At 50.0% G+C, this 121,737-nt stretch overlaps 2 protein-coding genes and 1 long non-coding RNA gene across 4 annotated transcripts; 2 read left to right on the top strand and 1 right to left on the bottom strand.

The window, feature by feature from the left end:
- The first annotated feature begins 1,097 nt into the window (after positions 1 to 1,097).
- On the top strand, positions 1,098 to 36,470 carry LOC125640084 (uncharacterized). Of its 2 annotated transcripts, none has more exons than XR_012669445.1 (3): positions 1,098 to 1,302; positions 29,706 to 29,778; positions 35,903 to 36,470. It is a non-coding gene; the product is annotated as an uncharacterized LOC125640084 (long non-coding RNA). The 2 variants fall into 2 exon arrangements; XR_007357686.2 differs by lacking the exon at positions 35,903 to 36,470 and adding an exon at positions 30,114 to 30,744.
- A 19,101-nt stretch (positions 36,471 to 55,571) lies between these two features.
- On the bottom strand, positions 55,572 to 90,836 carry ARL3 (ARF like GTPase 3). The gene is made up of 6 exons (XM_048858186.2): positions 90,675 to 90,836; positions 79,237 to 79,380; positions 77,718 to 77,834; positions 71,796 to 71,846; positions 70,496 to 70,681; positions 55,572 to 59,429 (listed from the first exon to the last, which is right to left on the bottom strand). The coding sequence occupies exons 1-6, from the start codon at positions 90,675 to 90,677 to the stop codon at positions 59,382 to 59,384; spliced, it is 549 nt and encodes a 182-aa protein (XP_048714143.1). The 5' UTR covers positions 90,678 to 90,836; the 3' UTR covers positions 55,572 to 59,381.
- An 88-nt stretch (positions 90,837 to 90,924) lies between these two features.
- On the top strand, positions 90,925 to 121,131 carry SFXN2 (sideroflexin 2). Its single transcript, XM_048858181.2, has 12 exons — positions 90,925 to 91,019; positions 104,745 to 104,917; positions 105,556 to 105,726; positions 110,256 to 110,354; positions 111,488 to 111,563; positions 112,749 to 112,834; positions 114,616 to 114,676; positions 115,144 to 115,210; positions 116,070 to 116,119; positions 116,981 to 117,030; positions 118,882 to 118,929; positions 119,507 to 121,131. The coding sequence occupies exons 2-12, from the start codon at positions 104,760 to 104,762 to the stop codon at positions 119,604 to 119,606; spliced, it is 966 nt and encodes a 321-aa protein (XP_048714138.1). The 5' UTR covers positions 90,925 to 91,019; positions 104,745 to 104,759; the 3' UTR covers positions 119,607 to 121,131.
- The last annotated feature ends 606 nt before the right edge of the window (positions 121,132 to 121,737 follow it).

The following is a 121,737-nucleotide window of genomic DNA, read 5'->3' as shown; positions in this document are numbered from 1 at the left end:
TGGCATCTCTGACCACGCAGCTAGGCCCACGCAGCTCCAAGCTGCCTTGAAGCCCGACACCATCATACTGCTCCTATGCAGTCAGGCTCTTGGGGCCAGAAGGAGAGGCCACAACAGCGGCTTGCAATGAACACTTCCCCCCCCCCCCCACTCCATCTCCCTCCCCTCCCCCCAAGAATAGAATTCACTACATGTCAGACCAGGCACCACACAGGGTATTTTACCACAGGGGTTGAAGCCCAGATAGGCTGAGGTCTGTTTTAAAATGGAAACTCTGTCAGTCCCTTTGCAGATCGATGCACTTTGGCTTGTACTGGCTTCCCTCAGAGAATCCGACAGCCCATTACGCAGCAGCCAGAGAGAGGATTTTTTTTAAGCCTGTTCTGTTGTTATTAACACATGTATCTAGCACAGAAACGGATCATTGCTTTGCAGTCTACATATAGGGAGATCGCTCATCCACGGCTGAAATGGAACTATTTCTGGGGTGGCTATAAATATGGCCAGTTATTAACACCATGTTGATGGAGCACAGAAGAATCCCATTGCTTTCAGCCCCGAGCCCACTTCTGCTCTCATTCATACTGGTGTAAATCAGGAACAACTCCATTCAGGGCAAGGGAGCTGCTGGCGTGAATCGGATCAGAATCTGGCCCTTTGTGTCCAGTGATCACCATGGAAATGCAGCTAATTCTGGAGTGGAATGGGACAGTCATTCCTGCACTCCAGCCCTTCCTCTCTCTTCTACCCGTCGCTGGCTCTAAGAGCTGTTTCAATCCCCAAGGTTGCTGCTGCTCCTGAGGCTTAAGTCCTCTGCGTCACTGTTGCAAGGTTATTGTGCTGCATTATCATCACTGCGTGCTGTGGAATGAGCCAGCCTCACCTGCTAAGCATGGCCCGTGAGCTGGCTCCGTCAGCAGTTCTGATGCGCTGCCTCCCGGCTGCTAGCCTTCCTCCCCAGCCCCCACGGCCTTTTCCATCTCAGGCGGAGCCAAGGGCCCAGATGAGCACAGCTGAGGGGAGGAAAGACAAGCTGCTCGGAAATCTAGGCGGAGCTATTGCATTGATAGAAAATGCAAAAAGCCCATGCTCTAGCTTGGACCCTGAGCTGGACAGCTCGTGAGTTCAAAGGGGCATTCTGCTTTGGAGCCATCTCTAGGCCAAGGCAGGGTAAAAGCCACGTGAAGGGAGCAGAGAATGTGTCTCAGGGCATTTCTACATTGCAGCCGGAGGGGTGACTGCAGCGCCATGGCCCAATAGAGCAGTGAAGATGCAGTGGCATGGAGCCTAGGAGGACCTCAGGTAGGTACCCACGGTTCTGGGCAGGTTGGTATGGCTTCTGCTAAAGCTGCATTTTTGCTGTCTTTAGCCCAGCTGCAGTTGCCCCGCACCCCGATTGCGCCATAGCTAGATCCTGAACCTCTAACTCCCTCGGATGTCATGGAAGGTGCTGGGCTGACCCAGGAGAGGGGAGCCCCCTGTTTGGCCACGTAGCAGACCCAGCACGGGCCGTGGCAGAGCCAGCTTCCTCACACGGGCTGTGCTCAGCTGGGAGCCGGCTCTCAGGACTGGCATGCAAGCCCCAGGATCAGTTCAGGCCCAGGCAGCTCTGCTGGGAGGTTGTGAACAAAAGGAGCCAGCTCGGGCCACCACAGCGGTGGGATATCGCTGGAGGGTTGGAAGCAGCGGCCGCAAAATGCGCAGCACGGGGCTGTTCGTTGGATATTTCCTACCTACCCCGAAGCAGGAAACGTTGGAAAACTCAGGGCCAGTGACATTCCTGGAGTCATGCCATTGCAGCCAGGGTATTTGGTGCCTTTATGAGACTCCCTGTCCTTGTGAGAGCCAGGAAGAATCTGACCCCGCCACTGGGTCCCTCATTGCTCCAGATCCTTCAAGACAGATCCTCTCCTACTGCTGTGAGCCTCATCTGAGGACCAACCTACTTCCATCCCCACCACGTGCTCTTCTGCCAGGCAGCCTGGGGAGCTCCCAACCCGTTAGCACAGCGGGGATTAGCCCAGACCTGCCAGAACACAATGATTTCTGTCCCTGGGTCAGCCCAGGAGAGCTACACCCCCACTGGCAGAGGGCCCAGCATGCCTCCCATTTCAGTGCAACCCACACACGTGCACACCAGGACACAGGAGGGTCTCAAGGAGCAGATGCAATGCTGCCGTCACAGCGTCCGACAACGAGGGATCTGTTTCAGGCAGGGGGATGTTGGTGGCGACTCGGTGGGGGGAGGAAATGCCACAGCACAGGCCCTGCAGCGACAAACCACAACGCAGGAAACGAAGCCACTTGGGAGCACGGATCTATCTGGCGCGTCCGCCTGTCTGTCCACTTGCCTGCCGGCCGCCTTGGAGGTGCCATTCACCTGAGCTTCTGCTCTGGCTGCACGTGAATAAACAGGGAACGCACAGGGGCTGCAGGGGAGGCATGTGGGCAGCAGGAGAGTGCTGGAGGGGCGGGAAGGGGACTGAGGCCCGAGGTCATGGGCAGGGAGGAGCCTGTCCTGCTTAGCTGGCAGAACTGTGTATGTAACTCGGGCCTGCTGTTCTGTGGCTCGCTCCCGTTTGATGCTCGAACGCTGAGCAGCAGGAAACCTGCTCTTGTTCCCTAGGCAATCCTAGTTCATTTCCTTTCCTTTCATCAGTCACTGCCTGCAAAGCCTCCTGCATCAAGCCCTTTCACCCAAGCAGCTGCACCTGCAAAGAGAATCGGACTGTGAGCGTGGTCAGTTTCACTATGCAGCCAGCTCGGTGCACAGGGAGCTGCTCTGGCTTGGTGCTTGAAGCTGGCCCCTGGACGGATTGCAGGGGAGGTTGCAATAGGGTTACCATATTTGAACATTCAAAAAAGAGGACACTCCGGTGGGGGGGCTGAGGATTTGCTCATGCCGCTCTGGCCCCACCCCAACTCCATCCCTTCCCTGCCCCCCATTTCAACCCCTTCCCAAAATCCCTGCCCCGGCCCCACCTCTTCCCCTGTGGGTGCCACGTTCCTCCTCCCCCCCCCCGCAGCCACGTGAAACAGCTGTTTCACGGCGCAAGTGCTGGAAGCTAGGGGGAAAAAGCGGGCACTCTCTCAAGTGATCAACATTCACTTTCTTTCTTGAATGATCAACCCTTCTTTGGGGAAAAATAATAATGGCAAAATCTCGGACGATTTTAGTATTTAAAAATTCCTCCCGGATGGCGATTTAAGAACCAAAAAGCCAGACATCTCCAGGAAAATACAGACGTATGGTAACCCTAGGTTGCAGGAGAGCGGTGTGGGGGTTGGATCAATACATCAGAGGGGCCTTGTCTGGTTCTTGGGCCATTCAACAACGGTCTGCGTAAGCCACTCCCTCCCACAGGAGAGAAGGACGGCGGACAGGGCAGCTACTGTTCAGCAAGGCTGCCACACACCAGGACTATGAGGTCATAATGATTCTCTGTAACCAATCCCTCATCGGTTATCGGCTGGGATCGAGCCCGGGACCTTTAGCACAAAAGGCCAGAGCCAGAGTCCATTGAAGTCAATGGAAAAACTCCCAGTAACTGCAGTGGGGTTTGGCTCACGCCCCGAAAGCACAAGCCTTGCCCCTCTGCAGTATTTCTGGGGTGGGAATAAGACAGCATCAGAGAGGTAAGACAAAGGCCTTCTGCACAGTAAACTCTCCCTTTGTAACTCAAGTTCAGGGCCTGTGTCAGGGTTCCCTCCCCACTCTGAACTCTATGGTACAGATGTGGGGACCAGCATGAAAGACCCCCTAAGCTTATGTAAGCGGGGGAATAGTCCCGCAATTGTGGGGAACTTTCCTGGCATCTGCACTACCCCGGTGAAGTGGGCTAGTGAAAGGATCTGAGTCCTCGCTCCCACTTCCTTTACCCAGTGGCCTCCCTGCCCTTGAGGGCTCCCCTTCCACTCTCCTGTCTGGCAGAGTCCTCGTAACCCCAACAAGGCTGGGCCCAGGATTCCTGGGGGGCTCGACCCCCAACCCTGCTGTGGTCACCTAGGACAGGGTTAGGGTGTCCCCGCTCCGGGGTACTCTCTCTGCCCTGGGCACTTCTCTGACCCATTGACCATTACATACAAGTTAAAGCAAATGCAAGTTATTTAATCAACAATTAATTTTGAAAAGAATAAGGGAAAATGGGAAAGGTTAAAGGAAACACATCACCCCGCTCTGTGGCAGGGAACAACACAAACAGTGTCTCTGGAACGTCAGGGCAGTTCACAGTCTGTTCCTTGTAAGTCCCAGGCCTTCTTCTCAGGCCCTGGCCGTGCTGCAGGGATGCTGCGGGTTGGACACTCGCTCTGGTGGTGGCCACACGCTCTCTGGCTCTAGGTGGCAGAACCCTTCTTCCCAGTGTCGCCCCCGCCCTGTCGGGGTTACCAGTCCCCCTCCGAGTCTGGCCTGCAGCCTCCTGGCTGAGGCATCTCCCTGCGCTGGGCCCACTGCCCAGGGTCCCCCCTCGCTCTCCCCAGCTGCTCACCGCACCCAGCTCCGGACTGCTCCAGCCCCAGCTCCACCACTCGGTCTCTGCACAGCTGCTGCTCTGCCTCCAGCTCCCGGGGCTGCTGCTCTGGCCCCTCTGGCTCTGGTTGCTGCAGCTCTGCTCCCAGGGCAGGTCTGCTCTGCAGGCTGCTTCTGTGACTCTGCTCCCAGCACTGACCTGCTCCCTGGGCTGCTTTTCTGGTCCCTCTGGCTCTGGTTGCTGCAGCTCTGCTCCCAGGGCAGGTCTGCTCTGCAGGCTGCTTCTGTGACTCTGCTCCCAGCACTGACCTGCTTCCTGGGCTGCTTTTCTGGTCCCTCTGGCTCTGGTTGCTGCAGCTCTGCTCCCAGGACAGGGTCTGCTCTCTCTGGGCTGCTGGATCTGGCTTTGGGGCTGCAGCTCTGCTCCCAGGACAGGGTCTGCTCTCTCTGGGCTGCTGGATCTGGCCCAGCTCAGCTCAGCTCAGGCCTCTGCTTTCTCCTTAGCTCGGCCCCACTCTGTCTGACCCAGCCAATTCCAGCTCAGATGGAGGACGGGACCTCCCTGGCCTCCTGACTCCCTGAATAGCCTGCTCGCCCTGTCATTCAGGCTGACCTGGAGCATTGGCCTCTCCCATTGTTCCTGGGGACTGTCAGTCTCAGGGTCCTGATTTCCCAGCGACCCTTCCCCTTTTAGTACTGGGAGCTAGCCAACCAAAACACCCCCACTGACTGTTAGTAGGGGGGCAACAGTCCCCTTACACCTATTTCTACCAGCTTAGCTTAAAACTTCCCCAAGGCACAATTCCCTCCTTGTCCTTGGACAGTATTTGCTGCTACCACCAAGTGAGTTAGACAAAGATTCAAGGAAAAGAACCACTTGGAGTTCCTGTTCCCCAAAATATTCCCCCCAAGCCCCTTCACCCCCTTTCCCGGGAAGGCTTGAGAATAATATACTAACCAATTGGTACAAGTGAGCCCAGACCAAATCCCTGGGTTTTTAGGACACTAAAACCAATCAGATTCTTTAAAAAAACAGAACTTTATTATAAAGAAAAAAAAGTAAAAGAAGCACTTCTGTAAAATCAGGGTGGAAGGTAATTTTACAGGGTAATCAAATTCAAAACACAGAGGATTCCCCCCTCTAGGCAAAACTTTAAAATTACAAAAAACAGGGATAAACCTCCATCTAAGCATAGAGAAAATACACAAGCTAAAACAAAAGATACTCTAACGCATTTCCTTGCTATTACTTACTCTTCCTGTAAATTTAGATGTATCATTCAGAAGGAGCTGGATTACTTGCTTGGTCTCTCTCTTTGTCTCCCGAGAGAACAAACACCGAGCACAAAAACAAAGCCTCCCCCCAAAGATTTGAAAGTATCTTCTTTCCCCATTAGTCCTTCTGGTCAGCTGCCAACTAAGTTAATTGAACTGATTAACCCCTTACAGGTAAGGGGATTCTGTACCTCTGGCCAGGAGGGATTTTATATTACTGCGTACATAAAGGTTGTTACCCTTCCCTTTATATTTATGACAGCCTGCTTTTCCATAGCACCACGGAGGCAGCTGGACACCTTTGTTTTATTATTTCCTCTTGATTTCTGTGCAGCTGCTGCCCTTTCAGTTCAGATGCCCCGCGCTGGATCTCAGCGCTGTTAGCTGAGGCAAATCCGAACCCTCTCCTCGAGGGAGGCGGCGCCAGCTGGAGGCAACAGCGTAGACACAAGATCACGAATGTGGAGAAGGCTGTGGCCTTCCTCCCCAAGCGGTGCCATCACAGAGTGAGAGAAGGGCAGGCGGGGCCTGGGAAAAGCCACACCACTGAGGCAGGGCTACCATTTTAGAGGCAGAGAAGAATTTCACAGCCTTCCCAGGGCACCGCATCTAGAATTGCCAACCCTCCACGATTGTCCTGAAGTCTCCAGGAATTAAAGATTCATCTTGAATTAAAGATTGTCATGCGAGGAAACCTCCGGGAATACGTCCAACTGAAATTGGCAACCCTATTCGACTCCCAGGTCGGGCCAGCTCAGCCATTACAAGGAGGACTTGTTGCTTCTGCGGATGTGGCTGGCTGGGGGAATTTCCTGGGTGTAGAAGGAGCGAGTGTTCAGAATTAACAATCCCAAACGAGGCCTGCCCTATTCAGTCCTTATCACAGGATTTTTCTGTCTCAACTGTTTCCCAAGGGAGACCTGGCTTTTCGACTAAGTGAAACCTTATGTGAAAAGTGCCTGCTTTCTGTCAAAAACTTCAATTTTTCGTCAACAAGCCCCAATAGCCAAAGAGCAAAATATTTCCTGCCAGGATGGTTTCACGTCCCTCTTCTCTATGGGCCAGGTGCCTCAGCTGAACTATATCTCCCATGATGCATCACAGCCCAGAACTCCACCAGGAGGGGAGACTGTGGTGCATTGTGGGAGATGTAGTCTGAGCAGGGAGCCCATGAGGTTCCCCAGCGGGAGGGAGACATTTCAGTTTTCAGCCGAAATATTTCAGTTTTTCATTAAAAAGTCTAAACTTTCAATAGGGGAAAAATAAACCCGCATTTTTTGACCAGCTTTATCACTAAAGCATCTGAACTCTGTACATAGAGCCAAATCCCAAAAGGTACTGAACTCCCAGCAATACTTATCACCCGTGCTTAATTTGTGCAGCGGCTTGTCAGGGCTAAGCCCTGGCACCTCTGGGCCTGGCAGTTCACAGCCCCAGGACCTCTGGGCTTGCCACGTCACTTACAAAAATAAAAAAAATTGCTTGAGCTCCAGCATGTCTTTGATTGCAAATAAACCGCTGCTCATTATCACCTCTCAGGATAGCCCCCACCTTGCCTCTGATGGCGAAGGAGAGCTGTACTTATAGGGCTCCAGCTCCGCCTCCTTCAAAGCCCCGCCTCCTAGCAGCAGAAAATCCACTGGGCATGCTCAGTAGGATCTCTGCTGCTTTAAAAGGGAGGCTACACACTCAGGAGCGCTTGGTGAGGGAAGGACAGTGGCTGCAGCTCTTGCTGGCCTGGCTGCATCAGGAAAGTAAGGAAGCTTTGGGTTGTAGCACACAGCTTGTGTGTCCTGTAGCTTATACATTGTCACGATCACGGGGAGAGAAACCAGGAGGCAGAAGGGAAAGAGAAGAGTGACTGGAAAAGCAATGGTCAGTGAAGAAGGGGTGACGCCTCTCATGTCACAGCTGGCTTTGGCCCCCTCGGTTGTGGAAACTGAGGCCTGACTGGTGGCTTGTCGACGTGGGGAAGTTGACTAGAATCACTTCCCGGGGGGATATGCTGGAATCAAAGTGACTAATCCAAAGTTCTTGAATCAATGTCACTAAATCTATAATCGAGTCCCCATGGGGAGCTATTCCAGTCAATGTCCCTGCAGAGAAAAGGTTCAAATTTTGGCACCTCCATAGCCCACAGCAAGGGGTCGCTTTCATGGCTGGTTGGGGCACTCCCGGCTAATGCAACCATCCTGCGTATTCACACTGCACATCCTTATGGCCAGAGCCCTGGCTGGTGTAAGTGCGCATGGCTCCATGGTGCTTACCCCACCAGTGGATCTGGCCCTGGGTGTTGATAATGTGCCCCTCACCCTCGTATTGGGCCTGGCAGGGTTTGGTTTGTCCGTCCACCTGGTGCCCAGATGCCCATGCTCGGTCTTGTCTGCTGCTCCATCGAAGGGATTGCTGTGGGGCAAGGTGCTGGCTCAGCAGCCCTGGGGGCTGAAGTCCGGTGTTTTCCGCAGGAAAGATGCAGCCCAGGCCGGGGCTGGGGAGCTCCCCCACGCTGCCCAGCTGCTGCGCTTTAATCCCAATACACGTGCAGCGCTGAGGGGCAGGGGAGTTCCTGGGGACTTTCCACCCAGGCTGCAATTCTTGCGTCAGGCCGGGTCTGCGTTTGGCTAAGGCTGAGGAGAAAGAAAAGCGGAGCCCAGCCAAGGAACAAGCAGCAAGCCAGCACGGTCCCAGCCCCTTCCCCTGGCTGGCCGGCTCTGATCATTGAGGTAGTGCCTCGGAGGCCCGGTCCCCACAGGCCCTGGGAACAGCAACCAGCACCCAGTGCTGAGACACCCCCGGTGCCAGCCTCCGGGCCACCTACTGAGCACAGCTGGCCTGCAGAAAGCTGCCTGGCTGGCGACGGCCCAGCTCATAGGCTAGCAGTGAAGGTTCCCAGCCTTGCTGCCGCCTGGGCATCAGCATTATCCCTGCCTTGCCTTGCTCCAGGAATCTTTGGCTCAGATCTTTGGCTCTGGCTACTGCCTCCGGCTCTGGCTCTGTGCTTCGATTCCTGGCTACTGACTCCAGCGCCAACCACTAGACGTGACACCCCATGCCCCAGTCACTGACACAGCCTGGCAGGTCACCAGACACTGGTTCTGGTGGGAGCCGGGTCTAAAGCAAAGCCCAGCCCCCTTCTGTGGCTCCTGGCCGGGTGTATCTCCAGCCGCAGGAGCAGAACCTGTGTGCTGCCCGCATGGGAGGGAGGGAGAGGGGAGTGAAGGACAGGCCCCAGCCGAGCCTGGCTCTGATCTCGTTCCATGCGCTCTGCTCCAGTGCTGTGCAGACACCTAGGAACGTGAGCAATCAGTGGCTATTCTGTATTCCCCGAACAGTTTCTGAACAGCTGCGTGGCTCATAATAATCCCCCGAAAACCTGCCTGGAAACCGCCTCCCTGCTCCAGCTCTGAGTCACCCAAGAGTTTTTGCAAGGGCTTAACGGGGCAGGGGTGGGGGAGGATAACCCACCCCTGGCCCATTTCTTCCCCCTATGGCTCCCAGTGGCTGGCTCAGCGGAGAGGAATCGCGCCCCCCGCAACCAGCCTTCCCTCTCGGAACCCACCCTCTGCTGTGGGGGGCAGAGACAGGAGGTGAGGCAAAGGTGGCCCCTTTGGGATGGGGGGACCCAGGGTGCCAGCTGGCACAGGGCAGTGTGGCAAGGCCACCTGGGGTGGGGAAATGGAGGCTGTCTGGAAGGGCAGAGTGCTCGGGTCGGGGGGACTCTGCATGGGGGAAGGGGGCTCTGAGGAAAAGGAGGCCCAGGGGTGAGAAGAATGGGGGGGCCCTCAGATAAAAGTATTTCAGGGGAGAGTAGGGCGGGGTGGCCATGGAGAGATGGGGCCTGGGGGGCGCAGAAGGGAGAAGGACCGGATACAGGTCAGGGGAAGGTTGCAGGGTAGAAGACCAAGGAAAGCAGCGGGTTGGGGGCCTTGGATGCATCGAAGCGGCAAATACAATTTCCCTCCCCGGCCATGGGGCCTGAGATGGGTTGTTGTGGCCTTTAGGGGGTCATCAAAGCCCCAGATGCAGCAGGGAGAGAGATTTCACCCCTCCCCTCAATACTCCCCTGCTCCCCGTCCTCTGAAAACCCGAGTGTATCAATCAAGCTGCTCTCCATCCCCCACATACACACAGACCCTTCTGAGCCCCTGGCAGCTCTTCCTTTCCCTTGCACTGAAGGCAGGAGACAGCAATTTTTTTTTGGTCAAGGTGGCTAGCAGGGATGGGGTCCCTTTAAGAACACCGTGTTCTGCCACCTCTGAGTGTGTGTTGTGGTGGGTCAGTCGCAGACAGGATCTGCGGAGGGCTGGGGGTTTCCTGCCCGGGGCTTTGCCTGGCCTCCATCGCTGGGACACACACATACACACAGAGCCTTTGTCCGATTGTTTATCGCCAGCTGTACACACGCAAGGCTGCAGCTGTATTTAAAATAAAAACAATTCAGCGACAGGACGGCTCTGCGTTCAGAGGGGTGGATCCCGTCTCCGGCGCTTTGGAGGAAGGACCCCACAGTAGGACGATGTGGGATGAGCTGCCCACAATGAAGATCACATCCTAACCTTGATGGATAAAGATGGGCTGAAGGACAGGGCAGGACAGAAAAGGTGAGGGAGTTGCACTGTATGTAAGGGAGCAGTAGGACTGCTCAGAGCTCAAGAATGAAACTGCAGAAAAACCTGAGAGTCTCTGGATTAAGTTTAGAAGTGTGAGCAACAAGGGTGATGTCGTGGTGGGAGTCTGCTATAGACCGCCGGACCAGGGGGATGAGGTGGACTAGGCTTTCTTCCGGCAACTCACGGAAGTTACTAGATCGCAGGCCCTGGTTCTCATGGGAGACTTCAATCACCCTGATATCTGCTGGGGAGCAATACAGCGGTGCACAGACAATCCAGGAAGTTTTTGGAAAATGTAGGGGACAATTTCCTGGTGCAAGTGCTGGAGGAACCAACTAGGGGCAGAGCTCTTCTTCACCTGCTGCTCACAAACCGGGAAGAATTAGTAGGGGAAGCTAAAGTGGATGGGAACCTGGGAGGCAGTGACCATGAGGTGGTCGAGTTCAGGATCCTGACACAGGGAAGAAAAGAAAGCAGCAGAATACAGACCCTGGACTTCAGAAAAGCAGACTTTGACTGACTCCGGGAACTGATGGGCAGGATCCCCTGGGAGAATAACATGAGGGGGAAAGGAGTCCAGGAGAGCTGGCAGTATTTTAAAGAATCCTTATTGAGGTTACAGGGACAAACCATCCCGATGTGTAGAAAGAATAGTAAATATGGCAGGTGACCAGCTTGGCTTAACAGTGAAATCCTTGCTGATCTTAAACACAAAAAAGAAGCTTACAAGAAGTGGAAGATTGGACAAATGACCAGGGAAGAGTATAAAAATATTGCTCGGACATGCAAGAGTGAAATCAGGATGGCCAAATCATACCTGGAGGTGCAGCTAGCAAAAGATGTTAAGAGTAACAAGAAGGGTTTCTTCAGGTATGTTAGCAACAAGAAGAAAGTCAAGGAAAGTGTGGGCCCCTTACTGAATGAGGGAGGCAACCTAGTGACAGAGGATGTGGAAAAAGCTAATATACTCAATGCTTTTTTTTCCTCTGTCTTCACGAACAAGATCAGCTCCCAGTCTGCTGCACTGGGCAGCACAGCTTGGGGAGGAGGTGACCAGCCCTCTGTGGAGAAAAGTGGTTCAGGACTATTTAGAAAAGCTGGACGAGCACAAGTCCATGGGGCCGGATGCGCTGCATCCGAGAGTGCTAAAGGAGTTGGCGGATGTGATTGCAGAGCCATTGGCCATTATCTTTGAAAACTCATGGCGATTGGAGGAAGTCCCGGACGACTGGAAAAAGGCTAATGTAGTGCCCATCTTTAAAAAAGGGAAGAAGGAGGATCCTGGGAAGTACAGGCCGGTCAGCCTCACCTCAGTCCCTGGAAAAATCATGGAGCAGGTCCTCAAGGAATCAATTCTGAAGCCCTTAGAGGAGAGGAAAGTGATCAGGAACAGTCAGCATGGATTCACCAAAGGCAAGTCATGCCTGACTAATCTAATTGCCTTCTATGACGAGATAACTGGCTCTGTGGATGAAGGGAAAACGGTGGACATGTTGTTCCTTGACTTTAGCAAAGCTTTTGACACGGTCTCCCACAGTATTCTTGCCAGCAAGTTAAAGAAGTATGGGCTGGATGAATGGACTATAAGGTGGATAGAAAGTTGGCTAGATTGTCAGGCTCAACGGGTAGTGATCAATGGCTTCATGTCTAGTTGGCAGCCGGTATCAAATGGAGTGCCCCAAAGGACAGTCCTCGGGCCGGTTTTGTTCAATATCTTCATTAATGATCTGGAGGATGGTGTGGATTGCACCCTCAGCAAGTTTGCAGATGACACTAAACTGGGAGGAGAGGTAGATACACTGGAGGGTAGGGATAGGATACTGAGGGCCCTAGACAAATTAGAGGATTGGGCCAAAAGAAATCTGAGGTTCAACAAGGACAAGTGCAGAGTCCTGCACTTAGGATGGAAGAATCCCAAGCACCACTAGAGACTAGGGACCGAATGGCTCGGCAGCAGTTCAACAGAAAAGGACCTAGGGGTTACAGTGGACGAGAAGCTGGATATGAGTCAACAGTGTGCCCTTGTTGCCAAGAAGGCCAATGGCATTTTGGGATGTATAAGTAGGGGCATTGCCAGCAGATCAAGGGACGTGATCGTTCCCCTCTATTCGACATTGGTGAGGCCTTATCTGGAGTACTGTGTCCCGTTTTGGGCCCCACACTACAAGAAGGATGTGGAAAAATTGGAAAGAGTCCAGCGGAGGGTAAGAAAAATGATTAGGGGACTGGAGCACATGACTTATGAGGAGAGGCTGAGGGAACTGGGATTGTTTAGACTGCGGAAGAGAAAAATGAGGGGGGATTTGATAGCTGCTTTCAACTACCTGAAAGGGGGTTCTAAAAGGATGGATCTAGACTGTTCTCAGTGGTAGCTGATGACAGAACAAGGAATAATGGTCTCAAGTTGCAGTGGGGGAGGTTTAGGTTGGATATTAGGAAAAACAGTGGTGAAACGCTGGAATGCGTTACCTAGGGAGGTGGTGGAATCTTCTTCATTTGAAGTTTTTAAGGTCAGGCTTGACAAAGCCCTGGCTGGGATGATTTAGTTGGGGATTGGTCCTGCTTTGAGCAGGGGGTTGGACTAGATGACCTCCTGAGGTCCCTTCCAACCCTGATATTCTATGATTCTAAGACTGAGTTTTTTATCCCTTCTTGTCCAAACAAGAGTCCGGTCCATCATGCTGAACTTGGTGACTGGGACACCCTGGGGGGTGCTTGGCACCTCCAAAAACCAGGCCCGAGGGGGTCACACTGTGCTGCCCAAAGGCTGGCCCCAGCGCCTGCTTGTTTTCATACCAAGCGCTCTTCTGGCAAAGCGGCCGCTCGGTGGCACGAGGGTGAGTCAACATGAATGTGTGCCAGGTGAAGAGTGAATCACACGCTGACTAACCAGGCCCAATGAGCAACCAGAGAGACGTGACTGTTCCTGCCCGCTGGCTCAGGAGGAAGGACAGCCATGTGTACTGGCTATTCATTCCAACCTTTCTGGCATACGCAGCTTGCCCGCCGATCTATAATAACACAGCTATGAGATTCCCTCTTCCACTCTGATAAGAGCCGATAAGAAAGATCTCCTGGTCCTGTCAACTTAGCCCTGCCCATGTTCCAGCTTTTCCGGTTTGTCACAAGCCTGGTGCTATTTGGTGTTTTTCACAGAGCCCCCGCGTGTGATTAGGTGCAACACTCAGCTTTCATTTTAAAAAATACAAGTTTCTGGGCCTCAGCGTTTCAGAGAAAAGCTTGAAAATGTGCCCCAAGTGCGACCTAAAGGCTCAAAACCCAGAAGGCCAATTAAAAGAACCCACATTTTTTAAAAAAGAAATCTGTTTTTGGGGGGGTTTTGAGATCTGAATCACGATGCTGCCCTTACCTATAGCTTTCCATGATGGACGTGCTGCATAATAAACACGCTAACAGTTTTCAAGTACATAAAATGTTTGTTACAAGAAGGAAGGAGAAAAGTTTATTGTTCACCTCTGAGGGTAGGACAAGAATCAATGGGCTTAAATTGCAGCAATTTAGGTTGGACATTAGGAAAAACTTCCTGTCGGGGTGATTAAGCCCTGGAATAAATTGCCCAGGGAAGTTGTGGAATCTCGGTCATTGGAGACTTTTAAGAGCAGGTTGGACAGACACCTGTCAGGGATGGTCTAGATAATATGCAGTCCTGCCTTTCATGCAGGCAACTGGACTAGAAGATCTCTCGAGGGCCCTCCCAGTCCTATGATTCTATAACGATCTAACACTCCCGACAAGTCCTGGTGTATCTCTGGCGTGTGGAATGGTCTATGGATTGGGCTGTGTTGGGCCAGCTGGCTCAGAAGGAGTACTGGGGTCTTATCAGTGATTAATGATGAATTGCAGGAGTGAGTCTACCGAGCAGCCAAGGACAGCTGCTGGAGATTTGCCTTTTGAAACGTTTTTAAAGTGAAAAATGACCTTTTTAAAGCAAGTTTTTTTAGTGGAAAACTTTCATATTTTATATTTTAATTTTTTATGGGGAAAGACTTTTCTGGTTGGTTGTTTTTTGTCCGCCCCCCATATCCCTCCCAACCAGTGATTGGGTCTTCCCTGGCCCCTTTTCCAGTGATCAATTTGGAAAATAAAGGGGCGGGCAGGAGAAATAAAAAGAAAGGGGAAGAAAACTCAAAAATTTGAAAACCAGATAATGTTTGCGTTAGTTTAGTTTTCCAATACTATAAAGTCAGCTTTTCTTGCGGTTGAGAAAACTAACAAGTGTCTAAATGTGTGCCAGCCATTCTCACTGTGTTGGGGTCACGCCTATCCCCGGTTGTCCTGCACTGGGGGACCAGAGAGCCCCTGGGGCACAGTTTTGCAAGGGAAAGCTTTGCTAGTGATGCTGGGTATTGTCTTAGTTTCAGTATAACTGACCTGTTCCTAATCTCTGCCAGCCAGTGACGATACAGTATGCCTCTTCTGCAACGCCCCCTCTTTCTTTTAGACCATGTTTGCAGCTGCCATCTGCACACGCGCTCTTGGAGGAGAACGTGTCCCTGGCTGGCCACATTCCTGTGTGCACTGGAAATTACAACCTGGGCCCAACTTGCCATGAGCCAGCTGCAGGCTTCTGCGGATGGCATCTTGCACTTTAACCATCGCCCGGCACATCCAGGAAGTTTTTGGAAAGCGTAGGGGACAATTTCCTGGCGCAAGTGCTAGAGGAGCCAACTAGGGGGGGCGCTTTTCTTGACCTGCTGCTCACAAACCGGGTAGAATTAGTGGGGGAAGCAAAAGTGGATGGGAATCTGGGAGGCAGTGACCATGAGTTGGTTGAGTTCAGGATCCTGACGCAGGGAAGAAAGGTAAGCAGCACGATACGGACCCTGGACTTCAGGAAAGCAGACTTCGACTCCCTCAGGGAACGGATGGCCAGGATCCCCTGGGGGACTAACTTGAAGGGGAAAGGAGTCCAGGAGAGCTGGCTGTATTTCAAGGAATCCCTGTTGAGGTTATAGGGACAAACCATCCCGATGAGTCGAAAGAATAGTAAATATGGCAGGCGACCAGCTTGGCTTAATGGTGAAATCTTAGCGGATCTTAAACATAAAAAAGAAGCTTACAAGAAGTGGAAGGTTGGACATATGACCAGGGAAGAGTATAAAAATATTGCTCGGGCATGTAGGAATGTTATCAGGAGGGCCAAATCGCACCTGGAGCTGCAGCTAGCCAGAGATGTCAAGAGTAACAAGAAGGGTTTCTTCAGGTATGTTGGCAACAAGAAGAAAGCCAAGGAATGTGTGGGCCCCTTACTGAATGAGGGAGGCAAACTAGTGACAGAGGATGTGGAAAAAGCTAATGTACTCAATGCTTTTTTTGCCTCTGTTTTCACTAACAAGGTCAGCTCCCAGACTGCTACGCTGGGCATCACAAAATGGGGAAGAGATGGCCAGCCCTCTGTGGAGATAGAGGTGGTTAGGGACTATTTAGAAAAGCTGGACGTGCACAAGTCCATGGGGCCGGACGAGTTGCATCCGAGAGTGCTGAAGGAATTGGCGGCTGTGATTGCAGAGCCATTGGCCATTATCTTTGAAAACTCGTGGCGAACCGGGGAAGTCCCGGATGACTGGAAAAAGGCTAATGTAGTGCCAATCTTTAAAAAAGGGAAGAAGGAGGATCCTGGGAAGTACAGGCCGGTCAGCCTCACCTCAGTCCCTGGAAAAATCATGGAGCAGGTCCTCAAAGAATCAATCCTGAAGCACTTGCATGAGAGGAAAGTGATCAGGAACAGCCAGCATGGATTCACCAAGGGAAGGTCATGCCTGACTAATCTAATCGCCTTTTATGATGAGATTACTGGTTCTGTGGATGAAGGGAAAGCAGTGGATGTATTTTTTCTTGACTTTAGCAAAGCTTTTGACACGGTCTCCCACAGTATTCTTGTCAGCAAGTTAAGGAAGTATGGGCTGGATGAATGCACTACAAGGTGGGTAGAAAGCTGGCTAGATTGTCGGGCTCAACGGGTAGTGATCAATGGCTCCATATCTAGTTGGCAGCCGGTATCAAGTGGAGTACCCCAAGGGTCGGTCCTGGGGCCGGTTTTGTTCAATATCTTCATAAATGATCTGGAGAATGGTGTGGATTGCACTCTCAGCAAATTTGCGGATGATACTAAACTGGGAGGAGTGGTAGATGCGCTGGAGGGGAGGGATAGGATACAGAAAGACCTAGACAAATTGGAGGATTGGGCCAAAAGAAATCTGATGAGGTTCAATAAGGATAAGTGCAGGGTCCTGCACTTAGGACGGAAGAACCCAATGCACAGCTACAGACTAGGGACCGAATGGCTAGGCAGCAGTTCTGCGGAAAAGGACCTAGGGGTGACAGTGGACGAGAAGCTGGATATGAGTCAGCAGTGTGCCCTTGTTGCCAAGAAGGCCAATGGCATTTTGGGATGTATAAGTAGGGGCATAGCGAGCAGATCAAGGGACGTGATCGTTCCCCTCTATTCGACATTGGTGAGGCCTCATCTGGAGTACTGTGTCCAGTTTTGGGCCCCACACTTCAAGAAGGATGTGGATAAATTGGAGAGAGTCCAGCGAAGGGCAACAAAAATGATTAGGGGACTGGAACACATGAGTTATGAGGAGAGGCTGAGGGAGCTGGGATTGTTTAGCCTGCAGAAGAGAAGAATGAGGGGGGATCTGATAGCTGCTTTCAACTACCTGAAAGGGGGTTCCAAAGAGGATGGCTCTAGACTGTTCTCAGTGGTAGCAGATGACAGAACGAGGAGTAATGGTCTCAAGTTGCAGTGGGGGAGGTTTAGATTGGATATTAGGAAAAACTTTTTCACTAAGAGGGTGGTGAAACACTGGAATGCGTTACCTAGGGAGGTGGTAGAATCTTCTTCCTTAGAGGTTTTTAAGGTCAGGCTTGACAAAGCCCTGGCTGGGATGATTTAACTGGGAATTGGTCCTGCTTTGAGCAGGGGGTTGGACTAGATGACCTTCTGGGGTCCCTTCCAACCCTGATATTCTATGATTCTATGATTCTATGATCAGCAAAGCTGGGCAAAGGCCCCTGGTTCGTTTAATCGCAGTGCCCAGTGCTAGTAGCCGGGCACCCAGAGGTGAACCACGGGCCATAACTGACTGTGTTTCATTGCATCAAATAATAACAAAAATAGACACTGAGACCAGGCTCAAGGTGCCCTGCTGCTCAACATGACTGTAACCCAGTGGTGGGCAACCTGTGGCCCACCACGGCCCACCACTTCCCGCAGTTCCCATTGGCTGGGAACAGTGAACTGCGGCCACTGGGAGCTGCGGGAGGGCCATGCTTGCAGGCGGTCAACGTCGGCAAAATGTCTCGCGGCCCGCATTCAGATTACGCCACAGGTTGCCCACCACCGGTGTAACCCCAGTCGCATGAAACAATCCATCAAGGAGGCACTTGGCTGGCCAGCTGCCTCCAAAACCACTCCTTTCCACTGCTTCATCACTCTGGGAGCACCCGCTCAGCACTCTGCAAATCCCACCATGGGCAGGGATCTTTTGCAGGGTACCCAGGTCACCAAATCCAGGCTATTTTGGACCAAGCAGGGCAGCAAGTTGCCCCGAGCTGGCCTGCCGGCTGCCCCATGTCTCTCTTCAAATGTGTGGGAACCAGCTCAGGCATCTCCACTGGCTGCAGCTGTGGCAGTGTGGTCCAAGGAGAGAGGTCAGGCCCAGGCCATAACCAGCCCCTTAACCTCGACCCAGAGCCCAATAGGCAGCCGGTGCAGATCCCAGAGCACGGGGCTCGGGCACTCCCAGCAAAATGCCCTGCTCAGTAAGCGAGCCACTGCATCCTGCACCAGCTTCAACCTCCAAACAGTTCTAAGGTGCAGCCCCACACAGAGCGTCTTGCAACGGTCTAAACCCGAGGTGACAGGTCTGTAGGAGGGTGGCCGGCTCTGCAGCCAAAAGGCAAGGTCGCAGCCTCCCAGCCAGATGCAGCGGGTGAAAGCTGACTGGGTTGCTGCTGTGCTGGGAGTGTTACACAGCGGAGGGGGGGGGTTCTAGAATCACCCTTAGGTTGCCAACCTTGGTAACTAATGGAGGCTGCACTCCCTCAGTCAAAGGGGCTGAGATTACCTCTGCCATCTCCTCCAGCAGCTTCCCACACACTCATCCCCTCTGTCTTCACTAGCTCACTCTCAGCTGTGCCCCAGTCTCGACTGGACACTGGCTGAGCGGCTGAACTGCATCAGGTGAGACACAGACATAGAATCATAGGCCTGGAAGGGACCTCGAGAGGTCATCTAGTCCAGTCCCCTGCACTCGTGGCAGGACTAAGTATTATCTAGACCAGCCCTGACAGGTGTTTGTCTAACCTGCTCATATTTAGCTTGTGATCCACTATGACACCCAGATCCCTTTCCGCAGCACTCCTTTCTAGGCAGTCATTTCCCATTTTGTATGTGTGCAACTGATTGTTCCTTCCTCACTGGAGTACTTTGCATTTGTCCTTATTGAATTTCATCCTATTTATTTCAGACCATTTCTCCAGTTTGTCCCGATCATCTTGAATTTTAATCCTATCCCCCAAAGCACTTGCAACCCCTCTCAGCTTGGTATCGTCCGCAAACTTGATAAGTGGACTCTCTATGCCATTATCTAAATCGGGGATAGTCAACCTATGGCACGCATGCCAAAGGCGGCAAGCAAGCTGGGTCCCAGCCACCGGTCTGGTGGGCTCTGCTGCTGGCCTGGGGTCCTGGCCACCAACCCGGGGCTCTGCAGACACCCTCGGCTGTGGCTCCCTGGCCCCAGCCTGGGGCAGTGAGGGGTGCACACAGGGGCAAGAAGGGGCACAGCTCAGCACCCCCACCTTAAAAATTGTTCCAATGCCACTGTGCGCCATTTTTAAATCCTGATTTGCTGCTTACATCACTGTCACGCCACATGGACCAGCGCACTGCATTGGATGTTGAGATTAGAATGTACATGCAAGAACTGGATCAGAATTTTCTGACAGATTTCAAGATTTTCAGTGATTTGGCCCAATGCTTTGTTTTCTAATTAAACCTGAAAAGTTCAACGAAAGCGACTTGGATTTGTCAGTATTTCAGTGGATGGGGGTTGAGGATTTCAAAATGCAGCTCATTCAGTTAAAAAGCTCAGAATCGTGGGCATCAAAGTGTATAGATCTGCCGAGTGCACTTGAAGCTACCGAGAGAGATTATGGGGCCTCTATTCTGACCTGCTGGACGTCCCTGCCAGTGAAATTTAACTGTTTGAAGAAAATTGTGTTTGCAATGCTTTTAACATTTGGATCTACATATCTGTGTGAGCAGGTATTTTCACACATGAAATCTGTCCACTGTCCCTCTCGGAGCTGGTTAACAACTTATCACTCAGAAGCCCATGTGCAGCTTAAAGTATCCAGATACATGGCAGACATTGGAAAACTCAGCAAGGGCAAGGATCACACTAAACTGATAAGATCAGCATTTTTAATTTAATTTTAAATGAAGCTTCTTAAACATTTTAAAAACCTTATTTACTTTACATACAACAATAGTTTAGTTATATAATTTGGCCTTATAGAAAGAGACCTTCTAAAAACGTTAAAATGTATGACTGGCATGCGAAACCTTAAATTAGAGTGAATACATGAAGACTCGGCACACCACTTCTGAAAGGTTGCTCTAAATAATTGATGAAGATATTGAACAGAACTGGACCCAGAACTGATCCCGGTGGGACCCCACTCGTTATGCCCTTCCAGCATGACTGTGAACCACTGATACCTACCCTCTGGGAAAGGCTTTCCATCCAGTTCTGCACCCACCTTATAGTAACTCCATCTAGGGTGCATTTCCCAGGTTTGTGTATGAGAAAGTCACGGGAGACAGTATCAGAAGCTTTACTAAAGTCAAGCTATACCACATCTACCACTTCCTCCCTATCCATGAAGCTTTTTCTTTGACAGGGTAACAAGCAATCAGGTTGGTTTGACGTAGAATCATGGACTATAAGGGTTGGAAGGGACCTCAGGAGGTCCTCTAGTCCAACCCCCTGCTCAAAGCAGGACCAATCCCCAACTAAATCATCCCAGCCAGGGCTTTGTCAAGCCTGACCTTAAAAACCTCTAAGGAAGGAGATTCCACCACCTCCCTAGGTAATGCATTCCGGTGCTTCACCACCCTCCTAGTGAAAAAGTTTTTCCTAATATCCAACCTAAATCTCCCCCACTGCAACTTGAGACCATTACTCCTTGTTCTGTCATCTGCTACCACTGAGAACAGTCTCTTTTGTTCTTCACAAATCCATGCTGACTGTTACTGATCAACTTATTATCTTCTAGATCAGTGGTTCTCAACCAGGGGTCTGGGGCCTCCTGGGGGGGCCGCAAGCAGGTTTCAGGGGGGCCACCAAGCAGGACCAGCGTTAGACTTGCTGGGGCCCAGGGCAGAACGCCTAAGTCCCACTGCATGGGGCTGAAGCCCAGGGCCCTGAGCCCCGTCACCTGGGGCTGAAGCAGAAGCCTGAGCAACTTAGCTTCACAGTGCCCCCTGTGGTGTGGGGCCCTGGGCAACTGCCCTGCTTGTTAATCCCTAATGCTGGCCCTGGCTTTTATATGCAGAAAACCACTTACTGTGGGACAGGTGGGCTGTGGAGTTTTTATAGTATGTTGGGGGGGGGGGGTCAGAAAGAAAATGGTTGAGAACCCCTGTTCTAGATATTTGCAAATTGATTGCTTAATTATTTGCTCCATTACCTTTCCGGGTACAGAAGTTAAGCTGACTGGTCAGTAATTCCCCGGGTTGCCCTTAGTTCCCTTTCTATAGATGGGCACTAGATTTGCCCTTTTCCAGTCTTCTGGAATCTTTCCTGTCTTCCATGACTTTTCAAAGATAATCGCTAATGGCTCAGATATCTCCTCAGTCAGCTCCTTTGAGTATTCTAGGGTCCATTTCATCAGGCCCTGGTGACTTGAGGACATCTAACTGGTCTAAGTAATTTTTAACTTACTTTTTAACATACAGTGGGGGTGTCATCAGCATCCTGAAAACCCAGCACCACGTGCCTCCTATGTGATGAATTCTGCTCAGTCCAAGCTGCATGAGCAGGCTGGAGACACTTCCGCTCTGCCCCGTTGCAGGGAATCTCCACCTGCCCAGTTTGATAGCCTCTCGTCCTTTGCACCATCTCGCTGGCTGATCATCTGAGGGGAAAGAGCGCAATTGCCAGCTGCCTGGGAAAGCTGAAGCCTTGTATTGTCCCAGTGCAGCATATCCCATTGCATAGACAGCCTGTGCCTAGCACTGCACCTCCCCAAATACACTGACACACACTCACCTCTCAGACTCTGCCACAAAATCGACGTAGCTTGAAAGGACAGGAACAAAAACCCAAACACTTTCTGTTTCTAATTCAAGGGAAAGAGCTCTCTGAAAGGAAACCATTCAGAGACAGGCAGGCAGAACCGAGTGGGCTGCTAGCAGCCCCTAAAATCTGACCTAAGCCAGCCATGCCTAAGCCAGAGATAATTCATTTAGGGCTTCTGTCATTCTGCCTCCTGCAGCCCACATGTTGCCGAAGTGGTTTAGTCCTAGTTTTGATTAACAACTGTGATTTTTTGCAATGCTCTCCAGCCAGCCAATAAAATGGACTCTTCCTTCCTCATTTCCATCTTTGATTTTGATGCACCCAAGCCACCAAATAGGCAAAAGTCTTGTGTGGAACCAGGCATCAAATCGAACATCTCTGGTTCCCTGCTTCTTCCACACCGCCCCTGTTCTATTTAAACCTTTAAAACAAATGATGCCCAAGGGCGGCTTAATCTTGTAAGGGAGCGTATGTTTCTAGCTATGCTGACGCTTTAAAAATCATATACCAGGTTCCTTCTCCACATCGTGCATAACGTGGCAGCTTATGACAGCTGAAAGGATGTATAAACTCCAAGCTGCTTTTCACTATTTACGCTCTTTGTTCACTTTCTGCATTTCTCCCAGTTTGGCCAATGAACGAACGTAGGCTAGCCCGTTTCACCTTGTCTAGTTCATCTCTGGTCTCATGCACTAGTAATGCCGGGATTGTAAACACTCCAGGGGAAGGTTTATTTGAGCCAAACCTGACCGGTCCATGTCCCCATTTGTATCTCTTCTTTCCCTACACTTTAAAATCTGTGATGAAAATACTCAGGCCTGGGGTGCCGATCTGATCCATGTAAACATGGTACAGCAGCTACTCAGTATGCTGCAAGCTCTCCAGTTGCAGGTAGTGATACTATAGTGGTTATGCTGGAGGGGAGGGCTTTAGTAAGCTAAGCCGGAGGCCTGAAATATATAAACTCCTTATGATCCCAGGTTCAAATCCCCAAAGGGTCAGCTCAGCCCTTGCTCCTCCCAAGATAGAAAACCATGTCTAATGAAATGCAGTGTCAGATGAGATCTTTAAAACCAACATGCTGCATGGTGCCCTTGGTCAAAAATGCTGTTTTCAATGTCTGCTGGAGGGCCACTTGGCTGCCGCACTGCATCCCAGAGGTGGTTGCATTTCAGCAGTGCTTGAAAAGCTTGGTGGGGTCCCAGGGGTGACAGCAGCATTATCATGGGATCTCATAACGCTCCTGGGCCACAGCCTGCTTCCCCTGGAGTCACTGACCGTTGGGTCACCGCCTGACGGGAGCAGGATTAATGGCCCCTATTTTAGGAGCGAGTTTCTTCTCTCACTAAGTCACTTTTAGCAGAAAACAGCCATCTGCCTCCCCTGCCCCCACTCCCACAACCTCGTCCATTGGTCCTGCCAGCATTATCCTCCACTCCAACGTGGGACCACTCAGCTATGCGCTCGCATCACTTTGACAACCTCAATGGCTTTATAATGGGGACAGAGGGGCTCCTGGCTCAGGCACAGGACAGGGGAGCAGGACGCCTGCATCCTATTCCCCACTCTGCTGTCTAGCCTTAGGCAGGTCCTGCCCCCCAACCCCACTGTGTGCCTCTGTTTCCCCATCTGTAAAATGGGGGCTATGATACTGACCCACCTCAGATGGGCAACGAGCAGCTTAGCTCAGGGGTGTCTGGAAAGCATGTTTCCAGCTGGATGCTGCTAGAGCAGCAAGAAGTGTTGTTTCTGCTCAGCCTGTTTTATTATGCTGGGGGCCTGGTGTATAAATCTGAGCATAAAGCTGCCGGAGTTCCCACTGACTCCAAGGAAGTTACTGCAGAGCTAGGGCCAGTCCTGCCTCCATTGACCCCAGTGGGCGTTTTGCTCTTGATCCCCGTGGGAGTAGGATTTAGCCCTTGAAGGTCGTCACTGAGAGCAGAGCCGGGCCCGCTGCCGGTGGGGGTGTACTGACGGAATGGCACCAGACCCATGTACGGAGAACGCCCCTGGCTGCCTGCTCCACCATTCACACTGCACCAGATGCACATGAATATGGCCTGCCACGGAGCTGGGATTTCCTTGGGGATGATGCCAGAGAGTGTTTCAGTTTGACGCATCAGCCAGGGCAGTGCGAGCTTAACATGGGTGTAGATAGATCAGCTAGACAGGGCTAGTGCTCGGGTCCCCTTCCCTTTTAGTAAAAGTTTTCTTTTGTTATACACAGACTCAGTGCTCGGGTTGCCTCTTAGAGGTGCCGAGGGGTAGGGGTAAGTTTTCCCCGATTGCTGGGTAGGGGCTCGAGCTGTTTGGAGACGCTACCTGGCAAAAGGGTTACGTATAGCTAGAAATTAGCTAGATGGGTGTGCGTGCGTCCAGCCAGCTAGGGGTCTAGTTGCGGGGGGGTCTAATGAAGTATTTGATTAAATACTGAATGGCTGAAAGTGTCATTTGGCTGAAGCCGATGAGCAGTGCGATCATGAATCTTCCCCTTGTTAAGTCTCACCGCAGCCCCTCCCTTTGCTGCCGTCTGGCTTTTCGGGGAAGGTGTATGGGGGTCACTATTGCCACCCCTGAGGGTACAGCCACCCTGGAGCTAGAGATGTAATTTCCAGCACAGGCAGCCCTAGCACTGAGCAAGCGAAAGTGCTAAAAAATAGCCATGTAGCTGCAGCTGCCCAGGAGGGGCTAGCCTCCTCCCTCCCCTGAGTACGTGTCTAGGGTCTCGGCCAGGAGCTTCTGCGGTCGGCTCTTGTGTAGCCCCAGCCCCACTGGGTGTTCTTAGTGTGCTCGCTCGCTCAGAGCTAGCGTGTGATTGCATTCCGGCTCCAGCGTGACCCCCCCCCCCCCCAGCCTGTCTACAGCCCCTGCCATCTGCACGTGGCCAAGTGCCTCGCACCCTTGAATGGGTTAACCCTCCCAACCGCCCAGGCAGACAGTCGGGATCATTATCCCCATGTCACAGACAGGCATACCAAAGTCCCAGAAGCGCTAAGGGATTTGCACTCCAGCCAGAACATCTCATGGAGCCATTATCCAGCCCTGTACAAACTCCATAGACTACCCCACTTCCCTGGCTCACAGGGGCCTTAGCCTCTGCAAAAGAGACCAGCTTGTCACTAAGCTTCACTAGGAGAAGGGGATTTCTCTTTTGCTGATCCAGCCTCCCTTTCCTTGACCTTCAATCTCCCAGCCTCCTGCGGGGTGGGAAAGCATGTCTCCCCGGAGCTAGGAGCTGGCCTCTGATTCCATGCTGGGCCTGTCTCTGAGAGGCGCTGGCCCGGCCTTGCTTCATGTGCTGGCCATGGGGAGCATGTTCTGGCCTCAGGAACGTGGCTCAGGCTGGGGGGATCGTCACTCGGTCCCTCATCTCCTGTCAGTTTTTATACTGGAGGAGGCTCGGGCAGCTCAGGCCAGGAGGGGCTGTATAATAGCGAAAGGGAGGCAGGCTGGCCCGCACACAGAGGCAGGGAGCGTGAGACAAAAGCAGGAGAGGCACGAGCAGCAGCCATCTGGAACTGGACCTGAGTGGAGGGACAGAGAGCCCACGCGAGGGGAACATGGGGAGTCTCTGAATGGCTGGAGCAATCCCCTATCAGCCTCCGAGCTGGACCAACCCCTGCGACTGTGAATGATTCCTTTCAAGTAGCGAGGGGCAGTCCCTCCAGGGGACAGGACCCCAGCTGCCAAATGGCGCAGCCTTAGCAGAATATCCCCCCAGCGAGAAGGGGCAGGGGTCTTTCACCGCCCCGGCACCTCGCCTCCCCCCATAGCCACGGGGTCAGTGCAGGGAAGGGAGAGCGAAGGAAACCCATTCCGCGGGCAGCCAGCAGCCCTTGTTCAGATGCCAGGGACGGGCCTTGGAAGCACAGTCCCCCCATAAAGGACCTGAGGGGGCGTTTTTAGGTCGTCATCCAGGGGCTGGGCAGGACACCCCCTCTCCCCCCATTCCCCTGCATGAATAGAGTGCAAAGGCCAGGCTTGAGTTCGATGGGGCTGCTGTGGGACTCCTGGGGTATTGCCCCACTAGGAGGCAGCAGCGTTGTCCCTGGGGGGCGCTCTGGAGCCAGCAGGCTCTTCTATGGCGGCTAAGTCCACCCCAGGACTTAGCTCCTGTGCCCGGGGTCCCTGTCTGTGCCCAGAGGCCTCAGTGAAGAATCCCCTTTGCATTCATTCTGTCCGAGTCCTGGCTCTTCCCTACCGCCGGGGAGGCTGCCAGGGCAAAGGCTGAACGGCAGCGGCCCGGAGGGCCAGGCGGTGGGAGGGGCTAAGGCTCAACGCGGTGCATCACGAGGCCCTCTAGTGGCAGTCCCAGGTACGGCGCTCCTTCGTACAGGAAGCGCCCGCTCTGCTACGAGAGTGTTTAGCAGCGCACTTCGCGCACCCGCACAGAGCTGGGTGGAAAGCGGTCAGCGAGGTGACTCCCAGCGAGACAGGCTCAGCCTGGCCCAGCCCCAGCAAAGAGCCTCCCAGCACAGGTGGGGATGGTCCAACCCCACGGAGGCCCTACGCTCCTCCCTGGGATTCCCAATAGCTCTGCCAGGACATAGAACCCCATCTGAGACCAGCTCGGTGGATCTCCCAGAAAGAAGAGGAGATGGCTTTGAGGGGAGACCGGCGCTTCTCAGCTCCAGCTGGCTCAGCCTACGAGGAGGCTACTTCCACGAGCTCCCCCAGGGGCAGGTTCCCTCTTGCTTCTCCCGAGAACATTGCCCCCCCCCGGCCCTCGGGCTGGGTCTCAGCTGTGGGGATGGATGGGACCCAGTGCGGCCTCTGGCCAGTGCGTGGAGACTCGGCGGCTCTGGAGACTGCCAGCTGGCAGGCTCACCCACCTGCTCTCCCGCAGCTGCCTCGTTCCATCACAGCTACTGCTGGCAGCAGCCCCGCTAGGGCCCATGCAGCAGCCGTCACCCCCACGGAGGTGTCTGTAGCAACACTGGGGATCAGAGGCAGAAGGATGGGATGGGGAGGGGGAGTGGGGATTAAAGCAGCTGTTGCCCCCCGTTGATGGGGGGTGGGGGCAGGGGGTCGAATCTCTCACACACCCTGCACCGTGAAGGGTTAACTCACTGGTGTCTTCTCTCACTGAGCAAGACTGGACCCCATGGGCAGTGTCCCTCCCATTGCCGCCTGCAGCTGCTGTTATATAAATGGGAGGCCAACAGCTGGAGGAGCTGTACTAACTCATTGCCCTGCCATGCCATTGCCATCCTGGGAGCTCTGCACATGGCACAGTGCTGGAAAGGCTATTGCTAAGGCAAGACTGGAGGCTGACGAGGAATTGTACAGCAGGCTGGAGGAAGGCGGCAGCAGGAAACTGAGGTTTGGGGTTGGCAAAAAAAGTGGAACAATGAAACCCATCCTTTTCGTGTGGAGCATGGGAACCAGCCCATAAGTGGTGGCAGCGATATGGAAAAAATATGAAATGAAAAGCAAGCCGATGACAGTTATGGGGAAGCCACAGAAGGTGTCAAGCTCTGGAGCCAAGGCAGAAGAAGCACTGAGTGAAGTGAAGACTGGTAAGGCTGCTGGTGGCGATGAGATAACTGTTGATATGATCAAGGCAGTTGGAGGGACTGGAGTCAAGTGGCTTTATGCATTACTAGGTGTTTGCTGGGATCAAGCTTGGGTACCCGGAGAGCAGGATCGATGGTGCCTCTTTGGAAGGGCCAGGGTGATGCAAATGATCCAAACGCTTATCAGGGGATCACCCTGTTACATCAGCCTCTCAAAGTCTTTGTGAGAGTTTTGGAGGCAAGGTGGAGGAAAATATAGGAGAGGAGCAACATGCCTTTTGGAAGGGAAGGAGAACTCTAGACCCGCTATTTGCAGTGAGACAGATGTTTGAAAGAATGATCAACGGAGGGCATTGCTGCTGTGGAGCATTTGTTGGTCTTGAGAAAGCATATGGCTTGATTCCACCGGTGTTTGGAGTATTGAGATGGATGGGAGGGGCACTTCAAGAAGTGGAGAGGATAGAGAAGCAGTATCGAGGGTCAGAACCTAAGGCAACAATACATGGAATTTCCGAGAGTTCTGAGGGGACGGTGCAACAGAGACAAGGCAGAGTGCTGAGTCCACTTCTCTCCATCCGAGTTATGAAGTGAATCAGTAGAAGAACCAAGCCACAGAGAACCAATGTATGCTGAGGACCTGGCCCCTATGGCTGACAGCAAAGAGGAATTGCTCAATGTGGGATCAGACTGGGCATCTGTGTTGGAAGATCATGGTTTGAAGAACACAAAGAAAGCTGGAGTTACGCAAATTGGGAAGGTGCAAGAAGAGCTGGTGATTAACATTTCAGGAGAGAAGCTGATTCGGAAGAAAGAATTTTTGCCCTTGGTAGGGTGACCAGGTGTACCGATTTTATAGGGACAGTCCCGATTTTTGGGTCTTTTTCTTATATAGGCTCTTATTACCCCCACCCCCGTCCCAATTTTTCACACTTGCTGTCTAGTCACCCTAGTCCTTGGGAAGTAAACTTAGTGCCGTTGGAGAGAGATGAGGAGAACTGAAACGAAGAACCCTTTCCCTGTGCGCTGGCAGCGGCGGTGAAAAAGCTGCAAGGAATGCTGTGGGACTAGCAAATAAGGAACAAACTGAAAGGAACAGTGTATGCAGCATGTGTTTGTCCCTGCTGGCTCTAGGGTTTGGAAACAGTGGGAGTTACCAAGATGGAAGAAAAGAAGATACAAGTAGTAGAAAATAATATACTGAAGAGAATGCAGTCAAGTGCAGGGTAGGCAGAGTGTGCATGGAAGAAATGAGGGGTAAGATGAACCTGGGACCCTCAGTGATAGATGGGCTGGAGAGGGCATGTTTGAGGTGGGCTGGACATCTGATAAGAATGGGAGAAGAACAACCAGCAAAGAAAACCAGGGACGAAGAGGAAAACAAGCAAGGACATGGAAGACTCAGGATACAATGGAAAGACTCTGTTGGCCTGGTGGTGTCTACATGAGGGCTTAGGTCAGCTTAACTATATCTCTGTGTAAAATTTACACCCCTGAGTGACAGAGCTGCGTAGACCTAAGTTTTAAGCATAGACCAGGCCTAACTCAGAGAGATTTTCAGTCAAACCCAGGAACAGAACTCGGTACCTTGTGTTCTATAAAGCAAAGACTCCTGCCACTGGAACCAAAGGGGAATCTCTGCTTGCTCTCGCAGTGGTAGGGCTTTCATGCTTCAGGGGCTGTAAAAAGCTCTAGGACAACACAATCACTCTGTCACACTCCCACACACACTAGTTGCCATTCCAGAGAGCTGAGGTGCACGCAAACACTACAGGGCATCTTGTGGTTTCCAGGTTCTCTAGTATCCCAGCAGTGCCCTAGGATCCAGCTCATTGGGTGGATGGGCGGGGAACAGCCAATCGTTACACTCCCAAAGTAACCTATAAATTCAGGCCAAGTAGGTCCTTTTCTTTCCTTTCAAAATGGCTGTCCTCAAGACAGTTCTTAGCTCGAGAGGCCAGGGGTTCAAAGTAAGTCAGTCATTTTAAAGTGGAAGTCTCAGTGCCCTAAAATAAAGTGTATAAGCCAGAGACACGCACCCATCTTCTGCCCTGCCACAGCCCAAACCCACATGGAATTCAGTCCATTATGTCTTGGTCTCTACTCCACTTCTTCCGCCTAGGATTTAAAATCCTGCCACGACCCAAGGACAGGATTCTGAGCATGTCGTATTCGTCAGTCTCACTCGCTTCAGATATGATGGGCCAAAGCAGGGGAGAAAACACAGACCGTTAAACCACAAAGAGACATAAAACAGGGACGCTGTTTCTCAAGTATTTTGTGGCGGCTGGGAATTTCTGAGCACTTTCCAACCTCTCCTTTTGTCTGACCTGGGGGTGGCAAAATCTTTGCTGTTTGACTAAAAAAAACACCAACTCCTTTGTGTTATGCAGGTCAGACTAGGTGGTCACAATGTCCTTCCTGGCCTGGGGATCTGTGAAAATCGTGAATGACCAACTCTGAGCAAAAGTGCTTTTAATTTAGCTCTTAAACAAATCTCTTTCAGGTCTGCCTTGTGCGTGACCAGCTGCATCTTCCAGGCCAGTGAGTCGGCTGAGTAAGGAGCATCTCTGCCAAGGGTAAGTCTTGAGGATTTTCTAGTCAGCAATTCTCTAAGGCTTTTCCTTTCTGTATCCATACCGTGACACAATGGCTAAGAGTTCTGATCCCAGATTTGCATGTGACTGCCTCTACGATCTTGGGCAAGTCAAGTCATTTCACCCGGCTGCCTCCTCTGTGGGGTGAGACACTCCTACTTCACTGAGGGGTGGGGGGGTGGCGTGTTGAGAATTAATGTGTCAATCAATGCAAGTACAGTGCTTTGACGATGTGACAGTATTATAAGTGTGCCATTCCCTTCCGCCCAGAGGCTCACGCTCAGAGCTAATCAGGTGTGTTCAATGTCTCTCTCTAGGGGCTGCAGCGAGTGGGGGCATCTCTGTACCTCGTGCGATAGAGGCCTGTGCGTTTGGGGATGAAGGTTGAGATTTCTCTTCCTGTGTGCTACATGGAGGAAGTGCAGCTGAGCGGATGTCTGTTCATGTATGTGGCAGACATTAATTAGTTTGGTTTGCCTTACGGTAGTATATGGTATTACAGAATGCCATTTGGAAGTAGAAACGACTTAGGACTGGATTGAAAGGTCTGGGGATATTGTAAGAGCAGAGGGAAGATCCATTCTGGCGTAGTTGTTGAAATGTGCCTTGAAGTTGCTTTATCATTATACTTTGGCTTGGCAGAATTCCAGCTCTATTTTTTGATCATTTCAAAAGATAATATCAATGTTTATATTTTTAAGCATATTTTCTATTTTATCAATTTCAGTTTTCACAGTTGTGCAAAATACTGGGTGTTAAGGCATTTGTTGTTTTTTGTATCTATTTCAGTGTTGCAGGAAATGATGGGTAGGTCAGCCAATAGTTATCTAATGACAGTAGATATGGAAATTCAAAAAGTGAAAGCTTTATAACCCTTAAAACAAAACTGTTCACATCGCATCACATCACATCTACAAAGTAAATGTCCTTAAATCAAACTCTAATAGGTTCTCGAGCAGTATTTTTCTTACTTTGCCCAGCTGTACGTTTTGATGATTATCAATGGAAATGTTTTTTGGTGGGTTTGTGTGTGTACGGTGAAATTGACGTTTGCTGACACATGGATAAAAACCTAATCCCTTCTAAGCCTAATTATACTTTGTATTTGTCCCACCCTTTTGAACCAAATATCACAAAGCTCAGAGCAAACAATTAAGTCCCACAATTTGTTCGGAGGTGAGAATTGTCACACACACACACACACTCACACTCACACACCTGACAAAGAGAAATTGAAACAAAGGTAGAATCATTTGTCTAAGATCACACACTGAGTTTACTTAGATTGTAAACAGCTTGGGGCAGGGACTGTCTTTTTATTCTGTGTTTGCACCGTGCCTAAGCAATGGGTTTCTGGTCCCTGACTGCAGCTCCTAGGAGCTACCACGATACGAATCATAAATAATCAGTGGGGGAATTGGGCTGCCAGGTCTCACAGCTCTAGCCCCTAGATCATGCTGCCCGTCAATTTGACTCTCACTGTTTTACATGGAGGCAAAATAAGCATTTAGCAGCATGGCGTTCTCTCTGGGGCTTGCATCCTGGCTAGAGAACATTTCCACCGCACTGGTTAGCGAGACCTTTCACGTGTAAGCATTCCTTGTCTGCTTTGCACTGAGTCTCATCTATAGATTTCCCAGGATGCTGACGGGGGAAGGGAGGGTGCATGGGAAACCGGACATGGCATGTTATTGAATTGATAGGCTACTTTGTCCTGATGGGGGTTGGGGGGAGGGCGGGTTAGAAACAGAGCATCAATAAACGGCTTGAGTTGTGAATGGAGAGAGACGGATTAGGAGCCGGGTGAAAACGTGTCAGAGTGCAGAAAGAAAAATGAGCAGCTGGCTGAGCAAAATTGGTGTCTGGTGAAGGACTCGGGGCCTGGTGGAAGCACGACACCAGGGCCTGGTGACACTGATCGAGAAAGACTGATGAAGAACAGCTGGATCTGGTTGCAAACATCTGGGGAACCAGGGCTGGAGTGAGGGCGAAGTCTAATAACTACAGTGGCTCCAGAAGCTACTTCTCGGTGTTTTAGTTTGTGGCCTCGATAACTCGTCACCAGGAGCTTAATTAAAAGGTTGCAATTTATTTGTGTGCAGGCAGGATAGGAGCAGTCACCTCTTTGGTGAGAGGGGATGGAAGTGTAGCTTTCGATACTTGGCCTCCTACCCCCACAAATTTAGCTTAGGTGTAAAACTTTGGAACATTGAGGCCAAATACAGTTCCTTGGGCTAGTGCCTGAGAAACCGCGCGAGTGCGGTGGGATTGAGGAGGTGCAATTGACATGGGCCTGGGCAGTCCAGTCTGGTTCCGAAGCCCAAGCTGATCCAATTGCACCAAGTTGGTATAAACAAGAAGAGCTACTATTGGGAAGGGCATTTTCTCTGAGCATCTCTGGACTTCAGAATTCACTCCTTCCTCCTAGTCCAAAATAACCAAAGTCTGATCACCTCCAGGTCTTTTCATTTTTCTCAGGTTTTTAAAAATGGGGTAGGGTTGGGGGAAGTATCAGAAGGGTGGGGGAATTGTTGGAAAGGGAGATGACTTTCCGGGTTTTAAGTTGCCTGGCTCACTGGCATTTAAGTTATAATTCATTGTATAGCTGCACTTCGCTGTACTTTTAAGCTATGTCAAGGGCTCCCAGGGCATATGGATTGGAGCCCTTTTGTAGCATTTGCATAAATCTAAATAAACAATCAGGGTAAGGATGGAAAAAATAAGTTTGATTGTAAATCTGATTTTAGTGTGAATCTAGAGGATAATGTTTGTAACCTAAGGAATCTTTAAATTAATTTCTTGTCCCTTTTCCAGTGTTGCCAACTCCTGCCGTTTTATTGAGTCTTACAAGAGTTGGTGGTTTTCTTAAAGCCCCAACTGTTGGAGTCAGGTGATGGGCTGAGGACTCAGCTTTTGTTTGCAAATAAAAGGAAATGCCTAGCAGAGAGAAATGTAACCCTTAACAGCTGCAACCGCAGAAGGCAAAGAAAGAGACACCCCCCCCCGCCCACGGTATTACTATGTAAATCTCATGATTTTTAAGACAATCTCATAATTTTGGCAGGCCCATCTCATGATTTTGGAAAGCCAGGCACAATTCTGCTTGTCAGTATAATTTATCACAAGTTATTGGGCCGGATGCAGGCATTACTGGGTGAAATTCTCTGGCCTGTGTTACGCAAGAGATCAGATATGGGGCTCATGATGGACCCTTCTGGACTTGGTCGATGAATATCCAGGAACCGAAGGGAGCTCCCAACTAGCTCCCCAACAGGCCCTGCTCACTTGGCTCCTAAAATTCCTTTAATTTAAAATTCTATTTCAGAGGAAATCTTCCTGGTCCATTAGAAGTTAAACATAGAGCTTAAATATGATGGGAAGCATATTTAGATGTCATCAGCTTAAACACATATATCAACCTCATCAGTATGGAAGCCCGTCTTGGGGAGCTGTTTAAGATAACATCATCAGCTCTTGGAAATTATGAAGGAATATTAATTAGCCAGGCTCTGGGTCGTTTATCATAAAGAATAAATCAATAGCCTCGCCGTATAACATAAATCACTGTCGTGGGGGCAGTGAGTTCCGAGGATGGAATACTGTTTTATACAGCACCTTCTTAAAGGCTCAGAGTACTTTGCAGCGATATAAAGATCACTACAGCTGTTTAACAGCTGATAGCCCCACAACACAACAGTGTGTTGTTATTTAGATTTGAGACAGTAGCTAGAGGCCCCAAATGGGGATCAGGGCTCCATTTTGCTAGGAGCTGTACAAACACACAGGTCATGTCTACACTACAAACTGGGGTCGCCAGTCCCTGCCCCAAAGAGCTTAGTTTAATAGACAGGTGTACAAAGGGTGGGATGGGAAACCGAGAATAGCCCAAGGTGTGTCACAGACAGCAGGTCAGTGGCAGAGCCAGGTTTAGAATGCGGTGTGACGAAGTGGGAATGTTCTTAATGTTTTCTCTGAATAATGGGTGGGTGCCTCAGTTTCCCCTATGCAGTTCTTAAGTATCCAGGTGGTGGGATAAGGGTGTGTGATTGTGGGAGAGCCCTAGGGGGTCAGTGTGATGGTGTCTGCAGAAAGAATGGCTGACCCCCTGTCTCCTGGCAACTGATGGCTGGGGGTCCCTCCTCTGCAAAGGTGCCAACTGAAGGTGTTGGAGAACAAAGAGATCAGGTGGCCTCCTGGCCAGGGAAAGACACAGAGGAGAGGAGGGGCTGCAGAGTTTCAGTTTGGAGCTGGCTGGGGAAATGGGGGGAGGCTCAGATGGGGCTCTGGCCTCCCTGCCCCCCAGGACGGACCTGACTGAGATGTTCTGTTCTCTGTACCTACAAGCTCTGTTTTAGACCATGTTCCTGTCGACTAATAAACCTTCTGTTTTACTGGCTGGCTGAGAGTCACGTCTGACTGTGGAATTGGGGTGCAGAACCCACTGGCTTCCCCAGGAGCCCCGCCTGTATGGACTCGCTGTGGGAAGCGCACGGTGTGGACGGGGATGCTGAATGCGCCCAGGTCAGCCCCAGGAAAGTCAAAGTTGTGTAAGCTTCTTGCCCTGGGGAGAGGAGGTTTCCCCAGAGTCCTCCTGCCTGGCTTCGTATGGAGTAGTTCCAGAGCATCGCCCGGTGACTCCGTGACATTCGGGTCTCCCGATTTCTAGTCCAGTGCCTCTATCCACTAGGCCATGCTCCCTCTTCCTGAAGTGGCCCTCTCCCTCACTAACGTGGCTGAGGAATTTCAGAACGTGCTGCGACAGCTCGAGCTCGAATTTGACTAAGACGCTGCATGGAGCACCTTTGCGCTGCAGGGTGGAAGCCCTGGGATCTTCCCTGAACTCAGTTGCCCAGGTCCTTGGTTTGACATCACCCCCAGCAGCACAGCATCCCCGGCCCTGGTTTGCTGGGCATTTGTGTGTTACGAGCTAAGAGGGAAGAGTGCCTGCCTCCCTATTGAGGCGTCAGCGCTGCTTTCGGCAGCATCCTGAGGATGTGCTGTTCTGTCTCCTGTCTGCGGGCTGAGTTAGATCCGAGAAAGAGACTGCAGCATTCCCAACCATGTGGCACTCCCTCTGATCCACTGCTGACTTGGCGGGTGCCAGGCAGTCTGTTACTTAACTAGACAATGATATGAACTCAAGGGGAAGCCTTCTCTTCCCATGCTCCATCGTCCTCTCTCCAGAGGGTGTTGGTGGCAGACATACCTGCTGGAGCTACAATGGTATGATGCCACTACCAGTTGGCTTGGTGTATGGAACTTATCGGTCCCCATTACACAATCTTTAGTATATCTACTCTCACAACCCCCCTGCAAGGTAGGACATTGTACAGAGGGGGAACTGAGGCATCTGGAGCTCCAAGCTATGTTGCATGGCCTGGAGTGTAATTCAGGACTTCGCCCCAGACGTCAATGGGAGGTTTGCCCAAAGATCAAGGGCAGACTAGGGACTCCGTAAAGTCCCTAAACTTCCATCTCCCATTTGTTCAGTGCTTTGCTCTCACATTCAGCACCACTTAATGGGACATCTGCTCCCCTTCAGGGCCAGTGTTGTTCCTGCCCTTTGTTTCTCTTCCTCTTCCCTGTGTGTGTGTCACTCCTTTCTTCCTCCTGCATTTCCTTCCCTATGGCCGTCTTCCCTTCACCATTCCATCTGCTAAAATGAAGAGCAATGAAATAGTTAATGCTGACATTTTATGTGTCTTCATTAGACTTCAGTGTTAATGTTCCAATGGGATTAATGGGGGTTGGCCTGTTCACACCTCTCTGAGTTATTTTTCAGGCTGTCTGCAGACTCAGGCAGACGTCACTGCATTGGTTATGCTCTGTTCACATGTTCCAGGTTTACTTCCCAACCACAATGCCTAGAAACATACCTGTTAGGAGACAAACTGAGATTCTGTGTAATTTGAATATGCCACATGCATACATCAGCAGGGCTGGACACTTCATGCCAATGAGCTGAAAGGATCAGCACTGGAATAGTTAACAAGCTGACTTTTAAGTGATCTGATGAAGCGAGCTGTAGCTCACGAAAGCTTATGCTCAAATAAATTTGTTAGTCTCTAAGGTGCTATAAATCTTCCTTTTCTTTTTACCAATACAGACTAAGACGGCTGCTACTCTAAAACCATCAGACAATTGTTTCCAAGTTGATACCCCATTGAGATGAATGGGAGAAGTTCACACCTCTTCCACCTATACACCTAGGAACAAGGAACACAGGCCAGCCCTACAGAATAGGGAGGACTCTGTCCTGGAAAGCAAAGACTCTGAAAAGTATTTAAGGCTTGTGGTGGTCAAGCAACTTGACCTGAGCTGCCAGAATGATACTGTGGCCAAAAGAAGATGTGATCCTTGGGTGCATAAACAAAGGAGTGGTGAGTAGGCACAGGGAGGTGATTTTAATTCGTTGGTGAGACCCGATACTGGAATGCTGTTGTGGACATTTTGTAATGTCTGTACAGTTTGAGTTCTGTGTGGGATTATGAACTTTCTGTGTGTATCCTGACCAAACCGCAAACTTCATTTTGAATGTGCAGCCCTTTGCCTTCTCTGTCCTTTTATCCCCATGGTGGACTGAAGTCCCAAGGAGCAGTAATACAATACAGGATCATTAAATCAGGGTGGTCTGCTATTCAAATACAAACATCCTAGACAACAGGCTGGGTGTCACCCAGGAGAACAGGTTTGTTGGGGAGAAGTCACCCAGTAGGGTCTGTGTTCACCTCTGAAGCTGCTCTGGGAGTCACCTGAGAGGACTGGGAGGTTGTAAGAAGGCAGGAGTTGCTCTGCTTGGTGTCTTTGGCCATTTTCATCAGCCCAAGGAGAGGGGAGCTGCAGCAGGAGCCTGATAAGGCGAGAGGGAACCCTATCTGAACTCAGCCCGTCCCCCAGGGACTTCCCAGGGAAGGGTGAGCTAGCGAGGGGCGTTGCGTTATGGGTGTGTGTTGTTTTCTGAATGATCTGTATTCTCTGCCCTTTGCTCTTTACTTAAAAGAGAGAATGGTGCTTTAGAATCCTGTGCAAAGTCTCTGTGCGTCCGTGTGCACCTGGTATGTGCTACACTGATCGTACGCCCATCGAAGATTTAACCCGTGGACTCAAAAATGCATGCAGGGCTGAGTTCTGGGTGTGGGTGTGTTGAAGCTATGGGGGAGTTTGGGGACCAGTTCTGGTCCTGGGGTGAGGCAGTTGGTCTGTGGAGATCTCAGCTCTCAGCAGGGAGATCTGCACCCCAAGAGTGTGCCTAGAGCCCTCAAACTAGGGACAGTGCATGGGGGGTTCAGTCTGGCACATGCCCAAGAGGTCAACTAGCTCTGCGACAGGGGCACCCAGTTCTGGTGTTCCCACTTTCAAAAAGATATTGAAAAAGATGCAGAAAAGAGCCAGAAAAATTATGTTAAGGGCTGGAAAAAAATACCTCCGAGTGAGACTTAAAGAGTTCAATCTGTTTAGCTTATCAACAAGAAGATGGAGAGGTGACTTGATTACGGTGGATAAGTCCCTTTGCAGAGGGGAATTACCAGGAACTAAGGTGCTCTGTAATCTAGTGGAGAAAGGCAGAACAAGACCCAGTGGCTGGAAGCTGAAGCCAGGCAAATTCCAGTTAGAAAACCGGGAAGTGAAGTGGTGGGTTCCCTGTTGCTTGATGTCTTCAGATGCAGCCTGGATGCCTTTCTGAAAGACGGGTTTCAGCCAGACACAAGTGAGTGGGCTCAGTACGGAGGGAAATGGAGCCAATGTGCTATACAGGTGGTCAGTCAGGTGATTTAATGGCCGCTTCTGGCCTTGAATTCTATGAATCACTTTCTGCTTGGAAAACTCTCTCGGGACCGGCCATTTACTTCCCCTCACCTCACCCCAGGAAAGGTTAGACCAGGGATCTCAAACTCAAATTACCAGGAGGGCCACATGAAGCCTGAGGTCTGCATCACTGACACTGTTCCCCCCTGCACCTGGCCCCGCCCCCACTCCACCCCTTCCATGAGGCCCCGCCCCTGCCCTGCCTCTTCCCCCCTTCCAACCCCTTCTCCAAAGTCCCCACCCCAACTCCGCCCCCTCCCTGCCCCTATTCCAACCCCTTCCCCAAATCCCCACCCCGCCCTGCCTCTTCTCCGCCTCCTCCCCTGAGCATGCGGCTCCCCACTCCTCCCCCCTCCCTCCTGGAAAGCGCTAAGCGCCACCAAACAGCTGTTTGGTGGCGGGAAGTGCCTGGAGGTAGGTAGAGGAGCGGGGATGCGGTGCGCTGTGGGGCGGGAGGGGAGCTTGGCGGCTGCAGGAAATAACTGGGGGGGGGTTGGTGGGGGGCGCGGGGAACTTGGCAGGCCGCAGCAAATAGCTCTGTGGGCCGCGTATTTGAGACCCCTGGGTTAGACTCTGGTTCATAGCTCTGCTGCGTGGGGTGAGTTCTAAATCTGCCCAATTAATCCACAGGGCTCTGCTTATAATCAGTCCTTGACTCCTCTCTGCAGCAAATCATGGAAAATAAAGCCTCATGCGAGGTTAACGGTACTGGTCTCGGCATCATAACAGTGCAGGAACTCCCCCGCTGCTCTAGGTATCAGTCGCTCCACCTGCCTGTGGTATTTGCACCGCCTGATAGCCAAGGGGAAAGGAAAGGCAGCTATGTTCTGCCGAGCGTCTCTGCACTGGGCAGGCGGAGCGAGGTTCTGGGGAGACGGGAATGCGGTAATAAGCGAGGATTGCCCGGCTCCTGATCCAAAGACCATTATGCAACTGACATCAGCAGATACGCTCAGTTGCTCACGAAGCGCTGTCCAGAGGGAATGTCTGGGCAACTTTTAGTTTGACTGTCAGCTTGATTTATGTTGCAATTTGCATCGCTTTGCATAATGTACCCATAATGGACTTAGCACTCTAGTTTGTTGTTTTAACACCGTAAAAAAGAAAAAAGGGCCCAAACCTCGAAGGCCTGGTTTTCAAATAGAACTGAGCCAGGTCGCTGACGGAGCCCAGAGATGGATGGATCACGGGGAGGAATTTTATCCCTTCTTGCATTGGGTGGGTGCACAGTGGGGTTCCTGTGTGGAAGCATTGGGCTATACATTACTCATTGCAATCGCTTTTTCTGCCTCAAGCCTCCATCTCTCCTTGTACTGTCTGCTGTTAGTCGCCACGTTGCGGGCCTGTGCTTTGATCTGGTCAATCCTAGGTCCCCTCCTTATTAGTTATTTCTAGTGCCTAGAAGACCCAACAGAGATCAGAGCCTCCTCGTGCTCGGTGCTGCATGAACACAGAGGAAGAGACAGGCCCTGCCCCAATGCCATCTGAATAGACAAGACAGACATGGGGTGCAGGCAAGAGAGCGGATTGTTGTCCCCCATTCTACAGCTGGAGAACTGAGGCTGAGAGAGATTAAGTGATATGGCCAAGGCCAGATTGGGAGTCTGTGGCAGAGCTGAGAATGGGACCCAGGTCCCCTGAGTCTCAGCGCAGAGCCCCATCCTGCCCCCTTTGGGGGTGTAGAGGTCAGTGGCACAAGCCCAGGAGAAGCAGCAGAAAGCGATGGGGATTCTTAGCATTTCTAAGGGAGCCAGGACCACAAGCAGCAGCTAGAGCAGAGCGGGGTGGGCCGTGAAGCCACGGCTTCTCCATCTCCTTTCATCCAGGCATCTCCAAGCCCTTGGCAAGTATTTAAACCCCTTGACCTCTCTTGGGGGCTCAACAGCCCTGAGATGCATGGACTAACCTCATCCTCCAAGCTCAACAAGGATCTACAAGCTCTTATGGTCCCCAGATTTCTACCCCTTTCCCTTCTCTGTGCAGATGACAGCACCGCTCAGCCCAATATCCTCAGCCTCCTGAGCCCTGCTCCTTGGAGAAGCTGGGCTCGGCTACCCAGCAACACTAGCTCCCACTTGCCGGGACAGCAGCGATCACATCGGCATCACAGGCTCCCAGGCCCTGCCCCATCACTGCTGAAGGGGAATTGCCATTAGCTGCAGCAGTTTTGGGGCTTTCAGCAGCTTTGCAGATGGAATGTCTGGGACATGCACCCTCCAGATCCCTGACCAGGAGTTTGGAACAACCAAAGAAAATCCTGCCCCCCTCCCCGCAAGGAATCCCTCTCGGGTTTTCTGCTGATCCCAGTTTGTGCTGGCAGAGGACTTTGGGAGGTTAGTCTCTGCTATGTGGATACCCATGCAGCTTAACACAGAGCAGGTTAAGGGGTGACTCGGTCAGTCTATAAGTGCCTACGTGGGGGACAAATATTTAATACCGGGCTCTTCAAGCTAGCACAGAAAGGTAGAACACAATCCCCTTGTAGGGACAGGGAACCTGCAGGACAAGACCTGGATCCATGCAGACTGGAAATAAGGTGTGAATATTTAACAGTGAATGTAATTAGCCACTGGAGCAATGTACCAAGGATTCTCCATCACTGGCCATTTTTAAATCAAGCTGGGATGTTTTTCCGAGAGATCTGCTCTAGGAGTTTATATAGCCTGTTGTATACGGGAGTCAGACTAGATGATCACAGTGGTCCCTGCTGGCCTTGTAATCTATGAATTCTGACCTGCAGCCTCCCTGTTATCCCAGTGCCGGGCTCCTCCCCCATTCACAGCTCTGCCAATGTCCCTCAGCCCTGACCTGCAGCCCCCCCTGCTATTACAGCACTGGCTCCCCTTCCCCCAGCAATGCCAATGCACTTCAATCCCAGCCCCTCCTCCCCCAATTCCAGCCCTGGCCTCCCCCACTGCTCTGCCACTGCCCCTCAGTCTTGCCCTGCAGCTCCCCTGCGGTTCCAGACTTGGGACCCCAGCACCCCTGAGCTATGACAATATAGCTTGGTGCTGCCCTGTAGCCCCCCCGGCATTTCAGTCTCACCAGAGCAAATGCTGCCTATTGTGCCAAGCTACTCATTGATGTTGCAGTCTGAGTAAATGTCCCAAGGGAGTTAGATCTGGTTAAGCACATCTCTGAGGTGTGGCTGTGAAATGGAATGGCCCCGGGTCACCACCGCATCGACTCGGCATTCGGTAGAGCATGTATCTGCTCTGAACTTGGCCCAGACTCCAGAGGCTGATAGGTTAGCATCTACCCCGTCTCAATGCCAGCCAGACCCCCCCACAGCCAGAGAGTGATGGCACCTCTGGGTGGGTCTCAAGTCGTTGGATCACATGCGATGGCTGCAGAGTTTGGTCAAATCCTGGAGAATAAGTGACGTTTACATGTGAGATTTAAGAGGCCTCTTTCGAGTCTCTGTAAGATCCAAAGCAGCGTACAGGGAAGGGCTGGGTGGCATTATCTAGAATTGTTGCTATGCATCCAAACCGACATTAAAAGAACATTAGTCAGGTTGCAAAGCCGAGCACTCGAAAGCTTGGAAATGCCCGAATTAAGGTGGCCTGGGTAACCTTAATTCAGCCCCCTCATGCATGTGCATTATGACGCAGTCGTTAATTGCACGATCACACCGTGTTTTCCACAGGACCTCTGCTTCATTCAGTGCCCAGGATGGCCAGTGCTCCCTTAGTGAGCAGCTATTCAATATTTGGGCTTCTCCCCATGCAACGTGTGTGGCCCCAGCCTCACCACGTACTGTTCAACCCTTGCTCCAGGTGAGCTGGGGCGGGGAGTGGTTCCTCTACCCCCTCCGTTACTTCCTGCGCTCCCCCCCCACCCTCGCTCACCTCCGCTCCTCCTGCTCCCCTGAACGCGCTGCCTCTCCCTCGCCTGAGAGGGAGTGGGGAGAAGCCGAGCGGCAGCGTGTTCAGGGGAGCAGGCAGAGCGGAGGTGAGCTAGGGCGGGAGTTCTGGGGGGGCAGGAGCCGCAGGAAGCAATGGGGGCAGGGAATGTGGCACGCCTGGAGGAGGAGGCGGGGCTGGGTGTTGGGAAGGGGCTGAGTCGGGGCAGAGCCTGGGGTGGGGGGGCACAAAAAAAAGCGGGGGCCGCCAAAAATGTTTTTTCTTGGGGTGGCAAAAACCCTAGAGCCAGCCCTGATTGTAGAATCACAGGACTGGAAGGGACCTCGCATCTAGTCCAGTCCCCTGCACTCATGGCGGGACTCAGTATTATCTAGACCAGCCCTGACAAGTGTTTGTCCAACCTGCTCTTAAAAATCCCCAGTGACGGAGATTCCACAACCTCCCTAGGCAGTTTATTCCAGTGCTTCACCACCCTGACAGTTAGGAAGTTTTTCCTAGTGTCCAACCTAAACCACCCTTGCTGCAATTTAAGCCCATTGCTTCTTGTCCTAGCCTCAGTGGTTAAGAAAAAAAGTTTTTCTTCCTCCTCCTTGTAACAACCTTTTACATACTTGAAAACTGTTATCATGTCCCCTCTCAGTCTTCTCTTCTCCAGACTAAACAAACCCAGTTTTTTCAGTCTTCCCTCATAGGTCATGTTTTCTAGACCTTTCATCGTTTTTGTTGCTCGAAATTGTGGAGGGCCAGGTGTGGAGAGGAATGTTAAGTGGAGTCATCAAAACTCTTTTCTGGACTTTCTCCAATTTGTCCACATCTTTCCTGAAATGTGGTGCCCAGAAGTGGACACAATACTCCAGCTGAGGCCTAATCAGTGTGGAGTAGAGAAGAAGAATTACTTCTTGTGTCTTGCTTACAACACTCCTGCTAATACAGCCCAGAAGGATGTTCACTTTTTTTGCAACAGCGTTACACTGTTGACTCATATTTAGCTTGTGATCCACTATGACCCCCAGATCCCTTTCCGCAGCACTCCTTCCTAGGCAGTCATTTCCCATTTTGTATGTGTGCAACTGATTGATCCTTCCTAAGTGGAGTACTTTGCATTTGTCCTTATTGAATTTCATCCTATTTACTTCAGACCATTTCTCCAGTTTGTCCAGATCATTTTGAATTTTAATCCTATCCTCCAAAGCACTTGCACCCCTCCCAGATTGGTATCGTCCGCAAACTTTATATGTGTACTCTGAATGCCATTATCTAAATAATTGATGAAGATATTGAACAGAACTGGACCCAGAACCGATCCCTGTGGGACTCCACTTATTATGCCCTTCCAGCATGATTGTGATCCACTGATAACTCTCTGGGAACGGTTTTCCAACCAGTTCTGCACCCACCTTACAGTACCTCTATCAAGGTTGTATTTCCCTGGTTTGTTTATGAGAAGGTCATGTGAGACAACATCAGAAGCTTTACTAAAGTCAAGATATACAACGTGTACCGCTTGCCCCCATCCACAAGGCTTGTTACCCTGTCAAAGAAAGCTATCAGGTTGGTTTGACACAATTTGTTTTTGACAAATCCATGCTGACTGTTACTTATCACATTATTACCTTCTAGATGTTTGCAAATTGATTGAAATACTGAAATTGTGGAGGGCCAGGTGTGGAGAGGAACGTTAAGTGGAGTCATCAAAACTCTTGGTGGGGGAAGTGGGATTGAATAATTTGTTTGCCTAGCTCCACTCCTTGGCTTTGGTGGATGTTGGGTTTGGTGCACATTCGGAATGGTCCAGGAGCACAATCAAACCCCATCCCCGGGCTCCCTCGTCCCTGGGTTGCAGCACTTGGAAGTGCCATTCTCCAGAGGCTGAACTCTGCTGCGTCAGGGCGATTTACGTTTGAGCTCTGAGCTCATGTTCAAAGGCTCTGCTGCTGTGGTGGCTCATGCCAGAAAGTGCTGCTCACTAGGTCATTGTTCCTGTGCCCGAGCCCTTCGGCCGTGCCCCTGCCTTTGATCCAGTTCCCTCTGTCTGATCAGATCCTGCTCAGCACATTCCAGCCTCAGTTTCCAGATTATCTACACGGCCAAGTGGGGGGAGGGGACGACTTGACTGTCAAGGCTCTGGGGAAAGACACTCATTTAAAGGGCCAGCACCTCCTTTCTTTAGAGCAACCCCCTGAACAAACGGAGCTCAGTCGAACAAAAGCTTCCTTTGTTTGACGTAGAACATGATGTGGAGGGATATTTTGGAGGGTGGGAGAGGAGGCCAGTCAACTTCCCGAGAAGATCTGAGCCCAGGGAAAGCTGGGGTGGGCGAGCTGCGAGCACGCCAAGATTTTGAGGCGTGAACACGATTTGAAAAATAAATCTCCAGGCACAAACTCAGTTGAACCCTTTAGTGCTGGAGCTGCTGGGAGACGGGTCCCCCAGCGAAGGAGCATCGTCTCCACTGGGACCCAGAGCCAGCTGCTTCAGACCAAGGAAAGCCAGGCACTGATTTTATCCCATCCCCCTCCCCCCCCCGTCCTCCTCCTTTTTCTTTTTCATTCCCTTTTTCTGCATCTCTCCTCCCCCTGGCTACTTCCTTTGCTACATCTGGGCCAGGAGGTGAAGAGCCTTGTTGCCGTAGGAACAGAGATGAAGGACACACTTCAAACAAAACCAACACAAACCGGCTTTGTCTGATTCTGGCCCGAGGCTTTTCTGCTCCGGGATCCAAGGATTTAGGGGTTTGCTCCCCACCGCCTCAGCAGCTGCCCAGTGGCTGCATGCTGGCCAGGGGCTTTAGGTGCTTTTACCATTGCTCCAGGGACTCAGTGGGGCTCATAAATACACCAGTCGAGGAAAGGCAGGACAAAGCAACAAATCCAGGGGGTCCTCGCACTGCCTGGCCCACCCCTGTACAACCAGCAAGGGCTGGGCCTGTGGTGACCTGCTCCTCCAGGGAGTAGACTAAGAAGCTGGGGTACTTTGAGTGGAGCCCAAGGCATGGGGTGCCCTGTCCAAACTTCCTGGGTCCCCTTCCCCTCACTCCGTCGGGCAGGCAGCGTGGCCTAGTGGTCAGAGCAAAGGGGGCTCCTGGGCCGTTTGACCTGGGCTCAGTTCCGGATGCTGCTAATGTCTTGCTGCAGGGCTAGAGGAAAGGAATGGAGGTACCAGTGGGTTTAATTCCCCCTTTGTGCGGCTCCCAGCCTGCCTCTTTTGTAAGGTGGTGGATCACTGGGGGTGAGGAAAAGCTGAAATTAATACGCAGCAGGTTTAAAACAAACAAAAGGAAGTATTTCTTCACACAACTCACAGTCAACCTGTGGAACTCCTTGCCAGAGGATGTCGTGAAGGCCAAGACTATAATAGGGTTCGAAAAAGAACTAGATAAGTTCATGGAGGATAGGTCCATCAATGGCTATTAGGCAGGATGGGTGGGGATGGTGTCCCTAGCCTCTGTTTGCCAGAAGCTGGGAATGAGCGTCAGAGAATGGATCTCTTGATGATTCCCTGTTCTGTTCATTCCCTCTCGGGCACCTGCAATCGGCCACTGTCGGCAGACAGGATACTGGGCTGGATGGACCTTTGGTCTGATCCGTTATGGCCGTTCTTATGGTCTCCTGGCTGGCCAAGCCCACCTGGGCCAAGTAACACTGGGACCTGCTGCGCCTGGCATGTAGGGGGGGTGGGGACAGACACACGAGGAGAGTCCCCCAGGGAGCTGGAGAAACCCAGTGGAGAGAGGCCTCCGTCTCGCTCCTTTGCAGCATGGGGGGATGGTTCCCCAGGCTGCCCCCCCCCCATCCCTCCTCTGCTCAACACCATGCGCTGCCAATGCCCTCTGCCAATACCTTCCAATCCCGACTGCAGTCCCAACCTCCCCCGCACGGTGTCTGTGAAAGCACACCCACGCACAGTGTCCATGTACGCGTGCACACACAACACACACACCCCCTGTTGTGTACTTGGGTAGTCTTGGGTCTCAGCAGCTCAGCTGAGACCCTGCCAGCTCTGCAATGGTTAGTGCTGTGGCCCGGTGGGGACTAGGAGATTTACACTCCCTTTCACTTTGGAAGTAGTGAGTAGGGGTGCGGGGGCTTGCAGACCGTCTCGCTGAGCCCGGGCTGCAGGGTGCGGGGGCTCGCAGACCGTCTCGCTGAGCCCGGGGCGTGGGGCGGGGACTCGGCTCCCGAGGGTATGGCACAACTCGTTCAGCAGATACGGACGCTGTGGCAATGTTCGAACTGTTTTGCTGTGACTAGATTTAAAAAGAAGGTTTGTTAGAAGAGAAGCCAGCCAAGGACAGCGCAGCTGGTAGCTCTGAGCAGCGGGGCCTCCCCCGTTTGCTGCTTCTGTGGTCACAGCTGACCTCTGCAGTAGGAAACCATTCAACCCAGCCCTGCGCCATGGGCCCCTGACAAATGCCAGCCAGGGCTTTGTCCAGTGGCTGATGGGACCAGCAAGGGGCTCTGGATGCCCGTAGACCTTTAGGGCACACGTTCAAAGCCAGCCCACCAGGGGGCTGATCCAAAGCCCCTGGAGAGAGGCCCATTGACTTTCATGGGCTTTGGAAGAGGCCCCAAAGCCCTTCTCCCCAGGAGAGAAAGGCAGGGCTTGTGGTTAATGTCCAGACCCGGGTTCCGCGTCTGACCTTGAGCAAGTTGCTTTGGTTCTGTGTCTCACCATCCCAGGCTGTAAAATGGGCCTTAGCCGGGGCCGCCCTCCAATAACGGACCAGCGCTGCGCCCAGCCCGGGCCTTAGCCGGGCCGCCCTCCAATAACGGACCAGCGCTGCGCCCAACCCGGGCCTTAGCCGGGGCCGCCCTCCAATAACGGACCAGCGCTGCGCCCACCCCGGGCCTTAGCCGGGGCCGCCCTCCAATAACGGACCAGCGCTGCGCCCGCCCAGGCCTTAGCCGGGGCCGCCCTCCAATAACGGACCAGCGCTGCGCCCAGCCCGGGCCTTAGCTGGGCCGCCCTCCAATAACGGACCAGCGCTGCGCCCAGCCCGGGGCCGCCCTCCAATAATGGACCAGCGCTGCGCCCAGCCCGGGGCCGCCCTCCAATAACGGACCAGCGCTGCGCCCAGTCCGGGCCTTAGCCGGACCGCCCTCCAATAACGGACCAGCGCTGCGCCCGCCCAGGCCTTAGCCGGGCCGCCCTCCAATAACGGACCAGCGCCACGCCCAGCCCGGGCCTTAGCCGGGGCCACCCTCCAATAAAGGACCAGCGCTGCGCCCAGTCCGGGGCCTCCCTCCAATAACGGATCAGCGCTGTGCCCAGCCCTGGGCCTCCCTCCAATAACGGACCAGCGCTTTGCCCAGCCCTGGGCCTCCCTCCAATAACGGACCAGCGCTGCGCCCACCCCGGGCCTTAGCTGGGGCCTCCCTCCAATAACGGACCAGCGCTGCGCCCAGCCCAGGCCTTAGCCGGGCCGCCCTCCAATAACGGACCAGAGCTGCACCCAGCCTGGGCCTTAGCCGGGGCTGCCCTCCAATAACGGACCAGTGCTGCGCCCAGCCCGGGCCTTAGCAGGGGCCGCCCTCCAAGAATGGACCAGCGCTGCGCCCAGCCCGGGGCCTCCCTCCAATAACGGACCAGTGCTGTGCCCACCCCGGGCCTTAGCCGGGCCGCCCTCCAATAACGGACCAGCGCTGCGCCCAGCCCGGGCCTTAGCCAGGGCCGCCCTCCAGTAACAGACCAGCGCTGTGCCCAGCCCTGGGCCTCCCTCCAATAACGGACCAGCGCTGTGCCCAGCCCGGGGCCTCCCTCCAATAACGGACCAGCGCTGTGCCCAGCCCGGGGCCTCCTTCCAATAACGGACCAGCGCTGTGCCCACCCCGGGCCTTAGCCGGGGCCGCCCTCCAATAACGGATCAGCGCTGTGCCCAGCCCTGGGCCTCCCTCCAATAACGGACCAGCGCTTTGCCCAGCCCTGGGCCTCCCTCCAATAACGGACCAGCGCTGCGCCCAGCTTGGGGCCTCCGTCCAATAACGGACCAGCGCTGTGCCCAGCTCGGGGCCTCCCTCCAAATACAGACCAGCGCTGCACCCAGCCCGGGCCTTAGCCGGGGCCGCCCTCCAATAACGGACCAGCACTTCGCCCACCCCGGGCCTTAGCCGGGACCGCCCTCCAATAACGGACCAGCGCTGCGCCCACCCCGGGCCTTAGCCGGGGCCGCCCTCCAATAACGGACCAGCGCTTCGCCCACCCCGGGCCTTAGCCGGGACCGCCCTCCAATAATGGACCAGCGCTGTGCCCAGCCCGGGGCCTCCCTCCAATAACGGACCAGCGCTGCGCCCAGCCCGGGCCTTAGCCAGGCCACCGTCCAATAACAAACCAATCTACAGAACTTGGGCCTTATCCGGAAGAGGAAAATGAAGGATGCTGATTAGGACAGGCAAGGCTACAGACCAGGGTAATTACAAAGCTCCTAGCATGTTCCTGCTGCAGAGTCTAGCTCCTTGCAGCAAGCAGGCAGCTGCTGGGCTGCCCGCATTTCTCAGCGGATCGCAACGCCCTCAGCAGCGGGTGGTGAGCTGTATCTCCCCAGGGCACTGCCCGCCCTCGTTTGCTCCAGCGGCCGGGCCCGGGGGACCTGCCCCGCTCAGCTGGCCTGGCCCAGTTGTGCGGTGTCAGCAAACCGCGGCGCCGCTCGCTGGAGAAGCTGCCATTGTTTGCCTTCAATCAAGATGTTTCAGCCGGAATCAAAAGCCCCAAGTGGGTAAATCATCATCGCACAAAAACTTCTGCCTGCAAAATAGGTCAAGTCAGACTCCAAAGAGCGCGAGCGTCGGGCGCGGCGCTCGGCAGGAAGAAAAGCGACAGCTGTGATCTCAAATATAGAGAGAGCCATGCATATGCATAACCGCGTACAGCTGTTGGGCCGTATGTTCATTAGGGCCAACTGTTTAGGAGTGAGCGGGAGGGGGACGGCTGGGGAAAGGGAGTTTATCCCGACATTCAGAGGCAAAAGTGTGGCGAGCCGCCGCCCCGCCCCCGGGCAGCTGTGCCTCGCTGATTGCTCCTGAGTCAGCAGCTTTCGCTGGGCCCTAAGGCGGCTTCAGCTCGGCGCCGGCTCCGAAGCTGGAGATCGACCCCGGCCCTGCCCCTGCTGAGAGTCCGTTAGCTGGCGCAAATTAGGAGCCAGCAGGTGGCTGCTCAGGCCGGGGCGGTTCTCTCCTGGCACCACAGACAAAGCCCAAGCTAATCCTGAAAAGCCAGCGCGGAAGGGGACTGGTGTATGGGAAAGAGAGTGTGGCCTAGGGGTTAAAGCGCCAGGCTGGGCTGCGGGAGACATGGGTTCTGGCCCTGCCTCTGCTGCGTGTGCTATGGGTGTGGGTTCCTCGCCAGGCGAAGTGCTGCTTGAGATGCATGAAGGGAGGCAGGACCTGGGCCTTGAATGACTTGGCCCTCTCCTAGGTGCCATTGGAGCTGTTTGGCCGTGTGTCCTAGCCCCTCTGCTGGTGGAGACTCTCCCTTAGCTCAAGGGCATTATGGAGTGGGAGGATCTGTGTGCCTGTGGCAGACAGCAGGGACAAGTGTGGCCAGGGATTGGTCCAAGACTTGCCTCACAGGGGTGCTGAAGGTGTCTGCAGTGGAAGCGTGATGGGCAGTGCACCAAGCGCCCAGGGGCTGAAAAAAAAATCACGTGCCTGGCAGAGGTGGTGTTTAACCACTGAGCAAACTCAGCTTCACTGCAGCCCCCCAGGAGGCTCCAAAGCGATCCCTGGACACCTGCCTGGGGGTAGGGGGTCCTTGTTTCAGAGCTAAGGATCTGCTCTACTTTGCTTCCCATAGCAACGCCGGCTCTGCTGCCCCATACGAAGGCAGCTGCATGAGTCATGGAAGATCACAAGCCAGGGAGGGAGGGAGTGGAAATTCCATGCGGAACAGAGACCTGTGCAATGGGTCATCAATTTTCAGGGGGTTGCCTGGAGATGGGAGAAGCTGATGAAGCTAAAGGACAAGGCTGGCCCGGGAGAAAATTCAAGTGGGAAATCAGGAGGGTTGAGGTTCTTGCACAGCCTCCCAACAGGAGTCATGGGGGCAAACAACGTATTTAGTGTTGAGAGAGAGCAGGATAAATCAATGAGTGCGATTGTACGACAGGGTTGATTGTGCGGGGGAGTTGGGGAGCATGGCTCAGGGGCCCTGGGACTCACTTTTGGTGTTCATTTTTTATTCCTAACGCTCATGCTTCAGGGTTTCAGCCGATCACCTGCAGGGATCAGGAAGAAATCTCCTCCAATGTATTTGGGGTTGGTTTTTGGTCTCCTTCCTCTGAAGCATCAGGGCTGGCCATGGCTGGAGATGGAAGAAGGAGGGGTCGGGGCAGGGACCTGGGGTGGCACCGAGCATTCCCTCTCTCAGGTGCTTAGGGCTGGCCGGTTCTTGTTCACATGCTCAGGGTCAAACACAACTCCATGTGTGAGGTTAGGTAGGAATTTCCCCCCAGGTCAGACTGGAAGGGATCTCGGGGCTGGAGAGGGGGACAGGGGTTGCCTTCCTCTGCAGCGTGTGGGTGTAGATCACTTGCAGGATTATCTAGAAAAGGAGTACTTGTGGCACCTTAGAGACTAACCAATTTATTTGAGCATGAGCTTTCGTGAGCCACAGCTGTGAGCTGTGGCTCACGAAAGCTCATGCTCAAATAAATTGGTTAGTCTCTAAGGTGCCACAAGTACTCCTTTTCTTTTTGCGAATACAGACTAACACGGCTGTTCCTCTGAAACCTAGGATTATCTAGGTGTATCTCACGTAATTGTTTCCCTGCCATTGTGGGGATCTCAGGCTCTGGTGCCCCTCAGGCCCTCCTGTTCTCTGCCTGTGGTACGTAATAGTCTAGGCTGCTGTGGGCTGCAGTACTTAGTCCAGGGGTGGGCCCACATCCAGCCCACGGGACCGTCCTGCCTGGCCCCTGAGCTCCTGGCCGGGGAGGCTCACCCCTGGCCCCTCCCCCGCTGCCCCCTTCCCCCGCAGCCACACCGCCGTGCGGGCAGCGCACTGGCCCGCCGCTCCTGTCGGGCAGTGCAGTGACACGGCTGGCTCTGGCATGGTAAGGGGGCGGGGAGCTGGGGGGGGTTGGATAAGGGGTAGGGGGTTCCGAGGGACAGTCAGGGGACAGGGAGCAGGGGCGGTTGGATGGGGTGGAGGTTCTGGGGGGGCAGTCAGAGGATGGGGAGCAGGGGGAGTTGGATAGGGGTGGGGTTCCAGGGGGTGGTTAGGGGCGGGGGTCCTGGGAGAGGGTGGTCAGGGGTCAAGGAGCAGGGGGGGTTGGATTGGTCGGGGGTTCTGAGGGGGGTGGAAAGTGGGAGGGGGTGGATAGGGGGTGGGAGCCAGGCTGTTTGGGGGGGCACAGCCTTCCCTACCTGGCCCTCCATACAGTTGCGCATCCCCGATGTGGCCCTTGGGCCAAAACGTTTGCCCCCCCCCCGACTTAGTCTGTGTTCAGTTGTTGGGTCTAGTGTGCAGGGCCTGGGTGGTGCTGGGGGCCTGCGCTATACAGGTGGGTGGCCTAGCTCACTGGGCGGGGCATGATGAGATGATCAGGGGGCACGAGGTGGGGCCCAGCGCTGTGGTCGGTAGGGTGGCGACAGACGTATCCCCAGAACACTGGACATTCCGGTACTGCGGAGAATGGTGTGACTCCGCCCCCTGCTGGCGTGACCCCGCCCACATGGTGTAAGGTTGGGCCGGCAGGCATGGAGCGATGCCCTCTTTGGAATAGCTGCGACTTCCGTCCCGTGCTCGGTACGAACCCACGACTAGTTTTATATCTGGACTGGTCAGGGGACAAACCCAGGACTGGCCGGCGTACAACCCGACGTGTGGCCGGCCGGATGGCCGGGCCAGGGCAGGGCTGCAGCAGGGACAGCACACAGAGGGGTGAGGGGGCAGGCAGTGGTCAGGGACGTGGAGGGCAAAGCACATGCCAGCAGCAGTGTTCAGCTTGCAGTTCTCAGCCTGAAGCAACAGCCTTTCTGGGGCTCCCTGCTCCAGCCGCTGGGAATGGTGCCGGAGGAAGAGACTCAGCCAAGTGGGGACAGCGTCTCCCCTTCTGTAGGTGCAATAGCTGCTCTCTTGGCCGACACTGGGGATTGAACCCAATGTGTCAGCCACGAGGACAATCTTCACGCTGGCCCTGGGCTGCGGGCTCGGGGCCTTTGGCCCAGTGCTCCCAGGCACGGACACGGGCTCGGGGCTGCCAGCCTGGCGTTCGCCCATCAGCAGTACATTCACTTTAAAATGAGTGAAATGAACAGAAGAAGCCCTGTGGGGCCCTCTAATCCACATCCCCCCCAGCCCTCAGATCGGCCTAATCCCCTCGGTCTCCGAGCCCTCTAGGATAAACCGAGCTGTCTCTGGCCTCACAGGTGCTAGGGGGAGGCGACTGAGAATATAACGTAAAATCTGGGGGGTCAGGAGGGAGCTGGGAGTGGGACAGCTGCCTTGGACTAGTGCATTCACCATGAGAAGCCCTGCTTTGTAGAGCCCCATTGTAGAGATGGAGCTGAAACCCTCTTGGGGCAGCACCTGTTGAAGGGAGGGACTGGTTTTCACAGCAGCACTGTTACTTAGCTGCCATCTCCCCCACCTGTGCCGCCTTTGCACCCCAAATACGTGATGTATGGGGCCATCATGGGAGGAGAGGGGAGCTGCTGCCTCTTGGTGGTGATGAGGGGTACGTTGCTTCTCCTCTCGCTGCTTGTGTCCGGGATGGCTCATAATGGCTGTCAGCAGAGAGCTGGGCCTTCAGCATTGACCATGTGAGCCAACTCTCATTAAAGCCAGCAGGAGTTTTCCCACAATGGGAGTTGGCCTAGCCACTCGAGCTAAACAAGTAACTCATCAACGAAGTAGCAGGCCCTCAGCTGGCCACTAGAGGGGGACATGGCTATGCTCACTCAGCCACCACCCTCCTGATCTTACAACAAAATCTCTCTCCTTCTAAAGCCTCTGTTCCTGCAGCCCAGAGGATTTCATTGGAGAAGACAAAGGCATCTGTGGTTTCTCCTGAAATGTTGGCATGTGCACTTGGCTGTGCCAGGAAATGACAAGTAGAACTTTTGCCCCCTGTGTAGTCTGTTCTGCCCAAATATATTCACTGATAACGTTTCATGACTTAAGTGTGAAAGGATCCCCAAACATTTGTATAGAAGGAGGGCCAATGTGGCGGAGCCTGGGGCTACAAACAACTACGGTTAAAGGAGCATTCATATTTTCCAATATCATTTGTACAACGCTCTTATTTGGGAGACTATCAGAAGCCTGAAATCTGTCTAGGTTTTCATAAGGTGGCCCATCATCATGATACTGAAGAAAATGTACAAATCTCTGTCTTCCAGTTCTGTTGGAAGGAATAAGCTTAAAGTTATTTAAGTCTGAGAATGCTGATGCATTGGGGTTTTTGCAGGAAAGCTCATGTGCCCCCTTCTATTCCCAGCCTCTATTACCCTCCTCCCTCCAAAAAACTGTACTCCAAGCAGAGTCTTGACCCCCAAAAAGGGAGACGTACCAGAGACCCCATGAAAATCCACTAGGGACTTTGCTATTGATTTTACATGGAAGGCACCCAGCTGCTGTGGTGATGAGCAGTGGTAGAAAACCCGAAGAGGGATGAGTCTAAGAAATGGGTTTGCACGTAGTTGTGAACACAAGGAGGATGGTTAGCCCGTATTCGCCAACACAAGTCCTCCCCTATTTACCAACAGCTTGATTTTTCCAGCAGAGCGAAGCCATCATGTGATCTCTTCGCTGCGGAGGTGATTTCTCAGATAGTTGGGACCAAAACCAAAGGACCGCCATCTTGATCAGGCCTCTGTTCACCGGGGAGCCAGCATAGAGAGAGATAAATTGGGGTGACGTATTCCTTGTAGGCTGTGTTAGTGAGCAGGCCAGCTGCTGGATTCTGAAAGCACCGTCTTCCCGCCCCCTGGTTAAGAACACTCCTCTGGAGCACAAGCCAAAATGGCTCTTCTTTGTTGACAAGAGCACCATTGAGAGACGTCAATTTCCAACCAGTTGTAGGCGGGTTCAGATTGTGCGCCCTCTGCTGGCTGGCAGTAGCACAACAAAAAATATCGTAAGGTCAGGCCACGAGGGTAAAGTCTCTTTAAAAATCTCTCCCATGAATGAGTTAGTTGTAGAATGTTCCCTGACAGCTTCTAATGTAGATCAGATTTTGGCCCTAAGTTACTCAACAGTTTTCCTTTCTTTTTGGAGTATTTATACAGAGCCATATCTCGCTATCCTTTTATACTCTGTGCATGGCTGTAGTGTCTGACTGTCAAGTGGTGGGTCATGGTGCTTTACAAAGAGAAGATCTAGTACCAGCAAGTCCTCTGTAGGGTCAGATTTCCTTTCATTATGGTGATCAGGGACAGACATCTCTCCCACCACATTAAATGTGAAATACGCATGTGTGTGTGGGGGGGTGTACGCCCCCCCCCCACACACACACACTTACACTGTTCTGAGCACAGAAACCCTTTAAAGCCACACTCCAGCTTCAGTGCACACTGACTGCAGATTTTACCAGAGTTTAGTTTCCTACCAGCGCTGGAAGGGGAAATAAGCGAACAGATTGCAATAAAAAAACCACAACAACCCTAAATGCAGCCAACTGAGCCCTAAACTGCAATTTAGCTGCAAGCCAATCAAAAGCCTCCAACATGAGCCCAATTCCACGTACCAAAAAAAAAAAAAATCTTAATTGCAATTACTTGGTTGGCGTAGCAGCGCGGCAGCTCAGTGGGCAAAGCTGCTGGGACCTATTTGAAAGCAGCCTGGATGCTTGTTACAGACAAACATTCTGGCTTGGTAGCTTGCCCCAAGCCGTAGATGAGTTGCACTAGCGGGGTGTCTGCTTAGTGATGTTGGGGATGTCGCTGGGAGAGTGAGATCTCCAGCACTCCAGTCCCAAAAGACTCCCACATTCTGCTAAAGGTTTTAGTCAAGGATATCGGCATGGTGTGAACAAGAGAGACGTGTTGGCTAAACAGCAATGGAAAACGTTCTTTTATTTCTCCTTCAGCCTGTGGCTTGCTGGGTTGTTTTTTATTTTTCCCCTCCAGTACAGTCAACTCCTTTTAGAGCACTAAATTCATCATGTAAATGTCACAGCAAGGCTTCTGCATGTAGGGTATCTGTGGTTCGCTATACCAGACACATGCAAGGTCACACGCAGACCTGTCATAAATTACATCAAGGCCTACTGTAAATAGAAACAGGAGAGGGAAAATGCAGAGAATTGGGGGGGGACAATATATAACATTGTGACAGCTCAGACAACTCCTGGCGTGTTCACTTGCCACAGAAATATTTTTCACATCCAAACCGTTAGGCAAACGAGATGTGAAAGTATTTCCTAGTTTGCTTTAAAAATATCAAGGATCAGTCCAAAAAAAAAGGGCCTAAAATATGGTGTGACCATCTATAATGTTTTTTCCAATGGCTTGCCAGTCTGCTAGCTGTCCTGAGTATAGAGGGAACATACACTCAACCTTTCAGAAAGCTCCGATTGCTGATCTCTCTCGTTTGCCTGGGGTAGTGTTGCAGGAACAGGTAAAATCCAGTAGTTTCACCCAAAATGTCAAACGTGGTTTCATTTCAAAGTGTTCAAAACTCAACCATTTTCTGGTTTCCCACACACAAAAAAGTTTGCTTTTTAATCGTTTTGATCAAATGTTATCCAAACTGTTGGTGAACTTGTTAATCTTTTTGATATTTTCAATAAAAGCATCAAGCTTTTTTTTTTTTTTAAAGTGTATCTTTGGCACACTCAAAAACCCTCCAAAAAACCAACAACCCAGCAAAGTCCAATGCCAGGGTTTTTTTTTTTTTTTTTTTTTTTTTGCAAAAAATGTTGGTTTTGGATAAAAAGCCATTTTTCAGGGGGAAAAGACGACTTGTTTCAAAAATTGTGAGGCATTCTACTCATAACTAATCTCTAATTCTTTGATGAGAAGAGGCAGAGCTGAAATATTGAAGGCATTCTATAGAGAATAGGATTCTTTAAAAGTGAAGTCTTCCTTTAGGATGGTCTGAAAAATAAAGACCCAACACAACCCCAAACCCTTGGCTGAAAACTAAATATAAACTCAAAACACTGGCTTCTTGTTTCTACTCAATTTTTATTTCTTGACAAAGACATCTAAATTATACACTGAATTTTACAACATGACCAAATATTGCAAATATCCCTTTGAGCAAATTCAAAAAAGGAACAAACTAGAGCGTGTCTGGGCCAGATTATATCCTGCAATAAGACAGAACTGGATAGCCTAGCCCGTATGCTCTCCAGGGGAAGAAAATGCATCTTCATGTATGGTTTGTACGGAGCCCTAGCCCAATGGGGTGTGATCCTGAATGAAGCTAGTGGGTGCTATTGTCATACAAATATATTTAATAACGAAAGCACAGTGATCACTTGCAATTAGAAAGAATACAAAAATCCCTAATGTGCACAGAATATAGTTGGAAAATGGGTAAAAGGAGAACTTAGTATGTCTCAAGCCAGTGTTATCCCAGAACTATTGATGTTCCATCCAGAGCTTTAACTGTTCCACCATCTTTCCCCTTCTAAGAACCCAGATAGCGCTAGTAGAAGGCTCTCTAATTTACCAGACAAAGGCATTAGCAGGATCCAATGGCTGGAAGTTGAAGCTGGACAAATCCAAACCGGAAATAAGATGTACGTTTTTAAAAGTGAGGGTAATTAACCATTGGAACAGCCTTCTAAGGTATGTGGTGGATTCTCTGTCACCTGGAGTCCTTAAATCAAGGCTTGATGTCTTCCTAAAAGAGAGATTCTACTTCAATCACAAATCATTGAGCCTGATGTAGAAATTACTGGGTGGGATTTAATGGTCTGTGTTATACAGGAGGTCAGACTAGATGATCGTAATGGTCCCTTCTGGCCTTGAAATCTCTGAAGCTATAAAGTCTATGAATAAACTCCACCCATGCCAATGAGACAGTTTGTTTCCAGAGAAACTTCCTTTAAAGGGGAAAAAGCAGACAGAGTCAGAAGGACAAAACCTAAACACCATAATTGGAATAAATTGAATGTGACCCTGGCGGGTGCAATGGAGATTTGTTTTCAACGATGGCAGGTGTTCCGGATGGTTGTAACCAGTCTTATGCTTTGTGTTTAGACAGGTGGTGTTGAGGGAGGAGAGAAGCTTTGCTTAGCTGATCAGGGTTGAATGGACTGTAAACATATTAAAATAAGAGATGGCAGGTGAATTGTGTCTCAAGTACTTTTAAATTCCCATCCAGTGGATGCATGGAGGCTTGTTTACCACAAGGAGAAAGTTTATGGTCATCAGTATGGCATGGTCTACTTAAGTCCCGCTACACACATGGAAATAAAACTCCGGTAGCCCCTCACACTATCACATTCTCTCCATTATTACCTGAACAGATTGATTACTTGTGTCTGCTGGATTTTAGCAGGGAGCATTGTGTGCGTAGATGCCTGCACCAAAGATGCAAGCATGCCTCGCTACATGCAGGCATATATCTATTGATACAGCAAGCCATTTCTGGACTCAATGACCACCAAAGTCAATTTCCCCTCTCCAAGTTGAGACTCTAGGAAAAAATTAAACAAATACAATTTCCAAGTGTATATATGTCTGACTATGGAAAAAAAGGAAAATCTTTTCAAATGCAAACAGTTAATTGCGACACCCATTATCAGTTGCTTCTTAGCTGAAAAGAAACGAGCCAGTGTAGTTTTCTGCTTGTTAAAGACGTGATAAAAGAGAAGGGAAGAGCCTAACTCAAGGCTCTTTTAAAGTGGCAGGGACCTAAGGTCACAGTAGTGTGGGTTTTTTTAAAACTGTTGACGTTTAGGGGTGCAGAAGCATTTCAGAAACTCTACACTTTCAATGCCGCAAAGGTGACGTATTTCAAGGCTGGGAGCCCATATTCTGAAGCTTTGCATTTAGCCACTTAAACAGCACAACCTCGCTCTTTGTAAGAGAGCTGCGATTGTTTACAGCAGGAGGATGCACTAACAATAAAGCAAGGCAGACACATGCTGCGATGCGTTACTCCGAGTAGCCCCTGGGAACATGTGCTGCGAAGATTCCTGGGCTTCCGGATAAGGTACTGCAGCTGCAGGTGAGAGTCACTGAGCAAGCTGATTTTAAACAGATCTGCCTGCATGTCTCATGCTGCCTTGCTCATTCTGCACAAAGCTAGAACCATGTCCCCTTGCGTATTTAGCTATCGCTTAGGAATTCACTTGAGCCTGTTTTATTCCCCAGTCTTTTGGTTTTTAAACTGGGGCTAGATCACTTCAATCTCCACACCATTCTCCTTCTGGGTTTGGAGACAGATGTACTCTGGCTCTCCAGAAAGCAGGATCACCAGGGTACAGGCAGGGCAACCTTTTCCCACACTGCCCGCCAAGCTGTCTCCTAGCGATGAGAGGGAAGGGCACGGCTGTGGTCATTCTTTGGCCTTCATGCTTGGGCTGCAAGCAATGCTGCCAATCAGGATGGTGGATTTTTTTTTTTTTTAAACAATCTGTAAATCTGTATGCTAGAAACTAGCTGGACTGAGAGCCAGCAGCTTTTTTTTTGCACTGGACGCAACTGCTTTCAGGTGCCAGTGACTCTTAGTCCCTGTCAACTTGGGCTGGATTTGAACTGGGGACCAAGAGGGGACAAGCACCCTTTCCTTCCTACCAGTTAGCACCCCCATCTCACCTCTGACACATCCATCTGGACTGAAGAAGTTGTGGGATTTGTCAGTCAAGGGAAAACGACTCATCGTCTTAGAACAAGCTTTTCCTTCCTGCTTCCTATCTGCCATTATTCCAATCCCTACCCCTACATGGGATTAATTCTAAACTGGGAGATTCTTTCCCACAATGGCCATTTCATGGCTCCAGCCTCATACCTAGGATCAACTGCAGAAAGCTATCCCCACTGCAAAGCAATTGTAGATTTTCACTCCACAAGTCCCAGTGCATTTCCTGAAGTGAAAGATTTTAGAGAAGGCAGAAAATACACTGTGTGTTCAAAAAAGAGAAAAGTGGGAGCGGTTTTACCTTGTTCTAGGAACTGAAACATGGAATTAACTGCGCTTCACTGCACAGTTACCTCGATGGCCAGGGTTTGTGGCATACCAAGACTAATTTCAAAAATATAACCGCCCACCCTTGCACTGAACATGGGTAACCACGTATTTGCCACCGTGAAGTGGCCTGCGTTTTACTTTAGCTGGAGGAAAAGCTACCCCTTCCTTGCCTTCAAACTGTCAAAAGCTTAGGTTATACATACATGGCTCCTCTCCCACTTCTAGGGAGGGGTGCAGCATCGCTGCTGTATCTGGTTAAGATGAAGGTTCTTTTTAGGGCTACAGGGGGCAGGGGATGACATGAGAATTCTACCCACCTTACACAAAATGACGTGCGTCTTTTAACAACCCACACTTGCTACCGAAACAACACCTGCTTTGGGGAAAAGGTTTGACTGACATCTGAGAATGGCCAGGATGACTGTGGAACCAGTGGGGTGCAGGGCATGCTGTGAACATCTCGGTGACTATACTGGCTCTGCAGAAGCCAAAACACAAGCCCCCAGCCTATTGGAATTCTCTAACCTGAATCACAAGCTTACTCTTGTTTAAAATCACATTTTCTAATCAGAGGAGTGTGGAGACAGTTAATACTATTTATACGGGGGGGGGAGGGGCAAGTACAATTCCTTTATTGGGAAAAATAACTGTACTAAAGAGCAGGTAAAGGTCCAATTCCAGCCGTGGGTTGAACTGTTGTTGTTCCCTTTTTTTAACAGCTGTAGCTGTGCACAGATGGAAAAAACATTTGGTCAGAAAGCAGCAAATTAGTGCTTCCAGGATAGAATTCAGCTTCCACAGCTCCTCCATTTCCATGCAGCTCAGGGGGGTTTATTTCTTCTTCGCATTGACATTTTTGCAGACCCAGTTCATGCCGTCCTTCGGACAAAAGGTGGACACAGAGAAAGGCAGGTTAGTCAAGGAAGGGGATAAGGAATCCTCAAGCTGTCATTTGGAAAACATATTTGTACCACTCTCCCCATAATTCCCCACAATGCGACACGTAAACTGCAAATTCCCCTTTGTTCAGTGGCTCCTGTCGCAGAGCTGTTATGGTCAGAAAAGGTACTCAGTAAAAAAGGGTTGTCTTCTCATTCCACCTCTGTGTCCGAGTCCTCTGAGTTAGGACTGACTTGTCATTAAAAAGATTGAGGCTCAATTCCAGGTTCTGCTATGGACTCCTGCAACCCTGGGCAAGTCACTCAGTCTTCCTGTATGTCAATTTTAGAGGACACTGGCCCTAGAGTTAGGGTGCTAACTTGGTATTCGGGTCCAATAACCTGCTGAGCCACAGACTTCCTGTCTCTTTGTGCCTCAGATCCCATCTGTACAATGGGGATAACAGCCCTGCTCTGCCTCATAGGGGTGTTGGGAGGAGAAATACAGTAAGGACTGTAAGGCACTCAGATGCACCTGTGATGGGGGCCATATAAGTACGTTAAATAGACAGACTGCCCCATCTATGATAACAACACTCCTCTACCACACAGGGCTGCTGGGAGTCCTAGTTTATTGTCCATAAAGCAAGTTGGGATCTGTCTTGAAGGGAATGCTCCAGCAAAGAAAGCATCATTTTACCTGCTCATGCGGCTGACCTAAAAGCCCTGCCGAGTGCACGAGCTGGATTCTCGTCAGCCATGTGCACCCTCTAAACTGCCCCCTAGAGTCCAAGTGCAGAGTCTTTAGTTCGTATGAAAGATGATGTTCAAAGGAGGAAGCCAGCTGGATTTTCAAGTCTGAGGTTTGAAAATCCATCTTTGGATTTGTAAACTGGGCAGATGAGATCGGGGGCAGCAGAGAGAGGACAGGGAGCCCCAGTGGGTCATTCGTAGAGTCACTTTGCTAACTATCACTACACCTTTAAAGCCGTTAGACCTTAAAAATATTTGAGCAGCCTGCTAGTAATTTTCTGCATTGTCCAGTGGCAGGGCTGCATGTTGTTTCCTGCTCTCTTATTTCTCAGGCCAGCACAGAGTGGGAGAAATAGGTTAAGAGCTTGATCTTCCCAAGAGCGTCAGTAAGAGAGAACAGGTGGGAGAGAGAATATCTTTTAATTTACTGGACCAACTTCTGTTGGTAACAGAGAAAAACTTTTGAGGTTACACAGAGCTCTTCTTCAGGGCTCTCTCACCAACAGAAGTTGATCTAATAAGAAATTTAATAATTTTATTAAGATAATGTTGAAATAAAAAGAAAACAGTACAGAGTTTAAGCACAGAAGTTTCTGGTTATCAGGGAATAAGGTACAGATTATCAAGGGGTGCGAAATTCGGTTTAGGAATGGGTGGCGTAAGGAATACATAATCTGCAGTCTCCCCGATTGGGGGTAAAAGTTTAACGGGTAAAAGTACAAACATTGAGATATGGGGGTATGTTGTCCATATAATGGCGATGTTCAGGTGTGGAGTATAATGAGTGGATATGATGATGAGGATGCATTTACCCTCATTTGGTGGGATTTAATGTTCAATGAGTTTATGGTTCCAGTTCATATGGTCCAATGGAAAAAGTCTCTCAGTCCCTTTCCCATAGTTGATGCACGATGTCGTACCGGCTCACTACCTCACCACCTTGTCTCTCTAATAGCCTAGGACTGACATGGCGACAACTATGCTGCATATAACAATGGAAGAGTGTTGTTGGCACACAACAGCAACCCCTTTTGGCAAAGAAAGGAAATTCATAGATTGGTTCTGAATAGAGTCCTGTCTAGCTCTTAGCCAGAAAGATGGTGGCCATACAGAAGGTTTTAAAGAGGATACTGAATCCTCAGGGCTTAATCAGGAGCACATAAGGTATCTCAGTTTGAAAATAGAAATTTACCCTGGTAGCTGTCCCATTGGGTAGTTCTTATTGGAAGAGGTCCAGTGGTTTTCTAAACTGACCCTTGCTGCAGTTTTAAATTATAAAACAAACCCAGTGGTGCATCAGATTACTATGGGACATACATACACACACACACACACAGAAAGGCCTAATTCTAATAATGGCTCTAAGCCTAACCTCAGGGAGGGTCACTTTCTTCATTTTTATTTAGTACTGCAGCGGAGATCAGTGTGTACAACAAATTGTCAGAAATCCTCTGACCAAATGGGAAAAGTCGAGAGTAAATTCATTTTAAGGCCCAGGAGCTTTGTGTTTTCCCTTCAGTAACAATGTAAAACCTATGTGTAAAACATGTAATGCTTTAAGCAATCAATAGAGTGGTTTAAAGCGCATCACTTTGGAGAGAGATTCTCAAGGTACACGAGGCCATAGGTTTACAGTGGAGCTAGACGGAGATATGTTGAAGCCCTCCGCTCGGTTGTGTTCTTTAGAAATCTGCATGACTGCTTGCAAAGGGTAAAAAATGCTCCCAGAATGATTTCAGCTTCCCCAGTGTCTGAAGCAATAATCACATTTGCACACATCATGGCATACAAGGCAAGCAGAGCCCCTCATTCATTTTGAATGTAGGTTTACTTGCTGAACCAGAACAGCTGAGACAGCTTAAAGTAATAAATATCAGCTGACACCCTTTGCTATTCAGCACAGTAATCCCATAAACAATACATCACTGCAAAACAACAAATGCGCATCCTATCTCCCAGCTAATCTGACCAGAACCTGAATTTACAGTGATTAAAACTCGGCCCGGTGCCATTAGGGAGCTCAGGGAGGGGAAATCAGCCCACTGGAGCACCTGAGAGGCGCGGATCATAAAGCGAGTTTATGTTGGGATTTACCATGGCCGGGAGCCTAAACTGCATCAACCATATAACGAGGGCAAAAGAATGACAAAGCACTGTGAGAGACAAAAGATGAACTCCAAGGGGTTTGAAATCCAAACCTAGGTCACCTAACTTTTAAAGCAGGAATGGCTTTTAAAGCCATTTTATAGAACGAGTTAATTTTAATATCTAATTAGTTCATGGGGGAGGGTCTGAGGGATTAACATGTCCCAGTAGGAAAAAATGTTTGCTATATCAGAGACATGAATAAAATACTGTTATCTGCAAGCACTAAAGATAACTTAAATGTTTTTATTGCAACTTTATTGTGTGTGGCATCCTTCCTACAGAGGGTATCCCAGTATGCTTTGCAGAGAGGTGAATACAATGGAAGGGAAAAGAAAAATATAGATATGGGACAACAAACCTTCAGCGAAGGTTTGAAATGGGAAGGAGAGCTGTTATGGTGGAGACACCCAGGGAGGCTGTTTCAGATGGGAGGCGGTGAGCTGGAGAAGACTCTTGCATCAGGTACAGAGGGAGCAGGGAGGGGAAGAAAAATGGTGGGTACGAAAGACAGGACCAAGTCCACAGAGGATTTAAAAACAATGAGAGCAATTTTTCTTCTGCCCCTTGTCCTTATGTTTTCTTGCCTGTACGTTCTTGAAATTGACTCTTTATGAAAAGTACCTCATCCCTACAATAACAATTACACCCTTGTGACTAAAATACATAAAGTACAAATAATAACTAACTTTGCACTCTTCTGAAGCAGTATGCTTTGGCATTAGCAGTTATTCTAAGAATGAACATGAATACAGTAGTAATATTCCCTTCCCAAGCAGATATTAAATCTAACGCCATAGATGGGGAGAGAGTTAGAATTCTTCGGATTTTACTGTCTCTATTCATTTACAAACAGCTAGTAAACATCAATAAAAAAGATGCTGAACACTGAACTGCGGGAAAAGTCCATGCACCTTATTGAATAAGTCCCCTCAACCCACAGAGCCCTTGCTACAAATTCATGTTGGCTAAAACGCTGGAGAAACTACACTGCAAAGCATCTCATGGAACGATAGTGACGAGGCTCCTTTCCACATATGGGCAACATATCCTGTGCATGGCAGTCAATGAGGAGGATTATTGCGAGTGGATACTCCTAGCTTTTCTTTTCTGAAGAGTTGGATTCAAATCCTGCATTTTGGTCACAAGAATGAATGAGACTGATGGCCCCTCACACAGAGTATGTCTACACTGCAATCAGTGAACATAAGAACGGCCATTCTGGGTCAGACCAATGGTCCATCTAGCCCAGTATCCTGTCTTCTGACAGTGGCCAACGCCAGGTGCTTCAGAGGGAGTGAACAGAAGAGGCAATCATCGAGTGATCCTGTTGTCCACTCCCAGCTTCTGGCAATCAGACTAGGGATACCCAGAGCATGGGGTTGCATCCCTGCCCAACTTGGCTAATAGCCATTGATGAACTTATCCTCCAGGAACTTATCTAGTTCTTTTTTGAACCCTGCTATAGTTTTGGCCTCAGAACATCCCCTGGCAACGAGTTCTACAGGTTGACTGTGCATTGTGTGAGGAAGTACTTCCTTATGTTTGTTTTAAACCTGATGCCTATTAATTTCATTGGGTGACCACTGGTCATAGAATCATAGAATCATAGAATATCAGGGTTGGAAGGGACCCCTGAAGGTCATCTAGTCCAACCCCCTGCTCGAAGCAGGACCAATTCCCAGTTAAATCATCCCAGCCAGGGCTTTGTCAAGCCTGACCTTAAAAACCTCTAAGGAAGGAGATTCTACCACCTCCCTAGGTAACGCATTCCAGTGTTTCACCACCCTCTTAGTGAAAAAGTTTTTCCTAATATCCAATCTAAACCTCCCCCACTGCAACTTGAGACCATTACTCCTCGTTCTGTCATCTGCTACCATTGAGAACAGTCTAGAGCCATCCTCTTTGGAACCCCCTTTCAGGTAGTTGAAAGCAGCTGTCAAATCCCCCCTCATTCTTCTCTTCTGCAGGCTAAACAATCCCAGCTCCCTCAGCCTCTCCTCATAACTCATGTGTTCTAGACCCCTAATAATTTTTGTTGCCCTTCGCTGGACTCTCTCCAATTTATCCATATCCTTCTTGTAGTGTGGGGCCCAAAACTGGACACAGTACTCCAGATGAGGCCTCACCAATGTCGAATAGAGGGGAACGATCACGTCCCTCGATCTGCTCGCTATGCCCCTACTTATACATCCCAAAATGCCATTGGCCTTCTTGGCAACAAGGGCACACTGCTGACTCATATCCAGCTTCTCGTCCACTGTCACCCCTAGGTCCTTTTCCACAGAACTGCTGCCTAGCCATTCGGTCCCTAGTCTGTAGCGGTGCATTGGATTCTTCCATCCTAAGTGCAGGACCCTGCACTTATCCTTATTGAACCTCATCAGATTTCTTTTGGCCCAATCCTCCAATTTGTCTAGGTCCTTCTGTATCCTATCCCTCCCCTCCAGCGTATCTACCACTCCTCCCAGTTTAGTATCATCTGCAAATTTGCTGAGAGTGCAATCCACACCATCCTCCAGATCATTTATGAAGATATTGAACAAAACCGGCCCCAGGACCGACCCTTGGGGCACTCCACTTGATACCGGCTGCCAACTAGACATGGAGCCATGTTCCTTGTGTTACAAGGACATGGAGACATGGTCCTTGTGTTACATGAAGGAGTAAATAACACTTCCTTATTCATGGTCTCCACACCATTCACAAATTATTAGACCTCTGTCATATCCCCCCATAGTCGTCTCTTTTCCAAGCTGACCAGTCCCAGTCCTTCTAATCTCTCCTCCTATGGAAGCTGTTGCATCCCCCTAATCATTTTTGTTGCCCTTCTCTGAATCTTTTCCATTTCTAATACAGCGGTGTGACTGCAGCCCATGTAGACATACCTTGAACTAGCTACTCCAGTAACAGCAGTGGGCAGCAGCATGGGCTAGTCACTGGAGTACAGAGTGCACACCCAGGGTCCTGGTGCATTGGTATGGCCTGTGCTGCCAGGGCTTCCCTGCTATTGTTATTGGAGCTAGCGAGATTGAAACTAGCTCGGCTATGCTGCAGACACCCCTCTGATTGCAGAGCAGGCATACAGTAAAGCACCATGCAATGTGCCATGACTGGCAGACTCTCTACTCAGGACAGACTGGATGTTGGAATAGTAGCTGGGGTAGCAGGCCAGAGGTGAGCTGTGTTGGCAGATTTGGAGAGAGTTGCTGCAGGCTGGGATTGGCTGACTGCACTCAACTTGTTTTAAATCCCATGCTATCAGCAATTTAGCTACAAGAGCAAAGTAATAAGACCTCAAATACAAGCGAACAAGTCCCTTCCGCCTCTTAGGAACCTTCTGATGTCTGCTCCCATGCGATAAACCAGGGATCAGGCACAGTCACAAACTTCTGACCCCTAAACATGACCTTGAGGGCAATAAGGCTTAATTCCTTCAGGTAAACCTGGGTATGCCATAATCAGTTGGGTCAGGGGAGTTCAAAATTCGCTATCTTGGATGTTTTCAGCATACTCCTTATTTCAAATGTTACTTTTTTCTCTGTCCACGCTGCTAATATCCTGCCCCGGTACCTAAGATTTCCAGGCTGCTGCTTCTATCATCCTGCTACAAGTGGCTACACATTTTTTGCCTAGATGTAAATTTCTTTTTAGACTCCTGTAATCTTGTATTCCTGACACAGTTCTGACAATTCCCTCTCTGCTCCCACATTAAACATCACTAAGCTCTCTGCTCCTAGCTCCGCTGTTCCTTATCCCCTGCAACCCCTGTCTCTGTCCACCGTGGTATAGCTACTGTTATCCAAATGGGTTTTTAATGCAATTTAAAGGTGTGTCTAACTTGGCTAAAATATGGTAAGTCCCTGTGCATACTGGCCTTAAAACAAACTCAGGGCCTATTAATGCAGCACATTCTACTGTCAAAGGCCACTTCATAATACCCCTTGCCTGGGTGGATGGGCCAAACTGTGATATTAACATACTACAATACTAGGGCTCAGCTGAAGAGGGATAGGCACAGGTGGTTCTAGGCCACCTTTCTACCTCCCATAATCCTGGGGCCAAACTGGCCCTGACACAGATTAGAGTAGTTTAAAGGCTGCTCTAACTTCCACAGACTTGTAATGGCATCAAGGGGCCATTACTGCTGTGAGGCTGAGCAGAGCATAATGCGTTCCAGCATTATGCCAATGGAAGATTCCCCCCCACCCGTTTAGGACAGCTTTAAGGACCCTCTGCACCATTCTGAAGAACTTGCCCTTAGCCTTTACAGGGCAGTAGCACAGTTTGGTCCCATCTCAGGGATATTATAAAATGGTCCCATGATGCAGCAAACTGTGCAATGCAGACTGGTCCAAAGGCATGAATCACGTCCAACAAACTTTCAGGATTCTTATTAAGCAGGCCCAACAGGCAGGTAGATAGCAAAATGAAACACATGTGGCTGCCCCTTCCCACCCCATCTCTGTCTACCTGCCATGTTGTAAGATCATGGCACAATGTACATTACTCTCCCACACAGAGTGCAGTTAGATACTTTGTTCTCACAGTGCATCCCCCAGAGCAGGGGTGGCCAACCTGAGCCTGAGAAGGAGCCAGAATTTACCAATGTTCATTGCCAAAGAGCCACTGTAATACGTCAGCAGCCCCCACATCAGCTCCCACCCCCCCTTCCCGTGCCTTCCACCCAGCCCTGCCGATCAGTGCCTCTCCACACCTCCCAATCAGCTGTTTCATGGTGTGCAGGAGGCTGGGGGTGGGAAGGAGCAAGGGCACGGCAGGCTCAGGGGAGGGGGCGGGAAGGGGTGGACTGGGGGCAGGGCCTGTGGCAGAGCCAGGGGTTGAGCAGGGAGCACCCCCCCCCCCCCGGCACATTGGAAAGTTGGCGCCTGTAGCTCCAGCCCCGGAGTCGGTGCCTGTACAAGGAGCCGCAGATTAACTTCTGAAGAGCCGCATGTGGCTGCGGAGCCCCAGGTTGGCCACCCCTGCCCCAGAGCGTCTAACTGCCAACAAATCACTGTTATGAGGCACTGCTTCCCCTGTCCCCTGTTGTCACCAGAACCAATTACCACCTCATACCATATACCATACACAGCCCACTTATTACACTGCTTCTGCTATTCTGCTACGCTGTCAATGGTATATAAACATGAGCTTTCACTTGCCAACCGGGTGAGTCTTTATGCCAGATTGTGAGGCAGAAACCAAATCACTACTGCAGAGAGACAATCCTTCTGCCTTTGCTAGCTCTGAATTACAGACAAAGTAAGGGTCTGCTTCAAATGCACTCAGAGCGTAATGGAAGTCTCTCTTCTTTGAACAATGCCATAGTCTCATGAACAAAATGAACGATGTGTCCACAGCTTCACTAAGGAGAGTGAGGAGGTAATGAAACTCTGTTCTTTGGAAGCGGAAACAAGCTGGTGCTATTGGCAGCCCAGTGGGTGACAGCTTGGTGCAGGGGGCTAACCTGTGGGGGTTCCCTCTAACCCAGTCACTTTTATTCATGGCTTTCCAAGGAAGCTGCTGTGACCTTTCTCAAGTCCCAAAAGGTTAATGTTAAAGGACAAGATGACAACGCAGATTCCCTTCTTAATTAACATTTTTATTAACGAACCTATTTCAAATAATAGTTAAATTCTCTAAATTTATATCATTCTATTAACCATAATCTAATCTCATTAACCTTGAAATCCCCAGTCTTAACTACCCAATTCTATACACCATGGCACTATCAACTAAACTAATTAAATGACCTTCAAACTGGTTCCCCTTCGGTTATTGTCATTATTTATCCTTGCTCATTGTTCTTCCTTGGGGCCCTCACCAAACCTTCCCTATGAACTCAGTTCCTGCACATACTCATTCCAGAGAAACCCCTCTTATCAAAATCCATTGGTACCGTCTCTCAGGTCTAACTGGATACTATGCTCCACTGCCAGCAATGGCAGCAGGCTTGTTCTCTTGCTTTCATTCTAAATACCGGATGCTTCTTGGCTTCCAGCATCTTCATTTATTTTTCTGTCACTAAAGTCAACATTATCTGAGAAGTTCTCAGAGTAGTGCACAGGGATCTAAACTCCCCATATGACAGCACGGTGCAGAGATACTGTAACACAAACCTCATGTGTTTGTCTTAATCCCAACCCCTCCCCACAGTTTGAGGGGGTGGCCCACCTCTGTGGTTTCATGGGACACACCCAAAAGGCAGGATAAATGACTCCTCCCTAGTCTGAGCCAACCGAGATCTAAAATCCTTGCTCTAGTTGTGTTTCCAGAAATGTTTCCTGGCCAAAGCAAGAGCGTCTTGCTGTCTGGTTTGATGGTGTTTATGGCGCCATGGAGGTGAAGTGCTGTCTTCCTATCTAGATATCTATCTGAGGTACTTATGTGGCCTCCATCATTGCAACATTTGAGCACCTCATGATCTTTAATGGATTTCTCCTCACAACACCCCTCTGAGGCAGCGCAGGGCTGTTATTCCCATTGTCCAGAGGGGAAACTGAGGCATGGGGATTTGCCAGTGTCACACAGGAAGTTTGGAGTGGAGCAGAAACTTTAATCTAGGTCTCCCAAGTCCTAGACAAGTGTCCTAAACATTGGACCATCCTTCCTCTCTGAGCTCGTTGGGAATGGGGATGGCTATTCACTCTACAGGCTCTAGGGCAGGTTATGACTTGCCCACCCTCCCACTGGATGATCATTTCTGTAATAAGCTGCCATCTTTTACAGTACCGGAAAATGGGGGTGACAAAGTGAGACATTATCTGGCTCACATCTAAATGCATTTCACTTAGGTTAGGGTGATGAACAAAATATTTAAGTCTGCAGATACTTAATGACTTGGCCTCTGCTATCTGGACATAAGCACAGGAGTGGATTTTACTTCCACGTACTAGGTTGTATTAGACTTTACTAGATACACACAGGTGCACTGCACACATCTGAAGGCACAATGAGAAGAAGCAGACAATAGGAAAGCAGCCATGTAGGTCTAGAAAGACTTGGATCAGCTGGGGAGAGGAGCATTTTTCAGCTAATAGAGGTGAAGCTGATAATCCTCATTTTTCAGCATTTAATTCTTCCACACCCAATCATGTTTACAGCTGTTGAGCCAACACGGCTCCCTCCTGGAGAAATGAGTAGGAGCAACAAAGTGGGTGAGAGCCTGGGGCAGGCGGGTGAGTGGGGAGAGGGAGGAGGTGACATGGGGATGCATGTACACATTTAAAATATAAGCTTGTGTTCCTTTTTGCTTTTTTTCTTCAAGAGTATTTTATGTTTGAATAATAGCCATTGTGGGGCAAAAATCCATTAGGAAACAGCAAGTCCAAGTCACCTACTGAAATAGTATAACATTATAATACCCTGTAACAGCACCACTTCAAAACAGAGATAGGGCTGAAATGTTTCACAAGCTTGGCTACAAATGCAGCGAAGTTTATATATTGGCTAAATAAATAAAAGCTCTTGGAAGGCTACTGTCTGGTATATTTAGGCCTACACTTTGGGTTCTGTAAAGACAGATTTTTTTTTTTTAAATTCTAAGTAAAAGAGTTGAGTTGGAATGTAAACAGCCTCCCACAGTGTTTGCAACCCAAATATTCAAATATTATACTAATGCACGAAAGCGTGAAACCGACTAAACTCAAGTCCCATCTATGTTACAAAAAATTACCGTGTTGTACGACCTGGTATGCTATTACGTGGTAGCACCCAACAAAGTTAAAACCACGTTTCAGTCTTGATTCAGGGACGTGGCTCAGCCTAGTCTACAGAGTTTTAGCCACATCAGGTGCTACCATCATAAGTGGGTCCCACCATCGGGCAGCTCTTTTGTGCTGTAGGCTGGACCAAAGTGAAACTGACCAGCCTCTCTCCATTGTCTGAGCTGAAGCAAAACCCAGCATCAGTGGAAGTAAATTTGATTTTGAAAGTTTTATGCAGTAGTAATCTAAGGAGTTAACAGCACAGGTAAGACAACATGTTTCATGAAATGATTAACCTGACATCATCTCTTTGAAATAAATAAATGCCTTCCTAAAACTTGATTAAGATATTCTGCTTTCTGAGGAGCCCTTGTGATCACTGGCCTCCTTCATAACACCACACAGCCTCTCCTCATTCAGTAAGGTATGTTGGCACAACAAGCCTTCTCTATCACCTCACCTGCACACCTTCTCCTGTGAGGGCTGAACAAGACTGGATCTGCCAGATTCTATCACGGATCGTGTGTAGGTTCAGTCCCTCAGCAATCTCCGAAGCAGGGGCAGCCGTAAGTAAATCTTGCTTGTTAGCAAATATGAGCACAGGGACTCCGCTGAGCTTTTCTTCATCCAAGAGCTCGGCCAGCTCCTATATCATTTAAAAAGGGGGTTATGGGGGGGAGAGAAGCCTTTAACCACCAGAGGATGATCATGTCTCTAATTAGAGTTATATTTAGGGCAAATGTTGGAAGTGAGTGTTCCAGTGAAACCTGGATCCTATTACAAAAAAGCAAGAGAGTATACAATCATCTGTGCTCAGAGTTCAGAAGCAAGTTCTTTCAATTACAGGTTATGTGAGTCTTTAGCTTAGTTTGAAATTAACAGTTGTTTTAAAGGCTACAACTCTGCATTTTGCCAATCCCTGCTCTCTGGAAACCAACACAAAATACATCGAGTTATTGCCCTGACTCATCCTTGAAATCAGGTGGTTCTATCTCTAATATATTTGAACCTCTGCAATGATGCTAGTAACAAGCTTCGATTTTTGATCCAAGTTTTATGAACTGTAACTCGTAAAAGAGAATCTTGTTTCAGAAACAAAAATCTCCCTCCCACAAGGAAGCTGTGCTACCTACTGAAGGAATGCTGAAAGCCAGGCTGGACGATAGGTTTTATTGGCCAGACTTTAGTTTCACTTGCATGACATATTGCAGGGTATTTTGTAAAACATGTGCTTGTTGGGGAGTGGATGGCTCAAGAACCGCTACAGACTGTCCTTGTTTTGGGGGAGGAGGGAGAAGAGATCTTGTACTGCTGTGCAAGAATGAGTTGCATCACGGATCAGATTCTAGGCCAAAAAAGCAATTTACTTGCATTCTGAAAACCAGGATAAAACAGAATTGAGTTACAAAACTTTTTAAATGTTTCTGATCAGACCCAAGAAACGTTCAAGTCAATATTTACAAATTTAAGTGGAAATCATAAGAACATGATTCCTTATGATCTTGTTTTGGCAAGATTCAGAAGGACCTGAAAAGGTTTAGGCTTTAAACATTTGGTTCCATTTTTTTCTGGTAGAGGTGAACCAAGGGTAGCCCCTTCATCAAATTAATAGACAACTAATAATTTATGCTGATGCTGAAAGGAAAGCCCCACTTGAAATGCAAATTTCCACACACAAACAACAAGTATATTCCTAACTTCTGTATGGAAAGGGCATTAATGAACCTTACTTCAGAGAGAGTTGAACATAAGTTACTTACCTGACCCGTTTCTTCAAACCTCTTTCTATCTGCGCTGTCAATGACATAGATCTACAAAGGAAACAGGCGAAGGAGTTACTTTATTTGGAATACATTGAAGGATGTAGTAGCCTGTATAAAACTGAATTGAATCCAGTTCCCAATAGCAATCCTTATCATTTACACAGGCACAAACATTTATGTAAAGTGCTGTACAAACAGTAACTACCCCACCCCACACCCCAGAAGGTAGGCAACTATCCCTATTTTACAGATGGGGAGAAAAGGGTCGTGGACTGGTCAAGGTCAGAGAGGGGGTTGCTGGCAGGGCTGGGATCAGAACAAAGGAGTCTCCTGCCTCCCAGCTCTGTGCTCAGTACAGTAAATCAGGCTGCCTCCCAGTGGTAATGTGTCCACATAAACCACTACTGACTGTGTTGACAGTGAAGAAATGGACTGAATTGGTCATGGAGATTGAATTTCCTTCCAGGGCAGGGCTAAGACCATTGGACAGGGGGCAGCGTGAGAGGAGCTTGCACTTCTACTGTTTGTTTTATGGAGATGTGGGTCAGTTCGGCATCTTTCACCAGCACTGAATTAGTTAGTTTCCTTCCTTGGCAGACTAAGAACTTGTTTTTGAACACTCTGGGGGTAAATGCAAGTGGCATAACCTGTGGAAGAGGTTTTAGCTCCACACAGTCTTTCAGGCTCCTTGAAGTTCTCGCTAGATATGCATTTAGTAAAGCCAGCTGCTCCCATCCCTCTGAACTATGCCCCTGTTCATCGCTAATGTGGTTGAAACAGTTCAGTTGTTTAAAACAATAGACAGGCCTAAATCAATGTGGAGCCTTAGTGTTTGCATATCATGTAACACAGGAAGGATTACACTGACCAAAATCAACCTTCCCCAAACAGTAACTTGCTAAGGACAGTTGAAAAGAAACTCCACAATGGTTCAGGTACTGGTAGATGTGTGTATGTGTGACATGAGAGTCGGGGTCCCCAGCTGACTGAGGGGCCTGGCAACGAAACATGGGGCCTTTCATTTCCAGGTCATTGATATGAATCCATCCCTGACCAGGAGTGACTGCAAGTTGCGGACTGCTGTTCAGTGGAATGAGTGTCAGTCTGGTTCTTAGGGGATCGGTGTCCATAATTCCCCCCATCACACCACAAATGGCACCCTTGCTTGCAGTGTCAGACAGAGACTCCATGCTTCCAGGACAATGTGGACTGAATATCAGGGGAAAAAAATTCCTAACAGCAAAATTGATTAAACTGTAGAACAGTCTCCAAACATAAGAACATAAGAGCAGCCATACTAGGTCAGACCAAAGGTCCATCTAGCCCAGCATCCTGTCTTCTGGACGTGGCCAATGCCAGGTGCCCCAGAGGGAATGAACAGAACAGGGAATCATCAAGTGATCCATCCCCTGTTGCCCATTCCCAGCTTCTGGCAGACAGAGGCTAGGGACACCACCCCTGCCCATCCTAGCTAATAGCCATTGATGGACCTATCCTCCATGAACTTATCCAGTTCTTTTCTGAACCCTGTTATAGTCTTGACCTTCACAACCGCCTCTGGCAAAGAGTTCCACAGGTTGATGATGTGTTGTGTGAAGAAATACTTCCTTTTGTTTGTTTTAAACCTGCCGCCTATTAATTTCATTGGGTGACCCCTAGTTCTTGTGTTACAAAAAGGAGTAAATAACACTTCCTTGTTCACTTTCTCCACACCAGTCATGATTTTATAGACCTCTATCATATCTTCTCTAAATCGTCTCTTTTCCAAGCTGAACAGTCCCAGTCTTATTAATCTCTCCTCATATGAAAGGTGTTCCAAACCCCTAATCATTTTTGTTTCCCTTTTCTGTACCTTTTCCAATTCCAATATATCTTTTTTGAGATGGGGCGACCACATCTGCAAGCAGTATTCAAGATGTAGGCGTACCAGGGATTTATATAGGGGCAATATGATATTTTCTGTCTTATTATCTATTCCTTTCTTAATGATTCCCAACATTCTGTTTGTTCTTTTTGACTGGGAAAGGCTGGAGTTAGTAGGAACTTAATATGCTGTGAGGAAAACTCGTATGCTTGCCAGGGGAAGAGGTAACTGGTGACCTCATGCATTTTTTCCTCTACTTACTGTGGTTTCATGATCCTTACAAATCAGAGCTGATGCACACTGGTGGAGGACAGCATATGCATAGGAAGTTTACAATGCCGCTGCCCATACTATACTGGTCCATGCTCAGTAGACGAGCTGAGGGATCTGGTGTCATTTCAACATCTTTCCTAAGCACTAAATGAAACATTATAAACTATAGTAAATAGCTATTTAAAATGTCATTAAGTGCTTTCCTCAGTGAGGATGCCATATCTTATCTACTGTTGGAAAACTTGTTAAAATTACAAAGAAGGAATATCAACAGCTGCCTCCTCTAGGGTGAAATGCTATCTGTTTAGCTACTGCGCACAGGAACACTACATAACTGTTTAGGACAGGAAGTGAGGACCACCATATCCAGCCAAAAGTGAGGTAGTTATGGGACAGAACATAATTCTTCAAACTGAAATTTGGTTAGGGCACTGGGGCTGACACCTCTGCTCTTGAAGAAAGTGTCATGGGATGTGTAGTGAGGATGACTGGTCAGCTACTGAGCCTTACATCTCACCTGAAAGATGACCTCTCCAGTACCAGAGTCCCCAGCTCACACTGCTGGGGCATTAGTTCAGCGCTCACAAGGAGTGCCCCCGAACACTCACCAATCCTTTCTCTAGCAGCCACTGGCTTTTCTTTGGGGGGTCTCCTATCAGCGCTTAACTTGCAAGATCTAACTAGATTACAGTTTGCGGTGACAGGGCTGCAGGCAATCCTCCAGTGCACAGCACAATGCCAACCAGCGCAGCACATGTAAAGTGCCTACTTCCAAAGCAGAAAGCCACATGCAAAATCGCTGCAGGTGTGTGTCTGAATATGCAATCATCCAAACAGACCGCACCTTATTTGACTGGGTTAAGCTTCCAAATATCACAGGTGTGTAGAGCTGGAGTATCTCCCATTCACACACACCTGCACTGATTTGAATGTGCAATCACTTCATGGTTTTCAAACATCTTTGGAGGGTCCTCTCCCTTTGTGCAATGCAAATCTGAATGGAGCTGAGGCAGGAGTCTTGCGATTGCACCTTATCTTGGCCCCAGAGTTCCTGCATTGCAAAGCCCATCTGAACTGGTTACTGCAGGGGTAGCATGGGCTCGGTGGCACAACTCGAGTTTAAATTATCTTTGTAAATGCTGTACCAGCACGAACAGAGTGTAAGAAAAACACTCACCTGCATTTCACGTGCTTTCTAAAAAAACAATGGGCCAATATCAAGTCTGGTGGAAACGCGTCGCAATTTCCATGCAAACGGTGGTGGAAATGGGTCAGGAAGTGACTGCTACCAGCCGTTGTACAACGCCTACCTTCCCGTCCACCAGTGCTGAAACCGGTCCTTTTCCTCACTGCCCATTTCCTTACTCTTTCTACAAAACAGGGTTTTCCTGTTGTATTGAGTAGGCTGGGGGAGAGAGGAGGGGTACTTTCCGCTCCTCCGGGCTTAGAATTAGCCTTTATTTTCCCACCTCCCCTCCCTTGCAGTAAATGTAATGGGAATGTGGCGGTTTAATTGCTGCTACAAGCTTGGCAAGGAAGAACTGGGAGTCACATGGCCTGCAATATACCCATGGAGACGCATCTTCATATATCTTCAATATACCCATGGAGACAGATCTTCACCATGCACGGACTTCAAGTGTCTGCTGTAGCAGTCAAAGGCTCCCTGGCTGCTGCTTTGCAGTGCTGACTTCTGCCTACTTGCATAGTGCTTGCCCACCATACACAGCACCATAGATAATCCCTGACGGAGCAGTCGTGATTATTTTATGGCCGCCCTGTGTTTTGTGCCTTGATAGCCTACACAGGAGCTCGCTGACTAAGCTGGCTCTGCTGTATTTGAAAGCCCGTAATGGAGAAGGGACCTCCCCCTCTTCAGCCTTGTTAAGCCTTGGTCGCTCTCTCACAGCTCCCTCCTTGTAAGGTCTCACCCTTGTGCTAGATGTCTTTTTATGTTCACCTTGGCCCCCTCTCTGTAGGCCCATACTCTACCCCTGTTACAGTGATGCTGAGTAGCCCAGCCATTTGGTATTTGTTGTGTATTTTATTGTGCAGCGCCTTGGTGAAAGGCAGCATGTTTAGTGATTAGAGCATGGCACACTGCAGGAGATTAAGAGCCAGTTCTTGGCTCTGATATTGACTTTTAATTATTATTTTGTACTGAGGTAGCACCACTGCTAAGAGCCGCAGCATTGACCAAGACCTCACTGTGCTAGCTGCTGTGTGAACATATAAGAAGATCGATTGTAAACTCTTTGGGACTAAGTAATGTAAGACTTTCTACGTGTTCACAGTCAGGTCACAGTCCACCTGTGCCTCAGTTTCCCCCATCTGTAAAACAATGTGATAGCAACAACTTACTGTTCAGATGAGCTTAGCTGGTTGGGAGTGTGGGTTAGAGCTTGGGCCCTGCTTTAACTCAGGCTGGAACTCACCCACTTTGCAAATGAGGATGCAGACTAAGTCACTCAAGTGCTGACAGCTCTCCAGTGCCTTTCCACAAATACCCAGGCCAGAGGACAGACAAGTTCTCTCGCAATTGATGCAACCAACTGGGAAAGAATCCTAGGGCGTCTCAACACGAAACCATGGGACTCACTCCCAGGCACACACAGATGAATGCAGAAACAATGAGGACGCAGTAACGCAGTTCGAGCTCTGCAGTGCGGATGCTCACACCCAGGCAAGGCTAACCCAGGTGCTCATACCTGGGTGCCAATCACCTGGAAAACTGTGTTGTGTAGATATAGCCTCAGCGATCTAAGCATTGGGTTTGGATTTCCTAAACTTAGTGGCAACACAGGTTCTGTTGTTGGCTGAGACAATTCAGCTTTTAAATCTTCCATGGGGGTTAACTTGAGTGACATACAGCTGGGCCGTGTCTGTCAGATGTACCTCAAGATCAAAGGCCCTTGCTGATCTGTACAGACTCTTCAGAATGTAGCTCACGAAAGCTTATGCTCTAATAAATTGGTTAGTCTCTAAGGTGCCACAAGTCCTCCTGTTTTTTTTACAGAATCTGTAGAACTTTTGGTAAGAGTGGGGGATTTGCCCAATATCCCTGGCCAATATTCCTCCTCTTCCCCCACTGTGCAGGCTTGTGGGTGCCAGCTGGCTGCCACCCTGCCCTTAGAAGTGGCTGCATTTTGTATGTATTCTGTACAGTGCTCTAAGACACAATGTGTTGCATCCTGTAACTGTAAAGGCCCTACATTATAATTAAGCATTTAGTTAAGGTTTTCACGTTCAGAGTTTTACAAACATTAACCTTCAAATAGGTATGGAAGGATAGTCTTGTAATTAAAGATAGCATTATCTTTCTGCCTCTCTTCCACAGACTTTCCTGGCTGGCCTCGGGCAAGTCATTTAACTGTTTGGTGCCTCAGTTTCCCCATCTGTAAAAGGAGGATAATACTGAACCTACCTCACTATTTGTAGCTTAATTCATTAGTACCCGTAAAATGCCTTAAGATTCTCCAATGTACACTGCTACAGATGTGCAAAGTATCATGTTAACATTATGCCATTAATACCAGAGAGACTTGTAATTGAGCATGTATAGGAGTGATCAGCACAACGTGCTGGAAAAGTCAAAAATAAATGTGAAATGTTTCTGCCAATTCCCCCATTTTTCACCATGTGTCCAGTCTTGCCAATGGGTTCGGAATGATTAATGTTATGACAACAATGGCATTACTCAGAATTAGGGTGTTTAGCACTGCCTGTCTTTCTGCCTGGAAAGCCACTGCATTAACAAGCACTCAGCTGTGGCCAATACTTACAAGAACATCAGTGTTTTCAAAGTAGTTCCTCCAGTACGGCCTGATCTTCCTCTGTCCACCAATGTCCCACACGTTCAGCTTAAAACCTTGAGACTGTACACTTTTAATGTTAAAGCCCTGTAATGAGCATAAGTAAAACCACACACTGAATCTCAGGATCATATTCATGAGAGCGTACCATTAGCAGCTTATATATCACATTGCTGAAAAGCATGGCAAGATAGGGCCGTGTTGCTGTTCAGATGGATCAGCTGCGGGAGAGGTGAAGAGGAAAGAGAACAGCAGCCTTATGCATGTCAGCTTGCATATGTTCCTGGATCAAGGGCTGACACTGTCATGGCTACAGAGACATATGTTGCTGTTAATGTCTTTGGAGTGCTCAGAAGGGTGGATACAACAAGAGGTGAGAGAGAGATGCCGATAAGGAAAAAAACAGAGGGCACTGTCAGAAGCAGGCTTAAGCCTGTGAAAACTGAGTACACAGTACAGTCTAACCCAAAGCCAGAGGACTAAGCTTCATTCGACACAACACTAGTGCTCAGCTTAAAAGAACAGCTGCATATCTGAAGGGTCTGTTTCATCAACTAAAGCTCCAACTGAAAGGGTGTTCAACTGGAAAAACAGGATGTGCTGTGGCCTGGCAACGTGCTGCCACATGACCCAGGGGATCAGAGCTTGGAATCTGAGCGTGGGCTTTTGCTCTGGGATGTCGGGGGCTGGGAATGCTGCGAGGCAGGGCACTCTGCTTCTAGGGGAGCTGGGGAGAAGAGCACCTTGCGTAGCTCTCTAGCAGCCTCCTCTGGTCAAGTCAGGAGTGGTGCTGATGGCATTTTGGACTGGAGGGACACAATTGCCCCAATGGGGAGCCTTGAAGCGGGGGAGTAAAAACCAACAGCTAAGGATGACATGATCTGTGGGATTCTGGGAATGCCCAGGGGGAAAGCGGCAAGGAGCATAGAGAGAAACGTACAAGTTGTTCTTTGTTTGTTAAAACAAATCTGATTTCTGTTACACCCGGGTAAATCCCAAGTAATTCCACTGAACTCTATGGAGCTAGTCCAGATACACACCAACATGCCTGAGGTCAGAATCTGGCTCAAAGGGTGCAAAACTTATGCTCTCCAGCTATACACGCATTTGGGGCTGGCTCCCTTTCTGGAGTTGAAAACACACCAATATAATGATAATATCCATAGAATCATAGAATATCAGGGTTGGAAGGGACCTCAGGAGGGACCAATCCCCAACTAAATCATCCCAGCCAGGACTTTGTCAAGCCTTACCTTAAAAATATCTAAGGAAGGAGATTCCACCACCTCCCTAGGTGTTTCACCACCCTCCTACTGAAAAAGTTTTTCCTAATATCCAACCTAAACCTCCCCCACTGTTCTAATTTAGTTTTGTGTGCAGTCTTTAGCATTTCATAGGCATAGCTTGTACCTGAAATATGGTTAACATGGCATGTGGGATGGAAACAGAACACACAGCAGCCTGCAGGCCCAGGAAGAGCCTTTCTTACCTGTGTCGGTGTGATGTGGCTGATGTCTTCAGATGCCAGCTGTTTCAGGAGCGTGGTCTTGCCTGCATTATCCAGTCCCAGGAGGAGGATTCTCACCTCCTGGTCTGGTGCACTCTTCAGTTTGCGCAGAATTGACAGTAAACCCTGCAGCAGCCAGGAAATCCGAGATGTTATTTCCCATGCTGAAACTTTTTCCCCTTCCACAGCCTTGCCCTCCTCCCTCTGCTTCATGATACATGGCAGCAGATCCCACCACCAGCGCAAACAGGATCTGAGGACTTGCCCCACCCTTTCATTCTTCCATTTCTCCACTTCTGTTCTCTCAGTGCCTCACTCCCACATGCAGCATCACCTTCGGTCTAGAAGCACACAACTGCCACTAATATCACTCAGCATGCCAGCTGATGGAGGCCATTCAAAGGGCTGTGTTGTCCAACTCAACTCCTATAGCCTATTCAGTATTCACTGTGCCAGAGAGCATATCCCAAGGATGAGGTACATTAATGAGCTGCAGTCAAGCCACCAGGTGATCTGTATTATTTTTACCACCAACAAAACCCCATTAATCTAAATCTCCCTCTTTCTAGGTTACTATGTGCTCTGTCATAACTCCCTTACCCAGTAACACCCCTGATTATCCAAAACCCCATTTACTGGTCCTCTAAAACATGCTGGGCAAATGAAACGTTCAGGTTTCTGAGGATGTAGCAGCTAACAAAAGTATCTCAGATCACTGTGCCTCATGGCTAAGAAAACTTCAAACATTAGCCAGGCTCAGCCCCTCGAGCTGACAGTATTATTCGGGATTAGGAAACGGAATCGGCACGTCGGTTTATTTACAATGCAAACCACTAGAAAATAACGGAGCTCGTGGGATCCAAGTTACCCAGGAAAGAATTTTCCGTAGTATCTGGCTGGTGAATCTTGCCCATATGCTCAGAGTTTAGCTGATCGCCATATTTGGGGTCGGGAAGGAATTTTCCTCCAGGGCAGACTGAAGAGGCCCTGGAGGTTTTTCGCCTTCCTTTGTAGCATGGGGCCCAGGTCACTTGCTGGAGGATTCTCTGCTCCTTGAAGTCTTTAAACCACGATTTGAGGACTTCAATAGTTAAGACATAGGTGAGAGGTTTTTCGCAGGAGTGGGTGGGTGAAATTCTGTGGTCTGCGTTGTGCTGGAGGTCAGACTAGATGATCATAATGGTCCCTTCTGACCTTAGTATCTATGAATCTATGAACACAACATAAACCTTTGCTGGTGCCAATGATCAGACACCTGCACTGCTATGAAATAACGGTCAGCAGAAGAGCATTCTAGGTGCTGGCATATAACTGAGGACCACCACTTACCCTGCTTTGATTCAGAACCCTTCTGACAAGCACAGACACACAATAGAGAGGCAATGCAGCAAGTAGATGGGGCAACAAATGGTGAGTCAAGAGCTCTGCCACGGATTTGCTAGGTGACCTCAGGCAAGTCACTTAATCACTCAGTGCCTCTCTGTCCCCTCCCAAACCCTTTCTTCGTCTTGCCTGTTTAGAATGTAAGCTCTTCCAGGCAGGGACTAGCTCTTACCATGTGTTTGTATGGCACCAATCACAACAGAGCCCCAGTGGGAATCTTGCTATCACACCTAATTAGAATCATCCTCCTCTCTGGAATGTGTCTGTGAAGGAAAATCCTCTTCATCCCTTTTGGGTCATCTCGTTTTCAGTCCAGTCTCTACTGGTCAGGTGTTCCCATAAAAAAAGCTACCATAAGAGGCATTGATTGGCAGCCATATGTGCTCTGTGCTGAGACCAATAGGACCTGGAGCCAGGAACTCACACTTCAAATCCCAGCTCAGACCCAGAGGCCCTCCGGGCACATCACTGAACCTTAGTTTTGGAAATGGGGGTAATGATATTTTCCGATCTCATGATGATGGTATGAGGATGAATTAGTTATAGGTTGTAAAGTGCTCTGTAGATGGGAAGAGTTCCAAGTTCTAAATATTTTTGTTGAGGCCATGGAGACTGCTCCTGAAGATGGCTCCCTCTAGATCAGGGTTGAGACACATTGGCTAAGGGCAATGGGAAACTTGTCCTGGTATTAGAGGAACAGCCGTGTTAGTCTGTATTCGCAAAAAGAAAAGGAGTACTTGTGGCACCTTAGAGACTAACCAATTTATTTGAGCATGAGCTTTCGTGAGCTACAGCTCACTTCATCGGATGCATACCGTGGAAACTGCAGCAGACTTTATATACACACAGAGAATATGAAACAATACCTCCTCCCACCCCACTGTCCTGCTGGTAATAGCTTATCTAAAGTGATCAACAGGTGGGCCATTTCCAGCACAAATCCAGGTTTTCTCACCCTCCACCCCCCCACACAAATTCACTCTCCTGCTGGTGCTAGCCCATCCAAAGTGACAACTCTTTACATAATCAAGTCGGGCTATTTCCTGCATAGATCCAGGTTTTCTCACATCCCCCCCACCCCCATACACACACAAACTCACTCTCCTGCTGGTAATAGCTCATCTAAACTGACCACTCTCCAAGTTTAAATCCAAGTTAAACCAGAACATCTGGGGGGGGGGGGGTAGGAAAAAACAAGAGGAAACAGGCTACCTTGCATAATGACTTAGCCACTCCCAGTCTCTATTTAAGCCTAAATTAATAGTATCCAATTTGCAAATGAATTCCAATTCAGCAGTTTCTCGCTGGAGTCTGGATTTGAAGTTTTTTTGTTTTAAGATAGCGACCTTCATGTCTGTGATTGTGTGACCAGAGAGATTGAAGTGTTCTCCGACTGGTTTATGAATGTTAGAATTCTTGACATCTGATTTGTGTCCATTTATTCTTTTACGTAGAGACTGTCCAGTTTGACCAATGTACATGGCAGAGGGGCATTGCTGGCACATGATGGCATATATCACATTGGTGGATGTGCAGGTGAACGAGCCTCTGATAGTGTGGCTGATGTTATTAGGCCCTGTGATGGTGTCCCCTGAATAGATATGTGGGCACAATTGGCAACGGGCTTTGTTGCAAGGATAAGTTCCTGGGTTAGGAACAGGACCACTAAGATTGGTCAAGATTGGGAATCTTTTTAACTTTAAATGCAACTACAAGAAACCAAATGCAAAAGAATAAGCTACAAAGCATCACTTATCTACCACTAAATACTTCTCAGAGGAGGAATGAAAAACAAATGTTAATAGATCCTCTCCTATTGCTGAATGATGAACTTCCAAACTAACACAACAGCCTACAAGAAATAAGATCAGCGTCGTTCCATATTCTATTCAAGTGACACTTCTTGTTGTGTGGTTGATCGCAGGATTATCTAGGTTAGCCAAGAGAGAAGGGGTTATTTATAGAAATAAAAGTATTCTCTGAGGTATAAAGTAAGCTGATTTAGAAGGCTAGAAGAAAAGCAAACCAATATATAGATGTGGACTCTGCTTAGCAGCTCTGTTTGTATACAGATTATATAGCTCATGTGTGCAGTTAAAATGCAGTCCAATTTAAATCAAGACACAAACTCTAGTTTGGGCTAGCAGTCATTCAAAAATGTTACTATTCTAAAGTTACATCTATGTATTCTGATTCTAGTAAATAGATATTTAATATCCGGGAGAAGCATCACTCAGTAAAATCTGTGGGGATGTTTAAAAATTCAGCCTTATAAATACCTAAATACTAGGGCTGTCAATTAATCGCAGTTAACTCATGCAATTAACTCAAAAAAATTAATAGCAATTAAAAAAATTGAGATTAATCGCAGTTTTAATTGCACTGTTAAACAATAGAATACCAACTGAAATTTATTAAATATTTTTGATGTTTATCTACATTTTCATATATATTGTATTCTGTATTGTAATTGAAATCAAAGTATATTATTTTTATTACAAATATTTGCACTGTAAACAAAAGAAATAGCATTTTTCAGTTCACCTCATACAAGTACTGTAGTACAATCTCTTTGTTGTGAAAGTGCAATTTACAAATATTGATTTTTGTTGTTGTTACATAACTGCACTCAAAAACAAAACTATGTAAAACTTCAGAGCCTACAAATCCACTCAGCCCTACCTCTTGTTCAGCCAATTGCTAAGACAAACAAACTAGTTTACATTTACAGGAGATAATGCTACCCTCTTCTTATTTACAATATCACTAGAAAGTGAGAACAGGCATTTGCACGGCACTTTTGTAGCTGGCACAGCAAGGTACTTACGTGCCAGATATGCTAAACATTAGTATGCCCCTTCATGCTTCGGCCACCATTCCAGACGACATGCTTCCATGCTGATGATGCACGTTAAAAAAACAATGCGTTAATTAAATTTGTGACTGAACTCCTAGGGAGAGAACTGTATGTCCCCTGCTCTGTTTTAACCACATTCTGCGATATATTTTATGTTATAGCAGTTTCGGATGATGACCCAGCACATGTTGTTCGTTTTCACTTTCACTGCAGATTTCACAAAACGCAAAGAAAGTATCAATGTTTCTAAAGATAGCCACAGATAGAGATTTCTAAAGATAGCCACAGCACTTGACCCAACGTTTAAGAATCTGTACTGCCTTCCAAAATCTGAGAGGGACAAGGTGTGGAGCATGCTTTCAGAAGTCTTAAAAGAGCAACACTCCAATGCAGAATCTACAGAACCCAAATCACCAAAAAAGAAAATCAACCTTCTGCTGGTGGCATCTGACTCAGATGATGAAAATGAACATGCGTCGGTCCACACTGCTCTGGACTGTTATCGAGAAGAACCTGTCATCAGCATGGACACATGTCCCTTGGAATGGTGGCAGAAGCATGAAGGGACATATGAATCTTTAGCGCATCAGGCACATAAATATCTTGCGACGCTGGCTACAACAGTGCCATGAGAATGCCTGTTTTCGCTGTCAGGTGACACTGTAAACAAGAAATGGGCAGCATTATCTCCTGCAAATGTAAACAAACTTGTTTGTCTGAGCGACTGGCTGAACAAGAAGTAGGACTGAGAGGACTTGCAGGCGCTAAAATTTTACATTGTTTTATTTTTGAATGCAGTTTTTTGGTACATAATTCTACATTTGTAAGTTCAACTTTCATGATAAAGAGATTGCATTATAGTATTTGTATTAGGTGAATTTAAAAATACTGCTTCTTTTCTTTTCTTACAGTGAAAATACTTGTAATCAAAAATAAATATAAAGTGAGCACTGTACACTTTGTATCTGTGTTGTAATTGAAATTGATATATTTGAAAATGTAGAAAACATCCAAAAATATTTAAAGAAATGGTATTCTATTATTAACAGTGCGATTAATCGTGATAAAATTTTGTTTCCGCGATTAATCAATCACTTGAGAGCCCTACTAAATACATGAGCTAAAAAGGTGTTAAGTGCTCCTTGATGGTTTAGCAGACTAGAAAAAGTAAGAATTAATTTACTTGCTGCATAACTCCAGCATGTGGCACGTGCAACCTGTACTACGCACATGCTGATGGACAGGTTTTTACTTGCAAACAAAATATTTGAATTAACTTTTGAATGGGAAAACCATAAATGTGGGCAGTAAACAGCAGTGTTATGGAGACTGCTGTGGTGATATGGATGTTCCAGCAGGCAAGGCAAGGATACTAAAAAAAGCAATCTGTTGGTTGGATTAGTGGCAGGGCAGCTGTGTACTGGCAGTTTAAGGGATGAGATGGGTGATGTGGTGGGTTCCCAGGTTCAGTAGCAGAACAAGTCTTCAGCTGAGGCTTAAGCACATTGTCCAGCTGAAGAGCTGCACTGGCAACTTGTCAGGAGCGTGAGGGCTACATGTAATCTGCATAAAACTGAACAGATTGCAGCATTTTTAATATGGAGGGGGGAAACTGTGGAGGCCACTGTGTGACAGGGTGTATAGTCTTGCCAGGCTACACCTTTTAGATGAGGATAGCCATACTGGGCAACTCCAGAAGTGGTGGCATGTATGAAGCAAATAATCTGTTTTAGTCTTTGACTGAGTTGAACGAGAGTCCAAAGTATCCTTCCTTTGTACAGAGAGGCACAGGACCTCCTCCAACAAGAGACTGACACCTGAGAGCACCACTAAGATACCTACATTTTCTGGAAGGTGGGTGGAGATACTAAAAAAGCAAAACACAAAACCACTGGATAATTACCAAGAAATTATATAAAATTTAATACTGGGTTCTACACTGTTGGGTGGCAAATACAGAGATATACAGCATTCAAAAAGGAAATTGGATATGAAAGAAAATTATCGTCTCATTAGCATCCTTCTGAGAATACAAATATGTGGTTTTATGAAAATATATAATTTCTAGGTTGAAAACACTCACTGAACTATCCAAAGTTTTTTTGTTATAGCTACGTGAGCTAAACTTTTCTTAATACATGTATATAAAAATACAATGACATTTACAGTCTTAAGGTTTGGCAGGTTTATTCAGCTTTAAATCCAAGCTATGTGGATTTCTAGAACTAGTTGGTGCATGCAACCACATCCTGTGCCATAGAAGCTCTTGAGAGGAAGAGTCACATTTATAGGCCAAATTAGAAGTTGATTTAGGGGGAACTGAGCATTGAAATTATCTGTTTCAGAGTAACAGCCGTGTTAGTCTGTATTCGCAAAAAGAAAAGGAGTACTTGTGGCACCTTAGAGACTAACCAATTTATTTGAGCATGAGCTTTCGTGAGCTACAGCTCACTTCATCGGATGCATACTGTGGAAACTGCAGAAGACATTATATACACACAGAGACCATGAAACAATGCCTCCTCCCACCCCACTGTCCTGCTGGTAATAGCTTATCTTATTATTACCAGCAGGACAGTGGGGTGGGAGGAGGCATTGTTTCATGGTCTCTGTGTGTATATAATGTCTTCTGCAGTTTCCACGATATGCATCCGATGAAGTGAGCTGTAGCTCACGAAAGCTCATGCTCAAATAAATTGGTTAGTCTCTAAGGTGCCACAAGTACTCCTTTTCTTTTTGCGAAATTATCTGTGTAAATATCATATCAGAGTTGACAATATAAAGGATGTAATGGAGAGAACTATTTCACTTTATGCTATGGTCTAGAAATAAGGCGATGTAGGGCCTGTCAGTAACTGCGGGGTGGAGTTGTATCCCGATTAGGGAGAAGAAGCAAATATTTTCTGTTTTGTTGTATTAGCCACAAAGCTCAGATGATTAGAATATCAGTGCCCTCAGTGACCAGCAAATGTTTCCTTAGTAAGCGTGGCATTTAACAAAAGATCAAATAAAATTCTACTGAACTACAATGCTGCTATAAAGATCATTCTCCTAGCCCACTGCTTGACCATGTCACCCCACCCTTTGCCTCCCCCTTCTCTATCACATCAAACATAAGCTACTTGTCTTCACTTTTAAGGCCCTTCATGGCCTAACCCCATCCTACCTATCCTCTCTTATTCTCTATCAAGATGCTGACTCCTGCCTCTGATTGGACCATGGTGCAAGCCTCCATTACCCATTTGTTAAATCTGAAACAAGCGCCTTTCTGCTTTCTCTCACACTGCTAGTCAGGCTTAGGAAGAGTTCCTGGTAAACATCTGCAGAGCTACCTCATTATCCTCCTTCAAAACCCTCCTTTTCCATTATGCCTACAAAAAAACTGCCTATCACACTGACTAATATTGTCTCATTGTTTCCTTGTACTCTCCCACTGGTCTGTCTGTATGCACCTGTTATCTCTTGTTTTACACTTAGATTGTAAGCTTCTGGGAAAGGAACTCTCTTTTTGTTCTGTGTTTGTACAGTGCCTAGCACAGTGGGGTTCTGGTCCAAGACTGGGGTTCCTACACACTACAGTAAAGAGTAATAACAACAACTCTAAAAGCATTCCGTAAGACAGAGGATGCCTATTTGAGGAAGCTTAGTGAAGGTTTCACTGTATTTATATAGGATTTGGTAGAGTGGGATCAAACAAACGGTCTATTGAGTCTAATATGCCTTCAGCAGTGGCTAGTAGCTGATGTTTCATTCCTAGTCCATTGTGCAATTCTGTACACAGTGTGTGAGGGTGGGGAATCCTTCCTTACTGCAGCTAATTAGCTGATGCCCTGAAGCATGATGTTTGATTAACTTTCTCTTAGCCTGCCTAACTAGAGATGCTACATAAAAGCCTTTTTCAAAACAACCAAAGAGCCTTAATCTATTTAGCACAGCTTATTCAATACTTCTAACACAGTCAAAACGAAATCAATTACTTGCTGCGCAAATTCCAGACTATGGTGTCATTCAATTCATACATTTTTTTCTGCATTAAAGTTTATCTTTTGCTGGAGTCAAATCACCTAGAAAGTTTTCCCTGCTCAAACCCACTGACACAGTTTTCTATCAAAAGAGGTCATACAAAGTTTTCTATTTTGGGCCACTGGGAGATATCTGAATGGGTCCTTCTGTGCATGCCTTTGCATAATTGAAATCAAACTCTTTTGCTTCCTTTAAATTTGTTAGCAATGTGTCACATGCAGATTTCCATAGGAAAAGGGTTTCAGAGTAGCAGCCGTGTTAGTCTGTATTCGCAAAAAGAAAAGGAGGACTAGTAGCACCTTAGAGACTAACCACACAAAATTTCTATCTATGGGTGTCAATGATGACAATGCCTGCATACTTTTCTTCCTTCTGTTGGTTTTGGTATTTGAAACTTGTGTCTAGCTTTTGGAACACGTTTGTACATATTTCAGTATACCTGTCTTTGATAACTACCTGCTGTATATGAGTCAATGTTAAGACGTACTCTTTTAAAAAAACCCTATGATGTAATGTAATTTTACTGTGCAGATAAAAGCACCAACAAACTATTAGACCATATGCAAACATTTCTAAAAGGAGTCACTTTCCAAGTCTTATCTCAGAAAGTTCTCAATTTCTGGAACAAATTCTAGGTATCAAGGATACTACTGACAATAAATGGATTGTGGTTTTGTTTGAAAGAATAGATCACAATCAGCCTTAAGTGCCTGACTCCACTTTTAACTATGCAGAAACTACCCTGTCTCCATATAATAATTTTGAGCAAGTCACCTAACCTCTCCGTGAGTCAGTTTCCCAATCTGCAAAATGGGATAATACTTGAACATCATGATAGAGCACTCTGATGTCCTTGAATAAAAGGCCCTGTAAGTACAAAGTTATTATACTCTTTTCCTGATGTCTGTTAATAAAGTGCCGTAAACATGTAAATATAGTTATTTACAGTAGCAAGTAAGCCACAGGTGCCATTTAACACAATATTTTCCAAACTTTCAAAAGATGAGCCCTCTTTTAGGACAACAAAACTGACTGGGCTCTCACTGCAGTCCCACCATGTGAAGTTTAACAATCTACCCATCTCTCAATGTATACATCTGCTGTGCCCTCACTTCCTTTCCCCAGCTGGTACTTCATGCCCTCTGCCCCACACTTTTGGGAATTGCTGGAATAGATCTTCATAATATTAAACTTCCACTCATTTCTAAGATGCTTTGATGTGCATTGAAATAATTTAAATGTCAACATTGTTAACTCATTATTGGCATCAGAGTAAGCAACCACTGAAAACAATGGGGCAATTCACTCCTGAGGGCTGTTGTTCTAGGCTCTCTGCAAATTCTGGTCTCTGAAGTGGTTTCACTCCCTTCACATTTTCAAGGTTTTCTTCACAGCCATAACAGCTAGAGACTTAGTGTTTCTTTTCTAGTTGTTTCTTTTAATGAAAGCTGAGATTCTGGAGAACAATTTATGTCAGGGTCTTTAGCTGGGGTGCTCCCCCGTCTCTCCCCACTCCAGCTAGTCTCTGATGAACCCCCAGGGGCCATACCACACACTCTGGGAAACACTGATTTTATATATGGGAAATACATTTGTGTATCTTTCTGTTTAATGCTAAGTAAAACATGCACTGGAAACTACCTACTTTCCTCCTGTCCACCCCATCTCACACACACAATAAATGCTCAGAAACCATTCAGCAAATCCCAGACTGTATCAGTTTGAGACCTTCACAAAGCAAAAGTGCAACTTTATCTGTCAGCAGCCGCTGCCCAAGTGTAGTTGGTGGAGTGCTCCATTGCATTATGTAACTGCCCTCATCTTTAAAGGAGATGTATTTTCTGTGATGACCACTGTGTGTAGTATGTAATGACCCACCATCAACTGAACAAAAAGGGAACAGGGGCCCTGGCCTTTGTCTCCACACCTTTTATGATGGAGCAGTGTGGAATGCTGCAGGCTGGGATGGGTGGGGAATGTAGCTTGCAGAACCATCACAGTGAAGATGCTATGCTCCTAGTATGCTGTCCGTGTAGCAACTCAATTAGGGAAAATGTGGTTGCCTTGAACCAGTGTGTGCAAACCAGGCCATGTCTATGGATTTGAGGACTGAATGCAGCCCTTATACGTGGGGCTATTGGAGGCTGTTCACCTCTTTCACCCATCCTCTGTCCCACTGTCATAAGCTTGACTCTTTAGTTTCTGCACACACACCATCCTGCCATAGGGCTAGCCCACCTCTTGGAGGGATGGGGGTGCTCCCCTGCAGCAGCTGTGTCAACCCCTCCTCACCCTGGCACTGCATGCCAGAAACTTCTGAATACCTGCTGGTCCTTTCTCCTCCAATGAGACCCCCAGGCTGGCCCCCCATCCCTCCCTCTTCATAGTACCCCCAGCACCCCATCCATCCCTTCCCATCCAGGCTTGGCTCGCAGATCCCCAGCCCCCCACCTCTTCCTCCCCACCCAGGCTAGCCCCTCCAGTCCATCCCTCCTGCCTCACCTAGGCTGGACACCATCCCTCCCTCCCTCCCTCTCCACGGCACCTTAGCCCCCCCTCCATCCATCCATCCTTCCCCAGCCAGGCTGGGCCCCCCAGCATCCCACCCTCCCCCACAAGCTTGGTCCCCAACCCCCACCCCTTCCCCCCAGCTGGACCCCCATCCCTCCCTCTCCATAGCACCCTAGCCCCATCCCTCCCTCCCCACCCAGGCTGCCCCCGGCCCCTCCCCCAGACAGCAGGACCCTCCCCTGGCTGCCCCCCCAGCACTCCCCAATCCCTCTCCCCTCCCAGGCTGCCCCCCCCAGCACCCCCAATCCCTCTCCCCACCCAGGCTGCCCCCCCAGCCCCCCCCAATCCCTCTCCCCACCCAGGCAGCCCCCCCCAATCCCTCTCCCCACCCAGGCTGCCCCCGGCCCCTCCCCCAGACAGCAGGACCCTCCCCTGGCTGCCCCACCAGCACCCTCCAATCCCTCTCCCCACCCAGGCTGCCCCCCCCAATCCCTCTCCCCACCCAGGCTGCCCCCCCATCCCCCTCCCCACCCAGGCTGGCCCCCCCAGCACTCCCTAATCCCTCTCCCCACCCAGGCTGCCCCCGGCCCCTCCCCCAGACAGCAGGACCCTCCCCTGGCTGCCCCCCCTCACATCTCGCACTCACCATCCTCTACCTACGCGGCTCCCGGGTTACCATGGGCAACTGCGTCATGCGCACCGCCTCCTACGTACAGCGTCACCCTTCTCCGCGGCACGCACGTCGCACGAGCGGCAGCGGGGCCGAGTCGGACACAAATTCCGGCCCCTGCCGGCCGCGTCGTGCCCCTCCTCGGCGCATGCGTATTAAACCTCCTTGGCTCCCGTCCCGGGTCCTGCGCTGGTGCTGGCAAGGGGCGGGGGGGCGGCCGGCTCTGACTGGCTGACAGGGGCCACGCCTGAGGGAGCGGGGCGGGGAAAGCCACGTGGGCCCGAGCGAGGGAGAGGGGCTCTGGCCTGGGGGCCGCAGCAGGTAGGGGGCCGGGGGCCCTGGGATATGCAAACCCCGGAGAGCTGGGGGGCGCGGTGCAATGGGAGGGGGGGCAGAGGGGTGCAGGGCAGTGCAATGGGGGGCACCGGGTAAACCCCAGGAGGTCAGAGTGCGGTGTAATAGGGGGCAGGGCAAGCCCCCGGGGGTCTGAAGGGGGGGCGGGGCGGGGCAAGCCCCCCGGGGGTCTGAAGGGGGGGGCGGGGCAGGGCAGGGCAAGCCCTGGGGGTCTGAAGGGGGGGCAGTGCGGGGCGGGGCAGGGCAAGCCCCCGGGGGTCTGAAGGGGGGGCGGGGCAGGGCAAGCCCCCGGGGGTCTGAAGGGGGGGGCAGGGCAGGGCAAGCCCTGGGGGTCTGAAGGGGGGGGCAGTGCGGGGCAGGGCAGGGCAAGCCCCCGGGGGTCTGAAGGGGGGGCGGGGCAGGGCAAGCCCCCGGGGGTCTGAAGGGGGGGCGGGGCAGGGCAAGCCCCCGGGGGTCTGAAGGGGGGGGCAGGGCAGGGCAGGGCAGGGCAAGCCCCCGGGGGTCTGAAGGGGGGGCGGGGCAGGGCAAGCCCCCGGGGGTCTGAAGGGGGGGCGGGGCAGGGCAAGCCCCCGGGGGTCTGAAGGGGGGGGCAGGGCAAGCCCTGGGGGTCTGAAGGGGGGGGCAGTGCGGGGCAGGGCAGGGCAAGCCCTGGGGGTCTGAAGGGGGGGGCAGTGCGGGGCAGGGCAGGGCAAGCCCCCGGGGGTCTGAAGGGGGGGGCGGGGCAGGGCAAGCCCCCGGGGGTCTGAAGGGGGGGGCAGGGCAGGGCAAGCCCTGGGGGTCTGAAGGGGGGGGCAGTGCGGGGCAGGGCAGGGCAAGCCCCCGGGGGTCTGAAGGGGGGGGCGGGGCAGGGCAAGCCCCCGGGGGTCTGAAGGGGGGGGCAGGGCAGGGCAAGCCCTGGGGGTCTGAAGGGGGGGGCAGTGCGGGGCAGGGCAGGGCAAGCCCCCGGGGGTCTGAAGGGGGGGGTGGGGCAGGGCAAGCCCCCGGGGGTCTGAAGGGGGGGGAGTGCAGTGTGAGGCAGGGCAAGGTTCCAGGGCTCTGAAAGGGGGGGCAGTGCAGTGCTGTGGGGATTGCAATGTAAAGCCCAGGAGGTCTGAAAGGGAAGCGCAGTGCTTTGGGGGAGGGGAGTGCAGTGTTTACTCTGTTGGGGGGTGGATGGGGGAGGGGAGGGGAAGGGGGTGTGTGCAGTGCCGGGTAGAAACCAAGTGATCAGAGAGGAGTGTAGTGGTTTTGGTGGAGGGGAGGGCGCAGTATATAGCCCAGAGAATCTGAGAGGACATGGCAGGTGCAGCATAAGCTGTGTGTGGAGACAGGGACGTTATCGGAGAGGGACTAGGAACGGGAGTACAGTGCAAAGCCTAGGGTATCCAAGGGGGGCGAGGGCGGGCAGTGCAGTTTCATGGGGGTGGGTGTAGAGTGAAAACCCCGAGGGGAGCTGAGAGAGCCAGGGCAGGGCTGTGCAATAGGCGCAGTCTTGGCAGAGTGGAGGGGACTAGATAAGCTCAGACAGGCGGGGAGAAGTGGAGTTGTAGAACCTGGAAAGGGGCCAGTGGGGAGAGCCAAAGGGGTGTGGGTGTGGTGTGGGCAAAACAACAGGCTGTGACCTAGGAAGGTAACTTTGGTTGCTGTATTTTGGATGGACCCATGGCAGTGAGTAATCCCAATGGGAGCTGGTCAGCGGCTGGGCCAGAGTTTCTGCTATCAGGACGCACACGAGGGTCTTTGTCCAAACCCTAAAGCTTTTTCTTCCACAATGTTTCAGAGTGCCTGAGTTGATGGCTGGGGCTTAAGTGATTGACAGGGAGCAAGCAGAGATTTCCTCTGACACCTTTTACCTGCTGTAACCTGGGTCACATCAGGCTAACCATGGGTGCCCAGATGCAGCCTCATGCAAGGAAGCGGGGAAGAGGGAGTGTGTGTTGGCCTGGGCTAGCCAGTTGGGTGTGGGAGAACCTGTCACACGTCACTGTTGTAGGGGATGGAGGGTTGAGACTTGAAACTGTAGCTCATTGAAACCATGCAAGCAAAACCCTCTGTTGCAAGAGAAGGAATCTTCTGAAACCCAATCCAGCGGGAAGAGTTGACAGCCCTGGGAATATAGCAACTGGTGACTCTCTAAACAGACTCTGGGCATAATGAAGGGGTGCGAAGCAAGCTCCTGGATCATCTGAAATCTCTCAAAGCAAGTCGCTAAGTGGCTGGGTTCTCTGTGTTTATTTAAACCAGTTTTCTGAAAAACGCAGCCCCCTCTGTTCTCCCTCGCCCTGCCACAGTAGCTGTTTCAAGCTCTGTTAGGTTAACGGCATTTTGATCACATCAGTTGCTTGATGGAATGTTTCTGCTGTGTCCATGGTAACTTTTCTGGACCTTTCCAAGTGGCTGAATGTTGATTTGAGCCAGTTTCTCCTTTGATGGAACTGAAAGGAAATGTCCTTTCCGGGCTTTGGACAACAGCCAGAGGTGGTGAAATCCTCACCTTGTTGCCCTCCCCCCTCATCCCTGCCGGGGCTACCCACCCACATCCCCTTCCTCTCTCCTTGCTTACTGATGCTTTTTCTACACAGAAAGAGAGATGTTGAATTAGATTATGTTGTTTTCCGTGGTTCACTGAAAGGAAAGTAAGGGGGAATCTCTAACCTCCTTGGGGGGGAGGGCAGCTGCTGTTGGGGTGAGGGACTGGTTCACTGTGTCCACCCCATCCAAAGGTGGAGGGAAAGGCATAAAATCAGCCAAAGCATCATTAAAACTTAGTCACAATGTTGGACAAAGCAAACGCTCTACAATGGAAATGTTCTGAGCTAAATACATCCTTAGCGTCATGGCATCAGTGGCATTGCACCAGTGAGGTGTTGAGGTTCATTACATCAGTTTCCCTCAGCCCTGATCTCCATCTGTCTAGTTTACACCTTCATTCTCTCTTTCGGAGCCTGTATAGCTCCCCTCCCCTCAGACTCCTCTTTCAAAGCTCTCCTTTAAATTAACTCTTTGCCTGCTGTTGTTCCCTCCAGCCAAGAATCTCAAAGACCTTTAAATCACTCATGTTTGTAACTCATGACTCTCCCATATGGTAGATAATCCCCATTTTTAGAGATGAAGAAACTGGCAGCACAGAGAGGGCAGAGCTAGGGATAGATAGGATAGAACCCAGGAGGCCTGACAGCAAGCTTTGCACGTTCACTGCAAAACCATCAGTCCCTTCTTTCTTCAAGATGTTTTGTCTCTTCTGATTTGGCTTTTCTCCCTGGTCTGCTTTTACCATCAGTGTTTTCTGTCTATTTCTTCCTTCACTGCTAGGTGTATCTCTTCCATAGCTGCTTCTCCTTCCCCATGGACTTGAAAGTTTTTAGAATCCTAGAACTGTAGGGGTGGAAGGAACTCAAGAAGTCATCAAGTCCAGTCCCTTGTGCTGAGCTGGGCCCAAGTTAACATAGACCACCCTTGAGACACGAGTTTGCCCAATCTGGTCTTTAAAACCTCCAGTGATAGGTTGTGGAATCCCCTCCTTGAAAGCCTATTCCAGAGTTTAACTACTATGGTTAGAAAGTTATTCCTAAAATCTAACACTCAATCTTCCTTGCTGCAGATGAAGCCCATTACTTCTTGCCCTGCCTTCAGTGGATTTGGAGAACAATTGATCACAATCCTCTTTATAACAGTCCTTAACGTATTTGAAGACTGTTACCAGGTCTTCCCTTGGTATTCTTTTCCCAGTTTTTTTAACCTTTCCTCATAGGTGAGGTTTTCTAGACCTTTTATCGTTGTTGCTCTCCTGTGGACTCTGTCCAGTTTGTCCCCTTCTTTCCTAAAGTGTGGTACCCAGAATTGGACACAGGACTCCAGCTGGGGCCTCACCAGTGCTGAGTAGAGCGGGACAAAACAATTACCTCCTATGTCTCACATTCAATGCTTCCTTTAATGTGGCCCAGAATATTGGCCTTTTTTGCAGCTGCGTCATATTGGTGACTCTTATTCAATTTGTAATCCACTATAACCCCAGATACTTAGTAGTAGTACCACCTAGCCAATTATTTCCCATTTGTAGTTGTGTATTTGATTTTTTTTCCCCCCTTCCTAAGTGAAGTACTTTGCACTTGTCTTTTATTGAATTTCAAGTTGTAGAATTCAGACCAATTCTTCAATTTGCCAAGATCATTTTTAATTCGAATCCTGTCCTCCAAACTGCTGGCAGCCCTTCTCACAAGAGTGTCATCTGCACATTTTGTAAGCATACTCTCCACTCCATTATCCAAGTCATCAGTGAAAATATTGAATAGTACGGGACTCAGGACTGACCACTGTTGGATCCCGCAAGCTACTGCCTACCGGTTTGACAGCAAACCATTGATTGCTCTGAGTACAGTCTTCCAACCAGGTGTGCACTCATCTTACATTAATTTCATCTAGACCACATTTCCCTGGCTTGCTTATGGGAGTGTCATGTGGTACTGTGTCAAACACCACCTTCTTCCCCTGGTTAAATCCCATTGAAATGAATGCATGGGTCTCATTGACTTCAGTGGGCTTTGGATCGGGCCCCTGGTGAATGGAATACCCTGTGCATGTTGAGAGGATGATGCACATTTATAAAAGAAGTTTAATATTTATTTAGAGGTCAAGCTCGGCACCGAGACCTGTAAGCTTGATTCAGCTTGATGGACTGTTTTCTAGCATTGCAAGGGCAAGTCACATTCCCCTGCACAGTACAGGGTCGTTGGACTCTCTATGAAGTCCTGATTAATAATTAGGATCCTTCGTGGGCTTTAACTTGGGACAAACTGACAAGCAAAGTGATTATTTCATTTTCCAGTCTGTCTTATTTTTCCTTCCCTCCCCCGATATTTTCACCACCAGAACCAGACTCGGAAGCTGCACCTGTGTTTCGAGTGACTTCCCCTCCTCTCACCCCCCCCCCCCCCCCAACGATGCCCAAGGAAACTACATGATATTGTCAGGGCCAGTTGCTCAGCTCCTGCCTCCCTGCTCTAGTCACTGGACTGCACTGCTTCTGGATTTGCACACTGCCCAACCTTTCATCCCTCTCCCTTGATTGCATCTCTCTCCTGCCGTTGCTTTGGCCGGTTCCTGCTCACCAGAGGGATCTCTGCCACCCAGAGGTGGCTGTACATGGGTGGCTCTCCAGGAGCTGTGAAGACGAGGTGGGAGACAACCTGTAGGTGAGGTGCTCTGTAGCTGGCTGGCTGAATGGAAGCCACTGCAGGAGTGGAGCGAAGAGAATGTGGCTGGTGGCTCAAAAGGACGTTGTCTGTTTCCTGCTCCCCAACATCATCCCCAGCCAGTAGAGCATGGCAGCTGTCTTCTCCCGTTTTGAGGCTATACCCCTTCCTTCCATTGAGACTTCTAGACCAGTCAGCAATGTATCCAGGACAACAGCACTGGGCAGCTGCTGAAGTAATTTATGCTGCAGCCCCCATGGCCCCAGTGGGTGATGCCAGTCCATTTAAAAATGCACCCATGTTGGCACGTGGTAAAATGAGTGCTGTCAAGTGCATTGGTCGAGTATGGATTTGGCATGGGGCGTCCCCACCCCCAGTGACCACTGAAGTTAGCCAGATTGCCATGTTTTGAGATCGTCTGATAAATGGTAAGTTAGGATTCCCGCTGCTACACTGGAACTATCAGTGACAATGGATCTATCCACAGGATTTTGGAATTAGTCAGCCACGGGACACGTGCTTCCTGGGATGTCCGAAACTGGACTGCACAGTGCTCTGTGGGGACCAATACTGCCCCAGCGAGGATGGAGAAGAGGAACCGAGAATCCGTTTCTCTCTCTCATTCCTGTGATTCCCTGAGGCCCTGCAGTGTGACAGCTCTCCCAGGCGTGGCGTTAGGAACATCTGTTACTGGGAAGTAGTAGATTGTTAGATGCCAAACACCCACAGGTGTGGGTTCCATTGCATAGCTCAAAGGAGGGCTTAGACTAGACATAGTCTGTGTCGGAAATGGATCTGGAGAAACGTTCATTTAAAACATAACACGGCTCCATAGATGATCCCCAATGCTGCCACTGTCTGGTTGCGTGACCTTTGTCTGTAAAATGGGGAGAGCAAAATTTGCTTCTCATTGTCGACTGCAGGGAGATCTGCAGGTGGGAAAAGCTGTGTTGGTGCCAAGTCTTAGCAGGCTATTTTGCTTTGTAAAATCTGAGAGCAGATCACCGCCCTGTTCCTTTCGTGAGCCTTGTCCATCATTTCAAGGTTCAAGTGTTGATGTGTAGGGATCCCTTTAGCATGCCATGAAACTCTCAGCCAGTCGCAGTCAGTTACCTGGCTACTTTAAAGCCAAACAATAACTTAATTCTAAAATAAATAGTATATGCCCGGGTGGCATCCTCCAGGTAAGAGCTAGCAGCTCGGATTGGGCTCAAGGTTAATCCGTTCTTAAACCTACAAACTTGGGGTGCGTTGTGTTTAAGTTCTCCCATTCCTATCACTTCGTCTTTGCCAGTAGAGAAAGTGGTACCACGGGCTTAATTTGTCTTGTAAATGGTGATTCTAAGGGGGCAGCAGAATCCTTCCAATCCAAAGGATCCTCATATTGCTCCTCTTCTGAATTGGGCCATCAGGGTCACCCCCTTCCCCGAATATCAATACTTGGCTATTTCATATGGCTTTTCTCATCTTCAGAGCATTGCACAAACATCAATTCAACCTGGCAAGGCTGGTAAGTTTAATGATCCTCGTTAAGATGATGGGAAACAGTGAGGTACAGAAAGTTTAGGAGGGCCTATACGTTTGTGTTGGAGTCATAATGTTAGAGAGAGAAATACTACCTGAAATTGTCATTGTAGGAGACTTTAACTTCCTGAGTATAGACTGGAGAGCAAATGCTTCTGACAGTTATTCCTGGATGTGATCGTTTGCAGATTTTTAGTTGGTAACTAAGGTTTTTTATTTCAAAAGGGCAGATCTTGGGGGAATTAAGTGAAGTTAACTGACCTGAAAAGCTCAGAGATTTCAATGTGCAGGACGGGCTTGGAATTTTTTTTAAGTCTTAAGGTACAAATTCCACATCATTTTTGCGTCCCAGCATGGGGGAGAAAAACTTGTGGAGAAGCTCTCCAGTTCTAGCTGGTTGAAGAACCAGCTCAAAGGATATTAGGAGTAAACCGAGCCTACGAGAACAAGAGAAAGAGATTGATCAGCAAACAAAAGCTCCATGTTGGTGTTGAAAGCGTAGGGAGAAAGTGAAACTCGCCAAAAGTAGTTAGACCTTGCAAATGACATTAAGACAAATAGTAAAAGATGCTTTGGCTATATAAATAAAAAGAGCAAGAAAAGAAGTGGGGTTGCCATGCAGCGATGATGGGGTAGAAATTAAGTGTACACTAGGTATGGTCCAAAACTTTGCCTCAGTTTTTAGCAAGGCCGGGGATGGAGAACATGGGGTGACAAAGGCAGGATGACTAGTGTGAATGAGCATCTAGAAATGGAAATAACCACATCTGAGGTAGGAAGCAAAGCTCAAAGAGTTTAACGTGTTCTGGTTGGGGACCCAGATAATAGTCATTCCAGAACACTGAAAGAATGGACACTTGAAACTGGAAGTCCAGTAGCAAGGATTTTTAATACATCTATCAAATTGGGTGTGGTAGAATATGAATGGAGAATAGCAAACATACTGTCTATATTTAACAAAGTAGACTGTGGGGGGGAATTGATCTGGGAAACTATAGACCCATTAGTCTGAGCTCAGCAGTATGCAAGGCTTTGGAACAAATTTTGAAGGAACAAAAAATTAACAACATAGAAGTCAAGGGAAAATGCGATGAAATGCAACACAGGGTTACCAAAAATAGTGCTCGATGAACCTGATATTTCTTTAAATAAGGGAAATGATTATTTTAGATGGGAAATTCGGTAGATCTAATCTATTTGGATGTCAATAAAGCATTTGATACAACGCCACAGGAAATTATTAGTTAAACTAGACAAGATGAGGATTAGTACAAAATTGTAAAATGCCTAAAGAACTCACTAAAGGGGAGATGGCAATGGGCGGTGCTGAAGGACTGTCGGGCTGGAGGGAGATTTCTAGTGGAGTTCCTCAAGGTTCGTTCTTTCATCTAATCTTTAATATTTTCATTCATGACCTGGGCATGAAAAGTAGGAGTGAGCTAGTGAAATCTACTGAAAACACAAAATTGGGAAGCACTGTCAATACAGAGGAAGATTGGAATATTATAGAAGAAGAACTGGATGATCTAGAAGACTGGAGTAATATTAAATGTTATCCCATTTCTAGTACAAAATGCAAGGTCATGCACTGAGGGTCTAATAAGTTCTGCTATCAACTAAGGGCTCTGCAGCTGAAAGTGACAGAGAAAGACCTGGGTGTATTCATTGATCATAGGATGACTACGAGCTACCATTGTGATGTGGCTGTGAAAAAGGCAAATGCAATGCTAGGAGGTATGCCCGTAGCGATGGGAAAGTATTAATACCATTGCACTGGGCAGGCCGCCTCTGAAAAACCAATCCAATTCTGCTCACCCACGTTCCAATTTCAGTTCCTCTTCTTTTGAACAGGTCCAGATCCAGGAGGTCCCTTCCAGGCCTATGTCACTATGATTAGAACTTTGGCTTTCCTAGCTCCTAGGCCAGTATTGCAATGATTGCTGGCTCTCTAGAATACAACAATAAGAATACTTGGCATTTATCAGCCAACAAGCTCAGAGGTTGCCCATCTTGCAAATTTTTCTTTGGAACGTCTGTCTTCTTGCGGGGTTTGATAACGACAAACCTACTGAGTCCATTAAACAAGCTGAAGGATCTTGTACACACTACAGGCCAAATAATTCCATATCCAGGGAAGTTATAAAGTCCACCAAGAATGGAGGAAGTTTGCAGTATTTACATAAGAACTTAAGAATGGCCATACTGGGTCAGACCAAAGGTCCATCCAGCCCAATATCCTGTCTGCCGACAGTGGCCAATGCCAGGTGCCCCAGAGGGAGTGAACCTAACAGGTAGTGATCTTGTGATCTCTTCTGCCATCCATCTCCACCCTCTGACAAACAGAGGCCAGGGACAACATTCCTTACCCATCCTGGCTAATAGCCATTAATGGACTTAGCCTCCGTGAATTTATTCAGTTCTCTTTTAAACCTTGTTATAGTCCTAGCCTTAACAACCTCCTCAGGCAAGGAGTTCCACAGGTTGACTGTGCGCTGAGTGAAGAACTTCCTTTTATTTGTTTTAAACCTGCTACACGTTAATTTCATTTGGTGGCCCCTAGTTCTTATGTTATGGGAACAAGTAAATAACTTTTCCTTATTCACTTTCTCCACACCACTCATGATTTTATAGTCCTCTATCATATTCCCCCTTAGTCTCCTCTTTTCCAAGCTGAAAAGTCCTAGCCTCTTTAATCTCTCCTCCAATGGGACCTGTTCCAAACCCCTAATCATTTTAGTTGCCCTTTTCTGAACCTTTTCTAATGCCAGTATATCTTTTTGGGGATGAGGGGACCACATCTGTACACAGTATTCAAGATGTGGGTGTACCATGGATTTATATAAAGGCAATAAGATATTCTCTGTCTTATTCCCTTTTTTAAATGATTCCTAACATCCAGTTTGCTTTTTGAATTGCCGCTGCACACTGCATGGATGTCTTCAGAGAACTATCCACAATGACTCCAAGATCTTTCTCCTGATTAGCTGTAGCTAAATTAGCCCCCATCATATTGGGGAAAAAATAACCCCAACTATACATACAATGTGCATTACTTTACATTTATCCACGTTAAATTTCATTTGCCATTTTGTTGCCCAATCACTTAGTCCTAAGAGCAGCATTAACTTCTCCTGAAGTCTGCAAGCTTGAAAGTCTTTGATTAATTGGATAGTGTCCATGAAGGATGTGGACAGACCTATTTAAATGAATGCTAAACATTATGAACCTTAATATTGCAGTAGTGCTAAGTGGGGTTGGGGAGCGAGGTGCATCTGATGGCGCAATGTAAGGAAATAGTGTGTTGGTAAAGGCTGCGCTATGAATTCACTCTCCTGCTGGGTAGCTAGGTGGCTCTGTTCCTGGCAGCAGGACAGAAATCTCTCTTTAAGGCAGAATGTATTTTTCAGGTGAACTTCCAGAGGGTTCCAATCCAGAAGTCCAGCGGCTTTGGACTTCTCTAGGAGTTTATCAGTGGGGAGTTTAAAAAAAAAATCCCAAATAAAGTGCCAGTGGGCAAAGCATTTGAAACCTCCACTATCCTGCAAGATCAGAGCTTGGCTGACATTGGGCCAGGCTGGCTCAGGGGAACGAACGGTTATGGGGCAAGGAGCTCTTCTCATTGTAGGTTGCTGGTTCAGTTCAAGGCAAAGGTCATGATGGCTCTGTGGTAGCTTCCATGCAATGAGCTCTGGGATCCTAGTACAGTTCCTAGGGAGCAGGTGTCAGTTGTAACACCACCACCCTCCCATCCCCCCGCCAGAGTTGGAAGGTCAGAGCAGAGAGGGCCGGGATTGAGGAGCCCAGACACTGAGCCTGGCAATGCTGCCAACTCCACATAGCAGGAAGTCACCAGACAGATCTTGAAAAGTCACTAGATGTAGCTGTTGAAGCACTCAAAAGGAGTCAAAAATGGCACTAAACAAAATTTCCAGAGTATTCAACAGAGAAATATATACACAGGCAGGTGTGTGTGTGCGTGCGCCCAGGCGAGTATAGTCACAAAATCATTCACAAGCAGCTCTATAGATTTGTTAAAATCCATTCCATGCTCTTCTTACTACATTCTGGTGGACACCAAGTCAATATTACGTCTCCATTGAGCATGTCCTTGGAAAGAATTGCATTCCAGGGCTTCTTGGGCTGAGATCACTGTAATCTGCAGGGGAGGAAAAGAAGTTTGTGGAGGCTAATTAAATACTTTGCTAAAGCCAGGGGCACTTTGGAGAGAGCAGCACATTAGCCAGGGCTTGTTTTTAGCCACATGTGTTCTTTCTTGCTGCTCCATAGTAGGTAACACACCCTGTGATGCAGGGGAAGATGGCTAATGAAGCTGGCAGAGCGGGGGGAGGCAGGTTAGCCAGCCGGGAGAGCCGCACAGATGGAAGGTGGGGTGGGAGGAGACAGGGCCACGTGCCCCAATGGAGTGGGGGCACCAGGCCTCCAGGGAGGAAGCCTTTACTATAGGATCAAAGGTGGAGCTAGCTTGATTTTTGGCTCCCCTTTACTTCTTCCTCTGGCTTGGCCTGGGGTTTGCTGCCTAGCTGTTTTCAGAAATCGAACCCTGGAAGCAGGGGGAAAGGGTCCGGCTAGTGGATTTTTATTTTTAAATCTACTTTCTTGGCTCCCTGCAGGGCCCAGCTCAGGTCAGGCGAATGCCCTCTTACCCCTGGCTCTGGGCTCCCCCTTTCACTGACCTGTTGGCTCAAATCCACGCTGGCAAGAAAGTAGGGCTTGGCTGAAATTAACCAATCCCAGCCGCCCTGGGCTGCAGTGGGATGAGGATATTTTGCAGGTTTAGATATGCCCAGTGCTTAATTTGTGATGAAAGAGGGGCCAGGGCTCAGCTACCCTCAGTCCCAGCAAGCTCCAGCACAAATTAAGCACTGCCAAACGTGTCCGATAGATAGGAAGGATGCTATGCGTTGGGGCTAATGAATATTTTCCCTTCTTAATCTGGTGTGTTTCATTTATAAAGCAATGCCACGTTATCACGACTATGGGGTTTTTGTTTGTTTGTTTGTTGTGCTTTTAATTGCAGCAATTTGATCCAGAGGGGAAGAGGAAGATTTACAAACCCCCGCTGTATGGACTTTGCTGTTTGCCTAATTGAGAGTCCAATTTCCACCCATTTAAGGGGACCTGGCTGCAAGGGCAGAACCTCCCCTGGCCCTCATTAAATGTTCTCCCCCTCTCCGAGCCTATTCAGCAAAGGGCTTAAGGTTTGTACGTGAGCCAGTGGCCCTCTGCTCATTGGGAAGGGTGCTCTGTACGCTGCAGCCCAGGTCAGTGAATTTCAGCCCAGCCTCCCTTTCTTGCCAGCCTGGATTTGAGCCGACAGGTTAGTGAAAGGGGGAGTCCAGAGCCAGGGGTAAGAGGGCATTCGCCTGACGTGAGCTCGGCCCTGCAGGGAGCCAAGAAAGTAGGTTAAAAACAAAAATCCACTAGCCGGACCCTTTCCCCCTGCTTCCAGGGTTCGATTTCTGAAAACAACTAGGCAGCTAACCCCAGGCCAAGCCAGGGGAAGAAGTAAAGGGGAACTGAAATCAAGTTATTTCCACCTTTGATCCTGTAGTAAGGGCTTCCTCCCTGGAGGCACATTGGGGCACATGGCCCTGTCTCCTCCCACCCCACCTTCCATCCGTGCGGCTCTCCTGGCTGGCTAACCTGCCTCCCACACACAGCCTGCTTTATTAGCCGTCTTCCCCTGCATCACAGGCCGTGCTACCTACTATGGAGCGGTGAGAAAGAACATTTGGGTAAAAACAAGCCCTGGCTAATGTGCTGCTCTCTCCAAAGTGCCCCTGGCTTTAGCAAAGTATTTAATTAGCTTCCACGAACTTCTTTTCCTTGCCTGCAGATTACAGTGATCTCAGCCCAAGCAGCCCTGGAATGCAATTCCTTCCAAGGACATGCTCAGTTGAGACGTAATGACGTTGATGTGGTGTCCAACAGAATGTAGTAAGAAGAGCACGGAATGAATTGTATTAATGCTATCAAGCTGCTTGTGAATGATTTTGTGACCATTCATATTGGTGACTTCTTTCTCTGAAAGTCACCGTAATTGGCAGTAAAAGTCGCTAAATTTGTCACTGGTCACTTTGATACTTATTTTCTAGCTAGGGAAACAAAAAAGTCCCTAAATCTGGTGACAAAGTAGCTAAATTGGCAACTAACTTAAGCTGCCATTTTGAGGGTGGTTTGAGTGAGGTGCACCTAGGCTCGTTCATTTCACATGGGCCACTGAACAGCTATTGGCTGGATAAAAGCTTCAGGTTGCCGCCAGCCTGGGACTGACTAAGACTGGTGCCCTGAGGATGTAAGCCACCATCTTCTGCCCATGTCATGCGTCACTGTCCCCTCTGACCTCTTCAGGCCGCTGAGCTCAGCTGGGATACCTGAGCTGATGTTATAGTGTGGAAAACTAGACTACATAATTATCTGTATTGTGGTGGGACCCAGAAACCTCCAGCCCACTGTGCTAGTAGGTGCTGTGCAGATACACAGGACAGAGACCATCCCTGCCTTGAGGAGCTGATGCCCTAAGTAGAGGCAGAAATGTTTCTTGGCATCCCGTTCTCCCCCAGTGGTATCGTGTGCGCTCTGCATGCCCAAGGCTAAATAAGGGATGTCCGGCAATGAGCGTGTGAGCTCATGCACCTCTCCAAGAATGAAGCTGGCTTCTGAATGGCCAGCGGCTTCAGTGATGCTTGAGCCAGAACCAGGTGGTGGCCAGGCCCTGCACCACTACCTTTGCTTAGAAAGGCAGTTTGGGCTAGTGGATTGAGCAACTCCTGAGGCCTACCTAACTCTCACGCACTGGGTTTTCTTCCTGGCCCTGGGAAGAAGGATCTTCTCCCGCATTTGCTCACCAGGCCGTTTCATGGAGAAGTGCTGGCTGTGAAGGCCGATTACGTGGCAATACTCTGGTACAGGAACCTTGGGGAGGTTAGGGGAAGGTTTCCTCTTAAAAGTTCTCCCCTTTCTCTTTCCCCTCCAGATCCCCGCTAAAACGATGATCAGGCTGACCAATTTTAGCATTGACGCCCCACGCTGGGACCAGAACACTTTTGTGGGACGCCTAAAGCATTTCTTCAACATCACAGACCCGCGGACGGTGCTGGTGTCGGAACATGAGCTGGACAGGGCTAAGGCGCTGGTGGAAAGCTGCAGGTAAATGGCCAGGCGGCCATTGGATCTGAATGAAGGTAGAAGGCTGTTTGCAGCCTGCCTTTGCTATATGTGGGGGGTAAACCCCTGTGGTGAGGAAAGCTTCCCTCTCTATTCAGCAGTGGTATTTTCACCACAAGGGGGTGACATAGTAGCATGTGCTTGAGCAGACAGTACATTTGGTCCAGCAGAGAGCAGTAGCCACCCCATGCCAGCCAGTAGATTGCATGTGCTCAGCCCCAGGGGTTGGGATCAGGGAGGCATCTCACATTGCTCAGCAGAGTCTTTGGCTTCTTAAAGATCTGCACCAACAGGCCCCATAAGGAGTTCTCATGCAGCCCTTCTGGGTAGGTAAGGTGGTGATGGTATCTGGACATCCTAGAGGTGGTGGGGCTGGAGAGCAGGGGTCTTGCATAGTGTGGGGATACTGAGGAGGTTATGGGGAATATGGATGCTCCCCTTTCAGCGCATATACCAAACGCATCCTTGCCCCTGGATGAGCCGTGCTGACCTAAGCCCATTCTGTAGGCACTCTGCAGGCATGGCAGTATGTGAAGGCTGGAGATTGGCAGGAGTCTGATACTAGGTGGGGATGGTGAGCTGACAAACTCCCAGGACGTTGCTCTTTCTGCTACCTGCAGGGCTGGGCTGGTACCCCCGGGAACCAGCCAGGAACAGCTGTTCTACGCCAAGAAGCTCTACGACTCTGCATTCCACCCAGACTCTGGCGAGAAGATGAACCTGATTGGGAGGATGTCATTTCAGGTGCCCGGGGGAATGGCCATCACTGGCTTCATGCTGCAGTTTTACAGGTCAGGGGCTGCAGGGGAGCAGCAAGAGCCCCTTTCCCAGTCCCCCTTTAAAGCTGTCCCTGTTAGGCTAAGCAGGGAATTGACTGCAATGAGTTGCAGGAAGCCACGTCAGACCGGATGGATTAGCTCCCTCCTGGTGGCAAAGGGCAGGGGGACAGACTCAGCAGCACCATGGATTCTAATATCAATCCCACCAGCGTGGATGCCATGGTAATGGGCATGGCATAAACACCTAGATAGAAGGGAGATGCAAGGGCTGGGCCTGTGATGTGACAAACGTGAAGAGAAACCTGATCTTCTATCTCTGAGCCTTTCTGACCACTCAGTGCAGCATCCTCCTGGACTATTAACATGACTGGGACCTTTAAACCATGTGGGCAAGGTAATTTCCCCAGGGTGTCCAGTCCAGTCCAGTCCCATGTTTGATATGACCCCTGACTTGAAACATTGGTGATCTTCATGCAGGGAAACAGATGGGCCTACTCTTCATAGGCTGCTAGAATGTTATTTACAGGTTGTATTCCTTGCACTATGTGCCTGCCCTCGACCTTGGGGCTAGCCTCTCAGTCCTCCCTCTCCTCTCCATATAGTTGTCACCTGATCTAGAGATTGTGTATTAATTATATTGATTACTTAAGAATTTCCTATCAACACTCCCGAGATCAGGCCCAGTAGTATTAAAATTACCATTCAGTCGGGAACCCCAATGTGTGCGGTTGCAACACTCACTCTTAGCAAATACCTTCTGTATTTCTATTAGTTTTATTAACACAGTTAGTGAAGTTGCAAACACTCCATCCCAGCACGGTAGATGGAGATAATACAGAAAGGGTGGCTGAGCATCTGTATACTCCCACCGTCCTTTGCAGAAGGACTTAGAGTGTTCGTTCGTCCTCACCCTCAGTGTCACCAATGGTTGTCATCCTGGCATCTCCCACGCGTTACATCTCCCATACATGTACGGGCCGGGACACAACTTTTATAATGTGTGATGCTGACACCGCTGTGCTTAATGCATGTTCAGGAGGGCTTTTTTTGTATTTCCTTGCCCTACTAATGTGGGGGTGCCCTTTTCCCATACTTTACCCATTCATTTACTTCAAGCTTAGAATCATAGAATCATAGAATATCAGGGTTGGAAGGGACCCCTGAAGGTCATCTAGTCCAACCCCCTGCTCGAAGCAGGACCAATTCCCAGTTAAATCATCCCAGCCAGGGCTTTGTCAAGCCTGACCTTAAAAACCTCTAAGGAAGGAGATTCTACCACCTCCCTAGGTAACACATTCCAGTGTTTCACCACCCTCTTAGTGAAAAAGTTTTTCCTAATATCCAATCTAAACCTCCCCCACTGCAACTTGAGACCATTACTCCTCGTTCTGTCATCTGCTACCATTGAGAACAGTCTAGAGCCATCCTCTTTGGAACCCCCTTTCAGGTAGTTGAAAGCAGCTGTCAAATCCCCCCTCATTCTTCTCTTCTGCAGGCTAAACAATCCCAGCTCCCTCAGCCTCTCCTCATAAGTCATGTGTTCTAGACCCCTAATCATTTTTGTTGCCCTTCGCTGGACTCTCTCCAATTTATCCACATCCTTCTTGTAGTGTGGGGCCCAAAACTGGACACAGTACTCCAGATGAGGCCTCACCAATGTCGAATAGAGGGGAACGATCACGTCCCTCGATCTGCTCGCTATGCCCCTACTTATACATCCCAAAATGCCATTGGCCTTCTTGGCAACAAGGGCACACTGCTGACTCATATCCAGCTTCTCGTCCACTGTCACCCCTAGGTCCTTTTCCGCAGAACTGCTGCCTAGCCATTCGGTCCCTAGTCTGTAGCGGTGCATTGGATTCTTCCATCCTAAGTGCAGGACCCTGCACTTAGCCTTATTGAACCTCATCAGATTTCTTTTGGCCCAATCCTCCAATTTGTCTAGGTCCTTCTGTATCCTATCCCTCCCCTCCAGCGTATCTACCACTCCTCCCAGTTTAGTATCATCCGCAAATTTGCTGAGAGTGCAATCCACACCATCCTCCAGATCATTTATGAAGATATTGAACAAAACCGGCCCCAGGACTGACCCTTGGGGCACTCCACTTGATACCGGCTGCCAACTAGACATGGAGCCATTGATCACTACCCGTTGAGCCCAACAATCTAGCCAGCTTTCTACCCACCTATTATTGGTGTAGATGCCAATTAGTTACCATGGCATTCTTGGGGTCAGACAGCCCTCTGTGGTGTCATCTTATGATCTAGGTCTATTCCTAGTTAACTGCTTATGCTAAGTCTTTGGGGCTGTATGCCTTGTTTAGCTAAACTATTTTCTTACAGGACTGAGGCCTGCAAGATTGTTACTTCACTGCATTAACTTAGGCCTATGCCTGAATACCTGCACCGATAGCTACGCAGTCCAGGCTTGTGCCAAACCCCCACAGCTTCCTCCTCCGCCATGTTTTGAAATTCCGGCCCTTCCACCCAGCCCTGGGAGCTTAAACGTGGTCACCATAGAAACCCTGAGCTCGTGGAGGAAACGTGTCCTTGCTCTGAGGTTACAGCAAGTGAAATTACTTGTCACCATTTCTGCTAATTCATCTTTTTTTTGTTGGGGTTATTAGTTTCAAAAGGGAGGGAAAGGTAAACTGGTCAGTTTCACTGTCCTGCCTTCTGATCAGTTTCACTGTCGGGTTCCAGCAGGACAGGGCTGGGTTGGTGTCTGCAACCTGGCAGGAAAATGCTAAAACCCAGCACAAAGACACCTTTTTTAAAAAAGGCTGCTAACATTTCTGTTTCATTAGATTTAAATCTTTGTCCCGGCCTCTAATACATCCAAGTATTTGTGCAAAAAATGAGCCCTTTGCCCAATTGAAACCTCATCTGTCCTTTGCTTCACTGGCATGTTTTTCTTCTTTATCTTATTAACCGATTCTGCTGTTGATTAAAAACCCTTTAATTATTAACCCAAAGCCAGTCCTGGGCTCTTACTGCTCTTTTTTTTTAAACTTGCCTCTCCTGGTTCCTTTGTATCCTCTGAAATCCCGGATCCCACCTCTCCCAGCAAGTCCCACTGTTCAAGAGAGACAGTTCCTAATCTGTAGCACAATGTTTCCTTTCTCACTCTTGGAAAAACCTCTCCTTCTCTGGTGTGTGTCAGTGGAATTAAAAGATGCCCCCATGTTTGCCTTCCTCTGTGTCCCTCCTATGCCGTTCAACGAGAATGTTCTCTAGGGGCTGATCCTGGCCTGACTCCAGATGATGGACCAAAGCTGGGATTTTTTGCAGCTCTACTGTAGAGTCAGATGCTGGCGGGTTGGTTTGCTCTCCTCTGGGAGGAGCCTGACAAGACCTCCTCACTAGCAAGGGGAGGAGCAAAAAGGCATTTAGCGCCTCCTCTTTTCTAAACTCATATTGCCATTGGCTACCTGGATTGCGAATCCCTAGATAGTGACCAATCGGATTAATGAAGGTGGAGTCTCCCTTTGCCTGAGCAATAAACTGGCTCAGGATACTCTCAGCCATTATCTTTATCCCCTTCCTGGCCTTTAAAGGGCTGAGCTTCCTGTCCCCAACTGGTCTGTGAAAGATCCTCTCATCTCTATCCCCCTCTGCCCACAGATCCCTAGGTGCTTTTCAGACAGTAAAGTCATGCTGGCAACCCGAGTGAGACAAGGAACGAATCCCCTCTGCCCCCATTTGACAGATGGGTAAATTGAGATGCAGGGAGTGGGAAGCCTGAGGAGTGCCCATGAGTTGCTGGCGGAGCTGAGGATCTCTGCCAGGATCCTTAGTCCCACCCACATGCTGTCACCACAGACCGTCCTTCCCTTCAGAGGGGTAGGGACACGCCAGGCTGTGGAGCAGAACTCGGCCAGGTTGATGTGGTGCCTGGTGGAGTGAGTGGCCAGGGGAAGGAGCCCACCACAGCCTCGCCCCTGGGCTCAGCACAGCTCGGCAGGAATGAACAAATCCCCCAAGAGCCCTTCCTGCCTAGCTGAGAGCCCAGGCCCACTGCTTGGTCACCTTGCTGCTCTAGTGGGAGGCAACATGGCTCTGTGGAGTGGTAGCCAGGACTCCTGGGTTCATTTCCCAGTGGGACCGCAGGCAGGTAGCTGTGCCTCGGTTTCCTTCTTGGCAAAATAGGGGTGATGTTTGTTTGCGCGCACACACACACTCTCACTCTTTCTTTGTCAAGCCCTCTCAGGACAGGTGGGGAGGGGTTGGGTGTGTGTTGTCTTGTGTCCCCCAAAGACTGTCCCCATCTGACTCCAGACTGGCAGTGCCTGCAGCTGCAGTGGGGTCTGGGTATCTTGTGTGTATCGCCCCCAGTGTTTATCCTTCCTGAGCGTCCCTGCCAACCCCTGACAGCTGGGGGGATGGGGCTACATTGCTGCTGTGAGAGGTGGACACCGACCGCAGCCTGCAGCAGTTCCCCAGCCCTGGGAAGGGGCGAGCTCAGCCCTGCGACTCGGTGCTTTGGCAGGCGGCGGGAGGGCAGAATGCACAGGCTGAGCTCTGGTGTCTCCCTCTGACAGGTCGGTCCCGGCGGTGGTTTTCTGGCAGTGGGTGAACCAGTCGTTCAACGCCTTGGTGAACTACACCAACAGGAACGCGGCCTGCCCCATCTCGCTCACGTGAGTATCTGCCCCGCACCATCCCAGGGCCTGCTGGGCTTCGCAACCAGGTATCCGCCCTGTTGCCAGGAGAGGAAATGCCCTGTTGGGAGCAATCCTGCCATTCCTCCCCAGGCCCTGGGTGAGATGGGCTCCTGACTGGTCCGTGGAGTCTCTAGGCTGTCTCTGAATAGGTGGCAGCTGAGGGGCTGTGGCACTGGTGACTTGGCATAGCGCTCCTGCTGCCATGCCCAGGATCAACCCCGGGGCACAGTCTAAAGGCACATGAGGCTGGAGGCTGCCTGGCTTAGATTTCTGGACCTGAGTCTTTTGACCTCACTGAAGAGCTGTCGCTCCCGTGGGCCCCTAGACGCGTCCCCCTCCCCAGGCTCTGTGTTAGCAGGAGTTTGTTAGAGATGACCAGCTGGGGAACACTAGGCCCTGAGGCCTTCATCCCACCTGGGTAGATATGCTGAGTTGCAGGAGAGCTGGAGTGGACCGGGCATTGCAGTCACCAAGGTCCATTCCACTCTGCGTGGACAGCAATCTGCCCTGGTGTCCTTGGCCCAACACGTCCTCTCTTTGCATCTCAGAGCAGCATTGTGTGCACCAGGTGGCTGCTGCCCTCTACCCCAGAGGTGGCTGCATGTCTTTGGAAGGTTACTAACTGCAGGAGCTGCCTAAATCTGCATGTGCCGAGGAGGAGAGTTTGGGCATGTAATGAGCCACAGGATTCAGCTCCTTAAGAAGAATATTCTGACTTTCCATAGAGGGTCAGAAGGCGTGATACCAACATCGAGAGACATAATATCAACCCATTTCACAGATGTGGAAACTGAGGCTCGGGGAGATTAACTGAGCTGGGAACAGAACCCTGTTTCCTCACCTCACAGTCCTGTGCCTTACCCATGAGGCCGCGCTTCCTGCGTTCTTTCCCCCAAGTGGAAACGTTCCAAGGGTGTGAACCGCAGCCCTTTGGGAGCTCCATGTGGGACTTCCAGGAGCCAGTCCTGAACCTGTCTGGGGGAGTCCTCAGGATGTTCCCCTCTTGCCCCACAGCTTCTCCCAGGGGACAGGCGCTTATTCAGGCAACCTCTGGGACTTGCTGAGTTATGTGTTTTCTCCCCCCTCCCCCCCTGTAAATTACTGTCTAGGCAAATCGGAGTGGCTTACGTGTCTGCCACCAGCACAGCCCTGGTGACTGCAGTGGGGCTCAACCTGTACACCAAGGTACCGTGGGGGGGCTCTGCTGTGTGTGCGTGCGGTGGGGAAGACACCGTGGAGCGGGGGTATCTGCGGAGGGCATGGGTGCAGTGGGGGAGGCTCTCTGCTTGCAAACAGGGGGACTTGCCTTCGAGGGCGCTGCTGGCTCCGCTGCTTGTCAGATCCGCTTCTCCGATGGTGCCACTAAGACACGGGTCCCCGCCAGTGCCCGCTCAGCCGTGGCTCCCCCCCACCCTTTAGCGGAGTAGCTTCCCTGTGTACGTGGACGCCACTGACGTGTCGGGCAACTGAAGACTGTTGCAATCGAGCGTAAGCCAGCCCCAGGCTGAATGCAGAAGCAAACTTGCAGCCGCTCCGTGTTCTCCCCAAAGGCTTTCTGCAGGAGTGTCCTTTCCACGGACAAGCTGCTGACTCAACAGCCCCTTTAAAGGTCCAGAGATTTGGCATTCAACCTACACAGCAGGGGACCTGGACTTTTTCTGTCCACTCCTTTCCCATACTAGGCCCTTCCTCCCTCCCATTTAATAACACGGCGGTCACAACCCTGATGCCTAGTTTTGATGCACACACCCCAGTTCCTTGTCCAAAGCACCCTTGCAACTACGCCCTAGCATACAGCCATGCTGGGACCATCTCTCCCTCCCTGTGAAGATACCAGCAGGTTTCTGGGTAGGTCCTTGTGCCCAAACCCATCTGGCTCCCATGCTCCCTGCGAGGCCTTTGGTGCTGATCTTCCCAGCCCTGTTGATGCGTTCGGCAGTACTCCAGCACGTGCTCCAGGTGCAGCCGGACACAGATACCAGCTGGCCAGGCTGTTGTCGCACAGGGCAGTGGGTTGAATAAGGGAACTGGGTCTCAGGACTTTTTTCCGCCTGATTTAGCGGCTGGGTCTGATTTGGGTGAAAGGTGCCGGCTGATGGACCTGCAGGTTGGAGAGTTTCATTGAAGGCCTAGCCCATGCGGCAGTGAGCAAGCTTCCCCTACACATCTGCTTCTGAGAGTCCGTCCTGGCCTTGGGGCTCAGTCCCCGAGAGTCACTCACTCCTCCCTGCTGAGGGCGCCAGTTCTCACGCTGTGTGTTGGGCTGCTGGCTTCCTGCTGGCCCAGCAACTCCTCTCACCTAGGGGATGCTGAAGGCCGTTCCAGGACTGTTGTGATGGCCGTGCTCACCTCGGTCTCTTTCCTTCCTAGAGAGCTCCGCCCCTCGTGGCACGCTGGGTCCCATTCGCAGCCGTAGCTGCCGCCAACTGTGTGAACATCCCCATGATGAGGCAACAGTAAGTCTGTCTCTGTTCTCCTGGGATGTGCTCCGGCCTGTGGCACCTTGTCAACAACCAGACAAGGATGTGGGATCTTGAACCACAGGCAGAGGTGACTTTTGTAATGAGGAGAGAGGCCGTGTTAACCAGTGGTTGGAGCCTAGATCTGAGAGCCAGGACTCCTGGGCTCTGTTCTTGTCTGTCACTGGCTTGCTGTGAGGGCAGGTGGCTTCCCCTCTCTCAGCCTCAGTTTCCCCGTTGGTGTGATGGGAGTGATGGTACTGAGCTAGGTTGTTAATATTTGGACAGCTCTTGACACTGTATGAAGCTTGATGTACACGCTTGATATTCTTCCCAAAAGCCAGCACCTGCCTATGTGCCTAAGAGAGCCCCCCCACGTTCTAAACTCTCAGCAGGACCAACAAAATCTCAGTGGCAAAACCCTCTTTTCCTCTGGAGGGTTTTTCAGTTGCCCTCCAGCATTTGGAGAGGCTGGTGGGCCCGGGGTATAGCAGAGCTGTCATCACCCTCCCGCCGTGTTCCTGTGAGATGGGTAGGTGCTATTTCCAGCAGCCTCCCATAGGTGGCAGCATTGCATAAGCCGTTCATTTCCGCCACCCCCCCCCCCCCCCCGCCCGCCCCTTTCATGGCCGGAGAAGGGCAGCCCTGGTGTTTAGCGATTAAATCCTGCATTGGGATGGTGGAGAGCCGGTTACCTGATCTCCCTGCCAGAGATTTAGTGGTACACATTTTCTGAATCATGTATTAAAACACTGACAGACGAGTCTTGCTAGGGGAGGTGGCAACTGCTTTATTCTGATTAATTTGGCAGCAGAGTGGTGGGCCAGGAGTGGATATAGACCAACACAAAGTGGTCTATATGGGTAGAAACAGGCCGGCGCAATATAGGGGAAGTGTCACGTGGAAGCATCAGGCGTTGGCCGCTGTCTGAGGAAGAAGCCCGGAGTTGATGGGCCGGGAGTCTTAGTCACCATGGCAAAACTCTACTTCCTCTGAATGATCATAGATTCCAAGGCCAGGAGAGAGCCCTGTGATCCGCAAGTGTGACCTCCTGGGTAACGCAGGCCAGGGACCCTCCCCGAAATAATTCCTGTTTGAATTACGGTAGCATCTTTCAGTAGGGTGCAGGGAAGGGGCACCAGTTGTGCCAGACAAGCTGGGTGGGAGCTGTCCATGCCGTGCTCTGTCTAGCTGGGGTTGTTGTGGGTAATGCCAGCCTGGGGTGCTGCTCCAGCCCAGGGAAACAGATGATAAATGAGGTGATTTAGGGGAGGGAACATTGTAGCACCCAGGGACCCCAGGCATGGGCCATGACCCCACTGTGGTACGAGCTGTACAAACAGAACAAAATCAGACACTGCAACCCTTCTGCCTTCCTTATCGGCCCTTGTTCGCATGGTTCTCACCCACGTGGCAGAAGGTTTGAAAAGGGCCCAATTCTCCATCGCCACCCTGCCTTATCCCCACTCAGATCAGATGACTGCCCTTCCAGCTGGATAGCATTTTACAGCCACAATGCACTGGGCTGCATGATGACACCAGGGTCAAGGGCCAAAGCCTATAAACCTCTGGGGAGCAAATTTTGGAGGTGCCTGCATGGCCTAGAGTTTGGGGGAGGGGAGGCTGTTGTGCTAAGCCGGCGGGGGGGGGGAGGTGTGGACCATTCGGCACTATTGGGGGGAGGAGAGGAGGGCCCACCCTGTTTTCATGCGGGGTATGGACAGGGGTGAGCCAGGAGGCTGGGTTTGAGGCATTCATGGTTCCCTGTCTGTGTTTAGGGAGCTCATTAACGGGATCATGGTGACGGACGAGAAGGACCGTGAGCTGGGCTATTCCAGGGTACGTCACGGAGCAGGGCGGGGTGGCTGTTACCGATGGGTTCTGATGGCCTGGCTGCTTTGCTCGTGTGGCACCGAGCCGCCTGAAAAAACGTTGAATCCTTTTCCGGGATCACGTCTCCGTGGGAGCTGATGCCGCAGCTGGTGCGGGAATGGGGGTGGGGTGCGGGGCCCATGAGACAAACTGCAGAAAAGTCTGAGCTCCCAGCCTTGCCGACTTTCTGGTCCTAACTCTGCCATCGTAAGGCCAATCCAGCCATGTTTGCTCACGTTCCCTGGGGCTGGGGCAGGCTGGGGGATGGGACTGGAGTAGGTGACACAGGTGCTTCAGACCTGGACACCCCCTCTCCCCCAGCGACCCACGGAGGCGTTGGAGCAGCGAGCACGGACCGGCCCAGCTGGCTATGTTACTGCCCCGTCAGATGTAGTCCTTGGAGAGGCTTGGCTGACGGTTGTTCTTGCTTTCAGGTCGCAGCGGCCAAGGGGATTACCCAGGTGGTGGTCTCCAGGATCGTCATGGCAGCGCCTGGCATGGGTGAGCACCAGCGACACCTCCCCTGCAATCTGTGGGGGCGACGAAGGAGGCAACCAGCAAGCCTACCAGTGCAGGGGCTAGCGGGAGGCAGGGGAGGGGTAAGACTAGGGCTGGGAGCCTTTTGGGCGCAGAAAGGCTGGTGCCTAGGATATGCCAGTGCGTAGAACAGAAGGTTGGGAACTGTTGACGTCTGGGGCCTAGTCCCGGCTCTGACACCCAGACCCTCTGTCTGCCTCAGTTTCCCAATCTGTACAATGGCCAGCGCACCTGGTTTATTTTGTGTCTGCAGAGTGTGCCGAGACCCTCTGATGGAAGGCAATGTACAGAGAGTCCAAATATTGCCTGTTTGGTCTAAAGGACCATTCCCTTCCACTCCAACTCCTGGGGATTCCCCCCCCCTTTGTTCTTTATCTCCTCCCCCCTCCATGCACCCTGACGGGCCCCATGACTCAGCCGCTGGATGGAAATCTTTCCCTAGTCTCAGTGCTGTTCTGGTACCTGCCACCGGGACGCTCTGCAGAGCAGTAGGAGATGCCCCCTTCCTTTCCCTGCCCTTGGCTCAGAGCAGGGGTGCTTGCTCGGTTCCCCAGTCAGAAGGCAGGCTGGGGCGGGGATGTTGGCCCTCCTGGGTGTAAGCGACTGGCAGTGGGAGCACTGGTGTGGTGGTTCTGATACAAAGCATGTCCCTGGCCATTGGGAGCCAGGCAGGGAGACCTCAAGGGCTCACCTCCCGTGACGGCTTTTTCCTTGTGGTTAGATCTCGCCTTGCTTGGCCCCCGGCTCTTCAGTGAGCTTTGTTGGCAGAGAATGGAGCGGCTGGGCTGATAAAATATCTCTCTCTCTCTCTCTTTCTGGCTAGTTCTTTTGCCGATTCTCATGGAGCGGCTGGAGAAGCTCTCCTTCATGAAGGTGAGTGTTTCAGGAGTCTCTGAGTTCCTCCTCCATCATCCCCACGCAGTGGCGTCCTGTCCACATCCATATCCAGCTCCCCCTTCCTGGTGGTCAGACCTCCCCATGGCCCTGTTACCCCCTCTTTTCTCCCTTTTCCCCCCCGGACCATCTGTAGGGGTTGGGATCTCTCGCTTGTGCTCTTTCCTCAGTTTCCCCCCACCCCTGCTGGCCCTTGTCATAGAATCATAGAATATCCAGGTTGGAAGGGACCTCAGGAGGTCATCTAGTCCAACCCCCAGGACAAATCCCCAACTAAATCATCCCAGCTAGGGCTTTGTCAAGCCTGACCTTGAAAACCTCAAAGGAAGGAGATTCCACCACCTCCCTGGGTAACCCATTCCAGTGCTTCACCACCCTCCTAGTGAAAAATTTTTTTCTAACATCCAACCTAAACCTCCCCCACTGCAGCTTGAGACCATTACTCCTTGTTCTGTCATCTGCTACTACTGAGAACAGTCTAGATCCATCCTCTTTGGAACCCATTTCAGGTAGTTGAAAGCAGCTATCAAATCCCCCCTCATCCTTCTCTTCTGCAGACTAAATAATCCCAGTTCCCTCAGCGTCTCCTCATAAATCATGTGCTCCAGCCCCCTTATCATTTTGAGTTATGGGGGCCCACTAGAGCTCCAGATGAACCTAAGGGAGCCCCAGAAAGCATGTGAGTATACGGGATATGAACAAAGGATTTGCCAGACTACCAAGCACGTTGAGCTCTTTGGGGGAAGGCTTCCTTCTCCCCGGGCTGGGTTGGACATTGGCTGTGATAATTTTAGGGATGACGTTCCAGGCTCACATTCTCCTGGGCTGATTTCTTTGCAGAGAATTCAGGTCCTCCACGCACCTTTACAAGTGATGCTGGCCGGGGGCTTGTAAGTATCTTCCTTCCCGAATCACCACCTTTCCTCAGCTCCAGCCTTGCGGCTTTGGGTTCAGAAAAGAGCCGTCTAAAGAACCCAGTCAGTGTGCGGCCTTAACAGGAGCAGACAGCTGGCTCTTTCCAGGCAGGGACTCTGAAAATCTCTTTCTTTTCCCACCTTCTGTCAAGCTCAGAGTCCAGGGCTTCCCTGCCACAGATAAGAACCTCAGTAATAATAATAAATCATTCATGGATTCTTCCAGTGCTCCTTTGAGGCAGGTAATAATTATTACATCCCCATTTCAGAGCTGGCGAAACAGAGACACAAATGTGGTGGGGGGGGAGGCAGGGTTTGCGATTTGCCTAGCACCACAAAGTGAGGCAGAACTAGACAATGGAACCCAGGCATCCTGACGCCATTCCCTGCTCTAACCACTTCCCTCTGTATCACAAGCCCCAACAGCTGGGGAGGAGAAGCTGCTCGCTCCTCTGGTGTAGGGTGCTTGTCACATCCTTAATGGAAGCAGTGAAACCCGGCTGAGTCATATGGGGGGCCACGCCCCACTTCACTCCAGCACAGCACGTGATGATCTCTAATGTAGACAGGCCCCTGCTGAATCCTTGGGTGACTGATCTCCAGAAGTGGAGGAGAAAGAAGCATCAGGAGCAGATCAAGGATCTGCAATACACTGGGCCCTACTGCCATGCTGTGGATCAGAGGAAGGGGGAAGGACCCAAGGAGAAGGTCCCCCTTGGTAAAGGTTGAACCCAGGGTCCCTGCTACACTGCGAAGGACTGTCCCTTCCCCAATGGTATTCCCTCTCCTCTGTGTCTAAATCCCCTGGATCCAAGCAATGCTAACTGCTGTGGGCTCTCCTGAGCCCTGTCAGGGACCATCCCCCAGATTCCCGTAGACCCTTGCTCTCAGAGCCTCCGAGCTTCCCCAGCTTCAGGGGAATCCAGGGGTTGCCAGCACTCTGGAGAATCAGGCCTGGAGCAGTTGTGACAGTCAGAAGCGGGAGCAGTCTGGCATTGGGACAGGGGGACCAACAAGGGAGGTCCTGCCATGCACCGGGGGTTGGGGGCCCAGGCTTCATCCTACTGGGCACGTCCATCCCTCGGCTTCTCCAACCCCCACCGCTGTAGCATGGGAGTGTCTTGTGAAATCAGCACTGGGTCTCCTGGAGGAAGAGAAGCATTATCCCCATTTTACAGCTGCGGGAGACTGAGGCATGAGACGGATTTGCCCAGGGTCACATATGCTGGGAGTCTGGGTGTAAGCTGGGAATTTAACCCCGATCTCCGGACTCACCATTCAGCCACCTTGCTGGAGAGAGCTGCACGGAAGAAGCTCCAGAGCGAGAAGCTGCTCTGCTGGGCCGAGTGTGGGTGGCCAGTTCGCTGGTGTTTGTATGAGAGTCCAGGGCAATGTGCTCACCTACACCTTGGTGTTAATCAGCCGCCTTGGACTTCATCAGCCTGGCTGGGAACTGAACCTTGGCCCCGGCACCAACATGACATTCACCAGAGCAATGCTCAGGGTGCTCTATGGGGGTGCGTAGCTAGATCGCTCCACCCAGCACCGAAATTAGCCAGCCACTGTGACCTGGCCACTTAGCTGGTGTCCCACAAGCCACGCTGGGGCCTTTGAGGAGCGGAGGTGGGGAGCGGAACAAGGATTCCCCAGGGCTAATGCCCCACCTCGTGGGAGCTCGAATGACCACGAGTGGTCCAGCTCTCAGCTTTGCACCCTCCAGGAGAGGTGACTCTTGTGGGGGCTGTCAGTGTCGCTGAGGGTTGGCTCTTGCTCTGAGAGTGGATGTTGAGTTGTCAATGGTAACGCTTGGTTTTCTCTGTCCTGCAGCCTCCTATTCATGGTGCCGGTTGCCTGCTCGCTGTTCCCACAGAGATGGTACCAGCCGCGCTCATTCTCCCTCCCTGAGAACCCCTCTCCTGACCTATCCTCTGAATACCCCGGGGGGTGCAGGCATCTTCTGGAAAGGCCTTGCCTGTCCCTGGGAACTTGGTCATCTTGAGGGCTTGCAACCAGTGCTGCCCTTGCAAAGGGTTTGACCTGTGCACAGATGCTAATCCCCACACTGTGCACTCTGTCCTGAGTGGGGAAGGGGGGAGATGAGTCCCCATCTCTGCCTCTTGCACTGAAGTCAGGGCACAGGATGGGGCTGGATTCCCCAGGTCTCTGCGCTCTGCCCCCTGTGCTGGGATCAGGGTGCAGGATGGGGCTGGATTCCCCAGGTCTGTGCACTCTGTTGCCTGCCCTGAGGGCAGCTCATCTCAGCCAGTGACTTGCTTCCATGGCCACTGTTAAGATCTGGCTGAGGAAGGCCTGCCTCCTGCCCACCACCTCCCTCCCCCCCCCAGCCAGCCGGAGAGAAAGCCGCTCCCAGACCAAGGACACTTCCAGCAGGGTCTGGGAGAAGAAATGCAGAACAAATCAAAGCCTGACTGTCCATCTCCTTTCCCTGCAGCTCTCTGGCACTGTCTAGCCTGGAGCCGGAGCTCCGAGCCTGCATCCAGGCCACGCACGGGGACTGCGTGCCTTACGTCTATTTTAACAAGGGATTGTAAATCGAGCATCTACCTCGGGAGCCGTCCACGGCCCTGCACCGCATTCCATAGGGCCACCTGCAGCTGCAGAGCTGTAATCTGGAGATGGGCTCGGGACATACCAATCAGACCTGGATTCCCCCACCCTGGCTGCCAAATTATTGGGGGTTGGGGGGGAGAGGCAGATCTGGAGGTGACTTCTGGCTACTCTTTGGTTTAACCCTGTATCTTCTGCTCCCCCAGACAGATTTGGGGCCTGTCTCTGAGTGACTGACACCTGCGGGGGGCGCTACATCTGTTGCACTGGTGTTGGCCCGCTAGTGAACAGAATCGGAAATGTGCCCTCTTCAGCAAAGCCGTCACTGGGCACCATAGGTCAACAGACCCCTGGGCCTTAGCAGCGGCTCCTCCTTGTCGCTGGCTAATCCAGGGAAGAACACCTCCTGCTGCCTTAACGCCTCCCATTGGGTCTGACCCGCGGGAGGCTGGAACGACCTTGGCGTGCCAGGATCCTGTTCTCTTAGTTGTTGGACTGATGCCACCTGTTGCAAAGTGCCTGAGAACTGGTCTGATTGCTGTAGGTATCCCAGCCAGGTGCCCAGGTCCAGCCACATGGCTGAAGGTTCTTGCAGTCCTGTGCCCCTTTCTCTGTGACAGATTACTGCTCTGTTCCCCTGTTTAGACGGCTCCCTCCCCTGCCTTTGCTCCCCCTGCTTAGCAGGATGGGGGTAGCTGGGGTAATATTCACATGGTGCTATCTCTCTTCTGTTCAGGGAGGCAGGATGGGCTCTGCCATTCGTGTTGCAGGTCATATACAGTACAGTCAATGCCAGCTTCTGTCCTGCAGCTGTGAACTGAATTCTGCTCTCAGTTAAACAGTTGCCATTATTCCAGCTACACCCCAGATTAAGTGAGGTCAGAATTTGGCCCTGGTCTTTGTTCACCTGCCTTCAGAAGGTACCAGCCTCTTCTGACTAAATAACTAATTAATATGCAACCACATTTGATGTCTTAAACAGCCATGGCCTTTCTGTAAACATGTAGGGCTGGATTCTCAGCATCTGAGCAGTGCAAACAGATAACTGCACGTGCAGATTGAGCACTTGCTGGTCCTTGTGCATGCGTGTTTTGAAAACGTGTCCCTCACCCTCAAGTGTTTAGGTCCCAGATTTGTCTTGGTTTACAGTCCATACAATGGAGTGTGAAATGGCCTGATGCTTTTATCCTCTCTCTCTTTTTCTTAAATCCACCATCCCATTGCCTGTAATCGGAAGAACCGATGATCACCACTGTTTGTGTAGCTCCTACCCAGCACTCAACGCAAGCTACTCTTGGAGCTGTGCTGGTATCGTGCAACTGGGGCACAGAGTGGGGGCAAGGTGGGATCTCTGTCAATTTCAACCTCCTCTAAGGAGAGGCAGGGAAAATTCAGGATTCACAAGAAACCTGCTGGGTAAGGAAATGTTAGTTGTAAGCTTTTGACTGGGAGAAGTTGTTACAAACAACGGAGAGGGGAAAAAATAAAATCTGAGGATTTTTAAAACTCGCCGACTCTGCTGTTGTGTTTTATGTGGACACTTGCTTTAAAGAGCCTGCAAGGGATGTCTCTGTGTATTTGTGATGGCTGCTGACGTTTTCAGCCTGAAGTGCCTTTCGGTTTGGAGCATTTTGAGGATCTGAATGTTGGGAGTCCAAATTCTGCCCTCGCATGAGCATACAAGACCACTCCCTGCACGATTCTGAGGTTCCAATTTGATCCCTGCGAAGCTAATAGAATTACTGAATGGGTGACGTTTTGATGGTGCTTCCCACCCAAAGCACTTTACTAACGGATATACAAAGACGTCCGTGAGTGTGTGTCTATATCCTTAGGATTCACTTCACCCAGCACTGAAGTGCAACCACCTCTGGGATGGAACTTGACAGCTGTTTTGTAGCAAATAGCAGCCTTTCTATTTTAGGACAGGAACTGAAAAATAATGCCATATTAAAATGCATCAGCAGGGGTAATTTGGGGAGAGACACGGTCAACCTCCCTAGCTGGAATTCAGCGCTAGTTTTAGCAACTGGTTGAGACCTTGTCTGCACTAGGACTCCTCTGCTAAGATTTCCATTGTATTGTCATTTATTATTCCTATTTCCATAGGGGTTA

This window comes from Caretta caretta, chromosome 7 (genome assembly GCF_965140235.1).
Source record: "Caretta caretta isolate rCarCar2 chromosome 7, rCarCar1.hap1, whole genome shotgun sequence".
Classification (NCBI taxonomy): domain Eukaryota; kingdom Metazoa; phylum Chordata; order Testudines; family Cheloniidae; genus Caretta; species Caretta caretta.
Note: the sequence above shows the minus strand (reverse complement) of the source record. Positions and strands in the feature narration are given on the sequence as shown.

What these genes read in the sequence shown, in the direction of transcription:
- ARL3 (XM_048858186.2), bottom strand. An exon ending in GCCACATCACACCGACACAG is followed by an intron (nt 77,835 to 79,236) that starts GTAAGAAAGGCT and finishes TGCTCATTACAG; the next exon opens with GGCTTTAACATTAAAAGTGT. An exon ending in TTGAAAACACTGATGTTCTT is followed by an intron (nt 71,847 to 77,717) that starts GTAAGTATTGGC and finishes TTTCCTTTGTAG; the next exon opens with ATCTATGTCATTGACAGCGC.
- SFXN2 (XM_048858181.2), top strand. Translation starts at nt 104,760, where the DNA reads ATGATCAGGCTGACCAATTTTAGCATTGACGCCCCACGCTGGGACCAG. An exon ending in CATGGCAGCGCCTGGCATGG is followed by an intron (nt 115,211 to 116,069) that starts GTGAGCACCAGC and finishes CTTTCTGGCTAG; the next exon opens with TTCTTTTGCCGATTCTCATG. An exon ending in GTGATGCTGGCCGGGGGCTT is followed by an intron (nt 117,031 to 118,881) that starts GTAAGTATCTTC and finishes TCTGTCCTGCAG; the next exon opens with CCTCCTATTCATGGTGCCGG.